The following is a 144,179-nucleotide window of genomic DNA, read 5'->3' as shown; positions in this document are numbered from 1 at the left end:
ACCAATGCCAAACACACTGACCATGCCAAACACACTGACCATGCCAAACACGATGACACATGCCAAACACACTGCACCATGCCAAACACACTGACCCATGCCAAACACACAGCACCATGCCAAACACAGTGACCCATGCCAAACACACTGCACCATGCCAAACACATTTACCCATGGCAAGCACACTGCACCATGCCAAACACACTGACCCATACCAAACACACTGCACAATTTCAAACACACTGCCCCATGGCAAACACACTGCCCCATGCCAAACACACAGCACCATGCCAAACACACTGCCCCATGCCAAACACACTGACCATGCCAAACACGGTGACCCATGCCAAACACACTGCACCGTTCCAAACACACTGCCCCATGCCAAACACAGTACACCATCTGAAACACACTGACCCATGCCAAACACACAGCACCATGCCAAACACAGTGACCCATGCCAAACACATTGCACCATGCCAAACACAACTAATTGATGCCAAACACACTGGCCCATGCCAAACACACTGGCCCATGCCGAACACACTGCCCCATGGCAAACTCACAGCCCCATACCAAACACACTGCACCATTTCAAACACACTTCCCCATTCCAAACACACTTCCCCATTCCAAACACACTGCACCATTTCAAACACACTTACCATGCCAAACATAGTGACCGATGCCAAAGACACAGCAGCATGCCAAACACACTACCCCATGACAAACACCCATCCGCATACCAAACACACTGCACAATTTCAAACACCCTGCCCCATGCCAAACACACTTACCATGCCAATTACGGTCACCCATGCCAAACACACTGACCCATTCCAAGCACACTGAATGACGTCATACACGCTGCCCCATTCCAAACACATTGCCGCAGGGCAAACACAATGCACCATTTCAAACACACTGCACAATTACAAACACACCGCACCATGCCAAACACACTGACCATGCCAATTACGGTCACCCATGCCAAACACACTGCCCCATTCCAAACACACTTCCCCATGGCAAACACCCATCCCCATACCAAACACACTGCACAATTTCAAACACACTGCCCCATGCCAAACACACAGCACCATGCCAAACACACTTACCATGCCAATTACGGTCACCCATGCCAAACACACTGACCCATTCCAAACACACTGCACCATTCCGAACACACTGACCCATTCCAATTAGACTGACCAATGCCAAACACACTGCACCTTTCCCAACACACTGCCCTATGCCAAACACACTGACCATGCCAAACACACTGCCCCATTCCAAACACACTGCCCTATGCCAAACACACTGACCCATTCTAAACACACTGCCCTATGCCAAACACACTGACCCATTCTAAACACACTGCACCATTCCAAACACACTGCCCCATGCCAAACACACTTCCCCATACCAAACACAGTTCCCCATACCAAACACACTATACCATTTCAAACACCCTACCCCATTCCAAACACACTGCCCTATGCCAAACACACTGCCCTATGCCAAACACAGTGCACCATGTCAAACACACTGACCCATGAAAAACACAGAGAACCATGCCAAACACACTGCACAATGCCACACATACTGCACCATGCCAAACACAACTAATTGATGCCAAACACACTGGCCCATGCCAAACACACTGACCCATGCCGAACAAACTGCACCATTTCAAACACACTTCACCATGCCAAACATAGTGACCGATGCCAAACACACAGCAGCATGCCAAACACACTACCCCATGACAAACACCCATCCCCATACCAAACACACTGCACAATTTCAAACACCCTGCCCCATGCCAAACACACTGCACCATTCCAATCACACTGACCAATGCCAAACACACTGACCATGCCAAACACACTGACCATGCCAAACACGATGACACATGCCAAACACACTGCACCATGCCAAACACACTGACCCATGCCAAACTCACTGACCATGTCAAACACGATGACACATGCCAAACACACAGCACCATGCCAAACACACTGCACCATTCCAAACACACTGACCATGCCAAACACGGTGACCCATGCCAAACACACTGCACCGTTCCAAACACACTGCCCCATGCCAAACACAGTACACCATCTCAAACACACTGACCCATGCCAAACACACAGCACCATGCCAAACACACTGCACCATGCCAAACACAGTGACCCATGCCAAACACATTGCACCATGCCAAACACAACTAATTGATGCCAAACACACTGACCCATGCCGAACACACTGCCCCATGGCAAACACACAACCCCATACCAAACACACTGCACCATTTCAAACACACTTCACCATGCCAAACATAGTGACCGATGCCAAAGACACAGCAGCATGCCAAACACACTACCCCATGACAAACACCCATCCGCATACCAAACACACTGCACAATTTCAAACACCCTGCCCCATGCCAAACACACTTACCATGCCAATTACGGTCACCCATGCCAAACACACTGACCCGTTCCAAACACACAGTACCATTCTTAACACACTGCACCATTCCAATCACACTGACCATGCCAAACACACTGACCATGCCAAACACACTGACCATGCCAAACACACTGACCATGCTAAACACACTGACCATGCCAAACACACTACACCTTTCCAAACACACAGCCCCATTCCAACACACAGCACCCTGCCAACCACACTGACCCATGCCAAACACACTGCACCTTTCCAAACACACAGCCCCATTCCAACACACAGCACCATGCCAACCACACTGACCCATGCCAAACACACTGACCATGCCAAACACGATGACACATGCCAAACACACTGCACCATGCCAAACACACTTACCCATGCCAAACACACTGCACCATGCCAAACACAGTGACCCATGCCAAACACACTGCACCATGCCAAACACATTTACCCATGGCAAGCACACTGCACCATGCCAAACACACTGACCCATGCCAAACACACTGCACCTTTCCAAACACACAGCCCCATTCCAACACACAGCACCATGCCAACCACACTGACCCATGCCAAACACACTGACCATGCCAAACACGATGACACATGCCAAACACACTGCACCATGCCAAACACACTTACCCATGCCAAACACACAGCACCATGCCAAACACAGTGACCCATGCCAAACACACTGCACCATGCCAAACACATTTACCCATGGCAAGCACACTGCACCATGCCAAACACACTGACCCACACCAAACACATTGCACCATTCCAAACACACTGCCCCATGCCAAACACACAGCACCATGCCAAACACACTGCCCCATGCCAAACACAGTACACCATCTCAAACACACTGACCCATGCCAAACACACAGCACCATGCCAAACACACAGCATCATGCCAAACACACTGCACCATGCCAAACACAGTGACCCATGCCAAACACAATGCACCATGCCAAAAACACTGCACCATGCCAAACACAACTAATTGATGCCAAACACACTGGCCCATGCCAAACACACTGCACCATGCCAAACATAACTAATTGATGCCAAACACACTGGCCCATGCCAAACACACTGACCCATGCCAAACACACTGCACCATGCCAAACACACTGCACCATTCCAAACACACTGCACCATGCAAGCACACTGACCATGCCAAACATGCTGACCCATGCTAAACACACTGCACCATTCTAAACACACTGCACCATTCTATATACACTGCACCATTCCAAACACACTGCCCATGCCAAACACAGTTCACCATGTCAAACACAATTCCCCATACCAAACACAATGCACCGTCCCATACACACTTCACATGCCAAACACAGTTCACCATGTCAAACACATTGACCCATTCCAAAACACAGCACCATGCCAAACACAGTGACCCATGGCAAACACACTGCACCATTTCAAACAGACTGACCATGCCAAACACACTGCACCACGTAATTTAGTGTGACGGCAGAACTCGTCTCTGATGAATATACAACACATTGGTTATAGCATCAGGCTAATATCCATGGTGGATATTATTATGGTGGATATTATCATGGTGGAGATTATCATGGTGGATATTGTCATGGTGGAGATTATCATGGTGGATATTATCATGGTGGATAATGTCACGGTGGATATTATCACGGTGGAGATTATCACGTTGGATATTATCACAGTGGATATTGTCACGGTGGAGATTATCACGGTGGAGATTATCACGGTGGATATTGTCATGGTGGATATTGTCATGGTGGAGATTGTCATGGTGGATATTGTCATGGTGGAGATTATCATGGTGGATATTGTCATGGTGGAGTTTATCATGGTGGATGTTTTCATGGTGGATATTATCAGGGTGGATATTGTCATGGTGGAGATTATCATGGTGGAGATTATCATGGTGGATATTGTCATGGTGGATATTGTCATGGTGGAGATTATCATGGTGGATATTGTCATGGTGGATATTATCATGGTGGATGTTTTCATGGTGGATATTGTCATGATGGATATTGTCATGGTGGAGATTATCATGGTGGGTATTGTCATGGTGGATATTGTCATGGTGGATATTGTCATGGTGGAGATTATCATGGTGGATGTTGTCATGGTGGATATTGTCATGGTGGATATTGTCATGGTGGATATTATCATGGTGGATATTATCATGGTGGAGATTATCATGGTGGATATTGTCATGGTGGATATTGTCATGGTGGAGATTATCATGGTGGAGATTATCATGGTGGATATTGTCATGGTGGAGATTATCATGGTGGATATTATCATGGTGGATATTGTCATGGTGGATATTGTCATGGTGGATATTATCATGGTGGATGTTTTCATGGTGGATATTATCATGGTGGATATTGTCATGGTGGAGATTATCATGGTGGGTATTATCATGGTGGATATTGTCATGGTGGATATTGTCATGGTGGAGATTATCATGGTGGATATTGTCATGGTGGATATTATCATGGTGGATTTTTTCATGGTGGATGTTGTCATGGTGGATATTGTCATGGTGGAGATTATCATGGTGGAGATTGTCATGGTGGATATTGTCATGGTGGATATTGTCATGGTGGAGATTATCATGGTGGACGTTGTCATGGTGGATATTGTCATGGTGGATATTGTCATGGTGGAGATTATCATGGTGGATATTGTCATGATGGATTTTGTCATGGTGGAGATTATCATGTTGGATATTGTCATGGTGGATATTGTCATGGTGGAGATTATCATTGTGGATATTATCATGGTGGATATTATCATGGTGGATATTGTCATGGTGGAGATTATCATGGTGGAGATTATCATGGTGGATATTGTCATGGTGGATATTGTCATGGTGGATATTGTCATGGTGGAGATTGTCATGGTGGATATTGTCATGGTGGAGATTATCATGGTGGATATTGTCATGGTGGATATTGTCATGGTGGAGATTATCATGGTGGACGTTGTCATGGTGGATATTGTCATGGTGGATATTGTCATGGTGGAGATTATCATGGTGGATATTGTCATGATGGATTTTGTCATGGTGGAGATTATCATGTTGGATATTGTCATGGTGGATATTGTCATGGTGGAGATTATCATTGTGGATATTATCATGGTGGATATTATCATGGTGGATATTGTCATGGTGGAGATTATCATGGTGGAGATTATCATGGTGGATATTGTCATGGTGGATATTGTCATGGTGGAGATTGTCATGGTGGATATTGTCATGGTGGAGATTATCATGGTGGATATTGTCATGGTGGAGTTTATCATGGTGGATGTTTTCATGGTGGATATTATCAGGGTGGATATTGTCATGGTGGAGATTATCATGGTGGAGATTATCATGGTGGATATTGTCATGGTGGATATTGTCATGGTGGAGATTATCATGGTGGATATTGTCATGGTGGATATTATCATGGTGGATGTTTTCATGGTGGATATTGTCATGATGGATATTGCCATGGTGGAGATTATCATGGTGGGTATTGTCATGGTGGATATTGTCATGGTGGATATTGTCATGGTGGAGAATATCATGGTGGATGTTGTCATGGTGGATATTGTCATGGTGGATATTGTCATGGTGGATATTATCATGGTGGATATTATCATGGTGGAGATTATCATGGTGGATATTGTCATGGTGGATATTGTCATGGTGGAGATTATCATGGTGGAGATTATCATGGTGGATATTGTCATGGTGGAGATTATCATGGTGGATATTATCATGGTGGATATTGTCATGGTGGATATTGTCATGGTGGATATTATCATGGTGGATGTTTTCATGGTGGATATTATCATGGTGGATATTGTCATGGTGGAGATTATCATGGTGGGTATTATCATGGTGGATATTGTCATGGTGGATATTGTCATGGTGGAGATTATCATGGTGGATATTGTCATGGTGGATATTATCATGGTGGATTTTTTCATGGTGGATGTTGTCATGGTGGATATTGTCATGGTGGAGATTATCATGGTGGAGATTGTCATGGTGGATATTGTCATGGTGGATATTGTCATGGTGGAGATTATCATGGTGGACGTTGTCATGGTGGATATTGTCATGGTGGATATTGTCATGGTGGAGATTATCATGGTGGATATTGTCATGATGGATTTTGTCATGGTGGAGATTATCATGTTGGATATTGTCATGGTGGATATTGTCATGGTGGAGATTATCATTGTGGATTTTATCATGGTGGATATTATCATGGTGGATATTGTCATGGTGGAGATTATCATGGTGGAGATTATCATGGTGGATATTGTCATGGTGGATATTGTCATGGTGGATATTGTCATGGTGGAGATTATCATGGTGGATATTATCATGGTGGATATTGTCATGGTGGAGATTATCATGGTGGATGTTTTCATGGTGGATATTATCATGGTGGATATTGTCATGGTGGATGTTTTCATGGTGGATATTATCATTGTGGATATTGTCATGGTGGAGATTATCATGGTGGATATTATCATGGTGGATATTATCATGGTGGATATTGTCATGGTGGATATTGTCATGGTGGAGATTATCATGGTGGATGTTTTCATGGTGGATATTATCATGGTGGATATTGTCATGGTGGATATTGTCATACCGGGCCTGTTTGGCCCTGTCCGGGGGTATCATCGGATGGGGCCACAGTGTCTTCTGATCCCTCCTGTCTCAGCCTCCAGTATTTATGCTGCAGTAGTTTATGTGTCGGGGGGCTAGGGTCAGTCTGTTACATCTGGAGTATTTCTCTTGTCTTATCCGGTGTCCTGTGTGAATTTAAATATGCTCTCTCTAATTCTCTCTTTCTCTCTTTCTTTCTTTCTCTCGGAGGACCTGAGCCCTAGGTCCATTCCTCAGGACTACCTGGCATGATTACTCCTTGCTGTCCCCAGTCCACCTGGCCATGCTGCTGCTCCAGTTTCAACTGTTCTGCCTGCGGCTACGGAACACTGACCTGTTCACCGGATGTGCTTGTTGCACCCTCGTCAACTACTATGATTATTATTATTTGACCATGCTGGTCATTTATGAACATTTTAACATCTTGACCATGTTCTGTTATAATATCCACCCGGCACAGCCAGAAGAGGACTGGCCACCCCTCATAGCCTGGTTCCTCTCTAGGTTTCTTCCTAGGTTTTTGGCCTTTCTAGGGAGTTTTTCCTAGGGAGTTTTTCCTAGCCACCGTGCTTCTTTCACATGCATTGCTTGCTGTTTGGGGTTTTAGGCTGGGTTTCTGTACAGCACTTTGAGATTTCAGCTGATGTACGAAGTTCTATATAAATACATTTGATTTGATTTGATTTGATGGTGGATATTGTCATGGTGGATATTGTCATGGTGGAGATTACCATGGTGGATGTTTTCATGGTGGATATTATCATGGTGGATATTATCATTGTGGATATTGTCATGGTGGATATTATCATGGTGGATATTATCATGGTGGATATTGTCATGGTGGATATTGTCATGGTGGATATTGTCATGGTGGAGATTATCATGGTGGATATTATCATGGTGGATATTGTCATGGTGGATATTGTCATGGTGGATATTATCATGATGGATGTTTTCATGGTGGATATTATCATGGTGGATATTGTCATGGTGGATGTTTTCATGGTGGATATTATCATTGTGGATATTGTCATGGTGGAGATTATCATGGTGGATATTATCATGGGGGATATTGTCATGGTGGAGATTATCATGGTGGAAATTGTCACAACAAAGATATGAATGCTTAATAGTTCTTAAGACTCTCGCAAAAGTATTTTTCAGTAGAATGTGTGCGTGTGTGTATATGAGTGTGTGTGCCTGTCTGTCTATACACCCACACCAAATGTCCTTAGCCTCTAGAAGGCCCTACCCTGAGCCTCCCCACGGTTCCTCTCATTCGCTCTCTCCCTGACGTCCACACACACACACACACACACACACACACACACACACACACACACACACACACACACACACACACACACACACACACACACACACACACACACACACACACACACACACACACACACTCCATTCACTCTCTCAGTCTACACATACACTGCTAAGGGCTCTTATTTGATTAGCTGGGCTTTGCTTTGTCAAGCCTGGCATCTGGCACACACACGCACACACATACACACACCATCACTACAATCAACATCACCATCAGTAGCATACGCAGCACTCCTAACAAAAACCAGTCCAGTCTAAATCATTTACATCTGTCCAACTCTGATCATGATCTCTATGATCTCACTCCATTGTTGGGAAAGCACCTCTGATTAATAAGGGTGAGTGTATGGTGTGTAACTCTATCGGTCAGGCCTTAGTTAAACTAATCACCTGTTGGTTAAATATGCATGAACTGACAGGGCACCTGTGTGGGGTGTGAATATGCCATGTGCCAAACATCAGATGTCTTCCCTCAGCTTACCTTACAGTGACCACATCAACATGGTCTTGGAGAGTTAGGAGATTGTAGCAGAGGTGGTTTGCAGGACTCTGGTTGCATGATGACAAACCTGGCTGAGCTGAAGTGGATTAGTAAGCTGTGATAGTTAGAGAGCACACACACACACACACACACACACACACACACACACACACACACACACACACACACACACACACACACACACACACACACACACACACACTTACCACAAGGGGTTAATTAAAACTGATTGGGTGTCGTGGGACCACACCTGCCCCTGACAGGTAAGGTATCAAGCTCACATGTACTAGTGTGTGTGTGTGTGTGTGTGTGTGTGTGTGTGTGTGTGTGTGTGTGTGTGTGTGTGTGTGTGTCTGTGTGTGTGTGTCTCTCTGTGTGCACACATATGTGTAAGCCACAAGAGGTTGGTGGCACCTTAATTGGGGAGGATGGGCTCGTGATAATGGCTGGAGCAGGATAAGTGGAATGGTATCAAATACATCAAACACATGGTTTCTATGTGTTTGATGCCATTCCATTTGCTCCAATCCAGACATTATTATGAGCCGTCCTCCACTCAGTAGCCTCCACTGGTGTAAGCTAAGCAGTGTGTCCCCCTCCCCCACTGCAGTGCTTCTCAGTGAGACAGGCGTGAAGCTGCAGGCAGGCAGAAATTGGTTCTGGAGTGTTCCAGTGTTCCAGAGTGTAGGTCTAATCAGCAGGCGAGCGTGAGCATTCTGAAGTGGCTCTGAAGAGCATGGCACACCTCTCTATATCCTGCTGGGACTGCTGGGGGTAAAGACAGAGCCTAGAGCCCATGAACACTACATTAGGCCTATCACTCTGCACTAACACACAAAGACGTACAGAAACACACACACCCCCACACACCCACCTACACACACACACATACAAACACAGAGACAGACATAAAGATGTACACACACACGCACCCACCCACACACACGGACCCATCCACCCACACACCCACACACCCACACACGCACCCACACGGACCCACCCACACACACACACACACACACACACACACACACACACACACACACACACACACACACACACACACACACAGACAATGAGCTAAATCTATACAGACAAGCAATTCAGAGCATTGTCTTCTGTTGTCTGTGCCAAGATATTGGTGTGTTCATATTAGCATGGAATGTTCTGTTCAGTCACAGGCTGGATGTTCCATGTCAGCTAAGCAAAGCGATGTTCTAAAGAAGCAGAATGGCATGGCCAGGAGACAGGCACTAACAGTACACACCTCCCTCTACTCTGCCAGCAAGCTAGAACAGTCAAATTGGCCACTGGAGAACAGACAGGGTCATGGTAGAGATCTCCACTGGGGCTGGAAGGTAAAGCAGGGGAGAGGAGAGATAGAAAGAAAGAGTGAGAGAAAGAGAGAGAGCGAGAGAGAGAGGGGGGAGAGGGAGGGAGGAGTAGGGGGGAGAGAGAGGGGGGAGAGGGAGGGAGGAGCAGGGGGAGAGAGAAAGGGTAAGGAGCAGAAGAGAGGAATAGAAGGAGAGAGCGGAGTAGAGCGAGAGGGGGAAGGAGAGGAGAATGAGAAAGGGGAAGAAGAGAAAAGAGTGAGATTGGACGTGTAATTATATTGGAGGTGTTGACATGCAGCTAGTCTATGCCTCCTAGTGCCCTGTCATAACACACAGAGCATGAGGAAGACGATGACCCTGTCCTCCTCCACACTCCTTTCTGTTGGTCTGTACTTCTAGCACGTACCTCTGTCTAAAGCTGAAACAGCCATGGCTACTAGGCTAGCCATGTTCACAGTCACTAGCATCATGGTACTGTCTGGTGCCAATAAAGCTTTTTGGAAGAGGCCAAGTCACCGTTGCGGGTCACTGTGTCTAAATGTGGACGAGTGTTTCTGTGATCAGAATGGCTCTTAAAATTGACACTGTCACACTGTCATAGCCATTTATAGGTCTCCAAAAGGACAAAGGTCTTCATTCTGATTCAGTATCAAATACTTCTGTACTAGGCCAGTCTTTCTGTCAATCTGATTCAGTATCAAAGACTTCTGTACTAGGCCAGTCACAGTTCTTCAATCTGATTCAGTGTCAAATACTTCTCAACTAGGCCAGTCTTCTTGAAAGTCTGTTTCAGTATCAAAGACTTATGTACTAGGCCAGTCTTTTGTCAATTTGATTCAGTATCAAAGACTTCTGTACTAGGCCAGTCTTCTAGTCAATCGGATTCAGTATTCTTACTTCTGTACTAGGCCAGTCACAGTTCTTCAATCTGATTCAGTATCAAATACTTCTGTACTAGGGAGGTCTTTTTGTCAATCTGATTCAGTATCAAAGACTTCTGAGCTTGGCCTGTATTATTGTCAATATGATTCAGTATGAAATACTTCTGAACTAGGCCAGTCTTTTTGTCAATCTGATTCAGTATCAAAGACTCCTGTAGTAGGCCAGTCACAGCTCTTCAGTCTGATTCAGTATCAAGTATTTCTTTACTTTGCGAATCACAGTTCTTCAGTCTGATTCATTATCAAGTAATTCTCTACTGGGCGAGTCACAGTTCTTCAATCTGATTCAGTATCAAAGACTTCTGAACATGGCCATTTTGTTTGTAAAATAGATTCAGTATCAAAGACTTCTGTTGTTAGCCAGTATTTCAGTCAATTTGAATCAGTATCAAATGCTTCTAAGCTAGGCTAGTCTTTTTGTCATTAAGATTCAATATCAGCGATTTCTGTATTTGGCCAGTCTTTTTGTTAATCTGATTCAGTATCAAAGGCTTCTGTACTAGGCCAGTCTTCTTGTCAATCGGATTCAGTATCAAATACATCTGTACTAGACCAGTGTTTTTGTCAAACTGATTCAGGATCAAAGACTTCCGTACTAGGCCAGTCACAGTTCTCCAATCTGATTCAGTATCATACTTCTGTTCTAGTCCAGTCTTTTTGTCAATCTGATTCAGTATTAAAAGACTTCTGTACTAGGTCAGTATTTTTTTTCAATGATTCAGTATCAACTACTTCAATACTAGGACAATCACAGTTCTTCAATCTGATTCAGCTTCATACTTCTGTTCTAGTCCAGTCTTTTTGTCAATCTGATTCAGTATCAAAGACTTCTGTGCTTGGCCAGTATATTTGTTAATATGATTCAGTATCAAAGACTTCTGTACTAGGCCAGTCTGTTGACAATTTGATTCAGTATCAAAGGCTTCTGTACTAGGCCAGTCTTCTTGTCAATCGGATTCAGTATCAAATACATCTGTACTAGACCAGTGTTTTTGTCAAACTGATTCAGGATCAAAGACTAGGCCAGTCACAGTTCTCCAATCTGATTCAGCTTCATACTTCTGTTCTAGTCCAGTCTTTTTGTCAATCTGATTCAGTATCAAAGACTTCTGTGCTTGGCCAGTATATTTGTTAATATGATTCAGTATCAAATACTTCTGTACTAGGCCAGTCTTTTTGTCAATCTGATTCATTATCAAAGACATCTGTACTGGGCAAGTCTTTTTGTCAGTCTGTTTCAGTATCAATACATCTCTACTGGGCCAGTCATTTTATCAATCTGATGCAGTATGAAATACTACTGTAGTAGGCTAGTCCTTTTGTCAATCTGATTCAGTATCAAAGACTTCTGCACTAGGCCAGTATTTTTGTCAATTGGATTCAGTATCAAAGACTTCTGTACTAAGACAATCTTTTTGTAAATTTAATTCAGTATCAAAGACTTCTGTACTAGGTATGTCACAGTTTTTCAATCTGATTCAGTGTCATACTTCTGTCATAGGCCAGTCTTTTAATCAATCTGATACAGTATCAAATACTTCTGTATTAGGTCAGTCACAGCTCTTCAATCTGAATCAGAATCAAATACTTCTGTAGTTAGCCAGTCACAGTTCTTCTATCTGATTCAGTTTCAAAGACTTCTTTACAAGGCATGTCTTCTTGTCAATCTGATTCAGTATCAAAGACTTCTGCACAAGTCCAGTCTTTTGTCAATCTGAATCAGTTTCAAATACATCTGTTGAAGGCCAGCCAAATATCTTCAATCTGATTCAGTTTCAAATTATTATCTACTAGTCAAGTCACAGGTTTCAATCTGATTCAGTATCAAATACTTCTCTACTAGGCCAGTGTTTTTGTCAATATGATTCAGTATCAAAGGCTTCTGTAGTGGGACAGTCTAACTTTTCAGTCTGATTCAGTATAAAATATTTCTGTACTAGGCCAGTTTTTTTGTCAATATGATTCGTTATCAAAATCTTCTGTGCTTGGCCAGTATTTTTGTCAATACGATTCAGTATCGAATACTTCTCTACTAGGCCAGTCTTTTAGTCAATCGGATTCAGTATCAAAGACTTCTGTTCTTGGCCAGTCACAGTTCTTCAATCTGATTCAGTGTCATACTTCTGTACTAGGCAAGTATTTTTATCAATCTGATTCAGTAACAAATACTTCTGTATTAGACCAGTCTTTTGTCAATCTGATTCATTATCAAAGACTTCTGCTCTTAGCCAGAATTTTTGTCAAGATGAATCAGTGTCAATACTTCTGTACCAGGCCAGTCACAGTTCTTCGATCTGATTCAGTGTCATACTTCTGTACTAGGCCAGTCTTTGTATCAATCTGATTCATTATCAAAGACTTCTGTACTAGGCCAATTTTTGTAAATTTGATTCAGTATCAAAGACTTCTGTACTAGGCCAGACACAGTTCTTCAATCTGATTCAATATCAAAGACCTCTGCACAAGTCCAGATTTTGTCCATCTGATTCAGTATCATACTTCTGAATTAAGCCATTATTTTTATCAATCTGATTCTCTATCAAAGACTTCTGTGCTTGGCCAGTATATTTGTTAACATGATTCAGTATCAAAGACTGCTGTACTAGTCAAGTCACAGTTCTTCAATGTGACTCATATCATACTTTCTATACTAGGCCAGTCTTTTTGTCAATCTGATTCATTATCAAAGACATCTGTACTGGGCAAGTCTTTTTGTCAATCTGATTCATTATCAAAGACTTCTAAACTAGGCCAGTCTTTTTGTCAGTCTGTTTCAGTATCAAAGACTTCTGTTCTAAGCCAGTCACAGTTTTCAGTCTGATTCATTATCAAACACTTCTGCACTAGGCCAGTATTTTTGACAATCTGATTCAGTATTAAAGACTTCTGTAATTGGTATTTTTGGAAATTTGATTCAGTATCAAATACTTCTCTAGAAGACCAGTCTTTTTGTCAATCTGATTCAGTTTTAAAGACTTTTGTGATAGGCCAGTCTTTTTGTCAATCTGATTCAGTATCAAATACTTATGTAATAGGCCAGTCTATTTGTCAGTCTGTTTCAGTATCAAAGACATCAAGGCCAATCTTCTTGTCAATCTGATTTAGCATCAAAGACTTCTATAGAGGGCCAGTCACAGTTCTTCAACCTGATTCAGTATCAAAGACTTCTGTAAAGGCCAGCCTTTTTGTACATTTCATTCAGTGTCAAATACTTCTCTAGTAGACCAGTCTTTTTGTCAATCGGATTCAGTGTCAAAGGCTTCTGTACTAGTCCAGTTACAGCTCTTCAATATGACTCAGTATCAAAGCCTTCTGTAGTAGGCCGGTCACACTTTTCAACCTATTTCATTATCAAAGACTTCTGTACTAGGCTAGTCTTTTTGTCATTCTGATTCAGTATCAAATACTTCTGTACTAGGCCAGCCACAGTTCTTCAGTCTGATTCAGGATCAAAGCCTTCTGTACTAGGCCAGTCACACTTTTCAGCCTATTTCATTATCAAAGACTTCTGTACTAGGCCAGTCTTTTTGTAAATTTGATTCAGAATCAAAGACTTCTGTACTAGGCCAGTCAAAGTTCTTCAATCTGATCAGTGTCACACTTCTGTACTTTGCCAGTCTTTTTGTCAATCTGATTCAGTATCAAAGACTTCTGTACTAGGTCAGTCACAGCTCTTCAATCTGAATCAGTATCAAAGACTTCTGTAGTTGGCCAGTCACAGTTCTTCTATCTGATTCAGTTTCAAAGACTTCTTTACTAGGCCAGTCTTCTTATCAATCTGATTAAGGATCAAATACTTCTGTGCTTGGCCAGTGTTTTTGTCAAACTGATTCAGAATTAAAGACAACTGCGCTTGGCCAGTATTTTGTCAAGATGATTCAGTGTCAATACGTATGTACTAGGCCAGTCTTTTTGTAAATTTGATTCCGTATCAAAGACTTCTGTACTAGGCCAGTCACAGTTCTTCAATCTAATTCAGTTGCATACTTCTGTCCTCGGCCAGTTTTTTTATCAATCTGATTCAGTATCAAAGATTTCTGTACTAAGCCTGTCTTTTTGTCAATCTGATTCAGTATCTAAGACTTCTGTACTATTTTGTTTAAGTGTTCTGAGTAAAAATAAATATCAAGATGAACACTTACCACGCTGCACCTTGGTCTACTCCTTTGGACAACCGTTACACTGATTCAGTATCAAATACTTCAACACCAGTTCAGTCTTTTTGTCAGTCTGATTCAGTATCAAAGACTTCTGTGCTTGGCCAGCATTTTTGTCAATATGATTCAGTATCAAGTACTTCCGTACCAGGCCAGTCTTTTTATCAATGTGATACTGTATCGAAGACTTCTGTACTAGGCCAGTCTTTTTGTAAATTTGATTCAGTATCAAAGACTTCTGTAGTTGGCCAGCCACAGATCTTCAATCAATTTTATCAATCTGATTCAGTATCAAAGACTTCTTTACTAGGCCAGTCTTTTTGTCAATCTGATTCAGTATCAAAGACTCCTGTAGTTAGCCAGTCACAGTTCTTCATGTCAATATGATTCAGTTTCAAAGACTTCTGTACTAGGCCAGTCTTTTTGTCAATCTGATTCAGTATCAAAGACTCCTGTAGTTAGCCAGTCACAGTTCTTCATGTCAATATGATTCAGTTTCAAAGACTTCTGCACAAGTCCAGTCTTTTGTCAATCTGATTCAGTATAAAAAACCTCTGTAGTAGGCCAGCCAACGATCTTCAATCTGATTCAGTATCAAATTATTTTCTACTAGTCCAGTCACATTTTTCAATCTGATTCAGTATCAAATACTTCTCTACTAGTCCAGGCTTCTTGTAAATTTGATTCAGTTTCAAATACTTCTGTACTATGCCAGTCTTCATGTCAATATGATTCAGTTTCAAAGACTTCTGTACTATGCCAGTCACAGTTCTTCAATCTGATTCAGTATCAAATACTTCTGTAGTAGGACAGTCACATTCATTCAATCTGATTCAGTATCAAAGACTTCTGTAGTAGGCCAGTCTCAGTTTTCAGTCTGATTCAGGATAAAAACTTCTGTACTTGACCAGTCTCAGTTTTCAGTCTGATTCATTAACAAAAACGTCTGTGCTTGGCCAGTATATTTGTCAATATGATTCATTATCAAAGACTTCTGTACCAAGCCAGTCTTTTTGTCAATCGGATCCAGCATCAAAGACTTCTGTACCAAGCCAGTCTTTTTGTCAATCGGATCCAGCATCAAAGACTTCGGTACTAGGCCAGCCACAGTTCTTCAATCCATTCTTCTGTAATAGGCCAGTCTTATATCAGTCTGATTCAGTGTCAAAGACTTCTGTTTTAGACCAGTCTTTTTTTAAATCTGATTCAGTATCAAATTCTTCTGTAGTAGGCCTGCCACCGATCTTCAATCTGATTCAGTATCAAATTATTATCTACCTGTCCAGTCACATTTTTCAATCTGATTTAGTATGAAAGACTTCTGTACTATGCCAGTCACAGTTCTTCAATCTGATTCAGTATCATACTTCTGTACTAGGCCAGTCTTTTTGGCAATCTGATTCAATATCAAAGACCTCTGTACTTGGCCAGTCACCGTTCTTCAATCTGAATCAGTATTAATTACTTCTGCTCTATGCCAGTCTTTTTATCAATGTGATTCTGTATCAAAGACTTCTGTAGTAGGCCAGTCACAGTTCTTCAATCTGATTCAGTATCAAATACTTCTGTGGTAGGCCAGCCACAGATCTTCAATCTGATTCAGTGTCATAATATTATCTACTAGTCCAGTCACAGTTTTAAGTCTGATTCAGTATCAAATACTTCTCTACTAGGCCAGTATTTTTGTCAATCTGTTTCAGTATCAACGACTTCTGTAGTAGGACAGTCACAGTCATTCAATCTGATTCAGTATAAAATACTTCTGTACTAGGCCAGTCTTTTAGTGAATCGGATTCAGTATCAAATACTTCTATTCTTGGTCAGTCTTTTTTTTTCAATCTGACACACTGCTTGAGTGTCCCTGAGTTTAGCCTGACAAAAATAAAAAACAATGTGTGTGTATGGTGTGAGTGTCACCCAGGGTGTTTGTGGTCTTCCATTATTAGCTTAGTATGACAACACAGTGGGCCAGGGTCTGGCCCAGGTCTGATATGGGCTCATCCCAGCTCATTAGTGAAAATATGTCTCTCTCTCTCAATTTCAATTCAATTCAATTCAAAGGGCTTTATGGGAAACATATGTTTACGTTGCCAAAGCAAATGGAATAGACAGTAAACAAAGTGGAAATAAACATGGTAAACATTAGTAAACATTACACTCACACAATTTTTTTAATATTATAGACATTTCAAATGTTATATTATTGGCCATGTACAGTGTTAGTGGTTACAGTCTCTCTCTCTCTCTCTCTCTCTCTCTCTCTCTCTGAACCGAGTCCCACTCTTGTATCTCTCTTCACACCTTCTCCCATTCAGGTGGTAAAAGAAGAGAAGAAAGAGAAGAGAGAGAGAAGAGAGAGAGAAGAGAGAGAGAGGGGGGGAGAGAGAGAGACAGGCATATTCTCATTAATGAGCTTTGCTGAGCCCCTGCCAGACCTGGGCAAAACCCTGGCCAACTCTGCTGTCATACTGAGCTAATTATGCAAGACCACAGACACCCTGGGCGACAATGCCAACCATCCCAGACACACAGAAGAGAGGAGGGAGAGAGGGAGAGGAGGAGAGTGGGAAGAGGAGAGGAGAGGGAAGGAGGGAGGGCATGCATTTGTTAAGTGCATGTAGTTTGGTCTTAGTGTGTGCCTAGTTGGCAGAGTAAGGAAAAGGGGATGTGTGGGGAATGTTAACTCTGTCCACCAATGCCATCCTACTAGAGTGTATGACAGAACCCTGCTGAGCCTGTGTGTGTGTGTGTACAGTCTGCCCAGTAGAGACGATGAGAGACAGAGGTTTTCAGTGCAGAGACGTAACACAGTTTGCCAGAGATCTGTCCGGAGAGATGAATAATGAACTAGCTCTAAACCCTGAAGTGTTTTCATTCTAATCATTCCATCTTTGTTCTCTGAAATATAAAAAACATGACATCCAAAATCAGAAGGACACCAGTTTCAGCAGTGGCACCAATTCCTCCACGTCCCCCTCTCATTGTATCAGTGATTTGATCCCTCTCTGTGTATCAGTGATTTGATCCCTCTCTGTGTGTCAGTGATTTGATCCCTCTCTGTGTGTCAGTGATTTGATCCCTCTCTGTGTATCAGTGATTTGATCCCTCTCTGTGTATCAGTGATTTGATCCCTCTGTGTATCAGGGATTTGATCCCTCTCTGTGTATCAGTGATTTGATCCCTCTGTGTGTCAGTGATTTGATCCCTCTCTGTGTGTCAGTGATTTGATCCCTCTCTGTGTATCAGTGATTTGATCCCTCTCTGTGTATGACTGATTTGATCCCTCTCTGTGTATCAGTGATTTGATCCCTCTCTGTGTATCAGTGATTTGATCCCTCTCTGTGTATCAGTGATTTGATCCCTCTCTGTGTATCAGTGATTTGATCCCTCTCTGTGTATCAGTGATTTGATCCCTCTCTGTGTATCAGTGATTTGATCCCTCTCTGTGTATCAGTGATTTGATCCCTCTCTGTGTATCAGTGATTTGATCTCTCTCTGTGTATCAGTGATTTGATCCCTCTCTGTGTATCAGTGATTTGATCCCTCTCTGTGTATCAGTGATTTGATCCCTCTCTGTGTATCAGTGTGTCATGACGTGGCCCTCTTTGGGTGCAGCGAGCATCATCCCACTCTCTCTCTCGCTGCCTCTCTCTCTTCCCCCTACACTCAGGCTCTGTTGGGCAGGTCATAAATTCCTAGAGGAGTTTTCTCTTCTCATGGCCAGCGCATAGAATGAGTTTTCATAGAGAGAACAAAATAACTTCTTCCACATTACAGAACTTGAGAACTGAACAATATCCATGTTCTGGAAAAGGTATAAACGGTCGGTGCAGTAGCCAGCTACGAACTGGTCCGTTTTGTACAATTTGGTGACCTCAGGAAAGACAGTACAGCCACATTACCATAACTCTGTTTATACAAGAGTATCGGTTGTGGGGCTTGCATCTAATTGTTGTATAAAATGAATGAGTAAAGATGAAACTATTTGTGAAATTATGTGATGTGATTATAAACTGTTTAATGAAGGAAACTCCAATTCCATTTGGAGTTAACTAGGTCATGGGCCCGCCCCATTAGCACAGACATTGACCTGGCGTCAGGGGACAGCCCCTTTCTGCTGTTACGAATATAACCCCCACCTACGAGAATCCTCTTCAGACCAAGCTCACCTCAATTACGAGAGGGCTAAGGTTTGAGTAGAGACCAAGCTTACCTCAATTACAAGAGGGTTAATATTTGAGTAGGGACCAGTACCTCATCACAGAGGGAGTTAAGGTTTGAGTAGATTGCTGAATCTTTTAACCATACCACATGGTTAAACTCTGAGACTATCGATCCGACAGAATAAGAGCTACTCTTCGATACTAATTACTAGTCTGCAGCTACAAATTATATACCCGTGAATGCGAAGGCCGACAACCCCCGAAATATCTATTCTATAACAACATTGCTGAATGTTACTCTGAACTATCCATTCTAACCACGGCAGAGAAAGAGAGGGCTGACAAACTCTCCAACAGAAACAAACTTTCCAACAGAGATCACGACGACACACTGAGCGTAAATATATATATATCTGCAAAGGATTAGCATTTCAATTGTTAGAATTATCAAGTGTGTAGTGATTAATTTGCGTAATTCCCGCCTTTCTGAGTCTACACCCACTTCCCTTTTTGTCCACCAAGCCGTAATACCGGTTTAGCCCACTAGGGAACCTCCCCTATCATTTCCTTGTAACCATATCTACTTTGTTTGTATGTGCATTTCTGTGATTATTTAGTTAGTTAATAAATGATTGAGACAATTGATGTATGGATGATTAATAGTGAAGACTGGGTTCGTGCAGATAACCAACAATTTACGACATTTGGAATGAGACTAACGTGAGGTAAAGAATAATTCATTAATTAGAAGACTAATTGAGCAGATATTTAAATATCTAAAAGTTATATTAGGAAAATTATAACTTTGTAATTTGAATATTTTCCTTGGTGCCCCGACTTCTTAGTTAATTACATTTACCTGATTAATCACGTAATAATAATTACAGAGAATTGATTTGATAAACTAAGTCTTCAGTTTAATGATGCCAAAGACACGATAAGTGATTTGATCCCTCCCTGTTTATCAGTGATTTGATCCCTCTCATTGTATCAGTGACTTTATCCCTCTCTGCGTATCAGTTATTTGGTCCCTCTCTGTGTATCAGTTATTGGGCCCGTCTCTGCGTATCAGTGACTTTATCCCTCTCTGCGTATCAGTGACTTTATCCCTCTCTGCGTATCAGTGACTTTATCCCTCTCTGCGTATCAGTGACTTTATCCCTCTCTGCGTATCAGTGACTTTATCCCTCTCTGTGTATCAGTGACTTTATCCCTCTCTGCGTATCAGTGATTTGGCCTCTCTGTGTATCAGTGATTTGGTCTCTCTCTCTGTGTATCAGTGATTTGGCCTCTCTGTGTATCAGTGATTTGGTCTCTCTCTGTGTATCAGTGATTTGGTCTCTCTGTGTATCAGATATTTGGTCTCTCTCTGTGTATCAGTGATTTGGCCTCTCTCTGTGTATCAGTGATTTGGTCTCTCTGTGTGTATCAGTGATTTGGTCTCTCTGTGTGTCAGTGATTTGGTCTCTCTATGTATCAGATATTTGGTCTCTCTCTGTGTATCAGTGATTTGGTCTCTCTCTGTGTATCAGTGATTTGGTCTCTCTCTGTGTATCAGTGATTTGGTCTCTCTGTGTGTCAGTGATTTGGTCCAGTGCACATCAGGGGTGAGGGGTGTGAATTCATTAGCGGTGGTAATTACAGGATCCCACTCTACAGTAATCATGTGTCATTAAACGCCCTCTGCCTCCCACATTGCCAATTAATATCAGTTTCCCCCGGGACAGAGGGAGAGAAGTTTAACATCCACCCACAAACTGGGCCTGTGTGTGTGTGTGTGTGTGTGTGTTCATGCATGTGTGTGTGTACATGTTCGTGTATGTGTGTGTGTCCCAGCTAGGAAAATAGCCCAGAGTCTGATTTGGGGGTATGTCACAGTGACAAAGGTCAAGATTTTATTTGATGAAAAGGTGAAACGAAATAAACGATAAACTTTAAATGGTGACATTATGATCAATGAGATGTCTCATTGCATTTCAGTGATTTCTGAGAGACTACTGGTGTTATCTGGAAATGTTAATGGTTCATAAAAGACCAAGAGACTACTGGTGTTAATGGTTCATAAAAGACCAAGAGACTACTGGAGTTATCTATAAATGTTAATGGTTCATAAAACACCAAGAGGCTACTGGTGTTATCTATAAATGTTAATAAAAGTTGAAACATGTGTTTTGAAATTATATCAATATTTCTCCATTTGACACTATGCTCTTTATTTTACTTGATGAATAAACACAGGATAATGTCAGTGATCGAAAATCCAACATCAAATTATCAATATTCAATAGACTACAGACCAAGGATTACATTTTCAGAATATGGAGTATGTATTCAGAATGGCTACCATGAAGGACATCTCCCAGTAGCTACCACTGTCTGGCAAACCAAGCGGATAAGACACAACCTCCTTATCCACAGGACATACAGTGCTTTCGGAAAGTATTCAGACCCCTTGACTTTTTCAACATTACAGCCTTATTCTAAAATGGATTAAATAAAAGAAATCCTCATCAATCTACACACAATACCCCATAATGACAAAGTGAAAATAGTTTTTTAGATTTTTTTACAAATTCATTAATAATAAAAAAACAGAAATATCTTATTTACATATACAGACCCTGTCACGTTCGTCTAAAGGAGTAGACCAAGGCGCAGCGTACTTAGAGTTCCACATGTTTAATAAATATGAAACTCACCAAAACAATACAGAAGAAAACGAAGCGTGACGTTCTGGGCTGCTCACAGGCAGCTACACAAACACAAGATCCCACAAAGCACAGGTGGGAAAAGGCTGCCTAAGTATGATTCCTAATCAGAGACAACAATAGACAGCTGCCTCTGATTAGGAACCATACTCGGCCCAAAACAAAGAAATACAAAAACATAGAAAAAGGAACATAGAACGCCCACCCTAGTCACACCCTGGCCTAACCAAAATAGAGAACAAAACCCTCTCTATGGCCAGGGCGTGACAGACCCTTTGCTATGAGACTCGAAATTGAGCTCAGGTGCATCCTGTTTCCATTGATCATCCTCCAATCAAGTGTCTACAACTTGATTGGAGTCCGCCTGTGGTAAATTCAACTGAATGGACATGATTTTAAAGACCCTTACAGCCCCCAGAGACAAAGACCCCTACAGCCCCCAGAGACAAAGACCCTTACAGCCCCCAGAGACAAAGACCCCTACAGCCCCCAGAGACAAAGACCCTTACAGCCCCCAGAGACAAAGACTCCTACAGCCCCCGGAGACAAAGACCCCTACAGCCCCCAGAGACAAAGACTCCTACAGCCCCCAGAGACAAAGGCCCCTACAGCCCCCAGAGACAAAGACTCCTATAGCCCCCAGAGACAAAGACCCTTACAGCCCCCAGAGACAAAGACCCCTACAGCCCCCAGAGACAAAGGCCCCTACAGCCCCCAGAGACAAAGACTCCTACAGCCCCCAGAGACAAAGACCCCTACAGCACCCTGAGACAAAGGCCCCTACAGCCCCCAGAGACAAAGGCCCCTACAGCCCCCAGAGACAAAGGCCCCTACAGCCCCCAGAGACAAAGACTCCTATTGCACCCAGAGACAAAGGCCCCTACAGCCCCCAGAGACAAAGACCCCTACAGCACCCTGAGACAAAGGCCCCTACAGCCCCCAGAGACAAAGGCCCCTACAGTCCCCAGAGACAAAGACTCCTATTGCACCCAGAGACAAAGACTCCTATTGCACCCAGAGACAAAGGCCCCTACAACCCCCAGAGACAAAGGCCCCTACAGCCCCCAGAGACAAAGACCCCTACAGCCCCCAGAGACAAAGACTCCTATTGCACCCAGAGACAAAGGCCCCTACAGCCCCAAGAGACAAAGGCCCCTACAGCCCCCAGAGACAAAGACTCCTATTGCACCCAGAGACAAAGGCCCCTACAGCCCCCAGAGACAAAGACCCCTACAGCACCCTGAGACAAAGGCCCCTACAGCCCCCAGAGACAAAGGCCCCTACAATCCCCAGAGACAAAGGCCCCTACAGTCCCCAGAGACAAAGACTCCTATTGCACCCAGAGACAAAGACTCCTATTGCACCCAGAGACAAAGGCCCCTACAGCCCCCAGAGACAAAGGCCCCTACAGCCCCAGAGACAAAGACCCCTACAGCACCCTGAGACAAAGGCCCCTACAGCCCCCAGAGACAAAGGCCCCTACAGTCCCCAGAGACAAAGACTCCTATTGCACCCAGAGACAAAGACCCCTACAGTCCCCAGAGACAAAGACTCCTATTGCACCCAGAGACAAAGACCCCTACAGTCCCCAGAGACAAAGACCCCTACAGTCCCCAGAGACAAAGACCCCTACAGTCCCCAGAGACAAAGACTCCTATTGCACCCAGAGACAAAGACCCCTACAGTCCCCAGAGACAAAGACCCCTACAGTCCCCAGAGACAAAGACCCCTACAGTCCCCAGAGACAAAGACCCCTACAGTCCCCAGAGACAAAGACCTCTACAGCCCCCAGAGACAAAGACTCCTATTGCACCCAGAGACAAAGACTCCTATTGCACCCAGAGACAAAGACCCCTACAGCACCCAGAGACTAGGGCCCCTACAGCCCCAGAGACAAATACCCCTACAGTCCCCAGAGACAATGGCCCCTACAGCCCCTAGAGACAAAGACCCCTACAGCACCCTGAGACAAAGGCCCCTACAGCCCCCAGAGACAAAGGCCCCTACAGCCCCCAGAGACAAAGGCCCCTACAGCCCCCAGAGACAAAGACTCCTATTGCACCCAGAGACAAAGGCCCCTACAGCCCCCAGAGACAAAGACCCCTACAGCACCCTGAGACAAAGGCCCCTACAGCCCCCAGAGACAAAGGCCCCTACAGTCCCCAGAGACAAAGACTCCTATTGCACCCAGAGACAAAGACTCCTATTGCACCCAGAGACAAAGGCCCCTACAGCCCCCAGAGACAAAGGCCCCTACAGCCCCCAGAGACAAAGACCCCTACAGCCCCCAGAGACAAAGACTCCTATTGCACCCAGAGACAAAGGCCCCTACAGCCCCAAGAGACAAAGGCCCCTACAGCCCCCAGAGACAAAGACTCCTATTGCACCCAGAGACAAAGGCCCCTACAGCCCCCAGAGACAAAGACCCCTACAGCAACCTGAGACAAAGGCCCCTACAGCCCCCAGAGACAAAGGCCCCTACAATCCCCAGAGACAAAGGCCCCTACAGTCCCCAGAGACAAAGACTCCTATTGCACCCAGAGACAAAGACTCCTATTGCACCCAGAGACAAAGGCCCCTACAGCCCCCAGAGACAAAGGCCCCTACAGCCCCAGAGACAAAGACCCCTACAGCACCCTGAGACAAAGGCCCCTACAGCCCCCAGAGACAAAGGCCCCTACAGTCCCCAGAGACAAAGACTCCTATTGCACCCAGAGACAAAGACCCCTACAGTCCCCAGAGACAAAGACTCCTATTGCACCCAGAGACAAAGACCCCTACAGTCCCCAGAGACAAAGACCCCTACAGTCCCCAGAGACAAAGACCCCTACAGTCCCCAGAGACAAAGACTCCTATTGCACCCAGAGACAAAGACCCCTACAGTCCCCAGAGACAAAGACCCCTACAGTCCCCAGAGACAAAGACCCCTACAGTCCCCAGAGACAAAGACCCCTACAGTCCCCAGAGACAAAGACCCCTACAGTCCCCAGAGACAAAGACCCCTACAGCCCCCAGAGACAAAGACTCCTATTGCACCCAGAGACAAAGACTCCTATTGCACCCAGAGACAAAGACCCCTACAGCACCCAGAGACAAAGGCCCCTACAGCCCCAGAGACAAATACCCCTACAGTCCCCAGAGACAATGGCCCCTACAGCCCCTAGAGACAAAGGCCCCTACAGCCCCCAGAGACAAAGGCCCCTACAGCCCCCAGAGACTAGGCCCCTATAGCCCCCAAAGACAAAGGCCCCTACAGCCCCCAGAGACTAGACCCCTACAACCTCCCAGAGACAAAAGCCCCTACAGCCCCCAGAGACAAAGACCCCTACAGCCCCCAGAGACAGACTCCTACAGCCCCCAGAGACAAAGACCCTTACAGCCCCCAGAGACAAAGACCCCTACAGCGCCCAGAGACAAAGACCCCTACAGCCCCCAGAGTCAAGAGAGAAGAGAGAAAATAAAGGGTACAGCGATGAAAAGAGACAAAGGTCATGTCAGAGAGATTTGGATCTGACTTATGGTATATGTGTGTGTGTGTGTGTTGAGGGTTCAGTGTGTGCCAGAGGAGAGTAGGACACTGGTGAAAATGTGTGATTTTGTGTTGAAGCAGTACTGAAGCAGTACTTAAGCAGTATTCGGAAAAAGGGGAACAGCTGTGGAAAGGAGAAAAGAAGGAGCCGTTTGCTGTGACCATACCAGGGGAGAACGACTGCCCCCTTTCATAGACGGCACGGAAGTTCAAGGCCGACCGTGGTACTGTAGGCAACGTTAGCAGGAAACAGGATCCTCCATTATTGTGAATGGAAATGTGCAATCTTCATGGTCAAGTGTTAATAAAAACAAAAAAATGTAAGACAGTCATGGTATCAATAATTGTTTCTAATACACCAGATGCACAGTATGTCCTTAAACCGAATATTTGAAAATCGTACACAGAACAAGTTTAATTGCCAATGGCAGCCTACTGTACCCTCGTTGGCCTTCAACATTTTTGTATTTATTAGGGATCCCCATTAGTTCCTGCCAAGGCAGCAGCTACTCTTCCTGGGGTCCAAACACATTATGGTGCTTACATGACATGTAAACAAAAGATAAAACAATATATCATATAACATTGTTACAGCTTAACATATCTACAAAATGAAAAGTACCACCATACAACAATATTACAATGTACGTGTGCTAGAGTGCGTGTGCTAGTGCTTGTGTGCGTATGCGTGTATCTGTACCGTTGTGTGTGTCTCTTCACAGTCCCTGCTGTTCCACAAGGGTTATTTTTTACCCATTTTTTAAAATCTGATTCTACTGCTTACATCAGTTACCTGATGTGGAATAGAGTTCCGTGTAGTCACGGCTCTATATAGTACTGTGTGCCTCCCATAGTCTGTTTTGGACTTGAGGACTGTGAAGAGACCTCTGGTGGCATGTATTGTGGGTATTCATCCCCCTTGGCGTTTTTCCTATTGTTGCATTACAATCTGTCATTTAAATTGATTTTTATTTCAATTTCATGTAATGGACATACACAAAGTAGTCCAAATTGGTGAAGTGAAATGAAAAAAATAACTTGTTTCAAAAAAATTCAAATAAATAAATGGAAAAGTGGTGCATTCGTATGTATTCACCCCCTTTTGCTATGAAGCCCTTAAATAAGATCTGGTGGAACCAATTACCTTCAGAAGTCACATAATTAGTTAAATAAAGTCCACCTGTGTGCAATCTAAGTGTCACATGATCTGTCACATGATCTCAGTATATGTACATCTGTTCTGAAAGGCCCCAGAGTCTGCAACACCACAAAGCAAGGGGCACCAACAAGCAAGCGGCACCATGAAGACCAAGGAGCTCTCCAAACAGGTCAGGAACAAAGTTGTGGAGAAGTACAGATCAGGGTTGGGTTATACATTTTTTTATCTGAAACTTTGAACATCCCACGGAGCACCATTAAATCCATTATTAAAAAATTGAAAGAATATGGCACCACAACAAACCTGCCAGGAGAGGGCCGCCCACCAAAACTCATGGACCAGGCAAGGAGGGTATTGATCAGAGAGGCAACAGAGAGACCAAAGATAACCCTGAAGGCACTGCAAAGCTCCACTGCGGAGATTGGAGTATCTGTCCATAGGACCACTTTAAGCAGTACACTAAACAGAGCTGGGCTGTACGGAAGAGTGGCCAGAAAAAAGCCATTGCTTAACCTTTTCATATGTGAGATCCAAATATCTCTAACGGTCGCCCCTGCAGGAGTTTTTTTTTAATGCATGTGATGTTAGAATGTTCTCTCAAATGCAGATTGTTGCGTCATTCGAAACTGTCCGTTCTAAATAAGCATTCTAAATAAGTGTTCTAATAACACTGGTTTGATCGTACGCTACAGGGACCACTGTAGAATGATCACATCTGTGTGTTGGTACGTGTGAAAAGGTTAAAGAAAAAAATAAGCAGACACGTTTGGTGTTCGCCAAAAGGCTTGTGGGAGACTCCCCAAACATAGGGAAGAAGGTACTCTGGTCAGATGAGACTAAAATTGAGCTTTTTGGCCATCAAGGAAAACGCTATGTCTGGCGAAAACCCAACACCTCTCATCCCCCCAAGAACATCAATCATCCCCACAGTGAAGCATGTTGATGGCAGCATCATGCTGTGGTGATGTTTTTCATCGGAAGGGACTGAGAGAGTGGTCAGAATTGAAGGAATGATGGATGGTGCTAAATACATGGAAATTCTTGAGAGAAACCTGTTTCAGTCTTCCAGAGATTTCAGACCGGGACACAGGTTCACCTTCCAGCAGGACAATGACCCTAAGCATACTGCTAAAGCAACACTTGAGTGGTTTAAGGGGAAACATTTAAATGTCTTGGAATGGCCTAGTCAAAGCCCAGACCTCAATCCAATTGAGAATCTGTGGTATGACTTAAGGATTGCTGTACACCATCGGAACCCATCCAACTTGAAGGAGCTGGAGCAGTTTTTCCTTGAAGAATGGGCAAAAATCCCAGTGGCTAGATGTGCCAAACATATAGAGACATATCCCAAGAGACTTGCAGCTGTAATTGCTGCAAAAGGTGGCTCTACAAAGTATTGACATGGGGGGGTTATGAATAGTTATGCACACTCAAGTTTACTGTTTTTTTTGTCTTATTTCTTGTTTGTTTCACAATAAAAAATATTTTGCATCTTTAAAATGGTGGCATGTTGTGTAAATCAAATGATACAAACCACCCCAAAATCTATTTTTATTCCAGGTTGTAAGGCAACTAAATAGGAAAAATGCCAAGGGGGTGAATACTTTTGCAAGCCACTGTACGCATGGGTGTCTGAGCTGTGTGCTAGTAGTTTAAACAGACAGCTCGGTGCATTCAGCTTGTCAAGACTTCTTACAAAAACAAGTAGTGATGAAGTCAATCTCTCCTCTACTTTGAGCCATGAGAGACTGATATGCATATCATTAATGTTAGCTCCCCATGTACTTTTAAGGGCCAGCTGTGCTGCCCTGTTCTGAGACAAGTCCCTCTTTGTGGCACCTGACCACACGACTGAACAGTAGTCCAGGTGCGACAAAACTAGGGCTTGTAGGACATGCCTTGTTGATAGTGCTGTTAGGGCAGAGCAGCGCTTTACTATAGACAGACTTCTCCCCATCTTAGCTACTGTTGTATCAATCTGTTATTGACCATGACAGTTTACAATCCAGGGTTAGTCCCAGGAGTTTAGTCATCTCAACTTGCTCAATTTCCACATCATTTATTACAAGATTTAGTTGAGGTTTAGGGTTAAGTGAATGATTTGTCCCAAATACAATGCTTTTAGTTTTTGAAATATTTAGCACTAACTTATTCCTTGCCACCCATTCTGAAACTAACTGCAGCCCTTTGTTAAGTGTTGCATTCATTTCAGTCGCTGTAGTAGCTGACGTGTATAGTGTTAAGTCATCCTCATACATAGACACACTGGCACACTTACTCAAAGCCAGTGGCATGTTGTTCGTAAAGATTGAAAAAAGTAAGGGGCCTAGACAGCTGCCATGGGGAATTCCTGATTCTACCTGGATTATGTTGGAGAGGCTTCCATTAAAGAACTGTCACGCCCTGACTAGGTGAACTCGGGTATTTTGGTCAGGGTGTGTCATGTTGGGTATTTTTCCTTGGTTTGTTTTCTATGTTTGCGTTATAGCCTTGTGTTAGCTCTATGTGGGTTATTTCTATGTTGGGTTCTGTCGATTCCCAATCAGAGACAGCTGTCGCTAGTTGTCTCTGATTGGGATCACATTTAAGTTCCTTTTTCCCCCACGCTGTTTGTGGGGTGTTGCCTCTTTGTGTTTGAGCAGTTAACGTATCGGCATTTTTCTTGGTTTTGTGTACGTGTTTATTTCAGTGTGAAGAATAAACATGTGTTCGCTCCCAGCTGCGTTTTGGTCCGCTTCCTCATCACCCGACGACGATCGTTACAAGAACACCCTCTTTGTTCTGTTAGACAGGTAACTCTTTATCCACAATATAGCAGGGGGTGTAAAGCCGTAACACAAGTTTTTCCAGCAGCACACTATGATCGATAATGTCAAAAGCCGCACTGAAATCTAACAAAACAGCCCCCCATGAGTTACTCAATAAGAGGGGACAACACTGAGAAAGCCTGCAACGTCACTTTAAATCAAATCAAATTGAATTTGTCACATTCGCCGAATACAACAGGTGTAAAATGCTTACTTACAAGCCCTTAACCAACAATGCAGTTTTAAGAGAATACCTAGAAAAAAGTAAGAGATAAGAAAAACAAATAATTAAGGAGCAGCAGTAAATAACAATAGCTGGGCTATATACAGGGGGTACCGGTGTCGCAGTAATTATGTACATGCGGGGGGGGGGGGTGCAAATAGTCTGGGTGGCTGTTCAGAAGTCTTATGGCTTGGGGGTAGAAGCTGTTTAGAAGCCTCTTGAACCTAGACTTGGCACTCTGGGACCGCTTTCCGTGCGATAGCAGAAAGAACAATCTATGACTAGGGTGGCTGGAGTCAATTTTTAGGGCCTTCCTCTGCCTGGTATAGAGGTCCTGGATGGCAGGAAGCTAGGCCCCGTTGATGTACTGTGCCGTACGCACTACCCTATGTAGTGCCTTGCGGTCAGAGGCCGAGCAGTTGCCATACCAGGCAGTGATGCAACCCGTCAGGATGCTCTCGATGGTGCAGCTGTAAAACCTTTTGAGGATCTGAGGACCCATGCCAAATCTTTTCAGTCTCCTGAGGGGGAATTGGTTTTGTCGTGCACTCTTCACGACTGTCTTGATGTGCTTGGACCATGTGCGTTTGTTGTTCCTAGAGTAGCTCAAACTGCACATGTTATGTCTCCATGAGAAGCAATCTTAACAACTTCATTTGGCTTCAATGCAGAGTTTTCATACAGGACTGAATGGTCTTATGTGATTGATGGCTTTGTCCATTCATATAGTTTAAACAGTCATTGGCCCCTCTCCACCCCCAACCCCACATACACACACTTGATTATTTTACTGATTATCTCACTGACGTCCCGTTTCTCTGAGTGGTTTAATGGTTTAGGATTATAGAGCAGGTTTTAACCCTTTACTTCTTGATGCCTTGAAAAGCTCTTTGTTTATTGCCTTTGTGTCTCAGTACAGCTTAAATAGCAGGCACACTCTTTCTCTCTATTATTAAACAAACCGTCCAAAACATTGTAATAAACTTGTATTTACCTCAACCCAGATCACTTCCCCAACCTCAAAAACCACGAGCAGAGAACCCTTAGGTCAGTGGTCAGGGGAACTATCCATCCTATCTGATCTATCTCTGAAGTGGTTGTTTGTTGTCTCAACTCCCTCTATACCTCTTCTCCTCCCCCTTATCTGTTCCTCTGTTTTATGTCTCCTGCTCATCCATTCAGACCTCGCTTACCATCACAATGGCTGCCTGGGGAGACCCTCTACCCAGCTGTAGCCCGAGCCGCTATGGGCTCCTGGCAGCTTCATTCACTGGGCTGAACCATTGTGAGCTGTAATGGGGTGGAGGATGTCTGGGTCGGAGGTAAAGATTCAAGCCACACTTGTTGTGTCTGGTGGATGTAAAATGGAGGATAGGATGATGCGGCTATTGGTTTTACATGCTGACTGTGAGTGAATGGTACTCTTCAAAGGGCAGGAAAAATGTTGGACTGCAAATGTGCAGCTTTAAACTTGTAAGAGACAATGGATGAAGAAATTGCTACTTGTTGGTGCAATGTTCTTCCAAATCTTGTACTTAGTTTCGGTTTTATAGCCATTGGGAAAACAACTGGTTTTGGTTGTGAGTAAATCAACTAGGAGGATGTAGTCCTGCCATGTATCAGGCTTCGGACAACCTTTCCTATCTTTACAATCTGCCAACAGATTGCTTAGGCTGAAGTGAGCACACATTCTAACGTACCCAAGGAAATGAATACCTCTCCCTCTCACTCAATTCAAGGGCTTTATTGGCATGGGAAACATATGTTAACATTGCCAAAGCAAGTGAAATAGATAATAAACAAAAGTGAAATTAACAGTAAACAATACACTCACAGAAGTTCCAAAAGAATAAAGACATTTCAAATGGCATATTATGTCAATATACAGTGTTGTAACGATGTGCCAATGGTTAAAGTACAAAAGGGAAAATAAATAAACAAATATGGGTTGTATGTACAATGGTGTTTGTTCTTCACTGGTTGCCCTTTTCTTGTGGCAACAGGTCACACATCTTGCTGCTGTGATGGCACACTGTGGTATTTCACCCAGTACATATGGGAGTTTATCAAAATTGGGGTTGTTTTTGAATTCTTTGTGGATCTGTGTAATCTGAGGGAAATATGTGTCTTCAATATGGTCATACATTTGGCAGGAGGTTCGGAAGTGCAGCTCAGTTTACACCTCATTTTGTGGGCAGTGTGCACATAGTCTGTCTAGCATTTTAGTTTGCTCCGTTTTTTTTGTTAATTATTTACAATGTGTCAAGTAATTCTATTTTTGTTTCTCATGATTTGGTTGGGTTTAATTGTGTTGCTGTTGGTCTGTTTGTGTTTGTGAACAGAGCCCCAGGAGCAGTTTGCTTAGGGGACTCTTCTCCAGGTTCATCTCTCTGTAGGTGATGGCTTTGTTATGGAATGTTTGGGAATCGCTTCCTTTTAGGTGGTTGTGGAATTGAACAGGTCATTTCTGGATTTTGATAATTAACGGGTATCTGTCTAATTCTGCTCTGCATGCATTATTTGGTGTTTTATGTTGTACACAGAGGATATTTTTGCAGAATTCTACATGTAGAGTATCAATTTGGTGTTTGTCCCGTTTTGTGAATTCTTCGCTGGTGAGCGGACCCTAGACCTCACAACCATAAAGGGCAATGGGTTCTATATTTTTAGCCAGATTCTAATTTGTATGTCGAATTTTATGTTCCTTTTGATGGCATAGAAGGCCCTTCTTGCCTTGTCTCTCAGCTCGTTCACAGCTTTGTGGAAGTTACTTGTGGCGCTGATGTTTAGGCCGAGGTATGTATAGTTTTTTGTGTGCTCTACTGCAATGGTATCTAGATGGAATTTGTATTTGTGGTCCTGGCGACTGGACCTTTTTTGGAACACCATTATTTTTGTCTTACTGAGATTTACTGTCAGGGCCCAGGTCTGGCAGAATCTGTGCAGAAGATCTAGATGCTGCTGTAGGCCCTCCTTGGTTGGTGACAGAAGCACCAGATCATCAGCAAACAATTTGACTTCAGATTCTAGTAAGGTAAGGCCAGGTGTTGCAGACGAACGGTTCTAGTGCCCTCGCAAATTTGTTTAAATATATGTTGAAGAGGGTGGGGCTTAAGCTGCATCCCTGTCTTACCCCACGACCCTGTGGAAACAAATGTGTTTTTTGACAATTTTAACCGCACACTTGTTGTTTGTGTATATTTTATTGTGTATATTTTATAATGTTGCATGTTTTTCCCCCAACACCACTTTCCATAGATTTGTATAGTAGACCCTCATGCCAAATTGAGTCAAAGGCCTTTTTTGAAATCAACAAAGCATGAGAAGACTTTGCCTTTGTTTTAGTTTGTCAATTAGGGTGTGCCGGGTGAATACGTGGTCTGTCGTACGGTAATTTGGTAAAAAGCCAATTTGACATTTTGACATTGTTTTCATTGAGGAAATGTACGAGTCTGCTGTTAATGATAATGCAGAGGATTTTCCCAAGGTTGCTGTTGACTCATATCCCACAGTAGTTATTGGGGTCAAATTTGTTTCCACTTTTGTGGATTTGGGTGATCAGTCCTTGGTTCCAAATATTGGGGAAGATGCCAGAGCTGAGGATGATGTTAAAGAGTTTAAGTATAGCCAATTGGAATTTGTGGTCTGTATATTTTATAATTTATAACACCACAGGCCTTTTTGGGTTGGAGGGTTTGTATTTTGTCCTGTAGTTTAATTCAATGTAATTGGAGAATCCAGTGGGTTCTGGTAGCCTTTAATAGTTGATTCTAAGATTTGTATTTGATCATGAAGTATATATTTTTTCTGTTTGTTATAGGGCCAAAAATATTGGAGAAGTGGTTTACCCATACATCTCCGTTTTGGATAGATAACTCTTTGTGTTTGTTTAGTGTTTTCCCATTTTCCCAGAAGTGGTTAGTCTATGGATTCTTCAATTACATTGAGCTGATTTCTGACGTGCTGTTCCTTCTTTTTCCGTAGTGTATATCTGTATTGTTTTAGTGATTCACCATAGCGAAGGTTTAGACTCAGGTTGTCTGGGTCTCTATGTTTTTGTTTGGATAGGTTTCTCAATGTCCATTTGTCATTGTTAATTTTCTTCAGTTTTCTGTTTGACATTTTTTGATTTGATAGGGAAGCTGAGAGGTCAAATATACTGTTTAGGTTTTCTACTGCCAAGTTTACACCTTCACTATTACAGTGGAACATTTTGTCCAGGAAGTTGTCTAAAACGGATTGAATTTGTTGTTGCCCAATTGTTTTTTGGTAGGTTTCCACACTACATTCCTTCCATCTATAGCATTTATTAATATTATTCAGTTCCTTTGGCTTTGCTGACTCATGATTGAGTATTGCTCTGTTAAAGTACACTGTGATTTTTCTGTGATCTGTTTTTGTGTCAGTGAGCTGACTGTGAACGCTCTCTCACTCTCTCTTTTCTTTCATCATTGGTGTACAGACTCAGTGTGCCAATGGCATGAATGTGAATCGTGAATACAGTGTATTGTGGAGTTGTGGGGGAGTTGAGACAAATGGGTTAGAAGTGACTCCTTGGTGTGGTTTTGGAGATCAGTCAGGCTGGTAGGAGGGTCTAGGCCTCTTTAATAGCTGATGGAGGCAAAAGATGATTGCTTGGTCTGAAGAGCCACACTCCATCAAATGTGCGCTGTAATTTTGTCGCTGGGCACTGACAGGATCTGTCTGTGATTGGAGGAGTGTGTGTGTTTGTGTGTGTTTCCTTGTGCCTCAGACCTTGGGAGGGCTGACTGAGCAAGCCTGAGCTTGCCCTGGTAATGTTACAAAGCCTGTTAGAGTTGAAGGATAGTGGCAACGCTAGCTAGGATAATAATTCCCTCGTCATGCGTTATCAGACCAAATACACAAACACCACGCAATAGTCATTATATATCTACCAAACCTAAATCAAATGCATATGGTCAGATACTTTCAAATACTTGCGCTGTGCTTGGTTAGTTTTGCCCAGTGCAATGGAACCAATGAAATAGCATGGAGTTTGTACTTTTGGAACTAAATCAAGGGGCACCTCAAATACTTTTGTTATACATATTTGATGCTATTTGACATATGTATTTGACCCAGGTCTGGTACTGTATCAACCTAGGTCATATCTGTACCTCAATATTTCTTCTTTATCACTGCTCCAGCAGAACAGGAAGAGTTGTTCTGCTTCATTATCCCCTGGAGGAAGACTCCCAATCAACGGTTGTTGACGCAGGTGACTGATAGCTAGATAGCAAACAGAAGGGAGAGACGTTTAAGGTACGTGATTTAGGGGACAGGCAGGCTGCCAATACAGGTGGGAGTCTTCCTCCTCACAGCCAGCAAATCTATAAGATTTTTTTGTAGTTGGTTTGAGATAGTCTGTTTCACTGTTTGAGAAGACTGTGATTCCAGTGAGTACTGCAGGCGGACTGGTAGATACTGCAGGCGGATAGGTGGGTACTGCAGGCGGATAGGTGAGTACTGCAGGCGGACAGGTGAGTACTGCAGGCGGACTGGTGGATACTGCAGGCGGACAGGTGAGTACTGGAGGCGGACAGGTGAGTACTGCAGGCGGACTGGTGGATAGTGCAGGCGGACAGGTGGATAGTGCAGGCGGATAGGTGAGTACTGCAGGCGGACAGGTGAGTACTGCAGGCGGACAGGTGAGTACTGCAGGCGGATAGGTGAGTACTGCAGGCGGACAGGTAGGTACTGCAGGCGGATAGGTGAGTACTGCAGGCGGATAGGTGAGTACTGCAGGCGGACAGGTGAGTACTGCAGGCGGACAGGTGAGTACTGCAGGCGGATAGGTGAGTACTGCAGGCGGATAGGTGAGTACTGCAGGCGGACAGGTAGATACTGCAGGCGGACAGGTGAGTACTGCAGGAGGACAGGTGAGTACTGCAGGCGGACTGGTGGATACTGCAGGCGGACAGGTGAGTACTGGAGGCGGACAGGTGAGTACTGCAGGCGGATAGGTGAGTACTGCAGGCGGACAGGTGAGTACTGGAGGCGGATAGGTGAGTACTGGAGGCGGATAGGTGAGTACTGGAGGCGGACAGGTGAGTACTGGAGGCGGACAGGTGAGTACTGGAGGCGGACAGGTGAGTACTGGAGGCGGACAGGTGGGTAGTGGAGGTGGACAACTGGGTACTGCAGGTGGTGGTGAGTACTGCAGGTGGACAGGTAAATACTGCAGGTGGACAATGTGCAATTCAAAGCCCAATACAGTACACCTATTTACTACACCCTTTACTGTGTTTGACATAGAGTTTTTCGGGGTCTGTCACTGACAATTTACCCAGCCTGCAATTACCCTAAAAGAGTTGAAGAATCTGCAGAAACTATAGCTAATTTGTTGTGGATGGTGGGCAATCATCAGGAGACCCAGGCTCTGACAGAAACCCTGCCACCCACCACAGACACACAGTACAGCTACAACTCTGGAAACAGAATTGGACTGTTCAGGGCTTGATGATCATCAGTCTGGCTGTGTCTTCATGTGATGGGGTCAATAATAATCTATGGATCTGAGCTCTGGAGAGATGAAGGGAACAAGAGAATGGAGAGAGAGAGAGAGAGAAGAGACGAAAAACAAAAGAGACAAGATAGATTATTTACAATGTGAGCTGATTGGTGACAAATAAGTAACTCTTGAAGAGAATTACCTCAAACCATCTGCTTGGTAAGTGATATACACTGAGTGTACAAAACATAAGGAACACTGCTCTTTCCATGACAGACTGACCAGGTGAATCCAGGTGAAAGCTATGAATCCTTATTGATGTCACCTGTTATATCCACTTCAATCAGTGTAGATGAAGGGGAGCAGACAGATTAAAGAAGGATGTTTTAACCTTGAGACGATTGAGACATGGATTGTCTATGTGTTCCATTCAGAGGGTGAATGGGCAAGACAAAACATTTAACGGGGTATGGTAGTAGGTGCCAGGCGCACCAGTTTGTGTCAAGAACTGCAAAGCTGCTTGGTTTTTCACACTCAATAGGTTCCCATGTGCATCAAGAATGGTCCACCACCCAAAAGACATCCATCTAACTTGAAACAACTGTGGGAAACATTGGAGTCAACATGGGACAGCATCCCTGTAGAACGCTTTCGACACCTTGTAGAGTCCATGCCCTGACGAACTGAGGCTGTTCTGAGGACTAAATGGGGTGCAACTCATTATGAGGAAGTTGTTCCTAATGTTTTGTACAGTCCGTGTATGTCACTAAGTCAAGTCAAGGGGGGGATTAAATAATATGTCATGGTCTTTCAGCCCATCTGATAACGCTGTTGATGATAATGATTGATGAGAAATATGACTTCAATCATCACTTGAGGACTCTGTCAACCAAACTTAAGCAGTGGAGTAGTTCATGAGGTATATAACCAGGGATGGGGACTGGCTGATCCTGGCTCTCACACATTCAGTATAGTGATGTAGGGGGATTTGAAACCAATAACAATATGAGCATTCATCCAAATCTACAGTAGCCTTCATGGGTGTGTGCAACCCAACCGTTTCGGTGTGAGTGCATGCATGCGTGTGTGTTTGTTTGTTCTGTTCCCAGTGCTGAGTCAGAAGGGGACAATACATTAGGCCCTGACCAGTGATACGGGCTGCTCCTTGGTCCAGGCAGGCCTCTACTTGCCCTGTTTACTGATTAAACAGGTGTGTTTTACCAAGACACATAGTATAACAATGGCTGCCTGCTTCCTCACAACTGTTGACCCATCACACAGTACAGTCAATGGAACACAGCACAGGGGGACAAGACATTCTAGTTCTTTGAAACAAGAGGTCATGTGGACATTGCATTCTGGAGTGACGTCATCCATCATGATGGATGAAAATATTTCTACTTTATCTGGTTAAACATGGTGAATGACCTGTGTTTGAAAGGATGTGAAGATATTAGTACCCTGATTCTCTCTCCTTTCCTCCTCTCCTCCCCTCACCTCTCCTCCCCTCTCCTCTCTTCACCTCACCTCTCCTCCACTCACCTCTCCTCCCCTCTCCTCTTTTCTCCTCTCCTCTCTTCACCTCACCTCTCCTCCCCTCTCCTCTCCACCCCTGTAGCTATAATAACAATCCCTGACCTTACCCAGAATGCATCTGTCCTATAAAGGCCACCCACATCCCTCTGAGAAACCAACCATTAGAGAGACCTTGAGAGAGAGGGGGCATTCATGGAACCAGGTTAAAGACATCCCTAACGAGTAGAGTGTGTGTGTTTGTGTGTGTGTGTGTGTTTGTGTGTTTGCGTGTGTGCATGTAATTAGAGAGAGAGGACCAGAGAGAGGGGGCTTAGGGGATCAGGACAAGGAGACTTCTGCAGGAGTGCTGGGGGGCACAGGGCCTTAGCAGGATGGGGCCTGGAGCTGACAGGTGAAGGGAGAGAGGAGTAGGAAAGGAGGGGGACAGCAGGACAGGAAGGTGTTTTTTTAAAGAGCAGATGTAATCTGGAGTTGATACGGCAGACCTCACACCCCTCTGATGGACCAGGAGCCCAGGCAGTCACACAACCACAACAAACCAAGATAACCACACACCCCTCTGATGGACCAGGAACCAGTGTGGATGCTATTAGCTCAGTGTATTAGACTGCTCTCTCACTCTCTCTCTTTCTGCCAGGGGGAAGGGGGCCAGTCACTCACAGAACAGGTGGCAGATAGGCCATGTGTGATTCAGGCTACCATTATTCACAATCAGCCGTGTCATTGGAGGTGGGCTCAGACAGGTGCACTGTGGACTCTCTCCCATCCCCCTCACCTAACCTCCCATCCCCCTCACCTGGGCTAAGAGCCCGGGGGACTGTGTGTGTGTGTGTGTGTGTGTGTGTGTTGCTCAAGGCAGAATGAAGAGAGAGAGCCTGTCAGTGACCACCTGCCGAGCAGCTGTCAGGGTCCAGTTTCAGGGTCGGCTTTCCACCCAGGGTGGCAGTACCTGCCTGCCTGCCCATATCCATCCATCTATCAATTTATCCATCCATCCACCCATTTACCCATCCATTTAGCCATTCATCCATCCATTTAGCTATCTATCATCCATCTATCAACCCATCCATTTATCCATCTATCTATCAACCCATCCAGCCATCCATCCACCCATTTACCCATCCATTAAGCCATCCATCCATCCATCCATCCATCCATCCATCCATCCATCCATCTATCCATCAACCTATCCATTTATCCACCTATCCACCTATCTATCTATCAACCCATCCATTTATCCATCCATCCATTCATCAATTTATCCATCCATTTATCCATCTATCCAAGTTCCCAAGTCAAGTCGGGAGTCCCTTGATAGGCTAAAAGCTGCGGTCCATTAATCTTTGAAGCAACATTTCATAATCATAATATAGAAAGCTAGCTGACTTACAGTGTTGCACATTAGTAGGACTAGCTAGCTAATACAGTAGCTACTGCAGTGAACTAAGCAAGATTTTCTGACATCACTACTGGACAAGTCAAATCAAATCAAAGTTTATTTGTCACGTGCGCCCGAGTACAACGGGTGTAGACCTTACAGTGAAATGCTTACTTACAGGCTCTAACCAATAGTGCAAAAAAGGTATTAGGTGAACAATAGGTAAGTAAAGAAATAAAACAACAGTAAAAAGACAGGCTATATACAGTAGTGAGACTATAAAAGTAGCGAGGCTACATACAGACACCGGTTAGTCAGGTTGATTGAGGTAGTATGTACATGTAGATATGGTTAAAGTGACTATGCATATCTGATAAACAGAGAGTAGCAGCAGCGTAAAAAGAGGGGTTGGGGTTGGGGGGGGGGCACACAATGCAAATAGTCCGGATAGCCATTTGAGTACCTGTTCAGGAGTCTTATGGCTTGGGGGTAAAAGTCTAAGTCAAGTGGAGTTCTGGACTGGAGTACTTCAACACTGTGTTGAGCTATATGACGTAAGACAATGGCTTAGGTTTGGAAAGACAGACATAACATTATATGGCTATTCCATGGAAGGTGTGATTGAAGTGGGTATGCATAAGGGTGAAAAATGACAAATGTCCTTACAATAAGAACATTTACTTAATTAGAGTAGAGAGAGTAGCGAGAGTAGAGAGTTAGAGAGTAAGAGAGTAAGAGAGTGAGAGAGAGAGAGAGAGAGAACTAGAATGCTATTTGGCCCTAAACAGAGAGTACACAGTGGCAGAATACCTGATCACTGTGACTGACCCAAACTTAAGGAAAGCTCTGACTATGTACAGACTCAGTGAGCATAGCCTTGCTATAGAGAAAAGCCGCCTTAGGCAGATCTGGCTCTCAAGAGAACAGGCTATGTGCACACTGCCCACAAAATGAGGTGGAAACTGAGCTGCACTTCCGAACCTCCTACCAAATGCTATGACCATATTAGAGACACAGATTTTCCTCAGATTACACAGATCCACAAAGAATTCGAAAACCAACCCCATTTTAATAAACTCCCATATCTACTGGGTGAAATACCACAGTGTGCCATCACAGCAGCAAGATCTGTGACCTGTTGCCACAGTGAAGAACAAACACCATTGTAATTGCAGCCCATATTTATGTATGTTTATTTTCCCTTTTGTACTTTAACTATTTACACATTATATTACATTTGAAATGTCTTTATTCTTTTGGAAATGTTGTGAATGTAATGTTTACTGTTAATTTGTATTGTTTATTATCTACTTCACTTGCTAAGGCAATGTTAACATGTTTCCCATGCCAATAAATCCCTTAAATTGAGAATTGAATTGAGAGAGTGAGTGAGTAAGAGGAGACAGAGAGAGAGATAAAAAGGCCAGACAGCATGTTCCTCTCTTTGATCCATATGACACAGTCTAGCTTGCTAATCACACAGAGGTCATCTGGTTGGCTGATGAGGAGAGGAGCAGGAGAGGTCTGGGAGAGGGAGAGACAGGGGAGGGGAGAGGTATAGCCCACTTAAAATCTAATCAGCATCTCTATAGGGCCATGGATGGAAGAGAGAGGAAGGGGATGGAGGGGAGGATTGGAGATGGAAAGAGAGAGGCTGGGTGAGTTTAATGGCACTGTGTGCCCCCCTCAGTTGTCTTAAAGAGAGAGAACGGGAGAGAAACAAAGAGAGAGAGAGAGAGAGAGAGAGAGAGAGAGCGCGAGAGAGAGCGAGCGAGAGAACCCTGCCCTGGGTCTGAACCCCGCCCTGTGCAACTGGGTCCTGGACTTTCAGATGAACCGCCCCCAGGTGGTGAAGGTAGGAAACAACACCTCCACTTTGCTGATCCTCAACACTGGGGCCCCACAAGGTTGCATGCTCAGCCCCTTCCTGTAGTCCCTTTACACCCATGACCGCGTGGCCACGCACGCCACCAACTCAATCGTCAAGTTTGCAGACGACACAACAGTAGTAGGCCTGATTACCAACAATGACGAGACAACCTACAGGGAGGAGGTGAGGGCCTTGGGAGTGTGATGCCAGGAAAATAACCTCTCACACAAAGTCAACAAAACAAAGGAGCTGATTGTGGACTTCAGGAAACAGCAGAGGGAGCACGCCCCTATCCACATCGACGGGACCACAGTGGAGCAGGTGAAAAGCTCCTCGGGTTTCCTCGGGGTGTACACATCACTAACAATCTCAAATGGTCCACCCACACAGACAGTGTGGTAAAGAAAGCGCAACAGTGCCTCTTCAACCTCAGGAGGCCCAGTTAATTTAGAGGAGTGTCCCCATTGTAGCACTCTAGAACGGGCTGATCGCGGAACATAAAGTCTGTTAGTGGGACCCCAGCCGAGGTCAGGTTCTCGGGTCTGGGCTTGTCATATCATGGTCTCTACTCTCCATAACACAGGAGCCACAATGAGAGAGCTGGGGATGATGGACTCGGAGTCCCTCTCCTCGTTAGAGACATCGTGTTAGCAGGAAAGGGCATCTGCTTTCTGATTCTTGAATCCCGGGGGATAGGCTAGAGTGAAGTTGAACCTGTTAAAAAACAGAGCCTATCTTGCCTGGCGAGTGTTCAACCTCCTGGCTTCTTGAATGGAGACCAAGTTCTTATGGTCCGTCCAGATCACGAAAGGATGAGGTGCCCGTCCAACCAGTGTCTCCACCCCTCAAGGGACCACTTGACTGCCAAGAGCTCCCGGTTGCCTACATCATAGTTGCGGTCTGCTGGAGAGAACCGCTTGGAAAGAAAAGCACATGGGTGCATTCTCTTGTCCCCCCTCGTTCCGCTATGAAAGGACCGTCCCTGCTCCGGTGTCTGAGGCGTCCACCTCTACCACGAAGAGACGAGTAGGATCAGGATGAACGAGGATGGGTCCGGAGGTGAAACATCCCTTAATCTCCATGAATGCCCTGTCAGCCTCAGGGGTCCAGCCAAAACGGGTCTGGGACTTGCGGGTTAGGGCCGTGAGAGGAGCTGCCACCGCACCAAAGTTCTGAATAAAACACCTGTAAAAATTGGCAAACCCGAGGAACCGCTAGACTTGTTTGAGTGAGGTGGGACAGGGCCAGTCAGTGACCGCCCTAACCTTAACAGGGTCCTCAAAAAGAAAGGAGGACCAAGGCACTCTTCATATAATTAATTAAAATGCCTTTATTAGTATGGCATGTTCAATAGAAACAAAGTATTAAAAAATCAGAGTACAAAAAAAAAAAAAATATATATATATATATATATATATATAAAATATATATTAAATAAATAAATTAACAGGGTCCATTTGGATGCCTGCAGTAGAGAATGTGGCCCAGGAAAGAGACTTGGGATACATGGAACTCACACATCTCAATCTTGACGTATAGTTGACTCTGCAGGAGGCATCTCAGGACTTGGCGGCTGTGCAGGATGTGTTCCGGAAGGGTCTTGGAGAAGATCAGGATGTCGCCGAGGTAAACAAAGACGAACCGATTCAACATATCCCTAAGAGTGTCATTGACCAATGCTTGGAAGACTGCTGGTGAGTTCAATAATCCGATTGGCATGACTAAATACTCATAGTGCCCACTAGGGGTGTTAAAGGAAGTTTTCCATTCATCGCCCTTCCTGATTCTCACCAGATTGTAGGCGTTGCAGAGGTACAGTTTGGTGAAAAGATTTGGGCCCCCTGGGCTAGCTCCAAGGCAGCGGACATCAGGGGTAAGGGGTAACGGTTCTTAATCGTGATGCTGTTCAGCCCTCGGTAGTCGATGCAGGGACACAGACATCAATCCTTCTTTCCCATGAAGAAGAAACATGCACCAGTTGGGGATGTTGAGGAGTGACTGAAACCTGCCTCCAGCAACTCCCGGATGTAATTGTCCATGAATGCAGCTTCAGGGATCGAGAGGGGTGGAACTGGGTAGGGGTTATTTGGCGCAGTCATATGGACGATGAGGAGGGAGGGTGGCGGCTTGCCTCTTACTGAAGGCCTCCGGGAGGTCTAAGAATTTGTGAGGGAGAGCGGAGAAGTCTTGGTCCTCAATGGATGCAGGGGGACGCAGCAAGGCTCTAGGTGGGGTCTTAGTCCCCGAAGGCTTGAATCTGGTGCTGATGGTTGTCCCAGTGGAGGGTTGCGGGTAGTGACAGATGGTGACTGGGTAGCCGAGGGGTAACTGCACAGCTCGTCAGGGTTTCCCTTTGTCCTAGCGAGCCCTGGCATTTCCCGTCAGCTCTGGGCAGGTAGCACGGAGATGGTCGAGACCTCCGCAGTAGAGGTAGCAGCCTTCACTCATGCGCCTGTCAGGCTCCTGTGGGCTCAGATGTGTGCATCCCAGCTGCATGGGCTCCTCAATGCTGGGTTCAGGGGCTTGGGGTGCTCAGGAAACCAGGGTACTGGGGTGGTGTTAAAAAAGCGCCGCCTCATGCGTTCTCAGAGGCGGTTGTCGATCCTGATTGCCAGGGTTATCAGGGACTTGAGGTCCTCTCCCAGTTTCTGAGAGGCCAGTTCATCCTTGATGGAGCTGGACAACCCCTAGTGGAAAGCGGTGACCAGTGCCTCCGTATTCCACCCATCTCTCGGCGGCAAGGGTGCAGAAATCAATGGCGAAGTCAGCCACTGGTCTGGCCCCTTGGTGCATGATGAACAGTCGGCTGGCCGCTTCTCATCCACCGACTGTGGGGTCAAAGACTCGTCGCAGCTTGGCAGTGAAGGGTAATATGAAGCTGCAGGATGGTGGCTGCTGTTCCCACACCGCCGTTGCCAATGCCAGGGCCTTACCTGAGAGTAGAGAGATTATGTAAGGTATCATGGCCTGATCATTGTGGAACGAGGAGGACTGTAGCTCGAACACCAGAGAGCCCTGGGTGAGGAACCCCTTGCATCCTCCCGGGTGGCCGTCATACCGTTCGGGGGCTGGGATCTTGGGTTCCCGGTGCAGGTTCCCTGGAGGAACTACGGCGACACCTGTAGCACTGGATGATGAGACTTGGGCATTGGCTGCTCCTGGGTTGGGGTTGGACTGTGGTTGGAGGGAGTCGGTAAGTGCCCGGAGGGTATCTGATATCAGGAAGCGTTGTTCTTGGTGCCACCCCAGCAGATCTGGGTGATCTCTGCTGGGTCCATGTTGTAGGCTGAAGCTTGCTGTGACATGGTGAGGTTGGACCCAGGTGCAGAGAAGAGACCAGATGAGGAATCAGTGGTTAAGGGTAAACATAATACTTTACTGAGAAAAGTAATGGAAGGATCACAGTAACAATGGGAAAACAACAAACACTATGTCTCAAACTCATTCAGGAGACAAACGCACACAGCACACAATGTAAGCTTCAGCAAAGGACAACAGAAAACACACTTCTTTTAACAGGGAAATCATAATGAGTAAATAGGACACACCTGAGTGTTGTTAATGTCTCTAGGACGTCTCTGCCGCCCTCTAGTGACAGGTGGGAACATGACAGTTCTGATTGCCCTTTTTGCTATTGTCTGTGCCCAATAATGTTTGTACCATGTTTTGTGCTACTACCATGTCGTACTGCTGCCATGTTGTGTTGCTACCATGTTGTTGTCATGTTGTGTTGCTACCATGCTGTGTTTTCATGTGTTGCTACCATGCTATGTTGTTGTCTTAGGTCTCTCTTTATGTAGTGTTGTGGTGTCTCTCTTGTCGTGATGTGTGTTTTGTACTATATTTTTATAAAATGTTTAATCCCAGCCCTCGTCCCCGCAGAAGGCATTTTGCCTTCTGGTAGGCCATCATTGTAAATAAGAATTTGTTCTTAACTGACTTAAACATACTAAACATACTATGTAGCTATTATACCTTGGCTGCAAATAAGGGTTTGTCATAATCAGCTTTCCTTCAACAGTAAGCTTGAGTGTACATACTAATTAACACTCAATTACAGACTCTCTGTGTGTGTGTGTGTGTGTGTGTGTGTGTGTGTGTGTGTGTGTGTGTTGGAAGGGGCTGGTGAATCAAGGAGAGGGGGATGGAAAAGAGAATTAGTAAACGACAAAAGAGAGGACTTGAAGTGCACCATAAATTATAGTGTGTGTGTGTGTGTGTGAATGTGTGGGAAGGGGCTGGTGACTCAAGGAGAGGAAGAGAGAATTAGTAAACAGCAAAAGAGAGGTATTGATGTGCACCATTATGAGTGGTGTGGGATAAACATATCAGACACTGAAATCCTGAGAGGCCAGAGCCATGGAACAACATGGGGTCTCTAGTCGACATTAGCCTACATATCTTCTGGCAGAGACAATGTGGATAACACAGAGTATTATAAATGCATTATACATCTTACTTTAACAGCCATTTAGACTAGGTTTGTTGAAGCTTATATATGAAGGCATCAGATATGCATCTTATGTGACATGTCCCTGATGGAAGCCATTTACTCGATAAAACTCTGCCCTCTACTGGGGAAAACTCTGCCCTCTACTGGGGGAAACTCTGCCCTCTACTGGGGGAAACTCTGCCCTCTACTGGGGGAGACCCTGCCCTCTACTGGGGGAGACCCTGCCCTCTACTGGGGGAGACCCTGCCCTCTACTGGGGGAGACGCTGCCCTCTACTGGGGGAGAGCCTGCCCTCTGCTGGGGGAGACTCTACGCTCTACTGGGGGAGACTCTGCCCTCTACTGGGGGAGACTCTGCCCTCTACTGAGGGAAACTCTGCCCTCTACTGGGGGAGACTCTGCCCTCTACTGGGGGAGACTCTGCCCTCTACTGAGGGAGACTCTGCCCTCTACTGAGGGAGACTCTGCCCTCTACTGGGGGAAACGCTGCCCTCTACTGGGGGAGACTCTGCCCTCTACTGGGGGAGACCCTGCCCTCTACTGGGGGAGACTCTGCCCTCTTCTGGGGGAAACTCTGCCCTCTACTGGGGGAGACTCTGCCCTCTACTGGGGGAAACTCTGCCCTCTACTGGGGGAGACTCTGCCCTCTACTGAGGGAAACTCTGCCCTCTACTGGGGGAGACTCTGCCCTCTACTGGGGGAGACTCTGCCCTCTACTGAGGGAGACTCTGCCCCTACTGGGGGAGACTCTGCCCTCTACTGAGGGAGACTCTGCCCCTACTGGGGGAATCTCTGCCCTCTACTGGGGGAGACTCTGCCCTCTACTGGGGGAGACTCTGCCCTCTACTGGGGGAGACTCTGCCCTCTACTGAGGGAAACTCTGCCCTCTACTGAGGGAGACCCTGCCCTCTACTGGGGGAGACTCTGCCCTCTACTGAGGGAAACTCTGCCCTCTACTGGGAGAAACTCTGCCCTCTACTGGGGGAGACTCTGCCCTCTACTGGGGGAGACTCTGCCCTCTACTGGGGGAGACTCTGCCCTCTACTTTGGGAAACTCTGCCCTCTACTGAGGGAAACATGCATGTGCAACAAGACACATTCACACAACAGAAATAAAGTGGACACAGACAAAAAGCTTCAGTTTGTGTTGCTGTATTGTCAGGTACAGATAAGCAGGTAGCTAAAACGCTACCCTCCAAACACTCACCACTCTTAGACAGCAGTATACAGTACATGTTAAGCTACAAGTGGTTTGTCTGGTGTAACATAGGGCACATCTCAAATGGCACACTATTCCCTATCCCCCAAAACATAGTGCACTATATAGAGAATAGACCCAATATAGTGCACTAATAAGTTCACTGTACAGGGAATAGTGTGCCATTTGAGACTTGGACCTAGACTTGGACCTAGATTTAGACCTAGACTTGACATTAATAACCAAGGCACAAGAGGCAGTCATCCTACAGTACTAAACAGATATTTTCTTTCTTGGGAGATAGCTTCCTGTCTGAGGTCATCCAATAAAACTCTTAGTTGGCTTTATGACTTGTGTAGAAGAATACAAAACAAAATCCATCCACAACTGTGTGTGGAGCCAGTGGCTGTTGTGTGGTCTGATGGCCCCAAGGTGGTGGTGTTGGCTCAGTTTTCATAAGACGAGAGGGGAGTGAGATCAGTGTCAAGGCAAAACAGTCACATATTACCCCCTTCCACCTCTCTCTGTCTTTATGCTTTGAAAGTGACCAGTCACTCGCTAGCAATGTCCTTATAAACAAAACCGAATGGAGACAGATCAACAGTTCAACAGTTATTAAGATCAACCGTTATTAGTTCATTTTTCCAAGATGGGTAATCTTCACATCCAATGTCCTTAATGCTACACCAAATATTTCCCCCGGTCCGGTCCATGCTGTGACGTTGCTTTGAGCCTAGTCTTGTTCACCAGACTTGTGTCCTGCTATCCTGGTGCGTGAGGTTATACTTCTTTGAGAATGTCCATTCTAGTCATTATAGTTGCACGGTCAAAGGCCTGGTCAGTGGAGGTGGGCGTTGAGGTCGTACTTGTCACAGAACTTGTCAGTGAGGGGAATACAGGTGAGGTACTCACACCATTCACACTTGACCGGGTGGACGTAGAACAGGACAGCCAGCCCTGAGAAAAGTCCCAGGAACACCAACAGGAACACACAGATCTGGACACGCTTACGGTACATGTCCAAACGGCCAAAACTGGAAATAATAAGAATAGATCATATAATCAGATAGTGATGATGATTTGCCAATGTTTAGTAATAATAAAATCCCCCTAATTACCCCAAGCAACTTCAACCCAACAACCGAGTCATGTGTATGTCAAAGCGTTTACATCCAAACAAATTAAAAATATCACGAAATCAACAAACTTCTCACCTGATGTATGGCAGGAAGGCGAAGGAGAGGAATAGTCCAGAGATGAATCCGGAGATGTGGGCGAAGTTGTCTATCCAGGGCAGCAGGCCAAAGGAGAACAGGAAGAGGACGACACACAGCAGCTTGGTGAAAGCCCTCCACGGACGCTCCAGGATCTGCCAGCTCTGGAACAGCTCAACAAACAGACAGGCCAGAATACCAAACTGAGAGCCTGCTGGACCCACCTGGGGAGGAAGGGAGAGTGGGAGTGGGAGTGTATTTTACCTCAGCTCTGTAGGGCAGGTATCTACGGTATTTACCTCAGCTCTGTAGGGCAGGTATCACGGTACAGGGTATCTACAGTATTTACCTCAGCTCTGTAGGGCAGGTATCACGATACAGTGTATCTACAGTATTTACCTCAGCTCTGTAGGGCAGGTATCTATGGTACAGTGTATCTACAGTATTTACCTCAGCTCTGTAGGGCAGGTATCACGGTACAGGGTATCTACAGTATTTACCTCAGCTCTGTAGGGCAGGTATCACGGTACAGTGTATCTACAGTATTTACCTCAGCTCTGTAGGGCAGGTATCTACGGTACAGGGTATCTACAGTATTTACCTCAGCTCTGTAGGGCAGGTATCACGGTACAGGGTATCTACAGTATTTACCTCAGCTCTGTAGGGCAGGTATCACGGTACAGGGTATCTACAGTATTTACCTCAGCTCTGTAGGGCAGGTATCACGGTACAGTGTATCTACAGTATTTACCTCAGCTCTGTAGGGCAGGTATCTACGGTACAGGGTATCTACAGTATTTACCTCAGCTCTGTAGGGCAGGTATCTACGGTACAGTGTATCTACAGTATTTACCTCAGCTCTGTAGGGCAGGTATCTACGGTACAGGGTATCTACAGTATTTACCTCTGCTCTGTAGGGCAGGTATCTACGGTACAGTGTATCTACAGTATTTTCCTCAGCTCTGTAGGGCAGGTATCTACGGTACAGTGTATCTACAGTATTTACCTCAGCTCTGTAGGGCAGGTATCACGGTACAGGGTATCTACAGTATTTACCTCAGCTCTGTAGGGCAGGTATCACGGTACAGGGTATCTACAGTATTTACCTCAGCTCTGTAGGGCAGGTATCACGATACAGTGTATCTACAGTATTTACCTCAGCTCTGTAGGGCAGGTATCTATGGTACAGTGTATCTACAGTATTTACCTCAGCTCTGTAGGGCAGGTATCACGGTACAGGGTATCTACAGTATTTATCTCAGCTCTGTAGGGCAGGTATCACGGTACAGTGTATCTACAGTATTTACCTCAGCTCTGTAGGGCAGGTATCACGGTACAGGGTATCTACAGTATTTACCTCAGCTCTGTAGGGCAGGTATCACGGTATAGGGTATCTACAGTATTTACCTCAGCTCTGTAGGGCAGGTATCACGGTACAGGGTATCTACAGTATTTACCTCAGCTCTGTAGGGCAGGTATCACGGTACAGTGTATCTACAGTATTTACCTCAGCTCTGTAGGGCAGGTATCTACGGTACAGGGTATCTACAGTATTTACCTCAGCTCTGTAGGGCAGGTATCACGGTACAGGGTATCTACAGTATTTACCTCAGCTCTGTAGGGCAGGTATCACGGTACAGGGTATCTACAGTATTTACCTCAGCTCTGTAGGGCAGGTATCTACGGTATAGTGTATCTACAGTATTTACCTCAGCTCTGTAGGGCAGGTATCTACGGTACAGTGTATCTACAGTATTTACCTCAGCTCTGTTGGGCAGGTATCACGGTACAGGGTATCTACAGTATTTACCTCAGCTCTGTAGGGCAGGTACCACGGTACAGTGTATCTACAGTATTTACCTCAGCTCTGTAGGGCAGGTATCATGATACAGTGTATCTACAGTATTTACCTCAGCTCTGTAGGGCAGGTATCTATGGTACAGTGTATCTACAGTATTTACCTCAGCTCTGTAGGGCAGGTATCACGGTACAGGGTATCTACAGTATTTACGTCAGCTCTGTAGGGCAGGTATCACGGTACAGTATATCTACAGTATTTACCTCAGCTCTGTAGGGCAGGTATCACGGTACAGGGTATCTACAGTATTTACCTCAGCTCTGTAGGGCAGGTATCACAGTACAGGGTATCTACAGTATTTACCTCAGCTCTGTAGGGTAGGTATCTACGGTACAGTGTATCTTTAGTATTTACCTCAGCTCTGTAGGGCAGGTATCACGGTACAGTGTATCTACAGTATTTACCTCAGCTCTGTAGGGCAGGTATCTACGGTACAGGGTATCTACAGTATTTACCTCAGCTCTGTAGGGCAGGTATCACGGTATCTACAGTATTTACCTCATCTCTGTAGGGCAGGTATCACGGTACAGGGTATCTACAGTATTTACCTCAGCTCTGTAGGGCAGGTATCTACGGTATAGTGTATCTACAGTATTTACCTCAGCTCTGTAGGGCAGGTATCACGGTACAGGGTATCTACAGTATTTACCTCAGCTCTGTAGGGCAGTTATCACGATACAGTGTATCTACAGTATTTACCTCAGCTCTGTAGGGCAGGTATCTATGGTACAGTGTATCTACAGTATTTACCTCAGCTCTGTAGGGCAGGTATCACGGTACAGGGTATCTACAGTATTTACCTCAGCTCTGTAGGGCAGGTATCACGGTACAGTGTATCTACAGTATTTACCTCAGCTCTGTAGGGCAGGTATCACGGTACAGGGTATCTACAGTATTTACCTCAGCTCTGTAGGGCAGGTATCACAGTACAGGGTATCTACAGTATTTACCTCAGCTCTGTAGGGCAGGTATCACGGTACAGGGTATCTACAGTATTTACCTCAGCTCTGTAGGGCAGGTATCACGGTACAGTATATCTACAGTATTTACCTCAGCTCTGTAGGGCAGGTATCACGGTACAGGGTATCTACAGTATTTACCTCAGCTCTGTAGGGCAGGTATCACAGTACAGGGTATCTACAGTATTTACCTCAGCTCTGTAGGGCAGGTATCTACGGTACAGTGTATCTATAGTATTTACCTCAGCTCTGTAGGGCAGGTATCACGGTACAGTGTATCTACAGTATTTACCTCAGCTCTGTAGGGCAGGTATCTACGGTACAGGGTATCTACAGTATTTACCTCAGCTCTGTAGGGCAGGTATCACGGTATCTACAGTATTTACCTCAGCTCTGTAGGGCAGGTATCACGGTACAGGGTATCTACAGTATTTACCTCAGCTCTGTAGAGCAGGTATCACGGTACAGGGTATCTACAGTATTTACCTCAACTCTGTAGGGCAGGTATCTACGGTACAGGTATCTACATTATTTACTTCAGCTCTGTAGGGGAGGAAGATAGCGCTGGCCAGGTTTCCAGTGATTCCAGAGACAATGTAGATGATAGAGATCCTCAGCCAGCCAGCCAGCTTCTCTAAGTCCCTCAGGATGGTCATCTGGAACAGCACCGATACCAGGCAGTGCAGGATCCTACACACACACACACACACACACACACACACACACACACACACACACACACACACACACACACACACACACACACACACACTATACATTAGTAATGCGGGAGAGACCCTGAAAAAGACACAACACCATGACGGACATGAGCCACTGATTCTGGGGGAGTTCCAGTCTCACCCAGCATGGAGGAATAGAGAGAGCCAGAGTCTGTAGAACTGGTCTGGGATCTCAGGGTTGAGGAAAGGCAGCAAGCCACACACATCATCCAGACAGGCCACCTGGGAGCAGAGAGTAGCCTCCTCGTGGAAGTAGCCCTTCATAAAGTCACAGTACTCTCTGGACGTGATCTCACACCTGAACACACAACACATTACATTATTACAACACACACACAACGTTCTTACAACATTAACAACTTATAGCAGCCTGCACACACAACACACAGGATTACATCACAACATCATCGCAGCGACAACGTATAGCTGCAGAGACAGAACAAACAGTGTCCTTACCTCCCTTTGGTCCCGATGCAGCAGGGCCGTCCTGTGATGGCACAGTCTACGTGAGGGAGGTTAGTGTGGTTGCCTGGGTTGTACCTGGTACACACTGGCCACTTGGTGATGTCATCAGGCCACTCATGAGGCGATACAGAGGCTGGCTCCAGGCAGATCCTGGAAGGAGAGGAACAGAGGAAAGAACGTTAGAGGAATAGAGGGAAGAGGAGATATAGAAGAAGAGAGGGACAGAAAGAAGCAGTCTATTACCTGGGGTCCTGGTGGCAGACTGAGCCGTGCTGACGGACCTTCCCCTTCAGGAGAGGAGCACTGGGGTGATGAGGCCACTTCACCCACACTGCTAGAGTAGACTGGAGAGAGAGAACAGGGGAGAGAGAAAGAGAGAGATGGAGAGACAGAGAGAGAGATGGATAGAGAGAGAAAGAAAGAGAAAGCGAGAGAGAATGAAAGAACGAGAGAGAGAGAGAGAGAGACAGAGAAAGAAAGAAACAACAGGGATAGAGAGAGAGGGAGAGAGAGAGAAAGCATGAGAGAACAGAAGAATGAGAGAGAGGGACAAGAGGGATAAAGAGAGAGAGAGAGAGAGGGACAAGAGGGATAAAGAGAGAGAGAGGAGATATCAGATCTCGTAGGACGTTAACCAGTACAAGACTCTAACATTGGTCTAACATTGGTCTAATACCAGGGTGACTCACAGAGCACTCCTCCTGTGAGGTCTGGAGACAGCCGGAGTGGTCGTTCCTCACACAGCAGGCTGAGTCCCTCTCTCTTCCTCTCTTCTCCTGGATCAGGTCATGGACCTGCTGGTCCTGACGCATGCAGGGGGAGAATTTAGCCCCCAGGTGGATCAGCGCCTCCTGCAGGCCAGGGGGAGGATGTGCAGTCAGAACACAGACAAAGTCTCATATTGTAGCTGATGTTCAGGTTTAAATGATCAAACAAAGTCCATTCGCCTAAAAAAGCTACACTTACCGAATTTGGTCCCACCCAAAAGTTCTCTTGTTGCACAAACTTGACATTTTCATAAACACCTTTATTTCTCAATACCTTAAGAGAGAGAGGGGAAATGCCAAAGGGTTTACAAAGTCAAATACACAGACATACCAGGCGGTTTCAATGGATCACTCATCATATAAGGCACAACCTTCATAGCAACGACGATACACCCGTCACTGTAACTTGTAGAACCCAGACTACAGTATAAAAAAATCTGGGTACTGACCGAGTCGACGGTCTCGTGCTGGGAGAAGCCAACAGGGGCAATGCCGTACAGACACACAGTCAACATGGTGATCAACAGGTGGACAAACATGATCCAGTAGGTGAAGAAAGGCCTGCGGAGACACACAATATGAATAGGCTATCGCAGACAGTACAGTAGCTTGCCTCCTCTGTTAGAAACAGTACCTCACTATGTCAGTGTGGGCTTCCCACTGAAAACAGCTGCAGCGACTAGGACAAAAGTTTGTAGCGTACACCTGTGTACACCATTGTTTCCCACATGGAGTGCCGGGGACTCGGGAGTGGACCATCTGTTACTGAGTCACACAGTCCTGCTGTATCTAGAGGCCAGGTCAGTCAGAAAAAAAGGTGCTTTCATGTGAGTCATGGTGCAGTAATGTTTGGGAACCACTGGTCTACACTATCCTGTGATGACTCATGCTGTATCTTATCTGGGGCCAACTCAGACACAGCTTCTTCCTCCACTACGGCTGTGACTGGGCTCTTCTCCTGTAGTATCGTAACCTGTTAGACATGTGACCATGTTAAAGTACAATTATGTGACCATGCCAGAGTTGAAGTCAATTGCATAGCAATGTAGCAAATTCTGAATTTGAAATAGAAATGAAAGAATCTGAAACTCCTCTAAGACAATAAAGTGTACCTGTGGTCGTCCATGTCCTCTATCTGTTGCTGGACGAAGCTGTCGATGCGTTTGCGGTAGGTTCTGTTGGTGAGCCGTCCCACCATGCCTAGGCCGTAGGGCCTCTTCTCCCTGGCGAAGAGCTTCTTGACAGGCACTGTGATCCGCTGGCCCCGTCGCTGCCCACTCACACTCACCACCTCCTGCTGCAGACGCACCTTGGGCTGGACCAGAGAGGGCCCAGGTTCTTTACCCTTACGCCAGCCTCTTTCTAGGGGTCTGTTGAGCAATTGAGAGGTGGAGGGAGGAGGAGGAGAGAGAGAGAGAAATAGAAAAAGAGAGAGACAGAATGAGAAAGATATGGTTGCGAAGGAGAGAGAGAGAGGGTCAGAAGAGGGTGTGTGTTAGGTGAAAACAGGCTACAGTAGCAGCAACAACTTGTTTGTGTCTGTGTGTGTGTGTGTGTCTGTCTGTCTGTCTGTCTGTCTGTCTGTCTGTCTGTCTGTCTGTCTGTCTGTCTGTCTGTCTGTCTGTCTGTCTGTCTGTGTGTCTGTGTGTGTGTGTGTGTTAAACTCACATCATTAGGTGACTCCTCTTCAGTTCGTTCTTGTCCAGGGCGCCACCTGTGAGGTCACTCTCATCTGCAGCTGTGTTAGACTCCTCCTCTTTAATGGCGGCCTCAGACGGAGAGTCAAACACATCGTCTGCATAGGTAGACAGCTCCTCATCTCCTCTTCTCAGACCATCCTGCATGGAGGAGGAGGAGGAGGAAACGAGAGGAGTGGAGAGGAGAGGAGAAGAAGGAGGAGGAGGAAAAGATGTGAAGAGGGACAGGAGAAACTGTGTGAGTGTGTGTGGTATCTGTGCGTGAATGTGTGATAGGACAGGTGTGTGTGTGTGTGTTACTAACCCTAGCAAAGAAGGAGGTGTCCAGCTCATCAGGGAAGTCCACTGTGTCGTCCTCCAGGAAACTCACTGGCATGAAACTCCGCCTGCGACACCGCTGGTCTCTCTCCCAAACCGTACGGCCCTGACACACACCATCATCACTGTCAATGTTATACCCTCTGTTTTACATTTATTGCATGATAATACATTACTGTTGTGTGTGACAGGAAGACCATGACGGGTCAATTCCATTTAAATTCCGTCAGTAGGAAGTAAATTACATTTAATGGAATTGACCCCAACCCAAAATCAAGGACATACCAAGTAAACAAAGGGTAGACAGTGTCCCCAGACAAAACAACAAAAATGATTGTCCTCTCTGGCTTCTGACAACCAGCTGTGAATAGTGGCCATGATGATTATAATGCTTTGACCTCAGGAGGCGGGATTAGCCCTGTATCATTTAATGTTCCAGTTCCAGAATACACAACACTCTACTGGATAACAGACCAGACACACAGCTGAGCCTTCTGACTGGAGGACAGGACTGACAGCAGTGTTATCCTACTGCTATCTGTTAATGGGGTTAGGGACATGGACCAGGGCCCAGTTCAAAAGTAGCGCACTATATAGGGAATAGGGTGCCATTTGGGATGTAAACATTTTCTCATCTATCTAGTCATCTATCTAATGCCATGGTGATCTATCCATCTGTACCCCCCACCACCCTGCCTGACACCACAGGACATGGAGATCTATCTATCTGTACCCCCCACCACCCTGCCTGACACCACAGGACATGGAGAGAGATCTATCTGTACCCCCCACCACCCTGCCTGACACCACAGGACATGGAGATCTATCTGTACCCCCCACCACCCTGCCTGACACCACAGGACATGGTGATCTATCTATCTGTACCCCCCACCACCCTGCCTGACACCACAGGACATGGAGATCTATCCATCTGTACCCCCCACCACCCTGCCTGACACCACAGGACATGGAGAGAGATCAATCTGTACCCCCCACCACCCTGCCTGACACCACAGGACATGGAGATCTATCCATCTGTACCCCCCACCACCCTGCCTGACACCACAGGACATGGAGAGAGATCTATCTGTACCCCCCACCACCCTGCCTGACACCACAGGACATGGTGATCTATCTATCTGTACCCCCCACCACCCTGCCTGACACCACAGGACATGGAGATCTATCCATCTGTACCCCCCATCACCCTGCCTGACACCACAGGACATGGAGAGAGATCTATCTGTACCCCCCACCACCCTGCCTGACACCACAGGACATGGTGATCTATCTATCTGTACCCCCCACCACCCTGCCTGACACCACAGGACATGGAGATCTATCCATCTGTACCCCCCACCACCCTGCCTGACACCACAGGACATGGAGAGAGATCAATCTGTACCCCCCACCACCCTGCCTGACACCACAGGACATGGAGATCTATCCATCTGTACCCCCCACCACCCTGCCTGACACCACAGGACATGGAGAGAGATTTATCTGTACCCCCCACCACCCTGCCTGACACCACAGGACATGGAGAAAGATCTATCTGTACCCCCCACCACCCTGCCTGACACCACAGGACATGGAGAGATATCTATCTGTACCCCCCACCACCCTGCCTGACACCACAGGACATGGAGATCTATCTGTACACCCCACCACCCTGCCTGACACCACAGGACATGGAGAGAGATCTATCTGTACCCCCCACCACCCTGCCTGACACCACAGGACATGGAGAGAGATCTATCTGTACCCCCCACCCCCCTGCCTGACACCACAGGACATGGAGAGAGATCTATCTGTACCTCCCACCACCCTGCCTGACACCACAGGACAAGGAGATCTATCTATCTGTACCCCCACCACCCTACCTGACACCACAGGACATGGAGATCTATCTATCTGTACCCCTCAGCACCCTGCCTGACACCACAGGACATGGAGAGAGATCTATCTGTACCCCCCACCACCCTGCCTGACACCACAGGACATGGAGAGAGATCTATCTGTACCCCCCACCACCCTGCCTGACACCACAGGACATGGAGAGAGATCTATCTGTACCCCCCACCACCCTGCATGACACCACAGGACGTGGAGATCTATCTATCTGTACCCCCCACCACCCTGCCTGACACCACAGGACGTGGAGATCTATCTATCTGTACTCCCCACCACCCTGCCTGACACCACAGGACGTGGAGATCTATCTATCTGTCCACCCCACCACCCTGCCAGTGGTGTTAAAGCAGTGTTCAGTGACCAGGGTCATATCTGACATACAGCATCACCCATTGGTGTTAAAGCAGTGTTCAGTGACCAGGGTCATATCTGACAGACAGCATCACCCAGTGGTGTTAAAGCAGTGTTCAGGGTCATATCTGACAGACAGCATCACCCAGTGGTGTTAAAGCAGTGTTCAGCGACCAGGGTCATATCTGACAGACAGCATCACCCAGTGGTGTTAAAGCAGTGTTCAGTGACCAGGGTCATAGCTGACAGACAGCATCACCCATTGGTGTTAAAGCAGTGTTCAGTGACCAGGGTCATATCCGACAGACAGCATCACCCAGTGGTGTTAAAGCAGTGTTCAGTGACCAGGGTCATATCTGACAGACAGCATCACCCAGTGGTGTTAAAGTAGTGTTCAGTGACCAGGGTCATATCTGACAGACAGCATCACCCATTGGTGTTAAAGCAGTGTTCAGTGACCAGGGTCATATTCGACAGACAGCATCACCCAGTGGTGTTAAAGCAGTGTTCAGTGACCAGGGTCATATCTGACAGACAGCATCACCCAGTGGTGTTAAAGCAGTGTTCAGTGACCAGGGTCATATCTGACAGACAGCATCACCCAGTGGTGTTAAAGCAGTGTTCAGTGACCAGGGTCATATCTGACAGACAGCATCACCCAGTGGTGTTAAAGCAATGTTCAGTGACCAGGGTCATATCTGACAGACAGCATGACCCATTGGTGTTAAAGTAGTGTTCAGTGACCAGGGTCATATCCGACAGACAGCATCACCCAGTGGTGTTAAAGCAGTGTTCAGTGACCAGGGTCATATCCGACAGACAGCATCACCCAGTGGTGTTAAAGCAGTGTTCAGTGACCAGGGTCATATCCGACAGACAGCATCACCCAGTGGTGTTAAAGCAGTGTTCAGTGACCAGGGTTATATCCGACAGACAGCATCACCCAGTGGTGTTAAAGCAGTGTTCAGTGACCAGGGTCATATCTGACAGACAGCATCACCCATTGGTGTTAAAGCAGTGTTCAGTGACCAGGGTCATATCCGACAGACAGCATCACCCAGTGGTGTTAAAGCAGTGTTCAGTGACCAGGGTCATATCTGACAGACAGCATCACCCAGAGGTGTTAAAGCAGTGTTCAGTGACCAGGGTCATATCCGACAGACAGCATCACCCAGCGGTGTTAAAGCAGTGTTCAGTGACCAGGGTTATATCCGACAGACAGCATCACCCAGTGGTGTTAAAGCAGTGTTCAGTGACCAGGGTCATATCTGACAGACATGTCCCAGTGGTGATTTAGTTAGATCAAAGCAGTGTCTGGAAGTCTTATACTGTATCTGCTGGAGTATCAGGGATGATTCATCAATAGTAAGAATCATGCAGGGAACACAAGAACGCATCTGTTCCCTGCACACACACACACACACACACACACACACACACACACACACACACACACACACACACACACACACACACACACTCTGATCCTTGCCTCTGACACACTGTCTGTGCGACACACACCTTGACCAGGGCGGCGGTGGCCTTGAAGCTCATGACAGCGACAGACTCTCGTTTGCGTCTCCGTGGTAACCTGTTGAGTGCGGAGCGCGAGCTGGAGAAGGAGCAGAGAGAGGTGGCACCAGGGGTGATGGGAGTCTGCGGTACGCTGTAACCATCTACCTCCTCCACCAGGCGAAATGCACGGCCCCGCGCCAGGGGGTCCACAATCTACACACACACGCACACACACACACACACAAAGACAGAGGCAGACACTGTAATGTCCGATACTGTAGTAAACAGCACTGAGACAAGTATATTATATGATGTTATTTAGTGGTGAACTCACATGCTAAGTTGCTACATGACAGGTCAAGTTCACAGTCATATCAATACCCAGGTTACCATAGTGATGGACCTATAATAGTTGCATTACTCCATGTATTAATACGCATCACATAGGAAGAATATCACCTGAAATAAACAAAATATACATTCTGATATCTATATTGAATTGTATTGAATAATGTCATTGTTCCAAAGGGAGGGATAGGATTGATATTGGTAAAGAAACACTACACATCACAACACCACACATTACACATGCAGAGATGTACGGCAAGCTCCGAACATCCTAAACAGTAAGAGAAAGAGAAGAAAAGAGGAAGAAAGCCAGTCTGTCTGTGGGTGGCGCTGCCCTACCCTCTGCATGCCATAGGGGTGGTGGTGTGGGGGGAGGTAGAGGGGTGGTGGGGTCTCAGTGCTGGTCAGAGACAGGTTGTCCTGGCTGGAAAGCTCCATCTCCCTCATCACCTGGGCCTTGAGACGGCCGTAGCGCAGGTTGCAGTGCTGCAGCCTCTTCCTCCGCCATCGCTGGGTGCTGTCGTTTTCCTTACTGACCCCGAACCAGGCTGCCGTACCCCTGAGGGGACATAGTTTCTAGGTTAGAGCAAGGTGAATCTCCGTTCAGGGATGGTTAGTGATAGTTGGTAGTAACAGTTTAAATTGAGTTAAAAGAGACAGTATTTGGGTTGAGTGTGGGCTCGTCTTTGCAGAGAGTGTACAGACAAGACAGACACAGATTACACTAGCAACCCAGGCACGGCAGTGGGTTTGTAGTTTATTTGTGTACGGAACGATGTGAGGGTGTGTTCCCCCACTCCCCAGCCCCACAATTTCAAACCCTAACCCAGTGTAAAGCCTGAGACATTTGGAGGGACTGACCGGGCCAGAGCAGTAGTGTTGTGCATCACCACTCAGTCAAACAATGACAGAGTACAGCTGGATTACATCAGTTCTACTCACACAGACAGGAAGTCAACTGCAGTTGACAAATATGTGCCTTGACATGCCACTCACACAAAACCATGCTCAGACACACATTAAAAACCTAATGGATACACATGCCCACGTTCACACACTCATAAAACCCAGTGACAAACAGTAAAAGCCCTCATTCTTATTTTAGTGCATAGTGAATGAGCTGATGTTCTCTGTTAGTCCTGGGCAGACAGCCAGCCCCCTGGTGGACCTCTGGGTTTGTAAGAGCGTCTCAGAGTGGATAGGAAAAGTGTTCTGTGAAGAAGCAGGATGTGGGTTGGGGAGTAGCAGATACTCAGTAATAACACAGTCTCCATCATTAGTGAGAAACCAGCCAGCTGGGGAAGCCTTTTAAGGCTGTGCACCGCCAGGGGAGAGAGGGGGGGGGAAGTGCCACACTGATTCTTGTCCTCCCGGGAGGCAGGAATGTTTTAAGAGTGGTCACAAGTTTGGGTTGGGAGGGTTTAGGAGGGTTGGGGGGGGGGGGGGTAGATTGAGTGGTGGTGATTCACAGAGAGAGGCTCTCAGGGTAGCAGGATTATTATAAACACCACAGAAGAAGAAAACAGAGTGACACATCCATCTTCACTGAAACAGACTGTGTGAGATAAGGTTCTGGGAAGACTCATACCCTCTGCAGAAAGGTTGTTTCTAGGAAAATAAACACCATGACTCATTAGGCTACAAACCTAGTGTGTGTGTGTGTGTGTGTGTGTGTGTGTGTGTGTGTGTGTGTGTGTGCGCACGTTTGCCTGTGTGTGTTTGAGCAGCCAGATCACCAGTGGTACAAGTCAGTATTCAGTAGAGACAATCCAAATCAACAGCTATAGCCAGTAGAGACCATCCAAATCAACAGCTATAGCCAGTAGAGGCCATCCAAATCAACAGCTATAGCCAGTAGAGACCATCCAAATCAACAGCTATAGCCAGTTAGAGACCATCCATATCAACAGCTATAGCCAGTAGAGGCCATCCAAATCAACAGCTATAGCCAGTAGAGACCATCCAAATCAACAGCTATAGTCAGTAGAGGCCATCCAAATCAACAACTATAGCCAGTAGAGACCATCCAAATCAACAGCTATAGCCAGTAGAGACCATCCAAATCAACAGCTATAGCCAGTAGAGACCATCCAAATCAACAGCTATAGTCAGTAGAGACCATCCAAATCAACAGCTATAGCCAGTAGAGACCATCCAAATCAACAGCTATAGCCAGATGAGACCATCCAAATTAACAGCTATAGCCAGTAGAGACCATCCAAATCAACAGCTATAGCCAGTAGAGACCATCCAAATTAACAGCTATAGCCAGTAGAGACTATCCATATCAACAGCTATAGCCAGTAAAGACCCTCCAAATCACCAGCTATAGCCAGTAGAGACCATCCAAATTAACAGCTATAGCCAGTAGAAACTATCCATATCAACAGCTATAGCCAGTAGAGACCATCCAAATCAACAGCTATAGCCAGTAGAGACCATCCAAATCAACAGCTATAGCCAGTAAAGACCATCCAAATCAACAGCAATACTCAGATGAGACCATCCAAATCAACAGCTATAGCCAGTAGAGACCATCCAAATCAACAGCTATAGCCAGTAGAGACCATCCAAATCAACAGCTATAGCCAGTAGAGACCATCCAAATCAACAGCTATAGCCAGTAGAGACCATCCATATCAACAGCTATAGCCAGTAGAGACCATCCAAATCAACAGCTATAGCCAGTAGAGACCATCCATATCAACAGCTATAGCCAGTAGAGACCATCCAAATCAACAGCTATAGCCAGTTAGAGACCATCCAAATCAACAGCTATAGCCAGTAAAGACCATCCAAATCAACAGCAATACTCAGATGAGACCATCCAAATCAACAGCTATAGCCAGTAGAGACCATCCAAATCAACAGCTATAGCCAGTAGAGACCATCCAAATCAACAGCTATAGCCAGTAGAGACCATCCAAATCAACAGCTATAGCCAGTAGAGACCATCCATATCAACAGCTATAGCCAGTAGAGACCATCCAAATCAACAGCTATAGCCAGTAGAGACCATCCATATCAACAGCTATAGCCAGTAGAGACCATCCAAATCAACAGCTATAGCCAGTTAGAGACCATCCATATCAACAGCTATAGCAAGTAGAGGCCATCCAAATCAACAGCTATAGCCAGTAGACACCATCCAAATCAACAGCTATAGCCAGTAGAGACCATCCAAATCAACAGCTATAGCCAGTAGAGACTATCCATATCAACAGCTATAGCCAGTAGAGACCATCCAAATCAACAGCTATAGCCATTAGAGACCATCCATATCAACAGCTATAGCCAGTAGAGACTATCCATATCAACAGCTATAGCCAGTAGAGACCATCCAAATCAACAGCTATAGCCAGTTAGAGACCATCCATATCAACAGCTATAGCCAGTAGAGGCCATCCAAATCAACAGCTGTAGCCAGTAGAGACCATCCAAATCAACAGCTATAGTCAGTAGAGGCCATCCAAATCAACAACTATAGCCAGTAGAGACCATCCAAATCAACAGCTATAGCCAGTAGAGACCATCCAAATCAACAGCTATAGCCAGTAGAGACCATCCAAATCAACAGCTATAGCCAGATGAGACCATCCAAATTAACAGCTATAGCCAGTAGAGACCATCCAAATCAACAGCTATAGCCAGTAGAGACCATCCAAATTAACAGCTATAGCCAGTAGAGACTATCCATATCAACAGCTATAGCCAGTAGAGACCCTCCAAATCACCAGCTATAGCCAGTAGAGACCATCCAAATTAACAGCTATAGCCAGTAGAAACTATCCATATCAACAGCTATAGCCAGTAGAGACCATCCAAATCAACAGCTATAGCCAGTTAGAGACCATCCAAATCAACAGCTATAGCCAGTAAAGACCATCCATATCAACAGCTATAGCCAGTAGAGACCATCCAAATCAACAGCTAAGGCCAGTAGAGACCATCCAAATCAACAGCTATAGCCAGTAAAGACCATCCATATCAACAGCTATAGCCAGTAGAGACCATCCAAATCAACAGCTATAGCCAGATGAGACCATCTATATCAACAGCTACAGCCAGTAGAGACCATCCAAATCAACAGCTATATCCAGATGAGACCATCCAAATCAACAGCTATATCCAGATGAGACCATCCAAATCAACAGCTATAGCCAGTAAAGACCATCCAAATCAACAGCTATATCCAGATGAGACCATCCAAATCAACAGCTATAGCCAGTAGAGACCATCCAAATCAACAGCTATAGCCAGATGAGACCATCCAAATCAACAGCTATAGCCAGTAGAGACCATCCAAATCAACAGCTATAGCCAGTAGAGACCATCCAAATCAACAGCTATAGTCAGTAAAGGCCATCCAAATCAACAGCTATAGCCAGTAGAGACCATCCAAATCAACAGCTATAGCCAGTAGAGACCATCCAAATCAACAGCTATAGTCAGTAGAGACCATCCAAATCAACAGCTATAGTCAGTAGAGACCATCCAAATCAACAGCTATAGCCAGTAGAGACCATCCAAATCAACAGCTATAGTCAGTAGAGACCATCCAAATCAACAGCTATAGCCAGTAGAGACCATCCAAATCAACAGCTATAGCCAGTAAAGACCATCCAAATCAACAGCTATAGCCAGTAGAGACCATCCAAATCAACAGCTATAGCCAGTAGAGACCATCCAAATCAACAGCTATAGCCAGTAGAGACCATCCAAATCAACAGCTATAGCCAGTAGAGACCATCCAAATCAACAGCTATAGCCAGTAGAGACCATCCATATCAACAGCTATAGCCAGTAGAGACCATCCATATCAACAGCTATAGCCAGTAGAGACCATCCAAATCAACAGCTATAGCCAGTAGAGACTATCCATATCAACAGCTATAGCCAGTAGAGACCATCCAAATCAACAGCTATAGCCAGTAGAGACCATCCAAATCAACAGCTATAGCCAGATGAGACCATCCATATCAACAGCTACAGCCAGTAGAGACCATCCAAATCAACAGCTATATCCAGATGAGACCATCCAAATCAACAGCTATATCCAGATGAGACCATCCAAATCAACAGCTATAGCCAGTAAAGACCATCCAAATCAACAGCTATATCCAGATGAGACCATCCAAATCAACAGCTATAGCCAGTAGAGACCATCCAAATCAACAGCTATAGCCAGATGAGACCATCCAAATCAACAGCTATAGCCAGTAGAGACCATCCAAATCAACAGCTATAGCCAGTAGAGACCATCCAAATCAACAGCTATAGTCAGTAGAGGCCATCCAAATCAACAGCTATAGCCAGTAGAGACCATCCAAATCAACAGCTATAGTCAGTAGAGACCATCCAAATCAACAGCTATAGTCAGTAGAGACCATCCAAATCAACAGCTATAGCCAGTAGAGACCATCCAAATCAACAGCTATAGTCAGTAGAGACCATCCAAATCAACAGCTATAGCCAGTAGAGACCATCCAAATCAACAGCTATAGCCAGTAAAGACCATCCAAATCAACAGCTATAGCCAGTAGAGACCATCCAAATCAACAGCTATAGCCAGTAGAGACCATCCAAATCAACAGCTATAGCCAGTAGAGACCATCCAAATCAACAGCTATAGCCAGTAGAGACCATCCAAATCAACAGCTATAGCCAGTAGAGACCATCCATATCAACAGCTATAGCCAGTAGAGACCATCCAAATCAACAGCTATAGCCATTAGAGACAGAAACTACTGCTATTATTGCACTACCAGAGGCAAATGCGTAGCTTTGGCAGAGACATTTAGTGACGGTTTAACATCCTTATTTACATCACACTGATCAGCGCTATCACTGCTATTTCCCTTGTTCTATTACATTTTGGTCACTTTACAGAACCTAACATTGTAAAAACAAGCATCCCTCAGCTAAGACAAATAAAAAGATAAATGGCTCTTTTGTAAAATACTTTCAGTGATCTCTCTCCTCTAATCTCCCCTCCCTCAACCTCTGTCTCTCCCACCCACCCTCCCTCTCTCTCACTTCTTTCCTCTTCCCGACTCCTTCCATCCCTTCTGTTTCCCACCTATTCCTCTACCCAGTCCCACACTGTCTTACATGTCCAGCACCCTCCCCCATTCCAACAGACTAAAGTACCCCACCTGTATCTCCATCTTCCCACCTGTATCTCCATCTTCCCACCTGTATCTCCATCTTCCCACCTGTATCTCCATCTTCCCACCTGTATCTCCATCTTCCCACCTGTATCTCCATCTTCCCACCTGTATCTCCATCTTCCCACCTGTATCTCCATCTTCCCACCTGTATCTCCATCTTCCCACCTGTATCTCCATCTTCCCACCTGTATCTCCATCTTCCCACCTGTATCTCCATCTTCCCACCTGTATCTCCATGGATTTTCTCTCTTCAGCTGTCTGATCCTCAGTGGGAATGGACAACAGATCTACTGTCTATGAATTGCTGTTCCCACCTCCCTAAAATACTTTTACAAGCCTCTCCCTCTTTCTCAATCTCTCCCTCTTTTCCTTCCTTGACCTCTCTCTCTCTCTCTCTCTCTCTCTCAATTCAATTCAATGGGCTTTGTTGGCATGGGAAACATAACATTGCAAAAGCAAGTGAAGTAGATACTATACAAAAGTGAAATAAACAATAAAAATGAACAGTAAACATTACACTCACAGACGTTCCAAAATAATAAAGACATTACAAATGTAATATTATGTATACGTATTTACGGTGCTGTAACGATCTGCAAATGGTTAAAGTACAAAAGGGAAAATAAATAAACATAAATATGGGTTGTATTTACAATGGTGTTTGTTCTTCACTGGTTGCCTTTTGAGTCTGTACATAGTCAAAGCTTTCCTTAAGTTTGGGTCAGTCACAGTGGTCAGGTATTCTGCCACTGTGTACTCTCTGTTTAGGGCCAAGTATCATTCTAGTGCTCAGGTTTTTTTGTTAATTCTTTCCAATGTGTCAAGTAATTATCTTTTTGATTTCTCATGATTTGGTTGGGTCTAATTGTGTTGCTGTCCTGGGGCTCTCTGGGGTGTGTTTGTGTTTGTGAACAGAGCCCCAGGACCAGCTTGCTTAGGGGACTCTTCTCCAGGTTAATCTCTCTTTAGGTGATGACTTTGTAATGGAAGGTTTGGGAACCGCTTCCTTTTAGGTGGTTGTAGAATTTAATGGCTCTTTTCTGGATTTTGATAATTCGCGGGTATCGGCCTAATTTTACTCCGCATGCATTATTTAGTGTTTATCCCATTTTGTGAATTCTTGCTTGGTGAGCAGATCCCAGACCTCACAACCATAAAGAGCAATGGGTTCTATAACTGATTCAAGTATTTTTAGCCAGATCCTAATTGGTATGTCGAATTTTATTTTCCTTTTGATGGCATAGAAGGCCCTTCTTGCCTTGTCTCTCAGATCGTTCACAGCTTTGTGGAAGTTACCTGTGGCGCTGATGCTTAGGCCGAGGTATGTATAGTTTTTTGTGTGCTCTAGGGCAATGGTGTCTAGATGGAATTTGCTGTTAATGATAATGCAGAGGATTTTCCCAAGGTTGCTGTTGACACATATCCCACGGTAGTTATTGGGGTCATATTTGTCTCCACTTTTGTGGATTGGGGTGATCAGTCCTTGGTTCCAGATATTGGGGAAGATGCCAGAGCTAGGGATGATGTTGAAGAGTTAAAGTATAGCCAATTGGCATTTGTTGTCTGTATATGTTATCATTTCATTGAGTATACCATCAACACTACAGGCCTTTTTGGGTTGGAGGGTTTTTATTTTGTCCTGTAGTTCATTCAATGTAATTGGAGAATCCAGTGGGTTCTGGTAGTCTTTAATAGTTTAATTTGATCATGTATATGTTTTTTCTGTTTGTTCTTTGTTATAGAGCCAAAAGGTTTGGAGAAGTGATTTACCCATACATCTCCATTTTGGATAGATACATATTTGTGTTGTTGTTTGTTTAGTGTTTTCCAATTTTCCCAGAAGTGGTTAGTCTATGGATTCTTCAATTACATTGAGCTGATTTCTGACGTGCTGTTCCTTCTTTTTCCGTAGTGTATTTCTGTATTGTTTTAGTGATTCACCATAGCGAAGCCGCAGACTCAGGTTTTCTGGGTCTCTATGTTTTTGGTTGGACAGGTTTCTGTCACGGTTGTCTTCGTCCTCTGACGATATAACGAAATCGTCATCGGAAAATGTGGACCAATACGCAGCAGGTTCGTGAATGCTCATCTTGATTTTTATTCACTACAAAAATGAACATACAAAAGTAACAAAATACGAAAACGAACAACTAACAGTCTGTCAAAGCATAGTGCTTTACACAGAACAATCACCCACAAATCACAAACACACCCTTATATATGAGACTCTCAATCAAAGGCAGATAGACAACACCTGCCTTCAACTGAGAGTCCCAATCCCAATTAACCAACATAGAAACACACTCACCAGACTAGACATAGAAATACATAAACAGACTATAATCCAAAACCCCGGAAATACTAAATCAAACACCCTTAATCAAACACACCACCCTGAACCACATAAAACAAATACCCTCTGTCACGCCCTGACCAAACTACAAAACAATTAACCTTATATACTGGCCAGGACGTGACAGTACCCCCCCCCCTTAAAGGTGCTACCCCAGAAGCACCTTAAAAAAAATTTAAAAAAATACCCCCAAACAATACCCAAAATAAAAATTGCCCCTTACTAAAGGGAGGGAAGGGAGGGTGGCTGCCGTCAACGACGGCACTGTGCTACACCCCCCCTCCCCAACCCACCTATATTGGAGGCGGCTCAGGTTCTGGCCGTTCCAGGCAGTCTGGGCAGTCTGGCAGTTCGGGGCAGTCTGGTGGCTCGGGGCAGTCTGGTGGCTCGGGGCAGTCTGGGCAGTCTGGCCACTCCGGCAGGTCAGGGCAGTCTGGCCACTCCGGCAGGTCAGGGCAGTCTGGCCACTCCGGCAGGTCAGGGCAGTCTGGCCACTCCGGCAGGTCAGGGCAGTCTGGCCACTCCGGCAGTTCAGCGCAGTCTGGCCACTCCGGCAGTTCAGCGCAGTCTGGCCACTCCGGCAGTTCAGCGCAGTCTGGCCACTCCGGCAGTTCAGCGCAGTCTGGCCACTCCGGCAGTTCAGCGCAGTCTGGCCACTCCGGCAGTTCAGCGCAGTTTGACCACTCCGGCAGTTCAGCGCAGTCTGACCACTGCGGCGACTGTTGACTGACGGGCAGCTCCGACGACTGTTGACTGACGGGCAGCTCCGACGACTGTTGACTGACGGGCAGCTCCGACGACTGTTGACTGACGGGCAGCTCCGACGACTGTTGACTGACGGGCAGCTCCGACGACTGCTGACTGACGGGCAGCTCCGACGACTGTTGACTGACGGGTAGCTCCGACGACTGTTGACTGACGAGGCTGGGTTTACGCACTTGCCGTTTAGTGCGGGGAGCGGGAACAGGACGAGTCGGACTGGGTGGACGCACTTCCGGGTCCGCACGAGAGACAGGAGCTGGAAACCCAGGGCTATGGAGGCGCACAGCCGGTCTAGATCTTACCTCCTGCACAACCCGCCTTGGCTCGATGGAACTTGTAGCCCTGCACGAGCGGAGTGCTCGTACAGGGCAGACTGGGCTGTGCAGGGGCTTGATGGTAGCCGTGCGTAGAGCGGGAGTTGGGTAGCCTGGTCCTCGGAGGCGTACCGGCGACCAGATGCGCTGCGCAGGCATCCTCCTACCAGGCTGGATGCCCGCTCTAGCACGGCACCTGCGAGGGGCTGGAATAACTCGCACCGGACTGTGCGTGCGTATGGGTGAGATATTGCGCTTCTCAGCGAAACATGGCGCTCCCCACCTCATACGCTCCTCCATATAACCACGGGTAGCTGGCTTCCGGCTCTTCCCTCGCCTAGCCAAACTACCCGTGTACCCCCCCCAAAAAATGTCTTGGGGGTGCCTCTCGTGCTTCTCCCTCAGCGCGTCTCTGGCCTCGTACCACCGCCTCTCTGCCTTGGCTGCTTCTATTTCCCACTGCGGGCGGCGATACTCCCCAGCCTGATGCCAAGGTCCGGCCCCGTCCAGAACTTCCTCCCAAGTCCACTTCTCCCGCCAGTCCAACTCGAATGCCGTCTGCTCCTTCCTCTGCTGCTTGGTCCTTTGGTGGTGGGTGATTCTGTCACGGTTGTCTTCGTCCTCTGACGATATAACGAAATCGTCATCGGAAAATGTGGACCAATACGCAGCAGGTTCGTGAATGCTCATCTTGATTTTTATTCACTACAAAAATGAACATACAAAAATAACAAAATACGAAAACGAACAACTAACAGTCTGTCAAAGCATAGTGCTTTACACAGAACAATCACCCACAAATCACAAACACACCCTTATATATGAGACTCTCAATCAAAGGCAGATAGACAACACCTGCCTTCAACTGAGAGTCCCAATCCCAATTAACCAACATAGAAACACACTCACCAGACTAGACATAGAAATACATAAACAGACTATAAACCAAAACCCCGGAAATACTAAATCAAACACCCTTAATCAAACACACCACCCTGAACCACATAAAACAAATACCCTCTGTCACGCCCTGACCAAACTACAAAACAATTAACCTTATATACTGGCCAGGACGTGACAGTTTCTCAATTTCGTTCTTAGATTTTTGCATTCTTCATCAAACCATTTTTCATTGTTGTTAATTTTTTTCTGTTTGAAATGTTTAAATTAAATAGGGAAGCTGAGAGGTCAAATATACGCTTAACATTTTCTACTGCCAAATTTACACCTTCACTATTACAGTGGAACATTTTGTCCAGGAAGTTGGTTGTCTAGAATGGATTGCATTTGTTACCTAATTGTTTTTTGGTAAGTTTCCAAACTAAATTCCTTCCATCTATAGCATTTCTTGATATTACTCAGTTCCTTTAGCTTTGATGCCTCATGATTGAGGATTGCTCAGTTGAAGTAGACTGTGATTTTGCTGTGGTCTGATAGGAGTGTCAGTTGGCTGACTGTGAACGCTTGGGAGACTCTGGGTTGAGGTCAGTGATAAAGTAGTCTACAGTACTACTGCTAAGAGTTGACCTATAGGTGTACCTACCATAGGAGTCCCCTCAAAGCCAACCACTGACGTGGTCAGGGTCTGAGGACTGTTCTGCTGTGGTGTAGACGTGGTCAGGGTCTGGTGTGGACTGTTCTGCTGTGGTGTAGACGTGGTCAAGGTCTGGGGACTTTTCTGCTGTTGTGTAGACGTAGTCAGGGTCTGGGGACTGTTCTGTTGTGGTGTAGACATGGTCAGGGTCTGGAGTGGACTGTTCTGCTGTGATGTAGACGTGGTCAGGGTCTGGTGTTGACTGTTCTGCTGTGATGTAGACGTGGTCAGGGTCTGGTGTGGACTGTTCTGCTGTGATGTAGACGTGGTCAGGGTCTGAGGACTGTTCTGCTGTGATGTAGACGTGGTCAGGGTCTGGGGACTGTTCTGCTGTGATGTAGACGTGGTCAGGGTCTGGTGTGGACTGTTCTGCTGTGGTGTAGACGTGGTCAGGGTCTGGAGTGGACTGTTCTGCTGTGATGTAGACGTGGTCAGGGTCTGGGGACTGTTCTGCTGTTGTGTAGACATGGCCAGGGTCTGGAGTGGACTGTTCTGCTGTGACGTAGACGTGGTCAGGGTCTGGGGACTGTTCTGCTGTGGTGTGGACGTGGTCAGGGTCTGAGGTGGACTGTTCTGCTGTGATGTAGACGTGGTCAGGGTCTGTGGACTGTTCTGCTGTGGTGTAGACGTGGTCAGGGTCTGAGGTGGACTGTTCTGCTGTGATGTAGACATGGTCAGGGTCTGGTGTGGACTGTTCTGCTGTGATGTAGATGTGGTCAGGGTCTGTGGACTGTTCTGCTGTGATGTAGACGTGGTCAGGGTCTGAGGACTGTTCTGCTGTGGTGTAGACGTGGTCAGGGTCTGAGGTGGACTGTTCTGCTGTGGTGTAGACGTGGTCAGGGTCTGCGGACTGTTCTGCTGTGATGTAGACGTGGTCAGGGTCTGGGGACTGTTCTGCTGTGATGTAGACGTGGTCAGGGTCTGAGGACTGTTCTGCTGTGGTGTAGACGTGGTCAGGGTCTGGAGTGGACTGTTCTGTTGTGGTGTAGACGTGGTCAGGGTCTGTGGACTGTTCTGCTGTGGTGTAGACGTGGTCAGGGTCTGGGGACTGTTCTGCTGTGATGTAGACGTGGTCAGGGTCTGAGGACTGTTCTCCTGTGGTGTAGACGTGGTCAGGGTCTGGGGACTGTTCTGCTGTGATGTAGACGTGGTCAGGGTCTGAGGACTGTTCTGCTGTGATGTAGACGTGGTCAGGGTCTGGGGACTGTTCTGCTGTGATGTAGACGTGGTCAGGGTCTGGGGACTGTTCTGCTGTGATGTAGACGTGGTCAGGGTCTGGTGTGGACTGTTCTGCTGTGATGTAGACGTGGTCAGGGTCTGTGGACTGTTCTGCTGTGATGTAGACGTGGTCAGGGTCTGTGGACTATTCTGTTGTGGTGTAGACGTGGTCAGGGTCTGTGGACTGTTCTGCTGTGATGTAGACGTGGTCAGGGTCTGGTGTGGACTGTTCTGCTGTGATGCAGACGTGGTCAGGGTCTGAGGGCTGTTCTGCTGTGATGTAGACGTGGTCAGGGTCTGGTGTGGACTGTTCTGCTGTGATGTAGACGTGGTCAGGGTCTGGGGACTGTTCTGCTGTGATGTAGACGTGGTCAGGGTCTGGGGACTGTTCTGCTGTGATGTAGACGGGGTCAGGGTCTGGTGTGGACTGTTCTGTTGTGGTGTAGACATGGTCAGGGTCTGGTGTGGACTATTCTGCTGTGGTGTCGAGACTTTTGTCGGGAGCTGAGGTGGGCTGTTCTGTGGGGGTGGCCACCTCTCTAGTGGGTTGTTCTCTGTCACACGCCATCCCCCTCACCCTCTCCTTCAGCAGTCTGATCCTCTCCTCCATCCCCCTCACCCTCTCCTCCAGAAGTCTGATCCTCTCCTCTAGTGCTCTGTTCTTCTCCTACTCCTGCTTTTTCTCCTGTTGAAGTTGTATCACCAGTCCAGAGTGCAGATATGTCTCTCTCCGTCTCCAGCTCTCTGGGTCTGGTTAAGGGAGTGTTGTTGTGCTGGACTGTTGTCTGGGTCTGTGCTGACTGGAGTGTAATCACCTGCTTTTCCAGCTCCACCTGCCTTACCTCCAGCTAGGTAAATGTATCCTTCATTTCAATGAGGGAGTAGTACCCTGTGCTGGGAGGTTGACTTTCCGCTGGGGGTGCTCGTCTGTGGGGTTATATAATGAAGAGGTCTAGTCTGACCTGCTCGGGGTGGGGGTATAATTCTCAAGGGAGAGCTTCTCCTGCTGGGATAATGATTTGATTAGGTGAAAGTCCAGCTGAAACTGTTTGGGGTTGCCCTGTACCATTACTGTTCCAGACTTCTAGAGATTTATATTAGCTGACTCAGAGTCCTCGTTGTCTAGTATCCTGAGTTTCCACCCCTCGTTAACACCTCCCCCCTCTTAAGGGGTGCCATGCCAGGGGATGGTCTGGTTAATATAGCACTGTGCCATGCCAGGGGATGGTCTGGTTAATATAGCACTGTGCCAGGGGATGGTCTGGTTAATATAGCACTGTGCCATGCCAGGGGATGGTCTGGTTAATATAGCACTGTGCCAGGGGATGGTCTGGTTAATATAGCACTGTGCCATGCCAGGGGATGGTCTGGTTAATATAGCACTGTGCCATGCCAGGGGATGGTCTGGTTAATATAGCACTGTGCCATGCCAGGGGATGGTCTGGTTAATATAGGACTGTGCCATGCCAGGGGATGGTCTGGTTAATATAGCACTGTGCCATGCCAGGGGATGGTCTGGTTAATATAGCACTGTGCCATGCCAGGGGATGGTCTGGTTAATATAGCAGTGCCATGCCAGGGGATGGTCTGGTTAATATAGCACTGTGTCATGCCAGGGGATGGTCTGGTTAATATAGCACTGTGCCATGCCAGGGGATGGTCTGGTTAATATAGCACTGTGCCATGCCAGGGGATGGTCTGGTTAATAAAGCACTGTGCCAGGGGATGGTCTGGTTAATATAGCACTGTGCCATGCCAGGGGATGGTCTGGTTAATATAGCACTGTGCCATGCCAGGGGATGGTCTGGTTAATATAGCACTATGCCATGTCAGGAGATGGTCTGGTTAATATAGCACTGTGCCATGCCAGGGGATGGTCTGGTTAATATAGCACTGTGCCATGCCAGGGGATGGTCTGGTTAATATAGCACTTGCCATGCCAGGGGATGGTCTGCTTAATATAGCACTGTGCCATGCCAGGGGATGGTCTGGTTAATATAGCACTGTGCCATGCCAGGGGATGGTATGGTTAATAAAGCACTGTGCCAGGGGATGGTCTGGTTAATATAGCACTGTGCCATGCCAGGGGATGGTCTGGTTAATATAGCACTGTGCCATGCCAGGGGATGGTCTGGTTAATATAGCACTGTGCCATGCCAGGGGATGGTCTGGTTAATATAGCACTGTGCCAGGGGATGGTCTGGTTAATATAGCACTGTGCCATGCCAGGGGATGGTCTGGTTAATATAGCACTGTGCCATGCCAGGGGAGGGTCTGGTTAATATAGCACTGTGCCATGCCAGGGGATGGTCTGGTTAATATAGCACTATGCCAGGGGATGGTCTGGTTAATATAGCACTGTGCCATGCCAGGGGATGGTCTGGTTAATATAGCACTGTGCCATGCCAGGGGATGGTCTGGTTAATATAGCACTGTACCATGCCAGGGGAGGGTCTGGTTAATATAGCACTGTGCCAGGGGATGGTCTGGTTAATATAGCACTGTGCCAGGGGATGGTCTGGTTAATATAGCACTGTGCCAGGGGATGGTCTGGTTAATATAGCACTGTGCCATGCCAGGGGATGGTCTGGTTAATATAGCACTGTGCCATGCCAGGGGATGGTCTGGTTAATATAGCACTGTGCCATGCCAGGGGATGGTCTGGTTAATATAGCACTGTGCCATGCCAGGGGATGGTCTGGTTAATATAGCACTGTGCCATGCCAGGGGATGGTCTGGTTAATATAGCACTGTGCCAGGGGATGGTCTGGTTAATATAGCACTGTGCCACGGGATGGTCTGGTTAATATAGCACTGTGCCATGCCAGGGGATGGTCTGGTTAATATAGCACTGTGCCATGCCAGGGGATGGTCTGGTTAATATAGCACTGTGCCATGCCAGGGGATGGTCTGGTTAATATAGCACTGTGCCATGCCAGGGGATGGTCTGGTTAATATAGCACTGTGCCAGGGGATGGTCTGGTTAATATAGCACTGTGCCATGCCAGGGGATGGTCTGGTTAATATAGCACTGTGCCATGCCAGGGGATGGTCTGGTTAATATAGCACTGTACCATGCCAGGGGATGGTTTGGTTAATTTAGCACTGTGCCATGCCAGGGGATGGTCTGGTTAATATAGCACTGTGCCATGCCAGGGGATGGTCTGTGTTAATATAGCACTGTGCCAGGGGATGGTCTGTGTTAATATAGCACTGTGCCAGGGGATGGTCTGTGTTAATATAGCACTGTGCCAGGGGATGGTCTGTGTTAATATAGCACTGTGCCATGCCAGGGGATGGTCTGGTTAATATAGCACTGTGCCATGCCAGGGGATGGTCTGGATAATATAGCACTGTGCCAGGGGATGGTCTGGTTAATATAGCACTATGCCATGCCAGGGGATGGTCTGTGTTAATATAGCACTGTGCCATGCCAGGGGATGGTCTGGTTAATATAGCACTGTGCCATGCCAGGGGATGGTCTGGATAATATAGCACTGTGCCAGGGGATGGTCTGGTTAATATAGCACTGTGCCATGCCAGGGGATGGTCTGGATAATATAGCACTGTGCCAGGGGATGGTCTGGTTAATATAGCACTATGCCATGCCAGGGGATGGTCTGTGTTAATATAGCACTGTGCCATGCCAGGGGATGGTCTGGTTAATATAGCACTGTGCCATGTCAGGAGATGGTCTGGTTAATATAGCACTGTGCCATGCCAGGGGATGGTCTGGTTAATATAGCACTGTGCCATGTCAGGAGATGGTCTGGTTAATATAGCACTGTGCCATGCCAGGGGATGGTCTGGATAATATAGCACTATGCCAGGGGATGGTCTGTGTGGAAGATGAGGTTGCTGATGTTCCCATTTTTATAATAGTCAGCAAAAAGTGTCTCTTGGTTTTCCATAAGGAGATTCATTTTGTGATCTTTTTGTGTCTTATCATTCTCTACATACACAGGGTTCTGTATTTAATTACCTCTGAACAGCGGGAGGCAGCTTCTAAGGCGTCTCCATTTGGTTGGAGTAGACTGTGCAACTCTCCTGACATTGTTGGGCTAAAGGGCTTTGACACCTCTCACTTGACACGTCAGTGCTAATTGTTGTATCAAGCTTGGCAGCCTTAATTTAGTATTCAGTCCTTATAAAGTAATGTAATGTATTTCTCTCCCTCTCTCTCCCTCCCTCTCCCCCTCTCCCTCTGTTTGGGGAGTGTGTGTAAATGTAAACAGGCCAATACTCCCACTAACATACCAGCACTTCTCAGGAAGAGAGATTAGAAGGACATGAAGAAACGAGGGAGGTTGTACATGTCAGGCAGAGGAGGGAGCCACAACAAACAGGACAAATCTAGCTAGTAGACATATGTAAACATATGTTCCCCATGCCAATAAAGCCCTTAAATTGAAATTGAATTGAATTGAGAGAAAGAGAACACACACAAGGTTGCAAAGTCCTGAACATTGTGCCTGAAAAGGTTAAGTAAGGTATTCTATGTGTTGTGTCTGGGCTGTGTTCTCAAGCTAATGCCTAGGCTTTAGCTCAGCAGGCTTGCACAGTATTGTGGCCCACTGATAACCCAGGGGTTCAAACTCAGTCAGTCACATACAGTATCATCATGTCTATGAATATAGCAACATAGGTGTGACAATGGCTGTGTGTCAATAGAAAGTTAGCTGACATTCCTATCAGCCTCTTACAGGCCTTGGCTTGTCATTATAGTGTCCCCTTGGCTTGTCATTACAGTGTCCCTTTGGCTTGTCATTACAGTGTCCCCTTGGCTTGTCATTACAGTGTCCCCTTGGCTTGTCATTACAGTGTCCCCTTGGCTTGTCATTACAGTGTCCCCTTGGCTTGTCATTACAGTGTCCCCTTGGCTTGTCATTACAGTGTCCCATTGGCTTGTCATTACAGTGTCCCCTTGGCTTGTCATTACAGTGTCCCCTTGGCTTGTCATTACAGTGTCCCCTTGGCTTGTCATTACAGTGTCCCCTTGGCTTGTCATTACAGTGTCCCCTTGGCTTGTCATTACAGTGTCCCCTTGGCTTGTCATTACAGTGTCCCATTGGCTTGTCATTACAGTGTCCCCTTGGCTTGTCATTACAGTGTCCCCTTGGCTTGTCATTACAGTGTCCCCTTGGCTTGTCATTACAGTGTCCCCTTGGCTTGTCATTACAGTGACTTTTTCCACATTTTGTTACATGACAGCCTTTTCTAAAATTGATAAAATATTTTTTTCCCCTCATCAATCTACACACAATACCCCATAATGACAAAGTGAGAACAGGTTTTTAGAAAATGTTGCACATGTAGTAATAATAAAAAAAAGAAATGCCTTATTTACATAAGCATTCAGACCCTTTGCTATGAGAATCGAAATTGAGCTCAGGTGCATACTGTTTCCATTGATCATCCTTGAGATGTTTCTACAACTTGATTGGAGTCCAACTATCGTAAATTCAATTGATTGGACATGATTTGGAAAGGCACACACATGTCTATATAAGGTCCCACAGTTGACAGTGCATGTCAGAGCAAAAACCAAGCCATGAGGTCGAAGGAATTGTCCGTAGAGCTCCGAGACAGGATTGTGTCGAGGCACAGATCTGGGGAAGGGTACCAAAACATTTCTGCAGCATTGAAGGGCCCCAAGAACACAGTGGCCTCCATCATTCTTAAATAGAAGAAGATTGGAACCACCAAGACTCTTCCTAGTGCTGGCCGCCCGGCCAAACTGAGCAATCGGGGGAGAAGGGCCTTTGTCAGGGAGGTGACCAAGAACCAGATGGTCACTCTAACAGAGCTCTAGAGTTCCTCTGTGGAGATGGTAGAGTGGCCAGACGGAAGCCACTCCTCAGTAAAAGGCACATGACAGCCCGCTTGGAGTTTGCCAAAAGGCACCTAAAGACTCTCAGACCATGAGTGTTACGTTCTCCAGTTTCTGTGTTGTTGTGGGTTTGTATGTGTGTGTATTTCAGGAAATTGCTTCCTGGATTCTAAGCAGCTGATTGGTCGGCCCAATCGCAGATTGGATCTCTGACCCCTCCCTCTCGTCAGGGGATCCAGCTGTCTCGGCAATTACCAACACCTTCTCCAGCTTGATAAAAGCCAGTGTTCCTTTGTCAGAAGAGAGCTTATTTTTATGTCCTGTGTTGATTGTTGTGGCGGTCAGTAAAAGTTTTGTGGATATTATTTTGTAGCCGCTCCTTCCGAGGTATGTGTATGACAATAGGACTTAGTGTTTTTGGTTATTGAAATTTTTCACTTAAATTATTGGTAAATTATTCTGTTTCATTTGTTGGGAGTGTTTTGGCAAGAGGCCTGCGGGCAAACATAACCCGTAGTATTTAATCTGTCTATGCACACTAGGTAAGACCTGTGCGGACCACCTGTATTTTGGTTAGCGCTCCAGGTGGTGCTAAAGGTTAGGTAAGTACAGGTAAGGTAGGAGAGGGGACTCTTTAATTTTTACTTCTTTGCTTTGGTTCCATCCAGCCCCTTTTCCCCACTTTACCGTGTTAAGGAGGAATAAATTCCCCGTAAACGGTATTTTTCTCTGCCTCTGTCGTCCTTCCCCGCACCTACGATCACATACTTTTTTTCACTCCACAGGGAGTTGAGATGTAGCGGTGTGCTGCGTTCCCTCCTCCAAGAGTCGTACGTAACATAACAGGTGGTCATCCGGGATCATTAAATCCACAGGACCCCGCTGCTCTGAGCTCTCTGTGATTGGTGATTGAGGCGTGGTGGTAAGGTTGTGAGTTTGGGTGACTTACTTAGTTTACGTGTGTTCAATAGGCTGCCTCAGCCGTCTCCAATTTTATTGAAGCGCCCTCTGTTGATCGGTTGGTGTGGTTGTGTAAAGTAGACCTTTGCGCCATAGCTGACCATTATGGACTCTTCAACCCTGAGAAAGCCCTAAAGGCTGAGCTTTTGGTGCTAGTCAAAGAGGGTTTAATGGGGAAAAAATGTTCTCGTTGAAAGTTGAGCAGAGGGAGGCTTCAGGAGAGGAGATGTGTAGACCTTCCGATGCCAAGTCGGAGGACGGCGCGGAGGAAGGGTTTGCTCGTACCCCCTTTACATTGCCCCGATTCAACCCTTTATCTTCTGCTCCAGGTGGTTCAGACGGGACTGCTAGGCTAAAGGTGAGGCTGGCCCATTTGGATATGGAGCTAAAAGATAAAGAGTGAGTTAGACAGCTGGAGTTTGATTTAGAAATGAGGAAAATGGAAATAGAAGCCGACAAGGAGGTGAGGAACCGACAACTGGAGCTAGACGCTGGCTCCAGTGCGACTCCACAACCTGCCCATCATCAAGCCCACTTCGAAGTGAGTAAAAATATAGCTTTAGTCCCTCCATTCCGAGAGTCGGAAGTTGATTCCTATTTCTCTGCGTTTGAGCGTGTGGCCGCTGTGCTGCATTGGCCACTCAAGATTTAGCCGCTCCCGTTGCAATGTAAATTGTCTGGGAAAGCCCAGGAAGTAGTCGCTGCTCTCTCCCTGGAAGACAGTTTACAGTACGATATAGTTAAAACAACCATGTTGCGGGCTTATGAGCTTATAGGCAGCGCTTCAGGAACCACAAAAAACGCTCTCACCGTACTTTTGTTGAGTTTGCTAGGGACAAATGGTCTCTATTTAATCGCTGGTGTTCAGCCAGCAAAGCTAACACCTTTGCTGATATTCGGGAGTTGATGCTGTTGGAGGATTTTAAAAGCAAGCTCCCTGATAGAATTGGAGTTCATTTAAATGAACAGAAAGTGGCGACATTGGCCCAGGCAGCAGTGTTGGCAGATGAGTACGCTTTGACACACAAGACTGTCTTTGGTGCGCCTCGTTTTGAAGGCCGAAAGATTACGTCGTCAGTGCTGCGTTCGGGTCATTTTTGTCCTCCGACGACCCTAAGCCTTCGCACATTCACATCCGTGAATGTTTTTACTGTCACCAAAAGGGTCACGTGATTGTGGACTGCCCGGTTTTGAAAAATAAACCGAAACAGTCCCTATAACCATCCCCTAAATTAAAAAGTGAGAGTTTAGTTGTTTGTGGCTCATCCGTTGGATCGACTTATTGATTCAGCATTTGGGAAACCGGGTCCTGACTATGATCCGTTTATCTCTACCAGTTGTGTTTCCTTAACTGGAGAACAAGCTGATCAAAAGCCTATATGAATCTTACGAGACACCGGGGCGGCGCAGTCAGTAATGGTTACTGATGCTTTACCCTGGTCTCCTGACACGTATTGTGGCTCGCATGTCATATTACAGGGGATAGAGACAAAAACAGTACCTGTACCATTACACTGGGTCCACTTAGTGTAAGACTTGGTATCAGGACGTTTCCATGTTGGTGTAATGGAAGGAGTAAAAGGAGTCACATTGCTACTAAGGAACGGTATCGCTGGTGGTAACGTGACTCCTGTGTTAGAAGTAGTAGACAACCCAGAAATCAAAACTGCAGATGATAAATTGGTTCAAGCATTTCCCCATGTTTTTACTGCTTGTGTGTTAACGAGGGCACAATCTCGCATGCTGGGAGATGTGGTGGATTTGTCTAGTTCCATTTTTGAGAATATTGAGGTAGAAGACAATGCACCGAGTAGTCCTTCTGCAAGGCCGACGGTTTCTACCTTCCCTGCACCTACGATCACATACTTTTTTTCACTCCACGGAGAGTTGAGATGTAGCGGGGTGTTGCGTTCCCTCCACCAAGAGGCGTACATAACAATGAGAAACAAGATTCTCTGGTCTGATGAAACCAAGATTGAACTCTTTGGCCTGAATGCCAAGCGTCAAGTCTGGAGGAAACCTGGAACCATCCCTACGGTGAAGCATGGTGGTGGCAGCATCATGCTGTAGGGATGTTTTTCAGTGGCAGAGACTGGGAGACTAGTCAGGATCGAGGGAAAGATGAATGGAGCAAAGTACAGAGAGATCATTGATGAAAACCTGCTCCTGAGCGCTCAGGACCTCAGACTGGGAAGAAGGTTCACCTTCCAACAGGACAACAACCCTAAGCACACAGCCAAGACAACAAAGGAGTGGCTTCAGGACAAGTCTCTGAATGTCCTTGAGTGGCCCAGCTAGAGCCCGGACTTGAACCCAACCGAACATCTCTGGAGAGACCTGAAAATGGCTGTGCAGCGACCCTCCCCACCCAACCTGACAGAGCTTGATAGGATCTGCAGAGGAGAATGGGAGAAACTCCCTAAATACAGGTGTGCCAAGCTTGTAGCATCCTACCAAAGATGACTTGAGGCTGTTATCGCTGCCAAAGGTGCTTCAACAAAGTACTGAGTAAATGGTCTGAATACTTATGATTATGTTTTTTTTATTAAATTTTTTGGGGCCAAAATGTCAAAACCTGTTTTTGCTTTGTCATTATGGGTTATTGTGTGCAGATTAATGAGGGGGAAAACAACTATTTAATCAATTTTAGAAAAAGGCTGTAACGTAACAAAATGTGGAAAAAGTCAAGGGGTCAGAATACTTCCGAATGCACTGTACATAGACATGGAATCACTGGCCACTTTAATAATGGAATACAAGTCACTTTAACAATATTTACATACTGCTTTACTCATCTCTAATGTATATACTGTATTCTATTCTACTGTATTTTAGTCTAATTTTGAAATATTTCTTAATTCCATTCTTTACGTTTAGATTTGTGTGTATGGTTGTGAATTGTTAGATACTACTGCACTGTTGGAGCTAGTAACACAAGCATTTCGCTACGCACGCAATAACATCTGCTAAATATGTGCATGTGACCAATAACATTTGATTTGACTTTCAGTGTCCCCTTGGCTTGTCATTACAGTGCAATTGTACCAGGCTGCCATACTACTCTCCTACTGGAATCCAATTGGACCACACACACGCATACACAAAATGGTGTGAAAGCCTGGCCAGCCCTTTAAAGTGATAGCTGTTTTTGGTGTTTGTCCACCGTCACTCCATTAGCTGAACACACAAACCAGCTCTACAGAGCTCAGATGGATTCACAGTGGCCTTGATGTGGTCAAACTCTCATGGGAGGCCAGGTAAATGAGTAATTTTGTAATTGAGTGTGTGTAATTTTGTGAGTGTGTATGAGGGGTAATGGGTGGGACAAAGGTGTGTATGCGTCATGGAACATCGTCAAGACGATGAAAACATCTGTGATGTGTTGTTTGCTGTAGGGCAGGGGGGTCAAACTCATTCCATGGAGGTCCTGTTGTCTGCTGGTTTATGGTTTTTCCTTTCAATTAAAACAACCAGGTGAGGGGAGGGGAGTTCCTTACTAATTAGTGACCTTAATTCATCAATCATGTACAAGGGAGGAGCGAAACCCTGCAGACACTCGGCCCTTCGTGGAATGAGTTTGACACGTGTGATGTAGAGAATTCATCCTCAGTCACAGTTCACTTGACACCTTCAGGGGATTCATCCTCAGTCACAGGTCACGTGACACCTTCAGGGGATTCATCCTCAGTCACAGGTCACGTGACACCTTCAGGGGATTCATCCTCAGTCACAGGTCACGTGACACCTTCAGGGGATTCATCCTCAGTCACAGGTCACGTGACACCTTCAGGGGATTCATCCTCAGTCACAGGTCACGTGACACCTTCAGGGGATTCTAAAACGGTTGTATTAACACATGATCTTAACCTTTCTTTCCTTCATCCTCCTCTCTTTCTCCCACTCCCTCCGTGTCTCTCTCTTTCTCCCACTCCCTCCGTGTCTCTCTCTTTCTCCCACTCCCTCCGTGTCTCTCTCTTTCTCCCACTCCCTCCGTGTCTCTCTCTTTCTCCCACTTCCTCCGGGTCTCTCTCTTTCTCCCACTTCCTCCGGGTCTCTCTCTTTCTCCCACTCCCTCCGGGTCTCTCTCTTTCTCCCACTCCCTCCGGGTCTCTCTCTTTCTCCCACTCCCTCCGGGTCTCTCTCTTTCTCCCACTTCCTCCGGGTCTCTCTCTTTCTCCCACTCCCTCCGGGTCTCTCTCTTTCTCCCACTCCCTCCGGGTCTCTCTCTTTCTCCCACTCCCTCCGTGTCTCTCTCTTTCTCCCACTCCCTCCGTGTCTCTCTCTTTCTCCCACTCCCTCCGGGTCTCTCTCTTTCTCCCACTCCCTCCGGGTCTCTCTCTCCCACTCCCTCCGGGTCTCTCTCTCCCACTCCCTCCGGGTCTCTCTCTCCCACTCCCTCCGGGTCTCTCTCTTTCTCCCACTCCCTCCGGGTCTCTCTCTTTCTCCCACTCCCTCCGGGTCTCTCTCTTTCTCCCACTCCCTCCGTGTCTCTCTCTTTCTCCCACTCCCTCCTCTGTCTCTCTCTTTCTCCCACTCCCTCCTCTGTCTCTCTCTCTCTCTCTTACTTGATGATTTGTTTGGGGATGGACGAGCGGCGCCGGGTGGCCAGTTTGGGGACACAGGAGCTCCTGCTGAGTACAGACACCCGTCGGGGGCCCCTCTGACCCTTATGAGGGACCGTGTTGACCCACTTGAAATGCACCCTCTTCCCACTACACACCAGACGGGGGGAAGACGGGGAGGTAGGTAGGTAGGCAGAGAAGGAGAGAGAGTGGGAAGTAAAAGAGAGGAAAAATATTTTTTTAAATAGTATAAAGTTCAGATCAGCTGGTTTAAGAGTCAGTCAGTAAAAGTTAGGGTTTAGAAAAGATATTCAGGGCATGCAGAAATCATAGTAGTGAGCAGTTAAGCAAGGATAGTTGATGGTGTGGTGTGTGATGCAAGCATGTGTGTGTGTGGTCTCACCTCTTGATGGTCTCTGTGATGGAGGGTTGGCGCTGCAGAGGGTGTCGGAGATAATTGCTGGGGTCAAAGGTTGCGATGCCTGATTGTGTGATCTCACAGGGCATGCTCACACTGTGCAGGAACCCCTGCCTCTTCACCGGCTGCAACACACACCAGACAACGAAAAGTTATTTCTCCTCAATAGCTCAGTGGATTTACTGTAGCTGGTGTACACTGTAATGCATCTATTGAAACTGTATGTAGGCCAGATTACAGTACCTGTATGTAGGCCAGATTACACCACCTCTATGTAGGCCAGATTACAGTACCTCTACCTGTATGTAGGGCAGATTACAGTACCTGTATGTAGGCCAGATTACACCACCTCTATGTAGGCCAGATTACAGTGCCTCTATGTAAACCAGTTTACAGTGCCTCTACCTGTATGTAGGCCAGATTACAGTACCTGTATACAGGCCAGATTATAGTAACTGTATCTATGAATGTGTGCGCTGTACCTGTATAAGTGTGTTTTCGGTGTCTATCGATTTGCATTGTATCTGTAACATAAGGTGTGAGTGAGTGAGTGTCCAGAAAAGAGCCCTAACCTTCCATAACAAAGCCATCACCTACAGTGAAATTAACCAGGAGAAGAGCCCCCTAAGCAAGCTGGTCCTGGGGGTCTGTTCACAAACAGACACCAGAGAGCCCCAGGACAGCAACACAATTAGACCCAATCAAATCATGAGAAAACAAAAAGATCATTACCTGACACATTGAAAATAATTAACAAAAACACTGAGCAAACTAGAATGCTGTTTGGCCCTAAACAGAGAGTACACAGTGCCAGAATACCTGACCACTGTGACTGCCCCAAATGTAAGGAAATCTTTGACTATGTACAGACTCAGTGAGCATAGCCTTGCTATTGAGAAAGGCTGCTGTATGCAGACCTGGCTCTCAAGAGAAGACAGGCTATGTGCACACTGCCCACAAAATGAGGTGGAAACGGAGTTGTACTTCCTAACCTCCTGCCAAATGTAGGACCATATTAGAGACACATATTTCCCTCAGATTACACAGATCCACAAAGAATTAGAAAACAAACCCAATTTTGATAAACTCCCATATCTATTGGGTGAAATACCACAGTGTGCCATCACAGCCGCAAGATGTGTGACCTGTTACCACAAGAAAACCAGTGAAGAACAAACATCATTGAAAATACAACCTATTTTTATGTTTATTTATTTCCCCTTTTAACTATTGTCCGGACCTCTGGCCTGTTGTCCGGACCTCTGGCAGTCTCTATCAAATCAAATCAAAGTTTATTTGTCACGTGCGCTGAATACAACAGGTGCAGACCTTGCAGTGAAATGCTTACTTACAGGCTCTAACCAATAGTGTGAAAAAAAAGGTGTGTGCGGGTGCGTGTGCGTGTGTGTCTGTAGGTAAGTAAAGAAATAAAACAACAGTAAAAAGACATTTGAAAATAACAGTAGCAAGGCTATATACAGACACCGGTTAGTCAGGTTGATTGAGGTCGTATGTACATGTAGATAAGGTTAAAGTGACTATGCATATATGATGAACAGAGGGTAGCAGTAGCGTAAAAGAGGGTTTGGTGGGTGGTGGGTGGCGAGACACAATGCAGATAGCCCGGTTAGCCAATGTGCGGGAGCACTGGTTGGTCGGCCCAATTGAGGTAGTATGTACATGAATGTATAGTTAAAGTAACTATGCATATATGATAAACAGAGAGTAGCAGCAGCGTAAAAAGAGGTGTTGGGGGGGGCACACAATGCAAATAGTCTGGGTAACCATTTGGTTACCTGTTCGGGAGTCTTATGGCTTGGGGGTAAAAACTGTTGAGAAGCCTTTTTGTCCTAGACTTGGCACTCCGGTACCGCTTGCCATGTGGTAATAGAGAGAACAGTCTATGACTGGGGTGGCTGGGGTCTTTGACAATTTTTAGGGCCTTCCTCTGACACCGCCTGGTGTAGAGGTCCTGGATGGCAGGTAGCTTTGCCCCAGTGATGTACTGGGCCGTACGCACTACCCTCTGATGTGCCTTGCAGTCAGAGGCTGAGCAATTGCCGTACCAGGCAGTGATGCAACCGGTCAGGATGCTCTCGATGTTGCAGCTGTAGAACCTTTTGAGGATCTCAGGACCCATGCCAAATCTTTTTAGTTTCCTGAGGGGGAATAGGCTTTGTCGTGCCCTCTTCACAACTGTCTTGGTGTGTTTGGACCATTCTAGTTTGTTGTTGATGTGGACACCAAGGAACTTGAAGCTCTCAACCTGCTCCACTACAGCCCTGTCGGTAAGAATGGGGGCGTGCTCGGTGCTCCTTTTCCTGTAGTCCACAATCATCTCCTTAGTCTTGGTTACGTTGATGGATAGGTTGTTATTCTGGCACCACCCGGCCAGGTCTCTGACCTCTTCCCTATAGGCTGTCTCGTCGTTGTTGGTGATCAGGCCTACCACTGTTGTGTTGTCTGAAAACTTAATGATGGTGTTGGAGTCGTGCCTGGCCATGCAGTCGTGGGTGAACAGGGAGTACAGGAGGGGACTGAGCACACACCCCTGGGGAGCTCCAGTGTTGAGGATCAGCGTGGCAGACATGTTGCTACCTACCGTCACACTCTATGGGGGTGCCACAGGGTTCAATTCTCGGGCCGACTCTTTTCTCCGTATATATCAATGATGTCGCTCTTGCTGCGGGTGATTCTTTGATCCACCTCTACGCAGGCGACACCATTCTGTATACATCTGGCCCCTCTTTGGACACTGTGTTAACCTGCTGGGGTGTAGGGGGCAGTATTTTCACGGCCGGATGAAAAACGTACCCAATTTAAACAGGTTACTACTCTTGCCCAGAAACTAGAATATGCATATAATTAGTAGATTTGGATAGAAAACACTCTGAAGTTTCTCAAACTGTTTGAATGATGTCTGTGAGTATAACAGAACTCATATGGCAGGCAAAAACCTGAGAAAAAGCCAACCAGGAAGTGTGGAAATCTGAGAATTGTAGTTCTTCTTTTGAATCCCTATCGAAACTACAGTTTCTGTGGGGTCACGTTGCACTTCCTAAGGCTTCCAATGGCTGTCAACAGCCTTCAGAAAGCTTTTCCATCCTTCTCCTGTTACTGGGCAGAGAATAGTAGCTCAGTCAATGAGTGGACTGCCTGAGGACAAAGGGCTTGGTGATGAGCGAGCCCGCCAGCGCACCCCTCCTTATTTTTCTTCTTGAATGAATACGCTATTGTCCAGTTGGAATATTATCAACGTTTTATGTTAAAAATACCCTAAGGGTTGATTGTAAACAACATTTGACATGTTTCAACGACCGGTAATGGAACATTTTGACTTTTCGTCTCAGGTACTGCGCTCGCGCGTTATGCCTTTGGATAGTGATCTGAACGCACAAACGAAACGGAGGTATTTGGACATAAATATGGAGTATTTTGAACAAAACAAACATTTCTTGAGGAAGTAGGAGTTCTCGGAGTGCATTCTGACGAAGATCAGCAAAGGTCAGAGAATATTTATAATACTAATTCAGAGTTTGTTGATCCCAGAACTTGGCGGGTAGCTGTATAGCTTGCTTCAATGGCTGAGCTATGTACTCAGAATATTGAACAATGTGCTTTCTCCGTAAAGTTATTTTGAAATCTGACAAAGCAGTTGCGTCAAGGAGTAGTGTATCTATAATTCTGTCAATAATGTTGTAAATTTTATCAAAGTTTATGATGAGTATTTTTGTAAATTGATGTGCACATTCACCGGAAGTTTTGGTGGGAATACATTTTCTGAACATCACGCGCCAATGTAAAATGCTGTTTTAGGATATAAATATGAACTTTATCGAGCAAAACATACATGTATTGTACAACATGAAGTCCTATGAGTGCCATCTGATGAAGATCATCAAAGGTTAGTGAATATTTTAGCTGTACTTTTGTTTTTTGTGATGCATGTCCTTGCTTGGAAAATGGCTGTGTGGATTTTCTTGTGAAGTTTATGTCCTAACATAATCTAATTTTATGCTTTCGCCGTAAAGCTTTTTTGAAATCGGACAGTGTGGTTAGATTTAACGAGAGTCTTATGTTTAAAATGGTGTAAAATAGTTGATTGTTTGAGAAAATGAAATTATGAGATTTTTGCTGTTTTGTATTTCGCACCATGCTATTTCACTGGCTGTTGAATAGTGTGGGACGGTCACATCCCACCTAGCCGAGAGAAGTTAAAACATTCCCCAACCAGAAACCATGGATTGATGGCAGCATTCGCATAAAACTGAAGCGCGAACCACTGCTTTTAATCAGGGCAAAGTGACCGGAAACATGACCGAATACAAACAGTGTAGCTATTCCCTCCGCAAGGCAATCAAACAAGCTAAGCGTCAGTACAGAGACAAGGTGGAGTCACAATTCAACGGCTCAGACACGAGAGGTATGTGGCAGGGTCTACAGTCAATCACGGACTACAAAAGAAAAATCAGCCCCGTCGCGGATCACGATGCCTTGCTCCCAGACAGACTAAACAACTTTTTGCTCGCTTTGAGGACAATACAGTCCCACTAACACGGCCCGCTACCAAAACCTGCGGGCTCTCCTTCACTGCAGCCAACGTGAGTAAAACATTTAAACGTGTTAACCCTCGCAAGGCTGCAGGCCCAGACGGCATCCCCGGCCGCGTCCTCAGAGCATGCGCAGACCAGCTGGCTGGTGTGTTTACAGACATATTCAATCAATCCTTATCCCAGTCTGCTGTCCCCACATGCTTCAAGAGGGCCACCATTGTTCTTGTTCTCAAGAAAGCTAAGGTAACTGAGGTAAATGACCATCGCCCCGTAGCACTCACTTCCATCATCATGAAGTGCTTTGAGAGACTAGTCAAGGACCATGTCACCTCCACCCTACTTGACACCCTAGACCCACTCCAATTTGCTTACCGACACAATAGGTCCACAGACGACGCAATCGCCATCACACTGCACACTGCCCTAACCCATCTGGACAAGAGGAATACCTATGTAAGAATGCTGTTCATCGATTACAGCTCAGCATTTAACAACATTGTACCCTCCAAACTCGTCATTAAGCTTGAGAACCTGGGTCTCGACCCCGCCCTGTGCAACTGGGTCCTGGACTTCCTGACGGGCCACCCCCAGGTGGTGAGGGTAGGTAACAACATCTCCACCCCGCTGATCCTCAACACTGGGTCCCCACAAGGGTGCATTCTCAGCCCTCTCCTGTACTCCCTGTTCACCCACGACTGCGTGGCCATGCACGCCTCCAACTCAATCATCAAGTTTGCAGATGACACTACAGTGGTAGGCTTGATTACCAACAACGAGGAGACGGCCTACAGGGAGCAGGTGAGGGCCCTCGGAGTGTGGTGTCAGGAAAATAACCTCACACTCAATGTCAACAAAACAAAGGAGATGATCGAGGACTTCAGGAAACAGCAGAGGGAGCAGCCCCCTATCTACATTGACGGGACAGTAGTGGAGAGGGTGGAGAGTTTTAAGTTCCTCGGCGTACACATCACGGACAAACTGAAATGGTCCACCCACACAGACAGCGTGGTGAAGAAGGCGCAGAAGCGCCTCTTCAACTTCAGGAGGCTGAAGAAATTCGGCTTGTCACCAAAAACACTCACAAACTTTTACAGATGCACAATCGAGAGCATCCTGTCGGGCTGTATCACTGCCTGGTACGGCAGCTGCTCCGCCCATAACCGGAAGGCTCTCCAGAGGGTAGTGAGGTCTGCACAACGCATCACCGGGGGCAAACTACCTGCCCTCCAGGACACCTACACCACCCGATGTCACAGGAAGGCCAAAAAGATCATCAAGGACAACAACCACCCGAGCCACTGCCTGTTCACCCCGCTAACATCCAGAAGGTGAGGTCAGTACAGGCGCATCAAAGCTGGAACCGAGAGACTGAAAAACAGCTTCTATCTCAAGGCCATCAGACTGCTAAACAGCCATCACTAACATTGAGTGGCTGCTGCCAACATACTGACTCAACTCAAGCCACTTTAATAATGGGAAAATTGATGTAATCAATTTATCACTTGCCACTTTATATTATTTATATTAGATAATGTTTACATAACCTACATTATTCATCTCATATGTATATACTGTACTCTATACCATTTACTGCATCTTGCCTTCCTGACGTAATGTATCACTACCCACCTTAAACAATGCTGCTTTATATGTTTTCATACCCTACAATACTCATCTCATATGTATATACTGTACGCCATACCATCTACTGCATCTTGCCATCTTGATGTAATTAGATGTATCACTAGCCACTTTAAACAATGCCACTTTATATGTTTTCATAACCTACATTACTCACCTCATATGTATATACTGTACTCTATACCATCTACTGCATCTTGCCATCCTGATGTAAGGTATCACTAGCCACCTTAAACAATGCCGCTTTATATGTTTTCATACTCTACATGACTCATCTCATATCTATATACTGTACTCTATACCATCTATTACATCTTGCCTATGCCGTTCAGCCATCACTCATTTATATATTTTTATGTACATATTCGTATTCATTCCTTTACACTTGTGTGTATAAGGTAGTTGTTGTGGAATTGTTAGGTTATATTACTTGTTAGATATTACTGCATGGTCGGAACTAGAAGCACAAGCATTTCGCTACACTTGCATTAACACCTGCTAACCATGTATATGTGACAAATACATTTGATTTGATCCTTGACTTCGGCGATGTCATTTACAAAATAGCCTCCAACACTCTACTCAGCAAATTGGATGCAGTCTATCACAGTGCCATCTGTTTTGTCACCAAAGCCCCATATACTACACACCACTGCGACCTGTATGCTCTCGTTGGCTGGTCCTCGCTATAAATTCGTCGTCAAACCCACTGGCTCCAGGTCATCTATAAGTCTTTGCTAGGTAAAGCTACGCCTTATCTCAGCTCACTGGTCACCATAGCAACACCCACCTGTAGCACGTGCTCCAGCAGGTATATTTCACGGGTCATCCCCAAAGCCAACAACTACTTTGGCCGCCTTTCCTTCCAGTTCTCTGATGCCAATGACTGGAACAAATTGCAAAAATCACTGAAGTTGGAGACTTATATCTCCTTCACTAACTGTACACAGCCCATCTGTAAATAGCCCATCCAACCAACTACCTACCTCATCCCCATATTTGTTTTGGTTTTTCTGCTCTTTTGCACACCAGTATTTCTACTTGCACATCCTCATCTGCACATATTTCATTCCAGTGGTAATTGCTAAATTGTAATTACTTCGCCACTATCGGCCTATTTATTGCCTTACCTCCTTACTTCATTTGCACACACTGCATACAGAATTTTCTATTGTGTTATTGACTGTACGTTTGTTTATCCCATGTGTAACTCTGTGTTGTTGTTTTTGTCACACTGCTTTGCTTTATCTTGGCCAGGTCACAGTTGTAAATGAGAACTTGTTCTCAACTGGCCTACCTGGTTAAATAAAGGTGAAATAAAATAAATAAATAACTATTTGCGCATCATTACAACACTGTATTTCGATATAACATGACATTTGAAATGTCTTTATTCTATTGGAACTTCTGTGAGTGTAATGTTTACTGTTAATTTGTTATTGTTTATTTCACTTTTGTTTATTATCTATTTCACTTGCTTTGGCAATGTAAACATATGTTTCCCATTCCAATGAAGCCCCTTAAATTGAATTGAGAGAGATCGAGAGGTGTTTCATCATACCTGTATGAATGTTAAGGGCTCATCCAGGGACAGCTGTGGGGGGATGTCCACTCTGAGCCATGGAGGTTTCTTCCTCTGCAGACTGCTGCTCTCCTGGGGCTGGCTGGGCTCAGCCATGCTCTCTACCGCCCCCTACCGCGTTACGCCTGCCAGCTGGAGACACAGGGAGAGGAAGGAGAGATGTGAGACAGATGTTCAGAACGCACACACAGTAGCCGTACTACAGATAAACCCAGCGATCTGACTCAGAGTGGAGCGCATTGAGCAGCTTTATTGAGTACTTTTCATGATTGGGTAATTCCATAATCCTAATGCTGCCAGCCCAGCCAATCACAAACAGACAGACTGCCCTCTAAACTGGACATACCCTGCCCTGTGTCCACTGTCTGTCTGCCCATCTGGACACAGCCTCAGATTTAGGCTTTAGAGCAGTCTGCTCTGGGCTGTCTTTACGTATATTCACGGCCTTTCTTCCATTCTGTGTAGTCATATGTCTTTGTGTCGGGTGTGCTATCCCTGTACCACTGCATGACCAAGGCAGACCTATGATTTCCATGGACAGTGTTTTTGAAGTCTTTGTACTACTATAAACTCCCACAAGGGGGCAGTGATTGCCTCTAAAACTTCTCCCCAAAAAATGTATTTACTGTTGGTCTTTGAACTTGTCCACCTCTGCGTGGGGGGTGGCTGAGGATGTTTACACACACACACACACACACACACACACACACACACAACCTTTATACAGTAAACCTCTAACAAGCTGCTAATCAAGGCCAACCCCTGGAAGCAGCCATCTGCACCGGAACCGCTGCATCAAAGGACCAGTCTGACTCAAGTATAATGAGGGGTTCAGCTCCACACATATAGTACTGAGGAATCCTGTGGACAGAACCACAGAGAGGGATTGATTGGGATACTGTACACATACAATTCAAACCTAAACCCACACTGTCTACAGACTGGCAAGGGGGTTCTCACTAAGGAGTTGACTGATATATTACTTGCAATGTGTCAATAGCTAGGATATGATCTTTGATGTAAGCCTTAGGCAAACATGTATTGATATAATCATTCATCCATTCAGCAGGTTGGTCTTGTAATTGATTGTTGAGGCTGAATATTCAGCCAAGTCCAACAAGCTGTGTGCTACTCAATACCAGCAGAGACTCACTAGCCAGCCAGGCAGTGAGAGAGGCTGTTTCCAAACCCAAGATAATGGAGTTTTACAGAAAGAATTCAGAAAAAAGCAAAACATAGGAATGTGCAGTTATTCCTCGCCTGGCTGTGTTCTGTGTGTTCTGTGTTCTCTGTGTGTTATGTGGGTTCTGCATTCTGTTGCTTCTGTGTGTTTTGTGGGTTCTGTGTTCAGTGTGTTCTGTGTTTTGTGTGTTCTGTGTGTTTTGTGTTCTGTGTTTTATTTTCTGTGTTCAATGTGTTCTGTGTGTTCTGTGTTCTGTCTGCTCTTTGTTCTGTGTGCTCTTTGTTCTGTGTTCTGTGTCTTTTGTGTGTTCTGTGTATTCTGTGTGTTTTGTGTTCTGTGTTTCATGTTCTGTGCGTTCTGTGAATTTGGTGTTCTGTGTGTTCTGACAGTCATTCTGTAGTTGGTTCTAGAACCCTGTGTGCTCCTGCATTCACGGTAAACGCTGCATATGTAGGCTAAATTGGAAATTTTCTTTACATTTCTATTGCGCAATCTGTAACGGTTCAGCGATCCAGACTGATTAGGGCTCCTACAAATAGCACCATAACAATACGACCACATCCTAAAACGAAACAATAAAAACGAAAGCACTGCCTCTCTCGCCCCCCTTTTGACACAAAATACATTGTTTGTTATTTCACGATCCCTCTATCACTCTATTCCTCTTTCACCCAGTCAGTTTTCTACATCTCTGTGTGTGTCGTATGACAAGCAGATTAAGGCTTTAATCCTGCAGTGGACCACATGATGATACCCCTCCTCCTGTATGTCAGCCTAGCAGGCCTGGGCAACTCCAGTCCTCGAGGGCCTGATTGGTGTCACAGTTTTTCCCCATCACCAGCTAACACACCTGACTCCAATAATCACCTAATCATGAGCTTCAGTTTAGAATGCAACTTGATTAATCAGCTGTGTTTGTTAGGGATGGAGGAAAAGTGGGACACCAATCAGGCCCTCGAGAACTGGAGTTGCCCACCCCTGGAGGGAGATCAGGACAGGAACTGGATGGGTGATATCATAAACATCAAGAATCTCCAGGAATTCACCCTGCATCAGGAGTCAAATGGAACTGAATGGAAGTGAGTTTTCATTGAATGGAAAATAATGAATTGGTTTGCTCGTATGTCATGAACCTTGGTGTTGATTTCACTACAGTACATGGATGGATTGGAGGGCAACTCCAGAGATCCACTCCAGAGATGGATCTTCTCTAACAGTTACGTAAGTACTTGGGCCTGTTTTACATTCATGGACAGTTCCTCCAGACACATCTTATTGAAATTCACCAGAATGTCACTTTGCATATAATAGTTGTCCAAACATTGTCTTCTCCTATCCTGTTTGATGTACTCATGGTAAGAGCTTTGCACTGTATGGTACTGGGGTTGAATAGAGCTCAAGTTACTCCTCACTGTGTCTATATCAATAGCCTTGCACTTTCCAAACCAATGGCTCTCTCTCTCGCACTGTCTTTCTCTCTCTCTTTCTCGCTCTCTCTCCCTCCTCCTTCTCTCCATCTCTACTTCTCCCTCTCTCATTTCAACCTTCCTTTCTCGAGAAAAGAAATGCCAAGCTGCATTTTTATGACATTATAACTGGCACAAGGTCAGTGTAACCTTACAGAGCCTGATCGCAGCTCTTCTCGTTTCAGCTTAACAGAGCATTGTAGAGGAGCTCTGCTTTCTTTATGCTTTATGGACTATGGACAAACCAATAAGCCTGATAGCATCTCAGTCCAAACAGTGATAATTCCCCTCTTGTGTCATGTCAATGGACTTCTGTGTTATGCATCTTTGGCTGGAATCAATATTTGATGTGTTAGAAAAAATCTTATCCTGTTTCTAATATTTGACGTGTTTCTGTTATTTATTTTTAATTAATATCTCAGTTCTAATGAACCAAATGCAACTTTACCCATCATCTGCTCCTAGATCCATGCCTCCCCCTCATAGAGAAGACAACAGTGAGTTTCATAAAGACAACAGTGAGTTTCATAAAGACAACAGTGAGTTTCATAGAGAAGACAACAGTGAGTTTCATAGAGAAGACAACAGTGAGTTTCATAGAGAAGACAACAGAGAGAATCACAGAGAAGACAACAGAGAAGACAACAGAGAGAATCACAGAGAAGACAGAGAGAATCACAGAGAAGACAACAGAGAGAATCACAGAGAAGACAACAGAGAGAATCACAGAGAAGACAAGAGAGAGAATCACAGAGAAGACAAGAGAGAGAATCACAGAGAAGACAAGAGAGAGAATCACAGAGAAGACAAGAGAGAGAATCACAGAGAAGACAAGAGAGAGAATCACAGAGAAGACAAGAGAGAGATTCACAGAGAAGACAAGAGAGAGATTCACAGAGAAGACAAGAGAGAGATTCACAGAGAAGACAACAGAGAGATTCACAGAGAAGACAACAGAGAGTATCACAGAGAAGACAACAGAGAGTTTCATAGAGAAGACAACAGAGTATCACAGAGAAGACAACAGTGAGTTTCATAGAGAAGACAACAGAGAGTGTCACAGAGAAGACAACAGAGAGTATCACAGAGAAGACAACAGAGAGTATCACAGAGAAGACAACAGTGAGTTTCACAGAGAAGACAACAGAGAGTTTCATAGAGAAGACAACAGAGAAAACAGCCACAGGTGGTATAGATGACCCGCCTCTGGGGGGGGGGGGGGAAGAAGCCACATTGAAAGTACGACCTACAGTAATGAAGAGTGCTCTCATTGACACAACTTGAAGTCGACTGTATATGTAGTTCATCTCGTTACCATACTGGGAAGAGAATTGACGAATTATGGAATTAATGGATTATGGAGGTTCAAACAAGACGTCACGTTTTAGCTTGACTCCAGTAAGGTTCACCCAAAATGTTCCATAAACCAGCCACACCAGCATCATTATGATAAACCAGCAGCAAGATGGACCAAAATATGATCTGAGAAAAGAGAAAATACAGTGATCTTCTTTGTATTCCAACTCCTTTTACTATTGACATATGTCACCAAGTTTAATCTGGTATTACAGGTCCATTCTATTTACCTCAATCCTCAGGCCTAGTGGTCAACCAGGAAACAGGGGGAGCGATAAGCTTTTGACTAAAGATTTGCTCACTTCAAATCCATGTGCCATGTGTAACCTCAAATTGACCCAAATCTCCCATGAACATCAACACAAGATTTATGAGAGAACCTGTTCTGTACGTTCCTCAAGTGAAGATCCAGTCCATAATGCATGATGTCTAACTAGGGAAGTAGCGGCAGAGTTCTGTATCCCACAAGCCACCACCAAGCTACAACAGACCATTCTCAACCTTTATTTAACCAAGGTAAGTTAACCATACCAGAAGCCCTGAACACAGTTATCGTGTCCGAATACGTATACTTGCGTCCTAAATAGTAGGATGTTTGATTGTGCGAAAAAATAAATGTTCACATTATCTGACATTTCGAAAATTGAGTATACCTTAAATGCCGGATGTCATACTCTTAAAGGCTTTGACAACAGCTGATCCATTAGATATGGGGATGTGCTACCAAATTCAACGAATAACGGGAAACAACGCAATCGCTGATGATGCATTCTCAGTATGCGAAAATCAAGTATGATTTAAATGCCAGGATGTTATACTCATTTTGGCTCTTCATCTAGTAAAATTTGATGCACACTTTTCCACAATGCATTGGAAGAGGTGGTCTGCGAGTGATAGGTCCTACTTCTCTTCAAGTAGACAAACAACAACACTAGGCTACTTAATTGGGAACATGCTGAATAGCGAAGCTTCTGCAGTGGTGTTCAAGTGTAGGCTAAGTGTTTCTTGCTCTATTGGCCTTCATCAGAGCTTTTAAACTAAATACTAGACCATCTAGATCCACCAAATAAATACAGTGGGTGAAAGTGAACTAGAGGAGTTCTATGTGGATGCTCTTTCTAGAAAACAGAAGGATTGGATTCTTTCTTTACAGGTGAATGACAGTATTATTCCATTTAAACTGGATACAGGTGCACAGGTGAATGTGATAGAGACTCAGTTTAAGAGTATAAGGCCAAGATGAAACTGCATGAAGCTGAAGTTAAAGTGACAGGTTATGCAGGTGCTGAGATTACAGTTAAAGAGAAGTGAATTGCCAAAGTGTCATACAAGAACACTGCACACACTGTCATTCATCGTAGTACCCAAGGATATGCAGGCTGACAGACTGAACCTAGTGAAAAGAGTTCTTGTGGTGGAAAGCCAGACAGAGACAGACTATGATGAACTGATGGAGTATAATGACTTATTCCAAGGACTCAGATATCTGCCAGGTGAACACACTGTCTGGATACACCAAAAAATACCTACAGTTATTCATCCATCTAGAAAAGTGCCATTTGCTCCAAGTCCAGCTAAAAGAAGAGTTGGACAGAATGGAGAAACTGACTGTGGTTCAGAAGATAGATTACCTCGTCATTGTGGTCAAAAATAATGGAAAACTGAGAGTCTGCCTGGATCAAAGGGATCTGAACCCAGCAATAAAAAGAGAACACTTCACACGTGAGGGAATCATGGAACAGTTTGCAAACGCAAAATACTTCAGCAAGTTAGATGCATCTTCAGGATTTTGGCAGTTAAAGTTAGATGAGGCCAGCTCTAAACAATGTACCTTCAACACCCCTTATGGCAGATACAGGTTCCTGAGATTACCGTTTGGCATTGCCTCAGCACCGGAAGTTGATCACAAAACCATACATCTGATTTATGAACACATTGAGGGCGTGGACACATTGATGGATGACATTATTGTATGGGGAAAGCAGAGCACGATGTAAGACTACTTTCATTGTTGATTCCAGCACTTTTTTTCAACTTGAAACTGAACAGAGAGAAATGCCAGCTTAGTGTGACAGAGTTGACTTTCGTTGGAGACATCATCAGCAGTGAAGGCATCAGACCTGACCTGAGAAAAATATCTGCTGTGGATAACAAGCCAAAATTAGAGCGTAAAAAGGATGTCCAGAGGTTTAAAGGCATGGTCAACTATTTGGGAAAATTCATACACAGCCTCTCAGAGATCACTCTGCTGAGAAGACTGACGTAAAATAATATAGAATGGGAATGAAATCATGAAAATGAGACTGCAAGGAACAACTTGAAAAAATAGCTGACAGAGGAACCAGTCTTTAGGTTTTACGGCCCAGCGAGACCCATCAAGATATCATCGGATGCATCACAGTGTTCAGTTGCAGAAATACGACAACAACTGGCAAACAGTGGCATATGCATCTCATTCAATGACCCAGTATTCTCAAATTGAAAAGGAGTTGCTCAGCATAACATTTGCTTGTGAGAGATTCCATTGGTTTGTATCAGGACAAGTGATCAGCGTTGAAACGGATCACAAACCACTGATTCTGCTGTTTCAAAAGCCATTGACTGACTGTCCACTGAGAGTCCAAAAAATGTCTAAAAATGGCGCCAGAGAAGAAGGCAGACGTTTTAAGTGTTCCCAACCAATTGTTTTTTTCCCGTTTTATTTGCGTTTTTTATAGCTTATTTTTTTACTTATTTTGTACATCATGTTGCCGATACCATCTCTTATGGCTGAAAATAACTTCTGGACATCAGGACTGCAATTACTTACCAAAGACTGGCAGAATCCTTTTTTTTCCTTTAACGAGTCTGATGAGCCTGACACGAACGATATACTGCTTTCTCAGGAACAGGCCCAGATCCCCGTGATTGCGTGAAGAGGAGGCGGAGAAAAAGGGGCCAAAGGGCGGGCTGCCTTCTGAGAATTTGTAGGCGATCGAATAAACACCCACTTCCTTCCATTCTGCTAGAAAATGTGCAATCTTTGGAGAATAAAATAGATGACCTACGTGCAAGATTAAACTACCAACGGGACATTCAAAACTGTAATATCTTATGTTTCACGGAGTCGTGGCTGAATGACGACACAATAAACATACAGCCAGCTGGTTATACACTGTACCGGCAGGATAGAACAGCGGCGTCTGGTAAGACAAGCGGCGGCAGGCTATGTATTTTTGTAAATAACAGCTGGTGCACGATATCTAAGGAAGTCTCAAGCTATTGCTCGCCTGAGGTAGAATATCTCACGATAAGCTGTAGACCACACTATCTACCTAGAGAGTTTTCATCTGCATTTTTCATAACTGTTTACATACCACCACAGTCAGAGGCCGGCACTAAGACAGCATTGAATGAGCTGTATTCCGCCATAAGCAAACAGGAAAACCCTCACCCAAAGGCAGCGCTCCTAGTAGCCAGAGACTTTAATGCAGAAAAACTTAAATCCATTTTACCAAATTTCTATCAGCATGTTAAATGTGCAACCAGACAAGAAAAAAAACTCTGGACTACCTTTACTCCACACACAAAGCTCTCCCTCGCCCTCCATTTGGCAAATCTGATCATAACTCTATCCTCCGGATTACTGCTTACAAGCAAAAATTAAAGCAGGAAACACCAGTGACTAGATCAATAAAAAAGGGGTCAGATGAAGCAGATGTTAAGCTACAGGACAGTTTTGCTAGCACAGACTGGAATGGGCTTGCTAACTATTACAGACTACAGAGGGAAGCACAGCCGAGAGCTGCCCAGCGACACGAGCCTAGCAGACGAGCTAAACTACTTCTATGCTCGCTTCGGGGCAAATGGCACTGACACATGCATGAGAGCACCAGCTGTTCCGGAAGACTGTGTGATCACTCTCTCCGCAGCCAATGTGAGTAAGATCTTTAAACAGGTCAACATTCACAAGGCCGCAGGCCCAGACGGATTACCAGGACGTGTACTGCGAGCATGTGCTGACCAACTGGCAAGTGTCTTCACTGACATTTTCAACCTCTCCCTGTCTGAGTCTGTAATAACATGTTTCAAGCAGACCACCATAGTCCCTGTGCCCAAGAACACTAAGGTAACATGTCTAAATGACTACCGACCCGTGGCACTCACGTCTGTAGCCATGAAGTGCTTTGAAAGGCTGGTCATGGCTCACATCAACACCATTATCCCAGAAACCCTAGACCCACTCCAATTTGCATACTGCCCCAACAGATCCACAGATGATGCAATCTCTATTGCACTCCATGTTGCCCTTTCCCACCTGGACAAAAGGAACACCTACGTGAGAATACTATTCATTGACTACAGCTCAGCGTTCAACACCATAGTGTCCTCAAAGCTCATCAATAAGCTAAGGACCCTGGGACTAAACACCTCCCTCTGCAACTGGATCCTGGACTTCCTGACGGGCCACGCCCAGGTGGTAAGGGTAGGGTAGGTAACAACATATCTGCCACGCTAATCCTCAACACAGGGGCCCCTCAGGAGTGCGTGCTCAGTCCCCTCCCGTTCACTCATGACTGCACAGCCAGGCACGACTCCAACACCATCATTAAGTTTGCCAATGACACAACAGTGGTTGGCCTGATCACCGACAACGACGAGACAGCCTATAGAGAGGAGGTCAGAGACCTGGTCATGTGGTGCCAGGACAACAACCTCTCCCTCAACGTGATTAGGACAAAGGAGCTGATTGTGGACTACAGGAATAAGAGGACCGAGCACGCCCCCATTCTCATCGACGGGGCTGCAGTGGAGCAGGTTGAGAGCTTCAAGTTTCTTGGTGTCCACATCACCAACAAACTAACATGGTCCAAGCACACCAAGACAGTCGTGAAGAGGGCACGACAAAACCTATTCCCCCTTAGGAGACTGAAAAGATTTGGCATGGGTTCTCAGATCCTCAAAAGGTTCTACAGCTGCACCATCGAGAGCATCCTGACTGGTTGGATCACTGCCTGGTATGGCAACTGCTCGGCCTCCGACCGCAAGGCACTACAGAGGGTAGTGCAAGCTTCCTGCCATCCAGGACCTCTATACCAGGCTATGTCAGAGGAAGGCCCTAAAAATTGTCAAAGACTCCAGCCACCTTGGTCATAGACTGTTCTCTCTGCTACCGCACGGCAAGTGGTACCGGAGCGCCAAGTCTAGGTCCAAGAGGCTTCTAGAGGAAAAAGAAACGCACACCTATTTAGGCGAGGTACTGGCTAGCGGAGTGGAAAACTTGAAAATAAAGGAGAGCCGCACACTCTAAGAGCTTAGGCCGAGGACAAAGTCTTCTTCTGGAGAAACCCTGACAAGGGAGGTCCTGCTCCTCCTCCCCATGGCAGACGCAGGAGGGATGCCGCTTACTTCGATCCACCTCCGTCTGATCAACACTCTACAACCAGCGCCTCATCGGCTTCCAGTGTCAGTTTTTTATTCAACGAGAGACTGGACCGACGGAAGGGCGGAGGTGACCGCAGGCACGCGCACCGACGAGATGCCGCACCCGACGGGGTAAGAAGAAACGACTACCAGAGGTAGAGGGGACCAGTCACACGGTCCCAGAACCCACGGGACTGAGTGTCTTTAATTTATCAAGCAAGATATTGAGCCCTGCCCATGTCTCCTTGCTTAATAAAGGGTTCTCTTTTGTGCCTACAACCCAGTGCAATGATTTTGATGTTAAGGTAGACATGTTTAAGTTTTTTAGAAACATCCGTTTAAGGGAATACATTAGCTCCCCTAATCCTGACATTTCTATTGAACCAGTAGGTTACTCACCTGCACATACTCCAACTCCTTTTAGAAGCAAGAGTTATTTTATACCTTCAGCCAATCGCAATCACTCTATCGAGACATATTGCAGACTTGTTGAAAAAGATGTTGCCCAAATCTTTCCATAATTTGCCTAAGGATGAAAAACAAGCTTTGCTTGATTTACAATCCGATACGTCAGTCCTTACCCGCCCTGCTGATAAGGGTGGGTCGGTTGTACTCATGGATAGGACAGCTTATGTAAATGAGTGTCATAGACAACTGCTTGACAACACCTTTTACAAGAAACTCAGAAGTGACCCCACTTCCCAATTTCAGAACACTATCTTTACTGTCCTAGATGGGTATTTAAGTTCTGGTCAGATAACCAAAAAGAACACAACTTTTTGGCTACTCAGCACCCTAAAATTGCCACTTTCTATACTTTGCCGAAATTACATAAGAATGTTACAAAACCTCCAAGGTGCCCTATTGTAGTGGGCATTGATGCAGTAACGGCCCCTCTATCGACTTTTGTTGACTTTTTTATTAGACCACTCGCAGAACAGCTCCCCTCCTTTGTAAAGGACACCAGCAGTATGATCTCAGAACAGCTCCCCTCCTTTGTAAAGGACACCAGCAGTATGATCTCAGAACAGCTCCCCTCCTTTGTAAAGGACACCAGCAGTATGATCTCAGAACAGCTCCCCTCCTTTGTAAAGGACACCAACAGTATGATCTCAGAACAGCTCCCCTCCTTTGTAAAGGACACCAACAGTATGATCTCAGAACAGCTCCCCTCCTTTGTAAAGGACACCAGCAGTATGATCTCTATCATTGAGTCTCTTGATCCTCTAACTGAGAATACCTTGTTAGTTACTTTTTATGTTGAGTCGTTATACACAAATATTCCACACGAGGGTGGTATTGAAGCTATGGAACATTTTGTTCTGCAATGTGACCCTAATGAACTACCTTCCAGTGCCTGCTTTATAACATTGGCTGAAATAGTACTCACACATAACTACTTCATGTTTCTAAATTATTTCTTTATTCAGACGAAGGGTACTGCTATGGGATCCCCCATTGCTCCTAACTATGCTAATTTGTATGTGGGTTACATGGAGAAACAGTCTATTTTCAATCCTCTCAAAAATGTTTTCTTGCCTAACATCATTATTTGGAAACGGTATATTGATGATATTTTTGTTCTATGGAGGGGTGATGCAAAACACCCTCAAACAGGGAAACAGATCCCAATCAAAGGTGTTATTACGTGCTCCACTAAGGCAGTTATTTATCTTATAACTTGTCCTTGTGGGAAAAATGATGTGGGTAAAACAAAGTGCGAATTAAAAGTACATATCTCAGAGCATCGTAGCACCACTAGGTGCATAAACTCGACTTACCCAGTTGCGGCCCACTTTTTGGAAGCAAACCACTCTATTTCGTCTCTCTGTTATATTGGCATCGAACATGTCACCCTCCCTAGGAGAGGGGGTGACCTCGATTAATTTATTGTTAAAACGAGGGCTGCCTGGAACTTTAATTTAAAGACCCTTGCTCCCTTCGGTCTCAACATAGACTTTGATCTGAAGCCATTCTTGTGATTATTGTGACTTTGCCATTGTAATTGTTTGTAGGCTTATGTAGTCTAAATTGAATCAATGATCGTATGCTATCCATTTGTTCTTTGTATGTTGTTCTTTGTATGTCATTTTAATATTTGAGAATTAACCAATGATATTAGGCCATACTTGGCCATGATTACAGACACCTGTGTGTGTCTGACACTATATAAACGTGTCACCCTGCAGTGTTTGTGATTATACCTTGATGAAGACAGCTTGCCTGTCGAAACGTTGGACATAACATTTTTGCATCTGAGCTCTTAGAGTGTGCGGCTCTCCTTTATTTCCAAGAGGCTTCTAAACAGCTTCTACCCCCAAGCCATAAGACTCCTGAACACCTAATCTAATGGCTACCCAGACTATTTGCATTGCCCTCCGCCCCTCCCCCTCTTTTACACCGCTTCTACTCTCTGTTGTTATCATCTATGCATAGTCACTTTAATAACTCTACCTACATGTACATATTACGTCAACTAACCGGTGCCCCCGCACATTGATCCTGTACCGGTACCTCCCCTGTACATAGTCTCACTACTGTTATTTTACTGCTGCTCTTGAATTACTTCTTACTTTCATTTCTTATTCTTAACCGTATTTTTTTAAACTACGTTGTTGGTTAGGGGCTCGTAAGTAAGCATTTCACTGTTGTATTCGGTGTGACTATGATCAAACTACAATGATCTGAATGTAGAACATACACCAGGAAAGACGTGCACAGCAGAAACGCTTTCTAGAGCTGATGTGACCCGAAGGCGCTAGCGAGCACCAAAGCAGATGAACAAGTGAGACATGATCACAACAGCATTGCCAGTCGCAGATGCAGATGGAAATCATATAGACTGAGACAGAAAAAGACACAACACTGACAAACCTGAAGAAAACAATCATCAATGGATGGCCTAACATGAAACAAGACTGTTCATAAGACATAACTGAATACTGTAATTGCAGAGCTAAGCTGACAGCAATTGGAAACATTGTCTACAAAGGAAGCAAAATACTAATTCCGAAAAGTCTGAGAAAGGAAATGCTAAATAAGATGAATTAAGGCCACCTAGGAACCGAGAAGTGCAAGAACCCTGCTGAGCCATTAAAGCCCTACCCCGCACCTGAGAGACCATACCAAAAGGTAGGAGCTGACCTTTTCACATGTAATTGAATGGATTACCTTGTTGTCACAGAGTCCTACTCCCTGTATCCAGAGGTTTGTAGGCTGAACACTACCACCACAGATGCTGTGATAACCTGTATGCAATCCATATTCTCCTGACTCCTGAGATAATGGACCACAATTCTCTAATGCAAAGTTCAAACAATTCAGCAAGGACTGGGACTTCGTCCACACTACATCAAGTCCACACTTCCCACATTCAAATGGAATGGTGGAGAAATCTGTTCAGACAGTGAAGAGACTGATGTACAAAGTAAAAGACAGTGGAACTGCCTTCTACAGGAGCCTGCTTGTATACCGCACAACGACACTTGAGACCAGCACAGCTCCTCAAGGGACGCAGACTGAGGACCAACTGACTCATCAAGGAGAACCTCCTAAAAATGAAAAGGAGAGAGAAAGTGAGGAAGTTCAAGGAACAACAAAAAACTAAGCAAAAGTTCTACTATGACAGAGGAACAAGAAACCTCTATGAACTCCAACCTGGGGACAACGTGAGGGACAAGAAACCTGCTTGAACTCCAACCTGGGGACAATGTGAGGGACAAGAAACCTCCATGAACTCCAACCTGGGGACAATGTGAGGGACAAGAAACCTCCATGAACTCCAACCTGGGGACAATGTGAGGGACAAGAAACCTCCATGAACTCCAACCTGGGGACAATGTGAGGGACAAGAAACCTCCATGAACTCCAACCTGGGGACAATGTGAGGGACAAGAAACCTGCTTGAACTCCAACCTGGGGACAATGTGAGGGACAAGAAACCTCCATGAACTCCAACCTGGGGACAATGTGAGGGACAAGAAACCTCCATGAACTCCAACCTGGGGACAATGTGAGGGACAAGAAACCTCCATGAACTCCAACCTGGGGACAACGTGAGGGACAAGAAACCTCCATGAACTCCAACCTGGGGACAACGTGAGGGACAAGAAACCTGCTTGAACTCCAACCTGGGGACAATGTGAGGGACAAGAAACCTGCTTGAACTCCAACCTGGGGACAACATGCGGGACAAGGACAAAACAAACACATGGACACAGAAAGGAACAGTAATCACTGAAGTACAGCCAAGGTCACACAACATACAAACAGAATATGGTGCTGTTTTACGGAGAAATGGTGGCGATCTTCTAAGGAGCCATCAACAGACCATCATGACACAGACACTGATGAAGAGACTGAAAGCACAGCTCTGACAACAGTGGGACGTGAAGAACAAACCATCATGAAACAGGCACCTCTTTGCTTTATCTTGGCCAGGTCGCAGTTGTAAATGAGAACTTGTTCTCAACTGGCCTACCTGGTTAAATAAAGGTGAAATAAAACAATAAAAAAGAGGCTGAAAGCACATCTATGGCAGCAGCCCAGTGTGAAGAACACCATCAGAAGACTCACACATCAGTTAAAGTACCAGAAATACTTATTGAGAGTTGTTAGGGACTCTAAGGACAATTAAAACAGTTGAGAGTATATTATTACTGTAGTATTTTCACTAGTGGTCCTACAAAGCAGATAGTTAATAACATTTTGTTGACAACGTTGAAATGCTGTTTACAATTCATTTTGTTATTACACTTTGAGTACAGAAAGAAATGGTTCATTTTGAAAAGTAAAATACTTTCATTTAAAGAAAGTGAGATGTAATGATATAAGCAAACAGTGTTTGCTAGATTGATTACAATACCTGAACGGATAATGCATGCACAGGAGAGCTACTCTTTGGCAGTTGAACATGACAGAGTTGTATGAATACGTGCCTCCCGTCAAGATGTAAACACTATATTCTTTCAGTAAACATGAATTATGTTTCATTACGTTGTATTCATTGAACCCTAATAGCACAACACCAACAACCAGCCTGAGAGGCCTAGAACTCCATCCATATTCTATTCAGAGTTTAGAGAAATTCATCTAATTGGAAATTAGCTATTATCAGGCTGGTTAATGCCATGCATGTCTGTTGAATTTGGAAAAATCCACGTGCACTCTGCCCCGCCCCACCTATTCAGTCAGTCAGGGCATACTGCTTGCTTTTTAATAAACAGTACATGCTAAATTGTATGCGACGATGAGTACATAGTATGCAGTTTAAGTATTCAGACACGGACAGTTTCACCTAGAGTGAGTTCACCAGGTCCCACTCAATTCTCTATCTCCACTAATCTTCTTCAGATCTGGTATCAGTATAGAGTTTTCTCTAATTGAGGCAGCTGCTTGATAGTCATGGCATTTACCACAAAGCATTGAACCTGGTTGGCTCGATGCTTTGTGGTAAATACCTCACATTCCTCCTGAGAGACCAGGCCGTTCCTCCCCATTTCATCCCACTCAGTTCTGCTTCTGGTGCCGTGAACCGTGATGGTGTGGAATGGCTGTACAGCTACAGAACCAAAACCACTCTGCCAGCCTGATTCAGCTACGAGGCTTTTGGGAAAATAACCCCCTAGGCTTCAGACATAGGCATGAGAATGCAGGCACAGCAGAAATACCATCTTATTTCTAAGTTCTCATCAATTCAATGGAGATGAATTACTTACACACAAATTAAGCCTCAAACATCAACAGATTTAGTCATTCTTTATCCTTACCATTTCCAGGCATTTCTAAGCAGTAGTAAAGACTTTCTATTCAGTATTGCAGGATTCCAGCCCAGCTGGAGCTCTGAGTGTCAGACTGACAGCATGTGTAAGAGGGTGGTTATCAGCCAAGCTCTGTCCCTCAGGAGATTCCAAGCCGTGAAAATTAAGGAGAAGAAGGAGAGGAGAGAGAGAGAACATGAAAAGGAAGTGAAGAAGAAAAACCCATGACATGTTGAAGAAGAAAAGAGACAGAAGAGATAGAGAAGAAAGAGAGAGGAGAGAAGAAAGAGAGAGAGAAGAAAGAGAGAGAGAAGAGAGAGGTGCTATGGTAATTCTACTGGGACCCTAGGGCTGATGACCCTAAGCTAGCAAGCTGTGATCAACTCAGTTTGTTTCTGAGCTAAAGGTCCTATGTTCATAAGGATAATAAAGCCTTATACTGAAGGTCTGCTTCTAGATACAGGTAACAACCAAAATAATGGAAACATTTGAGTAACTTAGTGATACAAAGTATATTGAAAGCAGGTGCTTCCACACAGGTGTGATTCCTGAGTTAATTAAGCAATTAACATCCCATCATGTTTATTTAAAAATATATATATATTTCATATTTTATTTAACCAGGTAGGCTAGTTGAGAACAACTTCTCATTTACAACTGCGACCTGGCCATGATCAAGCAAAGCAGTTTGACACATACAACAACACAGAGTTACACATGGAATAAACAAACATATAGTCAATAATACAGTACAAAAAGTATATATACATTGTGTGCTAATGAGGTAAGATAAGGGAGGTAAGGCAATAAATAGGCCATGGTGGCGAAGTAATTACAATATATCAAATAAACACTGGAATGGTAGATATGCAGAAGATTAATGTGCAAGTAGAGATACTGGGGTGCAAAGGAGCAAAATAAATAAATGCAGTACGGGGATGAGGTAGTTGGATGGGCTATTTACAGATGGGCTATGTACAGGTGCAGTGATCTGTGAGCTGCTCTGATAGCTGGTGCTTAAAGCTAGTGAGGGAGATATGTGTCTCCAGCATCAGTGATTTTTGCAGTTCATTCCAGTCATTGGCAGCAGAGAAGTGGAAGGAAAGGCGGCCAAAGTAGGATTTGGAGGTGACCAGTGAGATATACCTGCTGGAGCACGTGCTAGAGGTGGGTGCTGCTATGGTGACCAGTGAGCTGAGACAAGGCGGTGCTTTACCTAGCAAAGACTTGTAGATAACCTGGAGCCAGTGGGTTTGGCGACGAGTACGAAGCGAGGGCCAGCCAACGAGAGCGTACAGGTCGCAGTGGTGGGTAGTATATGGGGCTTGGTGAAAAAACAGATGGCACTGTGATAGACTGCATCCAATTTGTTGAGTAGAGTGTTGGAGGCTATTTTGTAAATGACATCGCCGAAGTCAAGGATTGGTAGGATGGTCAAATTTACAAGGGTATGTTTGGCAGCATGAGTGAAGGATGCTTTGTTGCGAAATAGGAAGCCGATTCTAGATTTAACTTTGGATTGGAGATGCTTAATGTGAGTCTGGAAGGAGAGTTTACAGTCTAACCAGACACCTAGATATTTGTAGTTGTCCACATATTCTAAGTCAGAACCGTCCAGAGTAGTGATGCTGGACAGGCGGACAGGTGTGGGCAGCGATCTGTTGAAGAGCATGCATTTAGTTTTACTTGCATTTAAGAGCAGTTGGAGGCCATGGAAGGAGAGTTGTATGGCATTGAAGCTCATCTGGAAGTTAGTTAACACAGTGTCCAAAGAAGGGCCAGAAGTATACATAATGGTGTTGTCTGCGTAGAGGTGGATCAGAGAATCACCAGCAGCAAGAGCGACATCATTGATGTATACAGAGAAGAGAGTCGGCCTGAGAATTGAACCCTGTGGCACAGCCATAGAGACTGCCAGAGGTCTGGACAACAGGCCCTCCGATTTGACACACTGAACTCTGTCAGAGAAGTAGTTGGTGAACCAGGCGAGGCAGTCATTAGAGAAACCGAGGCTGTTGAGTCTGCCGATAAGAATGTGGTGATTGACAGAGTCGAAAGCCTTGGACAGGTCGATGAATACGGCTGCACAGTATTGTCTCTTATCGATGGCGGTTATGATATTGTTTAGGACCTTGAGCGTGGCTGAGGTGCACCCATGACCAGCTCGGAAACCAGATTGCACAGCGGAGAATGGTGGGATTCGATATGGTCGGTAATCTGTTTGTTAACTTGGCTTTCAAAGACCTTAGAAAGGCAGGGTAGGATAGATATAGGTCTGTAGCAATTTGGGTCTTGAGTGTTTCCCCCTTTGAAGAGGGGGATGACCGCGGCTGCTTTCCAATCTTTGGGAATCTCAGATGATACGAAAGAGAGGTTGAACAGGCTAGTAATAGGGGTTGCAACAATTTCGGCAGATAATTTTAGAAAGAGAGGGTCCAGATTGTCTAGCCCGGCTGATTTGTAGGGGGGTACAGATTTTGCAGGTCTTTCAGAACATCAGCTATCTGGATTTGGATGAAGGAGAAATGGGGGAGGCTTGGGCGAGTTGCTGTGGGGGGTGCAGGGCAGTTGACCAGGGTAGGGGTAGCCAGGTGGAAAGCATGGCCAGCCGTAGAAAAATGCTTATTGAAATTCTCAATTATAGTTCATTTATCGGTGGTGAAAGTGTTTCCTAGCCTCAGTGCAGTGGGCAGCTGGGAGGAGGTGCTCTTATTCTCCATGGACTTTACAGTGTCCCAGAACTTTTTTGAGTTTGTGCTGCAGGATGCAAATTTCTGCTTGAAAATGCTAGAATTAGATTTCCTAACTGCCTGTGCATACTGGTTCCTAACTTCCCTGAAAAGTTGCATATCACGGGGGCTATTCGATGCTACTGCAGAATGCCACAGGATATTTTTGTGCTGGTCAAGGGCAGTCAGGTCTGGAGAGAACCAAGGGCTAAATCTGTTCGTGGTTCCAAAATTTTTGAATGGGGCATGCTTATTTAAGATGGTGAGGAAGGCACTTTTGAAGAATAACCAGGCATCCTCTACTGACGGGATGAGGTCCATATCCTTCCAGGATACCCGGGCCAGGTCGATTAGAAAGGCCTGCTCGCTGAAGTGTTTTAGGGAGCGTTTGACAGTGATGAGGGGTGGTCGTTTGACCGCAGACCCATTACGGATGCAAGCATTGCGGCAGTGAACGCTGAGATCTTGGTTGAAAATAGCAGAGGTGTATTTGGAGGGCAAGTTGGTTAGAATGATATCTATGAGGGTGCCCGTGTTTACGGCTTTGGGGTTGTACCTGGTAGGTTCATTGATCATTTGTGTGAGATTGCGGGCATCAAGCTTAGATTGTAGGATGGCCGGGGTGTTAAGCATATCCCAGTTTAGGTCACCTAGCAGCACGAGCTCTGAAGATAGATGGGGGGCAATCAGTTCACAAATGGTGTCCAGAGCACAGCTGGGGGCAGAGTGTGGTCTATAGCAAGCGGCAACAGTGAGAGACTTGTTTCTGGAAAGGTGGATTTTATAAAGTTGAAGCTCGAATTGTTTGGGTACAGACCTGGATGGTAAGACAGAACTCTGCAGGCTATCTCTGCAGTAGATTGCAACACCGCCCCCTTGGCTGTTCTATCTTGTCAGAAAATGTTATAGTTAGGGATGGAAATGTCTTTTTTTTTTGTCTTCCTAAGCCAGGATTCAGACACGGCTAGGACATCCGGGTTGACAGAGTGTGCTAAAGCAGTGAATAAAACAAACTTAGGGAGGAGGCTTCTAATGTTAGCATCCATGAAACCAAGGCTTACAGTTACAGAAGTCAACAAATGAGAGCACCTGGGGAATAGGAGTGGAGCTAGGCACTGCAGGGCCTGGATTAACCTCTGCATCACCAGAGGAACAGAGGAGGAGTAGGATAAGGGTACGGCTAAAGGCTATAAGAACTGGTCGTCTAGTACGTCCGGAACAGAGAGTAAAAGGAGCAGGTTTCTGGGCGCGATAGAATAGATTAAAGGCATAATGTACAGACAAAGGTATGGTAGGATGTGAATACAGTGGAGGTGGGCCTAGGCATTGAGTGATGATGAGAGAGATATTGGTAATTTAAAAGTAATTTATATAAATGCTGGGCAGGCCATTATTTTGACTACCATGGCTATGCCCCATAGGATGACAATGCCCCCAACCACTGGGCACGAATGGTCACTGAATGGTTTGATGAGCATGAAAACGATGTAAACCAGATTTTGTCTCAGTCACCAGATCAAAAAACCAATTGAACACTTCTGTAACGACACCTGAGACAGCATTTTACACCACCATCAACAAAACACCAAATGGAATTCCCCCCCCCCAAAAAAAAATAATTATACACCATTTTTTTACCCCTTTTCGTGGTATCCAATTGTCCCATCGTTGCAACTCCCGTACGGACTCGGGAGAGGCGAAGGTCAAGAGCCGTGCGTCCTCCAAAACACAACCCAGCCAAGCCGCACTGGTTCTTGACACAATGCCCGCTTAACCCGGAAAAATATATCGGAAGAAACACCGTACACCTGGCAACCATGTCAGCATGCAATGCACCTAGCATGCCACAGGAGTCGCTAGTGCACGATGGGACAACAACATCCCTGCCCTAACCCGGGTGACACTGGGCCAATTGTGCACCACCCCATGGGTCTCCCAGTCGCGGTCGACTGCGACATAGCCTGGACATGAACCAGGATCTCTAGTGGCACAGCTAGCACTGCGGTGAAGTGCCTTAGACCATTGCACCACTCAGGAAATTATGGAATTTATTGAGGAAGAATGGTGTCGCATCCCTCCAATAGAGTTCCAGAAATTGGAGAATCCATGGCAAGGTGCATTGAAACTGTTCTGGCTCGTGGTGGCCCATTGCCCAATTAAGATACTTTATGTTGGCGTTTCATTTATTTTGGCAGTTACCTGTTTCTTATAGATGTAGTATTCTATCAATTTGCAAGCTAAGCTAGTAAATTATGTAAATGAAAAATTTTATTCAAAATGGAGTGGAAAAATCCTATATGGAAAACTCACTGAAGTTTCAACAGTTCATTATGGCATATTTGACTGCCAGGAAACCCTGAAAAAAAAATATATATATATATATCATGCCAGGTGACTTCAAAAGCCTAGGCAGAAGGCAGATCTTCCCGTCTGTCAGTTTGTCATTGTTAAACAGTGAGTTGATGACAGAGACCCAGAATAATAGGGAAAGACAGAGTGGCAGGGGGGAAATGGACAGACCTGCCATAAAGCTCTCTCAGTGGAGAGGAGAGAGGCAGGGGGGAAATGAACAGACCTGCCACAAAGCTCTCTCAGTGGAGAGGAGAGAGGCAGGAGGGAAATGGACAGACCTGCCATAATGCGCTCCCAGAGGAGAGTAGAGAGGCAGTAGAAGTCTGAGTGTCTCCTCTCCAAGTGGCACAAACTGCCTGGGAACATTAACACTATTACACTGTCACAACTACCCACTGCAGTCCGTCTGCAGATTAAGGTCTCAAATGCATGGCACCCTTTTCCATATAGTGCACTACAGTGACTAATGACGGTGTGAATCAATTATAATCTTACATTACTTTGGTTCTCTATGATGCAGCAGGAAGGTGTGACGACCCTCCCACTCTGTCTGCTGTATTTTCTCTCTTTGCTCTTGTTCCTTATTAGGATGCCAGTGGGCGGAGTTGGAAGGGTCGTCAGTTAGATGGGAAACACCTGGGCTCGGGTGTGTCCCAGGATAAAGACACCTCTTCCACAGTCATTGGGAGACTCTCTCCATGCAGACACCTTGTTTTTGGTTGTGCTAGTTATGGTATTGAATAAATATATATTTTTGATACTCCTTGTCTCCACGTTGTCTCCCTTTTGTTGCGAACTCTGAGCCGGTTTGTAACAAGTGGGAGCTCATCCGGGATCTTGAACTTGTGTTTGGGAGAAAACGTGGAGGTATGTTAAATTGAGGTGCTTTGTTTGTTAGTTTGAGTTTGGTGCTCAGTACTGGTTGCCTTTGGTTGTTTTGTTTGTGTGCTGCGTTGGAGAGAGTACATTGGTTAGTTTCCAGGTCCTGCCTAGCCTGAAAACGCTTGTTCTACTCGCTGTTGGAACATTGGTCTGAGGTGAGTGCAATCAGCTGTGTACCTCGGTGGGAGATTTGGATAGGGTAGTGAAACTTACTACCCGGAGCTATAGCCTTTTTCCCCTGATAGGCTTAGCGACGTGTTTCATTTTTGGAATATGTTGGGCATTGTTAATGTTTGTTATTTTTGTGTGGTGTCTGTGGACTGAGCAGTTGTCTCGGGAGCACATCCGTGGCTTGGTGGAATCTACCAGCGTGCTGGGGGGTTACTTCCTCGCCAGCGGGCTACAGTGCATAATTACCCACCGCAAATCTGCATGAAGACTAGGGTTGAGTTATTGTAGGTTTTGGGGAAGCTCCATTTCTCATCTCTTTTCTGTGGTGCCCGGTGTGATTGTATTCTCTTGTTGTGATCTGGTGTGCTCAGCAGAATCGTTGGAGTGACTATGAATCGTTGGAGTGACTATGAATCGTTGGAGTGACTATGAATCGTTGGAGTGACTATGAATCGTTGGAGTGACTATGAATCGTTGGAGTGACTATGAATCGTTGGGAGATGTGGTCTCTTGTGTGCCCTGTTCCTGAGTGTTATGTGACTGACCATTGTTTGGTTTTGTCATGTTCTAACTTTCCTGTCTGTTCCCTCCTGGTCTTGTGTTCTCCTTTTCTCTTAAATGTTGCTTCCTGTACACAAAGGTTGCTGAGGTCTGGGGAGAAGGAGGTTGGCTGGGGCAAGTGGAAGGTGAACATGTAACCTCTCGTAAATTTGGGACGCAGAGACCTGTGTCAATTTGGGACGCAGAGGCCTGTGTCAATTTGGGACGCAGAGGCCTGTGTCAATTTGGGACGCAGAGGCTGGTACGTTGTTCCGGGGCCCTTGTTGGTCCCCGGTTTTATGGGGGGGTGTGTGACGACCCTCCCACTCTGTCTGCCGTATTCTTTCTCTTTGTTCTTGTTTCCTTATTAGGATGCCGGTGGGCGGAGTTGGAAGGGTCGTCAGCTACATGGGAAACACCTGGGCTCGGGTGTGTCCCAGGATAAATGGACGTCTTCCACAGTCATTGGGAGACTCTCTCCACGCAGACACCTTGTTGATATTGGTTGTGTAGTTTTGTGGTTTTTTTGGTTATTTGCTTTGGCACCTTTCAACACTCTGCATTATTACATTCAGGTATGCAAAACACTCACTTACACTACTGATTACTGATTACACATGCCATTGTTAATTACTTAGTTACTTTATTTAATAAATATATATTTTTGATACTTCTTGTCTCCACGTTGTCTCCCTTTTGTTGCGAACTCTGAGCCGGTTCATAACAAGTGGGGGCTCATCCGGGATCTTGAACTTGTGTTTGGGAGAAAACGTGGAGGTATGTTAAATTGAGGTGCTTTGTTTGTTAGTTTGAGTTTGGTGCTCAGTACTGGTTGGCTTTGTTGGTTTGGTTTGTGTGCTGTGTTGGAGAGAATACATTGGTTAGTTTCCAGGCCCCTGCCCAGCTTGGAAACGCTTGTTCTACTTGCTGTTGGGACGTTGGTCTGAGGAGGTGAGTGCAATCAGCTGTGTACCTCGGTGGGAGATTTGGATAGGGTAGCGAAACTTACTACCCGGAGCTATAGCCTTTTTCCCCTGATAGGCTTAGCGACGTGTTTCGTTTTGGAATATGTTGGGCATTCTTAATGTTTGTTATTTTTGTGTGGTGTCTGTGGACTGAGCAGTTGTCTCGGGGGCACATCCGTGGCTTGGTGGAATCTACCAGCGTGCTGGGGGGTTACTTCCTCGCCAGCGGGCTACAGTGCATAATTACCCACCGCAAATCTGCATGAAGACTAGGGTTGAGTTATTGTAGGTTTTGGGGAAGCTCCATTTCTCATCTCTTTTCTGTGGTGCCCGGTGTGATTGTATTCTCTTGTTGTGGTCTGGTGTGCTCAGCATGAATCGTTGGAGTAATCGTTGGAATGACTATGAATTGTTGGAGTGACTAGGAATCGTTGGAGTAATCGTTGGAATGACTATGAATCGTTGGAATGACTATGAATCGTTGGAATGACTATGAATCGTTGGAATGACTATGAATCGTTGGAGTGACTATGAATCGTTGGATTAATCGTTGGAGTGACTATGAATCGTTGGAGTGACTATGAATCGTTGGAGTGACTATGAATCGTTGGAGTGACTATGAATCGTTGGAGTGACTATGAATCGTTGGAGTGACTATGAATCGTTGGAGTGACTATGAATCGTTGGAGTGACTATGAATCGTTGGAGTGACTATGAATCGTTGGAGTGACTATGAATCGTTGGAGTGACTATGAATCGTTGGAGTGACTATGAATCGTTGGAGTGACTATGAATCGTTGGAGTGACTATGAATCGTTGGAGTGACTATGAATCGTTGGAGTGACTATGAATCGTTGGGAAATGACTGAACCGTTGAGAAGTGACTATGAACCGTTGGGAGATGTTGTTTGCGTTTGTAGCGAATACGGTCTCTTGTGTGCCCTGTTCCTGAGTGTTATGTGACTGACCATTGTTTTGTCATGTTCTAACATTCCTGTCTGTTCCCTCCTGGTCTTGTGTTCTCCTTTCCTCTTAAATGTTGCTTCCTGTGCGCGAAGGTTGCTGAGGTCTGGGGAGAAATAGGTTGGCTGGGGCAAGTGGAAGGTGAACATGTAACCTCTCGTAAATTTGGGACGCAGAGGCCGGTGTCAATTTGGGACGCAGAGGCCGGTGTCAATTTGGGACGCAGAGGCCGGTGTCAATTTGGGACGCAGAGGCCGGTGTCAATTTGGGACGCAGAGGCCGGTGTCAATTTGGGACGCAGAGGCTGGTACGTTGTTCCGGGGCCCTTGTTGGTCCCCGGTTTTATGGGGGGGTGTGTGACGACCCTCCCACTCTGTCTGCTGTATTTTCTCTCTTTGCTCTTGTTCCTTATTAGGATGCCAGTGGGCGGAGTTGGAAGGGTCGTCAGTTAGATGGGAAACACCTGGGCTCGGGTGTGTCCCAGGATAAAGACACCTCTTCCACAGTCATTGGGAGACTCTCTCCATGCAGACACCTTGTTTTTGGTTGTGCTAGTTATGGTATTGAATAAATATATATTTTTGATACTCCTTGTCTCCACGTTGTCTCCCTTTTGTTGCGAACTCTGAGCCGGTTCGTAACAAAGGATACAACTTTAACTCACACCCAAGCCTGCCAGAGACACAACTCCACAGACCTGTTACCCTGTATAATATGCCATGGTTCAAATTAACTCCGACTGCTGCCTGGTCTGTCTACTGCACTCACGTTACACTGTAAATGACAGTTATAATGGCAGTAAATCTGCTCCCGTTCACAGCGTTGGTTTTGATACTGATACCCAGTGGATAGTGTTTGACTAATATGCAGAGACTGGAGGAGACTTGGCCAGAACAAATAAGTTGGACGGGCATTTGATTTCCATAGGGGAGCACGTTTTTTTCACAGGACTTCCTATGGGTTTTTTAAATGGGTTTTATAGCATGTAATTTAACTGTAAAAATGTGTAACCTTTTAATGTGGCATGAAAACAACCAGTCATGATGTTTTTATCTGATTGTCAAACAAATCACTTCAAAAAGTAGGTTACTTTCGTGCTTTTGTCCAAAATAATCCAAGCATCCGAACAGTGCACTGTGCACTCGCCAAATGTCCTTCAATTCCAGTGGAGTTGTGCTCTTTTTTTTAGGTGAAGGAGAGCAAAAAATATGTATGACGTCATCATTTCTCAATCAAAGTTTGTACCGACAGATGCAGCCTATTGAATATCATTGTAGAATATGCCTATGCATACATAAAATGCATCCTCCAATCATGTCTGCTTATTCCCACACGTATTGTCTCAAGAACATGTTCTATTTTTAATACCCTCAAACACCAAGTTAGACATACCTCATTTCAAAATAGGCCATCATCCCTGTCAATTGTGAATGATAATTCTTGACATTTTACCGGTGAAATAAATCTCCAAACTTCGTGCCAATCATTTGATGTCAATCAGTTTCATGGGAATATGCATTTAGATCTTCTTGAATTACTGTTTTGTGAGCAAATTAAAACAAATGATGTTAACAAACTATTAACCTTTCTTCTATGCATACTGTCCATCAAAGCATATATCCTGCCTAGTGGCACGCACTATTGAGTTTTGGCCACATGAGGAAATAAATGTGACTATTCAGCCAGATGAGGAGATGTGTTTTTGGTGTAACATATTGTAGGCCTACTATGCTACAGTATATGGTACTATATTCGGTTCCGTTATGTAAAATACTAATGAATCATTATGTGGTCTTGCAAGATATTTGATTCAGCTTTGATCTAACTTTACTAAACAAGCACCTTTGTTGAGTAAACAAGCAACTTTCTATTTGTAATAATAATAATGTGATGTGTAGGATTATTAGGAGTAGGCAACAGAACTTGATGAGGGTCATTTTAGGCAATTTAAGCGCCCTTTGAATCATGGTGCTGAAAGGACAGCAGCGTAACCAAGTGGAGACATGTCGTTCTGGGTTCCACTGCTAAAGAGGGGGTCCGTGGAGTTATGAACATCAAGGCAGACAGGCGGAGCATTTGAATCCCAGATCTCGTTGGTGTGATAAGGTTCATAAGGTGGATCTGTTAAATTGTATATGCTATAAAGGTGGTACGTTTCTGTAAACTAAGTACTCGGAAAGTAGGGCGAGTTCAAATGAGTTGTACATGAGCCCCAAGTCCATAACAAACTGTTTGAGGACAGCTGTTTTAACCATCCCTGGCAGAGTTTTCTGTCTGTGGCTGTTGTTGTTCGGTCGGATTTGGCCCGCTCCAAGTGGTCAAGCCTTTGACCGACCGGCCTCTGCAGACACGCCTACAGTTGTTCATAATTCGTGCCACCGCCAGAGAGAGAGAGAAGACAGGTAAGAAACCATAATTTACCCAGCTATAGGCTGCTATAGCCTACATATTTATTTCATTTGTCTTTCTAATGTTTTCATAGATTTTCTTTTGCAATTAACTGTTATCTCGCTGGAGAAAGCATCTGAGTGAGCGAACGGCAAATTACCGTACAACAGACCACGTATTCACCCTGCACGCCCTAATTGACAGACAAACAAACAAACCAAAACAAAGGCAAAGTCTTCTCATGCTTTGTTGATTTCAAAAAAGCCTTTGACTCAAATTGGCATGAGGGTCTGCTATACAAATTGATGGAAAGTGGTGTTGGGGGAAAAACATACGACATTATAAAATCCATGTACACAAACAACAAGTGTGTGGTAAAATTGGCAAAAACACATTTCTTTCCACAGGGCCGTGGGGTGAGACAGGGATGCAGCTTAAGCCCCACCCTCTTCAACATATATCAACAAAATAGCGAGGGCACTAGAACAGTCTGCAGCACCTAGCCTCACCCTATTAGAATCTGAAGTCAAAAGTCTACTGTTTGCTGATGATCTGGTGCTTCTGTCCCCAACCAAGGAAGGCCTACAGCAGCACCTAGATCTTCTTCACAGATTCTGTCAGACCTGGGCCCTGACAGTAAATCTCAGTAAGACAAAATAATGGTGTTCCAAAAAAGGTCCAGTTGCCAGGACCACGAATACACATTCCATCTAGACACCGTTGCCCTAGAGCACACAAAAAACTATTCATACCTCGAACTAAACATCGGCGCCATAGGTAACTTCCACAAAGCTGTGATTGATCTGAGAGACAAGGCAAGAAGGGCATTCTATGCCATCAAAAGGAACATAAATTTCGACATACCAATTAGGATCTGGCTAAAAATACTTCAATTGGTTATAGAACCCATTGCCCTTTATGGTTGTGATGTCCGGGGTCCGCTCACCAACCAATAATTCACCAAATGGGACAAACTGTCACGCTCTGACCTAGGAGAGCTGTGTTTTCTGTTTAGTTAGGTCAGGGAGTGATAGGTGGGTGGGCATTCTATGTTTTGTTTATCTATATTTTGGCCAGGTATGGTTTCCAATCAGAGGCAGCTGTCTATCGTTGTCTCTGATTGGAAGCCATACTTAGGCAGCCTGTTTTTCCCTTTGTTTTCGTGGGTAGTTGCTTTCTGTTTAGTTTGTATAACCTGACAGAACTGTTGGCTGTCATTTTTGTTTATTTTGTCTAGTGTTCGTTTTCATTAAAATATAACGATGAGCACTCAACACGCTGCGCCTTGGTCTCCTCTATATGACGCCCGTTACAGAACTGCCCACCAAGATTGGACCAAGCAGTGTGGATTAGAGGACTGGACCTGGGAAGAGATCCTGGATGGGGCAGGACCTTGGACAAGGCCGGGGGAGTATCGCCGCCCGCAGGAGGAGATAGAGGCAGCGAGGGCAGAACGACGATACTGGGAGGAACGGGCAAGAAAGCAACAGGAGCCCAAGAGGCAGCACCCCCCCAAAAGATTGGGGGGGCACACGGGTAGATTGGCTAAGGCGGATTTAAGACCTGAGCCAACTCCCCGTGCTTACTGTGGGGAGCGAGTGACTGAACAAGCACCGTGTTGTGCGGTGATGCGCACGGTGTCGCCCATGCGCACTCACAGCCCGGTGCGCTTAGTGCAAGCTCCTCACCGTTGTTGTGCTAAGGTTGGCACTCAGCCAGCAAGGAGTATGCCTGCTCAGCATTCCTGCCCTCCAGTGCGCCTCCATAGCCCAGTACGTCCTGTGCCTGCTCCTCGTACTCTCCCTCCAGTGCGCCTCCATAACCCAGTACGTCCTGTGCCTGCTCCTCACACTCTCCCTCCAGTGTGCCTCCATAGCCCAGTACGGCCGGTGCCTGCTCTGAGCACCCGGTCCTCAGTGCGTCTCTCCAGTCCGGTGAGACCTGTTCCAGCTCCACAAGTAAAGCCTCCAGTGATAATCTATGGTCCGAAGCCTGTAGAGATGATCCATGGCACGAAGCCTCTAGTGATGATCCATGGCCCGGAGCCTGTAGGGATGTTCCATGGCACGAAGCCTCCAGAGGTAATCCATGGCCTGGAGCCTGTTGGGATAATCCATGGCAAGAAGCCTGTAGGGATTATCCATGGTCTGGAGCCTGTAGGGATAATCCATGGCAAGAAGCCTGTAGGGATAATCCATGGCCCGGAGCCTGTAGAGATGATCCATGGCACGAAGCCTCCAGTGATGATCCATGGCACGGAACCTGTATTGATGATCCATGGCATGGAGCCTGCAGCAACAGTCCCTAGTCCGGAACCTACAACGACGATCTCCAGTCCGGAGCCTCCGGCGACGCCCCTCAGTCCGGAGCCTCCAGCGGCGCTCCCCAGTCCGGAGCCTCCGGCAGCGCTCCCCAGTGCTACGCCCTGAACCAGAGCCACCGCCAATTATAGATGCCCACCCGGACCCTCCTCTACAGGTTCAGGTTTGCGGCCGGGAGTCCGCACCTTTGGGGGGGGGGGGTACTGTCACGCTCTGACCTAGAAGAGCTGTGTTTTCTCTGTTTAGTTAGGTCAGGGTTGTGATAGGTGGGTGGGCATTCTATGTTTTGTTTTTCTATGTTTTGGCCGGGTATGGTTTCCAATCAGAGGCAGCTGTCTATCGTTGTCTCTGATTGGAAGCCATACTTAGGCAGCCTGTTTTTCCCTTTGTTTTCGTGGGTAGTTGCTTTCTGTTTAGTTTGTATAATCTGACGGAACTGTTGGCTGTCATTTTGTCGTGTTCGTTTTCATTAAAATATAACGATGAGCACTCAACACGCTGCGCCTTGGTCTCCTCTATATGACGCCATTACACAAACAACAAATTTAGACTCTGCATGCAGAATTCTGCAAAAATGTCCTCTGTATACAACGTAAAACACCAAATTATGCATGCAGAGCAGAATTAGGCCGATACCTACTAATTATCAAAATCCAGAAAAGAGCCGTTAAATTCTAGTCACCTAAAAGGAAGCGATTCCCAAACCTTCCATAACAAAGTCATCACCTAAAGAGAGATGAACCTGGAGAAGAGTCCCCTAAGCAAGCTGGTCCTGGGTCTCTATTCACAAACACAAACAGACGCCACAGAGCCCCAGGACAGCAACACAATTAGACACAACCAAATCATAAGAAAACAAAAAGATAATTACTTGACACATTGGAAAGAATTTACAAAAAAACTGAGCTAACTAGAATGCTATTTGGCCACAGTACACTGTGACTGACCCAAAATTAAGGATATCTTTGAGTATGTACAGACTGTGAGCATAGCCTTGTTATTGAGAAAGGCAGATGAAGGCAGACCTGACTTTCAAGAGAACAGGCTATGTGCACACTACTCACAAAATGAGGTGGAAAGTGAGCTGCACTTCCTAACCTCCTACCAAATGTATGACCATATTAGAGACACATATTTCCTTCAGATTACACAGACCCACAAAGAATTTGAAAACAAATCAAACTTCGATCAACTCCTATATCCATTGGGTGAAATACCACAGTGTGCAATCACAGCAGCAAGATTTGTGATGTGTTGCCACAAGACAAGGGCAACCAGTGAAGAACAAACACCATTGTAAATACAACCTATATTTATTTATTTTACCTTTTGTACTTTAACTATTTGTACATCATTACAACACTGGATATAGACATAATATTATTTTACTTTATTATTTTGGAACCTTTGTGAGTGTAATGTTTGCTGTTCATTTTTGGTTTATTTCACTTTTGTTTGTTATCTATTTCATTTGCTTTGGCAATGTAAACATGTTTCCCATGCCAATAAAGCCCCTTAAATTGAATTGAAATGGAAAGAGACAGAGAGAGAGACATACACAGAGAGACAGAGACTCAGAGAGACAGACACACAGAGACAGACACAGAGAGAGACAGAGACACAGAGACAGAGAGACACACAGAGAGAGACAGAGAGAGACAGAAAGACACACAGACAGAGAGCGAGAGACACAGACAGAGAGCGAGAGACACAGACAGAGAGCGAGAGACATAGACAGAGAGCGAGAGACACAGACAGAGACCAAGAGACACAGACAGAGAGCGAGAGACACAGACAGAGAGCGAGAGACACACAGACAGAGAGCGAGAGACACAGACAGGACAGAGAGCGAGCGAGAGACACAGACAGAGAGCGAGAGACACAGACAGAGAGCGAGAGACACAGGGAGAGAGAGAGAGAGAGTCGATCTCTTTATTGAAGACTATTTTGTCTCAGCTAGCTGGTGGAAGTGAAGACCATTGTCACAGTCAGTCAATGTGGGAGGCTTTAGTCTGCTCTGATGAATAGAGCTCCTTATGGACAATCCACATGCTGTGACTTAGACATAACAGCTTCCTCTGTTGGCTCGCACTGGATAAAAAACCCTAATGGTAATTGCACACAGATGCTGCATTGGAAAAAAGAGGGAGGAGAGGGAGAAAAGCGACACTGAAAATACTATTTAGAGAGAAGAATGAAGAATGTCATAATTGTGGCTGCTTTGAAATGGAGCACTCAGTCTGGAGTCCCCATGGAGAACTCTGGCCTTTGTGACAGCACTGACATCATCCATGTTCATTTACATTAATGAAAGATGGGACTAGACTTTGGTAAAGAATTTTCCATTCATCCACTCGTGTTTGGTGAGACATATGGGGATTCTAGCATCCATTCCACACCTACATTTACATGTTGTCTCTCTGCAAAATCTACATCTTAGCCAAAATATTCCCTCTCCCCAACCTACTGCAATCTCCCTAAATATCCACTCTGGCTCTCCAACTGCTGTTGCCCCTAGCAACACAGAAACCCAGCCTCCATTACCAGATCACATCCCAGATCATCATCATCAGAGGATCATCTTAGATCATTTCCCGGATCACCTCAGATCACATCCCGGATCACCATTGTCATGACGTTGGCCTGTTGGGGGAGGTTTATGACCCCCATAAATACCTTTCCCCTTTTCTCTCTCTCTACTTTATAGAGTTGACTCTTGTAAAGCTTTGTAACATAGAGAGTCTGGTAACATCAAAAGGTGGGAAACGGAACCATATTTCGGTAATCTAACCAGTCGAAAATATGTGTTGGTACTTAATGAATATGATCTCAGATCAGTTGTTGTCTGAGACATTACTACTAATGATAGTATGACAAAATGTATCTTGGAAAATCTACACATTCTAGTTATCAGATTCACATGGAATTGTTGTGCAATTTAAATGTTTAAATATGAAACTATTTGTGAAAAGATTAAATTTAATTTTAGCTTTTTAATGAGAGAAAGGTGTGTCATAGAGTAAACTCTGCTCACTCAGAGGCCCCGCCCAAGTGAACAGACATTGGTTGTAAACTATGAAACACGCCCTTCTCTTCACCACCGTCATATCTGTTCCGTCCGCTAGGGACGTTTTCCTTTATGACATCATTTGTAATCAATGTATGATCCATTCTGTGTAGATGTAATTCTGTATGATTTTTTTAGGTATTTAGTAAATCAATAAATAATTAAACCAAATATTGTATTGCTGATTCAACTTGTTAGCCAGGGTTCGTGAAGATAACCAAGAATTTCCTACTTTCAGATGAGACTGAATAAGGTGACGATTAAATATTGACTGCTATTGAGGTAAAAGATTACCAGGTCTTTAAGAGTTTATTCGGAAGATAACAGCTCTATAAACATTATTTCGTGGTGCCCCGACTTTCAAGTTAATTACATTTACATGATTAGCTTAAATCAGGTAATATTAATTACAGAGAAATGATTTTATAGAATATCATGTCATATCACTTAATCCGGCATAGCCAAAGATACGACACCATCATGGAGGATCATCTCAGATCACATCCCAGATCACCACCCTGGAGGATCATCTCAGATCACATCCTGGATCACCATCATGGAGGATCATCTCAGATCACATCCCAGATCACCACCCTGGAGGATCATCTCAGATCACATCCCGGATCACCATCATGGAGGATCATGTCAGATCACATCCCAGATCACCACCCTGGAGGATAATCTCAGATCACATCCCAGATCATCTCAGATCACATCCCAAATCATCATCATGGAGAATAATTTCAGATCAAATCCCTGTGGGGGAAGCCATTCAAATTAATGGCTTTACAGCAACAATCACAGTAAACAACAGTGTTGTCATAATCAAATAAAATTGTATTTGTCACATGCGCCGAATAAAACAGGTGAAATGCTTACTTACAAGCCCTTAACCAACAATGCTTTAAGAAGTTGTCACATTGTATAATGATAGGAGACAGGCGCAGGAATACAAAAATCGTTTTATTTTATTTCCCTAACTAAAATAGAATACGTCATGAAAATGACGGGGACGAAGCCCAAAACAAACGTGTGTGTGTGTCACGTCCTGACCAATATTTAGGTATTATTTGTATTATATTTGGTCAGGACGTGGCAGAGGTATATTTGTTTTGTATTGTGGGGTTTTGTGTGTGGTGTAGTGGGGTGTGTTAGTTTTGGTATAGGTTCTAGGTTTGTTTTTCTATGTGTAGTTTTGGGTGCTGGACTCTCAATTGGAGGCAGGTGTTTCTAGTTGCCTCTGATTGGGAGTCCTATAAGTAGGTGTGTGTTTGTTTGGTAGGTTGTGGGTAGTTGTATTTTGCACTGCGTTTATTCTGCCTGTAAAACTGTCACTAGTCTTTATTCGTTTTCTTGTTTTTTCTCCGTGTTCTCCTTATTCTATTAAATAATAAGATGAGCATTCACATCCCGGCTGCGTTTTGGTCTGTACAACCCAACGAACTCTGTGACAGTGTGTATGTATATATGTATATGTGTGTGTATATATATATATGTATGTATATGTGTGTGTATGTATATATATATATATGTATGTGTGTATATATGTGTGTGTGTGTGTATATATATAGATGTGTGTGTGTGTGTGTGTGTGTGTATATATATATATATGTGTGTGTGTGTGTGTGTGTGTGTGTGTGTGTGTGTGTGTGTGTATATATATATGTGTGTGTGTGTGTGTGTGTGTGTGTGTGTGTGTGTGTGTGTGTGTGTGTGTGTGTGTGTATATATACATACATACATACACTGGGATGTAACCCAAACAAAAGAGTGAGGTGTAAACTTCTAATAAATACACGGTACGAGACCGTAATAACAATACACGGGACGAGACCCGTAATAACAATACACGGGACGAGACCCGTAATAACAATACACGGGACGAGACCCGTAATAACAATACACGGGACGAGACCCATAATAACAATACACGGGACGAGACCCGTAATAACAATACACGGGACGAGACCCGTAATAACAATACACGGGACGAGACCCGTAATAACAATACACGGGACGAGACCCGTAATAACAATACACGGGACGAGACCCGTAATAACAATACACGGGACGAGACCAGTAATAACAAGTGCACACTAACACAGTAACACACAAGCCGAGAACAACAGAGCACAGGTACTCACAAGACCAACGGACACAGAACAATAATCAGCAAGGACAATGGGGAACACAGGGCACAATTATACACATACTAATCAGGGGGAATAGGAACCAGGTGTGCGTAATGAGACAAGTGTCACGTCCTGACCAGTGAGAAGGGTCATTTTGCCATAGTAGAATGGTCAGGACGTGGCAGGGGGGTTGTTTTGTGTGTTTTGGGGTTGGTTTGTTTCTAGGAGAATTTGTTCTAGTTTTCTGTTTCTATGTTTAATTTTCCTTGTGTGGCCGAGTATGGTTCCCAATCAGAGGCAGGTGTCTCGTTGTCTCTGATTGGAAGCCATACTTAGGCAGCCTATTTTTCTTTGGGTTTTGGTGGGTGTTTATTTTCCGTTTAGTTATTGTACCTGACGGAACTGTTGGTCGTTTGTTATTTTGTAAAGTGTTTCTCATTAAAGTATCAAGAATGAGCACTATTCACTCTGCGCCTTGGTCTAATCCTTTCGACGCCTGTGACAACAAGACAGTCAGGGGGCCGTGGTAATGATCCAGTTCAGTGACACCTAGAAGGCTGGTGACGTAGACCTCTGGAGCTGGTGAACAGAATAAGCAGCAGTACCGTGGGGATCCGTGACAAGTTTTAAGAAAAAATAAGTGTTAAGTAAAAAATAGATAAGTAAAAAATGTTCAATAAAAGTAACAAATAACTCAACAACAGCAGTAAAATAACAAGAGCGAGGCTAAATACAGGGGGTACAGAGTGATTGTGCAGGGGCAACGGTTAGTAGAGGTAATTGAGGTAATATGTACATGTAGGTAGAGGTAAAGTGACTATGCATAGATAATAAACAGAGAGTAGCAGCAGCGTAAAAGAGGGGTCTGGGTAGCCACTTGATTAGCTGTTCAGGAGTCTTATAGCTTGGGGGTAGAAGCTGTTAAGAAGCCTCTTGGACCTAGACTTGGTGCTCCGGTACCACTTGCCGTGCGGTAGCAGAGAGAACAGTCTATAACTAGGGTCACTGGAGTCTTTGACCATTTTTAGGGCCTTCTTCTGACACTGCTTGGTATAGAGGTCCTGGATGGCAGGAAGCTTGGCCCCAGTGATGTACTGGGCTGTACGCACTACCCTCTGTAGTGCCTTGCGGTCAGAGGCCGAGCAGTTGCCATACCAGGCAGTGATGCAACCAGTTAGGATGCTCTCTGGTGCAGCTGTAGAACCTTTTGAGGATCTAAGGACACATGCCAAATCTTTTCAGTCTCCTGAGGGGGAATCGGTTTTGATGTGCCCTCTTCACAACTGTCTTAGTGTGTTTGGACCATGATAGTTTGTTAGTTCTACACCTATCATCTGAGGGAGGAGGAGAGAGCGACTGTGGCCCCTGTTCTCATTGTACTGATCCATCATGATGGAAAAGTCAATCTCCCTTCACACAGGGATGAGTGTATGCAGTTCGAATCTCTCAGGGTAATAGTTAAGGTGTTCGACTGACAGTTGCAGAGAGTTGCAAAGTCCCAGCCGGGTTACCCCTGAATTCAGTGAAATATCCTACCAAACACTTTCCTTGAACCCTCTAATATAACAGATTGTCATGGCGGGCTCAACAAAGTCTTACCAGGAGAGATGGGGTCGACTATATTTTAACTCAGTTAAATTCCATTTCTAAATAGAAAAATCCACTTTAAAATATGTGCTTTTTCATTATCCTGAACTGATAGGATTCAAATTGAACTGAACCTAACCAGATCTAACCAGATACTCACATAGAACCAGGTGATAATACACAGTAGACTGACACTGACCTACCACTACTAGCTAGGGGGTGGCAGATAGATTCCAGGTCAGTGAGTTGTGTCATTAACCGACAGGTCACAGGTTCAAATCCTGTCGCAGTGCCCTTTAGCAAAACACTTAACCCCAATTGCTCCAGCTGCACTGGACAATAGAGAGCAAAAGTAAGGGTGTCTTTCTGTAGGCACTTTTTGTGAATTTTGAAGCATGTATGTCACAAAAAAGCACACAAAGCAGATAACCTTTATGGATTATAAAGCCATTATGTTAACTGACTGCTATTATCTCAGAGAACAACATGTATAAGATCTCCGTAGCCTGTGCTAACCTCAGATCTTTTTGGGGACATTTATCCCAAAACCCTATTCTTTCCCAATTCATTTTCCCCATAGGAATGGCTGAACTAGTATTGCTAGCACAGACTGGAATATGTTCCGGGATTCCTCCGATGGCATTGAAGAGTACACTACATAAGTCATTGGCTTCATCAATAAGTGCATCAAATACGTCGTCCCCACAGTGACCGTACGTACATACCACAACTAGAAGCCATGGATTACAGGCAACATCCGCACTGAGCTAAAGGCTAGAGCTGCCACTTTCAAGGAGCGGGACTCTAACCCGGAAGCTTATAAGAAATCCCGGTATGCCCTCCGACGAACCATCAAACAGGCAAAGCGTCAACACAGGACTAAGATCGAATCGTACTACACCGGCTCTGACGCTCGTCGGATGTGGCAGGGCTTGCAAACCATTACAGATTACAAAGGGAAGCACAGCCGAGAGCTTCCCAGTGACACGAGCCTACCAGACGAGCTGAACAACTTCTATGCTCGCTTCGAGGATAATAACACTGAAACATGCATGAGAGCACCAGCTGTTCCGGAAGACTGTGTGATCACTCTCTCCATAGCTGATGTGAGTAAGACCTTTAAACAGGTCAACATTCACAAGGCCGCAGGGCCAGACGGATGACCAGGACATGTACTGCGAGCATGCACTGGCCAACTGGCAAGTGTCTTCACTGACATTTTCAACCTCTCCCTGTCCGAGTCTGTAATACTAACATGTTTTAAGCAGACCACCATAGTGCCTGTGCCCAAGAACACTAAGGTAACCTGCCTAAATGACTACCGACCAGTAGCACTCACATCTGTAGCCATGAAGTGCTTTGAAAGGCTGGTCATGGCTCACATCAACACCATTATCCCAGAAACCCTAGACCCACTCAATTTGCATACCGCCCCAACAGATCCACAGATAATGCAATCTCTATTGCACTCCACATTGCCCTTTCTCACCTGGACAAAAGGAACACCTACGTGAGAATACTATTCATTGACTACAGCTCAGCGTTCAACACCATAGTGTCCTCAAAGCTCATCAATAAGCTAAGGACCCTGGGACTAAACACCTCCCTCTGCAACTGGATCCTGGACTTCCTGACGGGCCACGCCCAGGTGGTAAGGGTAGGTAACAACATATCCGCCACGCTGATCCTCAACACAGGGGCCTCTCAGGGGTGCGTGCTCAGTCCCCTCCTGTCCTCCCTGTTCACTCATGACTGCACGGCCAGGCACGACTCCAACACCATCATTAAGTTTGCCAATGACACAACAATGGTAGGCCTGATCACCGACAACAACGAGACAGCCTATAGGGAGGAGGTCAGAGACCTGGCCGTGTGTGGCCAGGACAACAACCTCTCCCTCAATGTGATCAGGACAAAGAAGATGATTGTGGACTACAGGAATAAGAGCACGCCCCCATTCTCATCGACGGGGCTGCAGTGGAGCAGGTTGAGAGCTTCAAGTTTCTTGGTGTCCAAGCACACTAAGACAGTCGTGAAGAGGGCACGACAAAACCTATTCCCCCTCAGGAGACTGAAAAGATTTGTCATGGGTCCTCAGATCCTCAAAAGGTTCTACAGCTGCACCATCGAGAGCATCCTGACTGGTTGCATCACTGCCTGGTACAGCAACTGCTCGGCCTCCGACCGCAAGGCACTTCAGAGGGTAGTGCGTCTGGCCCAGAACATCCTGGGGCCAAGCTTCCTACCATCCAGGACCTCTATACCAGGCTGTGTCAGAGGAAGGCCCTAAAAATTGTCAAAGACTCCAGCCACCCTAGTCATAGACTGTTCTCTCTGCTACCGCATGGCAAGTGGTACCGGAGCACGAAGTCTAGGTCCACAAGGCTTCTAAACAGCTTCTACCCCCAAGCCATGAGACTCCTGAACATCTAATCAAATGGCTACCCAGACAATTTGCATTGCCCCCCCCCTTTTACACCGCTGCTACTTTCTGTTGTTATCATCTATGCATAGTCACTTTAATAACTCTACCTAGGTATTGACATGTTGAATGCATCGAGCTACACCGAGCTGTCTGTCTAAACTACTGGCACACAGCTCGGACACCCATGCATACCCCACACGGCATTCCACAAGAGGTCTTTCACAGTCCCCAAGTCCAGAACAGACTATGGGAGGCACACAGTACTACATAGAGCCATGACTACATGGAACTCACATCAAGTAACTCATGCCAGCAGTAAAATTAGATTTAAAAAACAGATAAAAAAAACACCTTATGGAACAGCGGGGAATGTGAAGCAACACAAACATTGGCACAGACAAATGCACACACACACACACACACACACACACACACACACACACACACACACACACACACACACACACACACACACACGCACACACACACACACACACACACACACACACACACACACACACACACACGATAACATAGGCACTATACATACACATGGATTTAGTAGTGTAGATATGTGGTAGTGGTGTAGGGGCCTGAGGGCACATAGTGTGTTGTGAAATCTGTGAATGTATTGCAATGTTTTTAAAATTGTATAAACTGCCTTAATTTTGCTGGACCCCAGGAAGAGTAGCTGCTGCAATGGGGATCCATAATAAATACAAAGACATGTACATATTACCTCAACTAACCGGTGCCCCCGCACATTGACTCTGTACCGGTACCCCCCTGTATATAGTCTCACTATTTTATCTTACTGCTTATTTATCTTACTGCTGCTCTTTAATTACTTGTTACTTTTATTTCTTATTCTTATCCATATTTTTTAAAACTGCATTGTTGGTTAGGGGCTCGTAAGTAAGCATTTCACTGTAAGGTCAACACCTGCTGTATTTGGCACATGTGACTAATACAATTTGATTTGATTTGAACGAACCAGAGGGAACTCATTTGGCAAGGTCTATGGTGAACCTGGCCAAGACCACACTCCCTGCGGTTGTCTCAGGGGGAGTTGGAATACATTAGAAATACATTTATATTACGTGTGTATAACAGGACAAATATAAGGGACCCCAAAATGATTGCTGCTGCTGAACGACGACAACTACTACTACGGACTGATTGATTTTGATTGATTTATCTTATTTCCGTGTCGAACACCAATTGGTGCCCAAACAGTATGGGCTTATAAGACACGATATCAAGTTTGTGTGCTGTCCACAAAATAAATTAAATGCATAATTAGCACTCAAAACAAATTACAGCACCAGCTTTGCAGGTGACGGGTCAGGATAGCACAACAGCATTAGCCTTGATATAAACCTGACAAATAAGATTACTGCTGATTTGATTCACTACTTACTGTGCAGAGCAGAAAGTATGCCCAGACACTCCCTAGAGCGTTCGATGGCTGCCAGGAGTGTGTGTGTGTGTGTGTGTGTGTGTGTGTGTGTGTGTGTGTGTGTGTGTGTGTGTGTGTGTGTGTGTGTGTAGGAGGACTGAAGTTGACAATGGAGGGAAAAAAGGGGACACACACACTACCAAGGTTTAGACAGAGCCAGGAAATGGTTAGGTAGATGTCTGGATATCTACTCTCTTTCTCTTTTTTTCTTTCTTTCTTTCTCCATCTCTGTCTGTCTTTCTATGTCTCTCTCTCTCTCTCTGTAGGATAATGAACAACATGCTTTAACACTCTGCATAACTCTGATTCCAAACTACTCCCAAATCAGAGTAACACGATATCATCCACTGACTGTTGCTAAACACCTGACCAACACCTTGCTGCTGTAGAGAGGAATTCGGAAGCTGTCATTCACTGGAATTGCCCTCTAGGAAACCACTGGATATCATACCCTTCAATCTGTTGGTGTATGGAGGATAGGCCTTAGACCAGTGTGCTGTGTTGTTCTCCCATCTGTTCTCAACTAATCATGGTCAATACAGACAATCTCTATACTGAAACAGCATGGGTTTGGGATGTCTCAAACCCCCAGCACTGAGTTTATATAGAGGAACATCATTGTTTTAAGCAATGTATCCATATTGTAAAACACTATGTAACACCATAGTGTGATACACCATGAATGCTAGTTAGTGTGTGGGACCAAATGATTCAGATGGTTCAGTCTGATTCAGAACCATAACAACATCTACTATTAATATTACTTCTACAGAGAAGCCTTCAGTCAACAGAAGTAACTTCTTCTCAGACAGGAAACCAAACAAACACTCAAGGCTATGGGTCAGTGAAGAACAAACACCATTGTAAATACAACCCATATTTATGTTTATTTATTTTCCCTTTTGTACTTTAAATATTTGCACATCGTTATAACACTGTATATAGCCATAATATGACATTTGAAATGTCTATTCCTTTGAAACTTTTGTGTAATGTTTACTGTACATGTTTAATTGTTTCTTTTGTTTATCTATTTCACTTGCTTTGGAAATGTAAACATATGTTTCGCTTGCCAATAAAGCCCTTTGAATTTCATTTAATTGAGAGAGAGAGAAAGAGTGAGAGAGACGATTGGCTCCCACAGTGCCAGAATGCAGCAACAGGAAATGTGAATTATTATATAGATTATAATTAATGGACATTTTTGTAAGGGTTGATCCATTTTTCATTAGGGCAAATCAAGTCTGAAATTACAAACTTCAGAAGCCTTTTTAAGACTCAAATACACTACAAGTTTGCATTTCCTGCTGTGTGCAGGAAAATACTCAGCAAGTGGTCAAATGAAGATCCTACATCTGTAGAGTTGGCATGATACAGTCTGAAATGTAAAGAGCAGATTCTGTTTGTCTGGTGTTGTTGATCTCATAAATCCACACACAGCCACACACAGCGACTGTGATCTAATCTCAATTTATCAGGTAAAAAAATGTAGATTCCGAAATGGTATTGGAGGTGTTTCCCAAATCATAATCCAATTATCTCTATGTCCAAAACTCTACATCAGACATTTAGTAATCTTGAATAGAGATGTGACAGCACTGGTAAAGGATATGGAAATCACTTTGCCCTTTCCCACCTCACAAGACTCAAAACAAATACATTAAATCATACTTGACTTCCCTCAGGCAAGTGTTGAGATCCCACCCTGTGTGTGTGTGTGTGTGTGTGTGTGTGTGTGTGTGTGTGTGTGTGTGTGTGTGTGTGCAGTAGACATAAACCTGTCCCGATGTCATGCGTGTTGACAAGCCGGAGTAAATGTCATGCATGTGCTTTGAAATTGAAAGCAAATATGCCTAGGCTACAATATCCTGGATGTAATTGCTATCGGTTTGTCACCGTGGGCTATACAGTCGAAATCATGTTTGAAAGATTGGAAAATGAAGTGAGTTGGATTAAGGCCAAATGAAATCCTCTCTCAATCTTCAAAACTTATTTTATATCGAATAGACTACAATGTACATAGATAATATAGATTTGGTATCTTTAGTAAAAAAAAAATCGAATTTTGTCAACTGGACAAAAACGGGTTGAATCAACGTTATTTCCACGTCAATTCAACCAAAAATTATACGTGATGACGTTGATTCAACGTGGAAAACTGATTGGATTTGAAAACATATATAAATGTAAGGGAATGTTTCATTTTTTTCACCAAACTTTTAACCTAAATCCAATGACATTGTGACATAGTTTGTTGATTTCACGTTGAATTCATGTTAGTGTGCCCAGTAGATAATGTGTTTGTTTAATTCTAGTTTTTTTTTCTTCCGCAATATTTTACAGTACACTATCAAAGCATGGTCTCATAATTAGCAGTTGCCCTTTAGGGGTAAACTGCCAGAACACCTTACCTTACTGAAAATGCTCCGGTCCTTAACAGCTCGATCCACCCTATTGGTGGCACTCCGATGACCAATATGTCGTGGTAGTCAAATCACTTCATAACTCAGTCATGCAACGGACAGATGACATAAATAAAAAATCACTTCTAAAACTGCATCCGAAAGGGGGGACTCTGAGGATCTCACTCACAACATCGCGAAATGATGCTGAAACTGCGGGAAACAGTGTTATCTTCTTGCCTCCCGTTCTAGAGACACTCTCCCACCGCTGTCTGTTCCAGTCTCGTTTCGGCTCGTTCCGCAGCGAGCTTCTGTCCTTCTGTACTTCAGTTTCGTTGCTGGGTAGCGGGAACGCCCACGCGAGGTTGACTGTGCTGCGCTGGAGAGGGCAGAGAAAACAGCGTTGTCAAACGCCACCGCCGACCGGTGTGCCCCGCGCTATAGCAGGCGCGCAGGCGTCTTCTTTATGATGAAGTATGAAAACATAAACACAGTGTTAGGCTATCTATCTATGTATGTTCTACCAGAGAGAGCCATATGGTTCCTGTAGTTGTGAGAGCATGCTTTATTCTACCTGATGCTTAAAAAACGAATTGAAGCCCCTCTCTTCTGATGTGGCCATTGATACCTCTGGATACTAGATAGGCTACCCAGGTTTTGTATCACAACCAAGGAAGCCAAGAATAACACCACAGAACCCCTCACCATAAAACCCCTATCCAGGTGGGCTGTCTTCTCCCTCCTACAGAGCCTGCGGGCTGGGTGTCCATAGGTGTCCTGTTCTGTCTATAGGTCCTGTCTCTGTCTATTTGAACTACACCACAGAAGAATAACACCATAGAACACCTCCTTTGTCTCTGGGTTTCTATTTCTGTCTAATAACACCTGAGAGCAGAAGACCCCATTTGATCTATTCACCTGATCACTGTTTCTCACCAGTCACTGTGTGTCTCACTCAACAGGAGAAGTGTGGCAAAGAATGGCAGCCTGGATAGGGATACATCTGTAAGCTGAAGCTTCTTCTTCTGTGCCTTGGGTTTTTGTGTAAATCGAGAGAGGATCTTGGAGAGCCAGGTGGCCTTAGGAAGAGGAGGAGAGAGAGAGAGTGTCTACTTGCAAATGTGGTGTGGTGTGTGGTTGGAATATGATAGAGTTAGTGAACAATCCAAATAAATGATGGTATTGGCCACCGATGCAGCTCATTGTCTGAGCTTTAAACGATCCCTGAAACGTTGTTTTTAACAACATTTTTATAATTCAAATGACAATAATTATCAGCCCAACTCAGGTTGATGAGGCCATACTAGCTATAGGCAACAACCAACAAGTGGGTCAGCTTCAGCACATGCATTGTAACCCTGGCAACAACAGATTTGGGATCAGTACCCTGCATCAACAATGAAGTAAGAGTGGGACAATGGTATACTGTAAATCTAGAGTTCCAGGAAGAAATAAGTATTTTTTTCTGGCATTAAGTCACACGCATTAATAAGTTACTTCCTTATTAATGGATAGAATGGTTGAAAGAAAGAAAGAAAGAAAGAAAGAAAGAAAGAAAGAAAGAAAGAAAGAAAGAAAGAAAGAAAGAAAGAAAGAAAAGAACAGAGGCAAATCAGGGACTTGATCCAAGTCAAGAAAATCTGTTTGAGTCATCGGGAAACGAACATCTGGTTGTTTAGAATAACATGTGTTTTAATATGGCTCTACAGGCCTGTCCTCATTGGTGCATGACAGCTTCTGGAGCAGGTGTCAGAGAATATTTCTGAGAGAGAAAACATGGACATGGCATAAATAGAGGAAACATAATTAACCTCTAAAGGATACGCGCCTTTTTAAAATGTTCTACTAAAATGACATACCCAAATCTAACTGCTTGTAGCTCAGGCCCTGAAGCAAGGATATGCGTTTTCATACCATTTGAAAGGAAACACTTTGAAGTTTGTGGAAATGTGAAAGGAATGTAGGAGAATATAACACAATAGATCTGGTAAGATAATACAATGAAAAAAACAACCGTTCTTTTGTATTTTTTGTACCATCATCTTTGAAATGCAAGAGAAAGGACATAATGTATTATTCCAGCCCAGGTGCAATTTAGATTTTGGCCACTAGATGGCAGCAGTGCACGTGCAAAGTTTTAGAGTGATCCAATGAACCATTGCATTTCTGTTCCAAGTTTGTATCAAGAGTGCCCAAATGTGCCTAATTTGTTAATTAAGAACTTTTCATGTTCAAAATGATGTACTCTCCTCAAACAATAGCATGGTATTTTTTCACTGTAATAGCTACTGTAAATTGGACAGTGCAGTTAGATTAACACGAATTTAAGCTTTCTGCCAATATCAGATATGTCTATGTCCTGGGAAATTTTCTTGTTACTTCTAACCTCATGCTAATCACATTAGCCTGCGTTAGCTTAACCGTCCCATGGACGGGACACCGATCCCGAAGTTAACACCAGCCAGAGATTATCTCAAAATTCTCTGTAGCATGACACTATCCTGCCTGCACTGTAACACAGAGATTGTATCTAATACAGTGGTTGTGTCCAAATACCCATACTTGCATTCTAAATACTAGGCTTTTTGGGTATGTGAAAAAAGAACATTTTAAAGTATGTGAAATTTCAAAGAAATGGTATGCTTTAAATGCCAGGATGTCAAACACATTTTGGCTTTTCATCAAGTACACTATTAAAAAAAATCCTGTTGTTTTTACGGTAACTACTGGCAGCCGTTACAGTAAGTTACTGTAAAAAAGGTATAGTATGTTAACGTAAATTCCAAAGAAACTATGGTTTAACAGTACATTACTATTACACTATTGAGGAAGAGAATTGTCTTTTCACACTCTGATTGACAACAGCTGATAATCAGAATATGGGATGAGCTCTACAAAAATGAACAAATGGCGGGTAACAAGCTCATTAGATAACGCCTTATAGCATGTTGATATTTGTTGCTTACTGCATAAATGTTTACTAAACAGTAGACTACATTCTAAATAGCCCCTAAGACCATCACAAACCTACAAATGCACCATTGAGAGCATCCTGCCGGGATGTATTACCGCCTGGTACAGCAATTGCACCGTCCGCAAACGCAGGGCTCTCCATTGGGTGGTGTGGTCAGCCCAACACACCATCAGGGGCACACTGTCCCCAGGACATCTACACCACCCGGTGTCAGAGGAAGGCCAAGAAGATCATCAAGAACCTCTGCCACACAAGCCACGGCCTGTTCACACCACTACCATCTAGAAGGCGGAGACAGTACAGGTGCATCAAAGCTAGGACCGAGAGACTGAAACACAGCTTCTACCTTCAGGCCATCAGACTGTTAAACAGTCACCGCTAGCTGGTCTCCACCCAGTACCCTGCCCTAAACCTTAGTCACTGCTACTAGCTGGCTACCCACCTGGTACTCTACCCTGCACCGTAGAGACTGCTGCCCGCTGTACAGAGTCATTGAACACAGGTAACTTTAGTAATGTTTACATACTGTTTTACCCACTTCATATGTACAGTTGAAGTCACCTTAGCCAAATACTTTTAAACTCAGTTTTTCACTATTCCTGACGTTTAATCCTAGTAAAATTCCTCATCTTAGGTCAGATAGGATCACCACTTTATTTTAAGAATGTGAAATGTCAGAATAATTGCAGAGAGAATGATTTATTTCACTTTTATTTCTTTCATCACATTCCCAGTGTGTCAGAAGTTTACATTCACTCGATTAGTATTTGGTAGCATTGCCTTTAAATTGTTTAACTTGGATCAAATGTTTCGAGTAGCCTTCCACAAGCTTCCCACAATAAGTTGGGAGAATTTTGGCCCATTCCTCTTGACAGAGCTCGTGTAACTGAGTCAGGTTTGTAGGCCTCCTTGATCGCACAAACTTTTTCAGTTCTGCCCACACATTTTCTATAGGATTGAGGTCAGGGCTTTGTTGTCCTTAAGCCATTTTGCCACAACTTTGGAAGTATGCTTGGGGTCATTGTCCATTTGGAAGACCCATTTGTGACCAAGCTTCAATTTCCTGACGGATGTCTTGAGATGTTGCTTCAATATATCCACATAATTTTCCTGCTTCATGATGCCATCTATTTTGTGAAGTGCACCAGTCCCTCCTGCAGCAAAGCACCCCCACAACATGATGCTGCCACCCCCGTGCTTCACGGTTGGGATGGTGTTCTTCGGCTTGCAAGCCTCCCCCTTTTTCCTCCAAACATAACGATGGTCATTATGGCCAAACAATTGTATTTTTCTTTCATCAGACCAGAGGACATTTCTCCAAAAAGTATGATCTTTGTCCTCATGTGCAGTTGCAAACCGTAGTCTGGCTTTTTTATGGCGGTTTTGGAGCAGTGGTTTCTTCCTTGCTGAGCAGCCTTTCAGGTTATGCCGATATAGAACTCGTTTTTACTGTGGATATAAATACAGTTTTGTACCTGTTTACTCCAGCATCTTCACAAGGTCCTTTGCTGTTGTTCTGGGATTTATTTGCACTTTTCGCACCAAAGTACATTCATCTCTAAAAGACAGAACACGTCTCCTTCCTGAGTGGTATGACGGCTGCGTGGTCCCATGGTGTTTATTCTTGCGTACTATTGTTTGTACAGATGAACGTGGTATCTTCAGGTGTTTGGAAATTGCTCCCAAGGATGAACCAGACTTGTGGAGATCTACAAAAAAAACCTGAGATCTTGGCTGATTTCTTTTGATTTTCCCATGATGTCAAGCAAAGAGGCACTGAGTTTGAAGGTAGGCCTTGAAATACATCCACAGGTACACCTCCAATTGACTCAAATTATGTAAATTAGCCTATCAGAATTTTCTAAAGCCATGACATAATATTCTGGAATTTTCCAAGCTGTTTAAAGGCACTTTCAACTTAGTGTATGTAAACTTCTGACCCATTGGAATTGTGATACAGTGAATTATAAGTGAAATAATCTGTCTGTAAACAATGGTTGGAAAAATGACTTGTGTCATGCACAAAGTAGATGTCCTAACCGACTTGCCAAAACTATAGTTTGTTAACAAGAAATTTGTGGAGTGGTTGAAAAACAAGTTTTAATGACTCCAACCTAAGTGTATATAAACTTCCGACTTCAACTGTATATGCTGTGTGTGTGTGTGTGTGTGTGTGTGTGTGTGTGTGTGTGTGTGTGTGTGTGTGTGTGTGTGTGTGTGTGTGTGTGTGTGTGTGTGTGTGTGTGTGTGTGTGTGTACCCATGCTGCAGCAGCCCCAGTTGCCCAGCTCTCTGCTGGCAGAGCTGTTTCCTGCTCAGAGCTGCTGCTCAGGCGGGAGGAAGCGCGTTTAAAATGAGTTTTAATGTCTCCAACCTAAGTGTATGTAAACTTCCGACTTCAACTGTAACTACTGCTCTACACACCTTTTCTATTCATATAACTGTCCATATTGTCTATACACACCATCATATACATATATATTTATATTCTGGACTCTGACATTGCTCATCCTGATATGTTTTATTTATTTTGGGGATTTGTGTGTATTGTTGTGTATTGCTAGATATTACTGCACTGTTAGAGCTGGAAACATTATAATTTCACTACACCTGATAAATATGTGTATGAGACCAATAACATTTGATTTGATTTAGTACTATTAGTACACTGTATGTTGTTTCAGTAGGCCAGACAGATTTCGGACATGGCCTTTGTGTGTGTGCGGTTGTGTGTACATGTGTATGTGTCTGTGCGGTTGTGTGTATGTATGTGTGTGTGTGTATTTGTGTTTTCCCACCTCCTTCCTGAAATTCATTAGCATTCCTCCTGCAGGATGGACAAACTTCCGGATGGGAATATCAGGAGGGGAGGCTGACTTTACCATTTCCTCCTTTAATAACACAGGCAGAAAATCCTCCTTGAACACAGGCAGAAAATCTTCCTTGAACACAGGGAGAAATCTTCCTTGAACAAAGGGAGAAAATACTCCTTGAACAAAGGGAGAAAATCGTCCTTGAACACATGCAGAAAATCCTCCTTGAACACAGGGAGAAAATCCTCCTTGAACAAAGGGAGAAATCCTCCTTGAACAAAGGGAGAAAATCCTCCTTGAACAAAGGGAGAAAATCCTCCTTGAACACAGGGAGAAAACCCTCCTTCAACACAGGGAGAAAATCATCCTTGAACACAGGGAGAAAATCCTCCTTGAACACAGGGAGAAAATCCCCTTAAACACAGGGAGAAAGTCCTCCTTTAATACAGGGAGAAAGTTCTCTTTTAACACAGGGAGAAAATCCTACTTAAACACAGGGTAAAGTGTGGCTGAAGTTATGCTACTACTATGTAACTACTATGTAACAGTGGTCTACCTCTGCAACATTAGAGCAGAGAAGTGGAGTCAACAGTTAGTAACATTCATAGCAGCAGATCATCTGACAGAGAGCACTGGTTGACTTTAAAGCGGCAATCAGCAATTGAAACAGTAACAAAGTGTCCACCCTACCCGGTTTCGGTGAAAAGCTGAGGGATGGTGCTGGAAAAATGCAACCATTCTCAAATTCATAGGAAAATAAATGGATGCAAGGATTGACCATCCATGGTGTCAAAATAATACAGAGCATAATAATAATACAGAGCATTATTATTACAGAGCAGAACCCATTTTTACAGAGCAGAACCCATTTTTAGAAAACTAAATCACATTGAGCCCCTTAAGCAATTTACTCTGACATCCACTGAGACTATGGAAGAGTCAAAGAAAATAATAGTTATAGAGAAAAACAAATCTCACAACAGGTTGCTGTAGTATTACCCTATGAAGACAGGCCCAACAAATCCTTTAGTCAGGTTGACCTTGTGAACGCTCTGTCAGAACCTAAATATAAACGATCAAGGAGACTTCCAACAGTTGATTTAAAAATCCCTACATCCTAGAATCTTTACCCACAGGACCGCTGTGTGTGCGTGTGTCTGTGTGTCTGTGTGTGTGTGTGTGCGTGTGTGTGTGTGTGTGTGTGTGTGTGTGTGTGTGTGTGTGTGTGTGTGTGTGTGTGTGTGTGTGTGTGTGTGTGTGTGTGTGTGTGTGTGTGTGTGTGTGTAGGAGGACTGAAGTTGACAATGTATGTGTGTGTGTGCATGTTATGGGTGCCTATATACTGCATGTGTGTGTGTTTGTGCATTCTGCTTCAACCCTGTAGACCTGCTCTGAGATGCCTGTTGCTCGGTAACACACTGCGGCGCGAGCGCTTCCTCCCACCTGAGCAGCAGCTCTGAGCAGGAAACAGCTCTGGCAGCAGAGAGCTGGGCAACTGGGGCTGCTGCAGCATGTGTATACACACACACACACACACACACACACACACACACACACACACACACACACACACACACACACACACACACACACACACACACACACACACACACACACACACACACAGTTGAAGTCGGAAGTTTACATACACTTAGGTTGGAGTCATTAAGACTTGTTTTTCAACCACTCCACAAATTTCTTGTTAACAAACTATAGTTTTGGCAAGTCGGTTAGGACATCTACTTTGTGCATGACACAAGTCATTTTTACAACCATTGTTTACAGACAGATTATTTCACTTATAATTCACTGGATCACAATTCTAGTGGGTCAGAAGTTTACATACACAAAGTTGACAGTGTCTTTAAACAGCTTGGAAAATGACAGAAAATTATGTGATGGCTTTAGAAGCTTCTGATAGGCTAATTGACATAATTTGTGTCAATTGGAGGTGTACCTGTGAATGTATTTCAAGGCCTACCTTCAAACTCAGTGCCTCTTTGCTTGAAATCATGGGAAAATCAAAAGAAATCAGCCAAGACCTCAGAAAAAGAATTGTAGATCTCTACAACTCTGGTTCATCCTTGGGAGCAATTTCCAAACGCCTGAAGGTAACACGTTCATCTGTACAAACAATAGTACGCAAGTATAAACACCATGGGACCACGCAGCTGTCATACCGGTCAGGAAGGAGACGCTTTCTGTCTCCTAAAGATGAACGTACTTTGGTGCGAAAAGTGTGATTCAATTCCAGAACAACAGCAAAGGACCTTGTGAAGATGCTGGAGGAAACATGTACAAAACTGTATCTATATCCACAGTAAAACGAGTCCTATATCGACATAACCTGAAAGGCCACTCAGCAAGTAAGAAGCCACTGCTCCAAAACTGCCATAAAAAAAGCCTGACTACGGTTTGCAACTGCACATGGGGACAAAGATCATACTTTTTGGAGAAATGTCTGATAAAAGAAAAATAGAACTGTTTGGCCATAATGACCATCGTTATGTTTGGAGGAAAAAGGGGGAGGCTTGCAAGCCGAAGAACACCATCCCTACCGTGAAACATGGGGGTGGCAGCATGATGTTGTGAGGGTGCTTTGATGCAGGAGGGACTGGTGCACTTCACAAAATAGATGGCATCATGAGGCAGGAAAATGATGTGGATATATTGAAGCAACATCTCAAGACATCAGTCAGAATGTTAAAGCTTGGTCGCAAATGGGTCTTCCAAATGGACAATGGCCTCAAGCATTCTTCCAAAGTTGTGGCAAAATGGCTTAAGGACAACAAAGTCAAGGTTTTGGAGTGGCCATCACAAAGCCCTGACCTCAATCCTATAGAACATTTTGTGGGCAGAACTGAAAAAGCTAGTGCGAGCAAGGAGGCCTACAAACCTGACTCAGTTACACGAGCTCTGTCAGGAGGAATGGGCCAAAATTCACCCAACTTATTGTGGGAAGCTTGTGGAAGCCTACCCGAAATGTTTGACCCAAGTTAAACAATTTAAAGGCAATGCTACCAAATACTAATTGAGTGTATGTAAACTTCTGACCTGCTGGGAATGTGATGAAAGAAATAAAAGCTTAAACAAATCATTCTCTCCTATTATTCTGACATTTCACATTCCTAAAATAAAGTGGTGATCCTATCTGACCAAAAACAAGGAATTTTTACCAGGATTAAATGTCAGGAATAGTGAAAAACTGAGTTTAAAAGTATTTGGCTAAGGTGTATGTAAACCTCTGACTTCAATTGTTGAACCAGAATGTATACAGAAACACTGAAATACCACAACTAACCCTCCGCTGTTTGTATGGCACATCCTGTAGATTTACAGCGACACTGCTTAGATAATAAGCCAGAACAGAGAGAAATCTCAGTTTCTATTGCTTTATGGCTCTCTGGGGGTTGGAGGGCCATGTCTGTGATGTACGGGACAGAGCCGCTGGTACCTTTTGAACAGGTCAGTCAGTCCCAGTTGAGCAGAGGAATAAAGACTCCCAGACTCACAGAGGTCAGAGGTCAAAGAGCGGGAGCAGAGGGGAGTACTGGTGCTGGATCTGTCATGCTTTACCCTGTTTCTCAGCCATTGTCATTGTGTGTGACCCACACACACACACACACACACACACACACACACACACACACACACACACACACACACACACACATCACTGTGATATGTGGTTGTCTCCCCTAGCTATCTGAAGATGAATGAACTAACTGTGATATGTGGTTGTCTCCCCTAGCTATCTGAAGATGAATGAACTAACTGTGATATGTGGTTGTCTCCCCTAGCTATCTGAAGATGAATGCACTAATAACTGTGATAAGTGGTTGTCTCCCCTAGCTATCTGAAGATGAATGAACTAACTGTGATATGTGGTAGTCTCCCCTAGCTATCTGAAGATGAATGAACTAACTGTGATATGTGGTTGTCTCCCCTAGCTATCTGAAGATGAATGAACTAACTGTGATATGTGGTTGTCTCCCCTAGCTATCTGAAGATGAATGAACTAACTGTGATAAGTGGTTGTCTCCCCTAGCTATCTGAAGATGAATGAACTAACTGTGATATGTGGTTGTCTCCCCTAGCTATCTGAAGATGAATGAACTAACTGTGATAAGTGGTTGTCTCCCCTAGCTATCTGAAGATGAATGAACTAACTGTGATATGTGGTAGTCTCCCCTAGCTATCTGAAGATGAATGAACTAACTGTGATATGTGGTTGTCTCACCTAGCTATCTGAAGATGAATGAACTAACTGTGATATGTGGTTGTCTCACCTAGCTATCTGAAGATGAATGAACTAACTGTGATATGTGGTTGTCTCCCCTAGCTATCTGAAGATGAATGAACTAACTGTGATATGTGGTTGTCTCCCCTAGCTATCTGAAGATGAATGAACTAACTGTGATATGTGGTTGTCTCCCCTAGCTATCTGAAGATGAATGAACTAACTGTGATATGTGGTTGTCTCCCCTAGCTATCTGAAGATGAATGCACTAATAACTGTGATAAGTGGTTGTCTCCCCTAGCTATCTGAAGATGAATGCACTAACTGTGATATGTGGTTGTCTCCCCTAGCTATCTGAAGATGAATGCACTAATAACTGTGATATGTGGTTGTCTCCCCTAGCTATCTGAAGATGAATGAACTAACTGTGACATGTGGTTGTCTTACCTAGCAATCTTAAGATGAATGAACTAACTGTGATATGTGGTTGTCTCCCCTAGCTATCTGAAGATGAATGAACTAACTGTGATATGTGGTTGTTCTCCTAGCTATCTGAAGATTAATGAACTAACTGTGATATGTGGTTGTCTCCCCTAGCTATCTGAAGATGAATGAACTAACTGTGATATGTGGTTGTTCTCCTAGCTATCTGAAGATGAATGCACTAACTGTGATATGTGGTTGTCTCCCCTAGCTATCTGAAGATGAATGAACTAACTGTGATATGTGGTTGTTCTCCTAGCTATCTGAAGATGAATGAACTAACTGTGATATGTGGTTGTCTCACCTAGCTATCTGAAGATGAATGCACTAATAACTGTGATATGTGGTTGTCTCACCTAGCTATCTGAAGATGAATGAACTAACTGTGATATGTGGTTGTCTCCCCTAGCTATCTGAAGATGAATGCACTAATAACTGTGATAAGTGGTTGTCTCCCCTAGCTATCTGAAGATGAATGAACTAACTGTGACATGTGGTTGTCTTACCTAGCAATCTTAAGATGAATGAACTAACTGTGATAAGTGGTTGTCTCCCCTAGCTATCTGAAGATGAATGAACTAACTGTGATATGTGGTTGTCTCCCCTAGCTATCTGAAGATGAATGAACTAACTGTGATATGTGGTTGTTCTCCTAGCTATCTGAAGATTAATGAACTAACTGTGATATGTGGTTGTCTCCCCTAGCTATCTGAAGATGAATGAACTAACTGTGATATGTGGTTGTCTCCCCTAGCTATCTGAAGATGAATGCACTAATAACTGTGATATGTGGTTGTCTCCCCTAGCTATCTGAAGATGAATGAACTAACTGTGATATGTGGTTGTCTCCCCTAGCTATCTGAAGATGAATGCACTAATAACTGTGATATGTGGTTGTCTCCCCTAGCTATCTGAAGATGAATGAACTAACTGTGATATGTGGTTGTCTCCCCTAGCTATCTGAAGATGAATGAACTAACTGTGATATGTGGTTGTCTCCCCTAGCTATCTGAAGATAAATACACTAATAACTGTGATAAGTGGTTGTCTCCCCTAGCTATCTGAAGATGAATGAACTAACT

The 144,179-nt window shown here is 45.0% G+C and overlaps 1 protein-coding gene across 6 annotated transcripts; it reads right to left on the bottom strand.

The window, feature by feature from the left end:
- Window positions 1–46,873: 46,873 nt before the first annotated feature.
- Window positions 46,874–132,921, bottom strand: LOC115152952 (inactive rhomboid protein 1-like). Of its 6 annotated transcripts, XM_029697895.1 has the most exons (19): window positions 132,598–132,921; window positions 91,018–91,170; window positions 83,248–83,387; window positions 82,848–82,994; window positions 59,421–59,640; window positions 58,740–58,946; window positions 54,940–55,059; window positions 54,607–54,776; window positions 54,051–54,308; window positions 53,388–53,499; window positions 53,138–53,212; window positions 52,861–53,022; window positions 52,415–52,515; window positions 52,163–52,321; window positions 51,828–52,004; window positions 51,503–51,656; window positions 48,150–48,373; window positions 47,135–47,969; window positions 46,874–47,027 (listed from the first exon to the last, which is right to left on the bottom strand). In XM_029697895.1, the coding sequence occupies exons 2-18, from the start codon at window positions 91,132–91,134 to the stop codon at window positions 47,774–47,776; spliced, it is 2,739 nt and encodes a 912-aa protein (XP_029553755.1). In that variant the 5' UTR covers window positions 91,135–91,170; window positions 132,598–132,921; the 3' UTR covers window positions 46,874–47,027; window positions 47,135–47,773. The 6 variants fall into 6 exon arrangements, with proteins under 6 accessions (XP_029553755.1, XP_029553760.1, XP_029553756.1 ...); XM_029697900.1 differs by lacking the exons at window positions 46,874–47,027; window positions 47,135–47,969; window positions 48,150–48,373 and adding an exon at window positions 48,584–49,556 and having other exon boundaries at window positions 51,353–51,656; XM_029697896.1 differs by lacking the exons at window positions 46,874–47,027; window positions 47,135–47,969; window positions 48,150–48,373 and adding an exon at window positions 48,638–49,909 and having other exon boundaries at window positions 50,060–51,656.
- Window positions 132,922–144,179: the final 11,258 nt, after the last annotated feature.

This window comes from Salmo trutta, chromosome 18 (assembly GCF_901001165.1).
Source record: "Salmo trutta chromosome 18, fSalTru1.1, whole genome shotgun sequence".
NCBI lineage: Eukaryota > Metazoa > Chordata > Actinopteri > Salmoniformes > Salmonidae > Salmo > Salmo trutta.
The sequence above is the reverse complement of the archived record's forward strand: the minus strand, read 5'-3'. Positions and strand labels throughout refer to the sequence as shown.

Excerpts from the sequence above, each read along its gene's own strand:
- LOC115152952 (XM_029697895.1), bottom strand. The coding sequence starts at position 91,134 with ATGGCTGAGCCCAGCCAGCCCCAGGAGAGCAGCAGTCTGCAGAGGAAG. Across the intron at positions 55,060-58,739 it reads CCACCGCCGCCCTGGTCAAG|GGCCGTACGGTTTGGGAGAG; the intron begins GTGTGTGTCGCA and ends GGTGTGTGTCAG. Across the intron at positions 52,005-52,162 it reads TGCATCGGGACCAAAGGGAG|GTGTGAGATCACGTCCAGAG; the intron begins GTAAGGACACTG and ends TTGTGTGTTCAG.